General features: G+C 37.5%; 5 protein-coding genes across 10 annotated transcripts in view; 4 read left to right on the top strand and 1 right to left on the bottom strand.

Annotated features, from left to right (window-relative positions):
* GPR141 (G protein-coupled receptor 141) overlaps window positions 1-10,100 on the top strand; it is a 29,282-nt gene extending 19,182 nt beyond the window's left edge. For 3 of the 5 annotated variants that reach the window (XM_072412202.1, XM_072412200.1, XM_072412203.1), the window contains 4 exons: window positions 1-13; window positions 1,893-1,958; window positions 2,458-2,562; window positions 8,096-10,100. The exon at window positions 1-13 is cut by the window's left edge and continues 93 nt beyond it. In XM_072412202.1, coding sequence (XP_072268303.1) covers window positions 8,113-9,003 — 891 coding nt within the window. In that variant the 5' untranslated portion in view covers window positions 1-13; window positions 1,893-1,958; window positions 2,458-2,562; window positions 8,096-8,112 and the 3' untranslated portion in view covers window positions 9,004-10,100. The remainder of the gene's footprint in view (window positions 14-1,892; window positions 1,959-2,457; window positions 2,563-8,095) is intronic. The other 2 variants (XM_072412201.1, XM_072412204.1) reach the window with 2 other exon arrangements.
* A 15,022-nt stretch (window positions 10,101-25,122) lies between these two features.
* On the top strand, window positions 25,123-45,655 carry LOC140331298 (probable G-protein coupled receptor 141). The gene is made up of 2 exons (XM_072412205.1): window positions 25,123-25,268; window positions 42,024-45,655. Exon 2 carries the CDS (start codon window positions 42,040-42,042, stop codon window positions 42,937-42,939), a length of 900 nt encoding a protein of 299 aa, XP_072268306.1. The 5' UTR covers window positions 25,123-25,268; window positions 42,024-42,039; the 3' UTR covers window positions 42,940-45,655.
* A 16,446-nt stretch (window positions 45,656-62,101) lies between these two features.
* SFRP4 (secreted frizzled related protein 4) lies at window positions 62,102-77,012 on the bottom strand. The gene is made up of 6 exons (XM_072412206.1): window positions 76,091-77,012; window positions 73,895-73,975; window positions 68,986-69,051; window positions 66,859-67,057; window positions 65,762-65,825; window positions 62,102-64,961 (listed from the first exon to the last, which is right to left on the bottom strand). The coding sequence occupies exons 1-6, from the start codon at window positions 76,527-76,529 to the stop codon at window positions 64,788-64,790; spliced, it is 1,023 nt and encodes a 340-aa protein (XP_072268307.1). The 5' UTR covers window positions 76,530-77,012; the 3' UTR covers window positions 62,102-64,787.
* A 4,788-nt stretch (window positions 77,013-81,800) lies between these two features.
* Window positions 81,801-103,696, top strand: EPDR1 (ependymin related 1). Its single transcript, XM_072412207.1, has 3 exons — window positions 81,801-82,102; window positions 98,286-98,494; window positions 101,944-103,696. The coding sequence occupies exons 1-3, from the start codon at window positions 81,837-81,839 to the stop codon at window positions 102,132-102,134; spliced, it is 666 nt and encodes a 221-aa protein (XP_072268308.1). The 5' UTR covers window positions 81,801-81,836; the 3' UTR covers window positions 102,135-103,696.
* Window positions 103,697-142,192: 38,496 nt separating this feature from the next.
* STARD3NL (STARD3 N-terminal like) overlaps window positions 142,193-144,179 on the top strand; it is a 35,496-nt gene continuing 33,509 nt past the window's right edge. For both annotated transcript variants that reach the window (XM_072412208.1, XM_072412210.1), the window contains exon 1: window positions 142,193-142,329. The gene's annotated coding sequence lies outside the window, so the exon portion shown is untranslated. The remainder of the gene's footprint in view (window positions 142,330-144,179) is intronic.

The raw sequence follows: 144,179 nt of genomic DNA on the forward strand, positions 1-144,179 counted from the left end.
GGAAAAAAAAAAGGTAAGTGCTATGAACAAAAACCTCTTTTACAGCAACCGCTCAATTCCATCCATTCTTCATTATGATGGGGTAGAATGTTAACTCATTACTAACAAGATTTGAACTTCATTTATTTTAATAATGCAATTTAAATGTTTACCTTTATTTCAAAAGAAAACTAACAAAAGTATTGTCTGCTAAGTATCTCTGACTGTCAGTGCATGGTAGTTTACAGTAGTGACCACATTTTCTTTTATTGATTCCAGCTTGATTATGATATTATGATCTTCTTGTATTTTCTGTGCTTTACTTGACTTTGTTTCCCTTTATTTACTGCAGATGTTATTATACTGATCAGTTACCACATGCATAGTTTCATTTTACTCTTTATGTGGAAATCAATTCACTGTTGGATAGGTTGCCACCTCATTATATTTGTATTTTAATAACTCTGTCCAGTGATAATTGTGAGGTTCTATTTTGTGAGTGGAGCAATTGAGTCATTTGATAAGAGATAATAGTGGTTCATTAAAACTGAGAATTCAGTAGTTTAGCACCATTTAACCTCATAACCCATTTCTTGTATAAGGATAATGATTGCATGCCCGGTAAATGGAACAGTTTGGTAATTTCATTGCCATGGCATGAAATAAGTTACAAGGTTCAGTAGACTTAACATTCAGTAGACCTCAAACATTGGATGCAGCCCTGTAGAGCAGTGAACCCCAACATTTTTTGCACCATGGGCCAGTTTTCTGCAAGAAAATGCCACTGGTTGGGGGTAGAGGTGAAGGATTAGTGGAAAATTTTGCTTGCATGGCATTTGTTTGGGCAGACCAGTTAAAGGGAATATAGATCCTTTTTATCACAGTGAAAATGCTGCCTGTGGTCCAGTTCAGCACACTCCAGGGTCTGGTCCATGGTGCAGTGTTTGGGGGCTACTGTGTAGAGCATTTGAAGAGAACACTTTTGTCAACATGCAGCATGCACTTACCCACAGTATATTAAAGAAGCTAAAGCATAGAGCTGATTGCATTTGCAGGACAACTCTGCACTCAGTTGCAAAATATGCTTAGTAGCTTTGTGTAAAAAAGTAGCATAGGACATTTTAATTAAAACTTCCTTCACATATACATACATACCATTTAGCCTGATTTATTAAAGCTCTTCAAGACTGGAGAAGATAGACTATCATGGGAGAATATGAGTGATCAAGCAAACCTGGAACTGATTTCTTAAAATCATTTCCCTTTATTTGGCTAACGTTTTCAATTCTGAACCAGATCTATTACAGATTTGCTGGATCACCCAGGTTCACCAGTGATAGTCTATCTTCTGCAGAGCTTTAATAAATCAGACCCAGTAATTCCTTTTTTCTTCCCAACTGCAATATACACTGACACATATGAAATCAGCGTGATACATACGGAGCACTTCCTTTCAGCTCTGCAACTCCTGTTTTTATTGATGTTCATAATGCTGCTTATTAACTTATATGTTTAGCAGTACAACTGTTTGGTTTCTTGCTTAGCCCTGACATCTCCCAATCTGAACTCAATGCAGCTGCAATGGAACTACAAGGGGTTCCTTTTATTTATTCAAGAACTATTCACTATTCTTGTTCAATGTTTGTCAAAGGACAAATAAACAGAAGCATATCAAGAGATATCTTCAGATTTTTTGCTGTTAACCTATTTATTTTTTCTTTCACTGCGGTGCACTGCGGTGGGTTGGCAGTCCTTACTCCTGAACAGCACAATGCTCATGTAATGATAGGTGTACGAGTGTTGTGCGGGAGTTTGTAATCCAAGCTGATTTTATTACACACCATAGGATGTGAATAATGTAATACATGCAGAAAATTGATACTAAATGTATAAATGTTTATTTGTCTTTACAGGGGATCATTACTGGTTGAAAACTGATAGGTCATGTCTAACTAGTATAAGTTTTTTTCAATGAGAAGGTAAGTTTATTTGTGGGCACTGCAAACTCTATTAGTATAATTTAGGTGAATTTCATGAGATTATTATAAATATAATACTTTGTAACAAAAAATCAGAGTGGAAGAACAAAGGGTAATGCATACATGTGATTAAAGTGACTTAGTCACACATTATTACTTTGTATGTTCATATTACTTATATTACTGACATATGCAGGAAAGTTGGTAGTCGTGTCACTAATTGTCCCTCATCACCATAGCTATGCTCATATCTAGTAGTAGGTAGTCAAATTTAACAGGATTTGTTCTTGTGTAAAAACAAGCAGCTTCATTGGTTTTGTTAGCAATATCAACAGGAGCATCAGCAGCAGCAGCATCATCAACATCAGCTTGGAAGTTGTGAACTATCTTTAACATTACAAGAACAAGTCCAGATGAATGTAACTAACTACTACTGGATACACATTGACCTAGATAAATAGGATTTCTCCTGGCTTATTATGTCACTGATCTTTCATAGTGGCATGAGGACAGTAGGAGGAAGCAGTATATGTGTGGCTGGAACCACAAAGATCAACTCTACCAGAAGTGTCAGTTTCCTAGTGCCAGTGGGACAACAGTAGAGGTAATTATTCACTCTCTTCTTTACAGGTATGGGCTTAGTTGAGGTTATTATAGTATTTAACAGAATCCTTTTAGAGTAATTGAAGTCTGGAAGCTGTGCCCCAAAATAGTTGACCAAGGGCAAATGTCTATTTCCCAGCATTGCCTTTGGTCTCCCTAAAGCTGATCTTTTACGATTTCTGATTAACCATGTCTTGTTCCCCACTGGGAACAAGGCAGAGGTGGCCATCTTGGTAGAGGCTGGGATTTACTTTTTTATGCCAGAGGCTCCAGCAAGAAAAAGAGTTGTGACTTCACCCAATCCTACTTTACATTTTCTGAGATTACCAAATAGAGATATCTTTACCTTGAAGAAATACACACTAAAAATATACAAATATAAGTCTACAAAACAGGAGCACAGCTATACCATGAAATGCACTGCTATTCTTCAAGGGGGATTTAAGACATACCATACATTTTTAGGGCTTTCCTTGGGCACAATTTCTAAATGCTTCAAATATATCAAATTCTCACTGAGCTCTACTGAGATATTGATCATATGATAATACGTATAATTTTCTTGTTGTTATTTCCTTCTGAAATTTTTTCCTTCTGTATTTCCTTCAGATCAGTGATAAGACCTATCACATGTCTTCCTGGATAACCCGAATTCACAAGTATGCAGAGCAGTGAGGTTTTATATGCTGACAGTTATACTGTGTCTTTGATCATGCACAATCTGTCTTTAAAGTTATGTGCCATAAAATTCTTTCTTTTAGAGATGCATAAACACAAGACTTACAATGCGTTTCACAACATTTAGTTACTTTCGTCTTGCTTTTTTTTAATATAAGGTAATAAGTCTGCTCCACGTTATATGACAGAATCTCGGGCTTTATGTACATTTTATTATGTTGCTGCTTTTAAATGCATTATTCATATTGAGTAGGCAGCTTAAACTATACACACATAAGGAAATCTCTCTCTGATAATAAACCGAGATCAAAGAACCTCTGAGTCACTGAACCCAAAGCAAATAATATCCCCAAAGTGCTGGTAAAGGAATATTTATTCCTCTGCTGTGAAAAGGGCATTGCTGTTCATTATTTGCAGTTATGTCTTTATTAACCTGTTGGTATAACCTTTGCAATAACAAGAAAAGATGATCCTTGACTGACCTGAGCCAATCAGAAACTCCTAGCAACCAATTAATCAGCCTATGTGTGTTGTTATATTAAAAGTAAAAAAAAAGTGTAAAAATAATTACATAAAAATAATGTAGTTCATGCCCTGCAAGGTAAATCCATTGGTATTCATGTCATTGTCAATGAAATCCATGTCAGTCACCATATCTAGCAAAGAAATCTGGTATTTAATGGTTTTAATGCTTATTAACATCTGTGAGCATGAGGTCATTGGGAGTCACATAGCAGACAATGCTAGACATTGTGATGAAAAATACATCTACTTTTGAAAATATTAATACATTTTAAAAGCAATTTTTTAAACTTCTTTTGTGGTTGTATCTCCACAATGCTAAAACTCATTTTAATGTACAGTGCTGCGTAAAATGTTGGCACTATATAAATCCTGTTTGTTGGTATTAATAATAATTATACTAATATTAATAATAATAACTCATGTATCCTATTGTTGTATAGCAAAGAAGGATGGGGGGGTTGCTCTCTGTTCAGTAGGCCAAAAGCCAGCGAGCTAGGGAGCTAAGCGAGGGGCCAGCATGACTGAGGGTGGAAGGCCAGAAGGATATGTGAAAGAAGGGGGGTGGAGGATAGCATTCATATTACATCGCAAAGACCACATTTAGTGGAGGTTTCAGAGGGTTAGGGGATGGGGGGCAAAAAAGGGCTGTTACTGGTTTTGTTTGTATTTGCTTCTTTTAGGGGCGCCTCCATGCCTAATATGGATCGTGGGTCATTCGTATGTGTGCTGGGAAGCCAGGAGAGCAGAAGTACACTCTGAAGGTCGCCAGTTGGGCATTTCCCAGGCAGAAGGGGTGCTGCGATGGATTGGGGTACCGGGCATGTAATGGGGGAGGGTGTTTCCAGAAATACACAGGTTTGCTAGGTTGGACAAGCCACCGGACATAGTAGTCATTCATGCCAGGGGCAACGATTTGGGGGTAAGGTCCATGAGGGAACTCAGCAGGGACATGAAATGGGACTATTTGAGCTTGCGCACAGCCTTCCCGAACATGGTGATAGTATGGTCAGAGATGGTGGCTAGGACAAGATGGCAAAGGGTGCGTTCGGTGGACAGATTGAACAAGGCCAGGGTGAAGGATAATAGAGAGGTTTATTGCAAGGAACAGGGTAATTGTGGTTCGCTATAGGGAATTGGAGTCAGATTATCCGCTGCGTTTGCAAGGAGATGGGGTTCATCTCAATGCCGTAGGGATTGATTTGTGGTGTTTAGAGTGCAGGATGGGATATTTCGGGCCCTGTGGGTGTGGAGGGGTGCACAAGTGTAAGGTGTCACACTTGTGGCACAGTGGCGGTGTGAGGTCTTTGGGGGACAGGGTATGGTGTAGCTGGTTGGTTAAAAGTGTTTAATGTGGGGAGAGCCATCTATGGTATGGGGTCTCCAAAAATGTTTGAAGGGGTTTAAGAGGTGGTAAGGTCGTTATGTTAGGCGTAATTGATATTGTTTCCGAGGCGGTGTAGTAGCGCCTGGGAGCCATTTTATAGATATCAATTAAACGCTGATCCTGGGGTACAACGGTGCTGAAGTAATTAATTCTCACAAGGACCTGCCACCTGAGGAATAGGTTTGGCGTAATGGGTATTGGTAATTGTTATATGGTAAAATGTAAATAAAGCTATTGCATTATATGGTGAAAGTGTAATGTAATAAACGGCTGGAAGGCCATTTTCACCATACTCACAAGTGTGTGTGCATTTATTTAAAGTGGTTGGGAAAAGGTTTGGTTTAGAAGGGGCTCTTGCATACCTCAGTCATGTTCTTTTCTGACCATGCAGACTGCAAGTCTGAAGTAGGATCTGGATTGAATGCTAAGAATCCCACAACTATTTTTTTTTATTTTGTATAGTTATGTGCCACATGAAAACGCCAAAACAATTCTCTGTTATACTGTATGTTTTTTGCTTCAGTACATGACACGCCGGTTTTAAAGTCTTTTTAGACAGTAGTTTGCATATTAGGCTTCATAAATAATTAAAAAAAACACTAAATATTTGGAATTTCTATTTAAAAATTTAGTTTAGTTCAAAGGAATATTTATTTGAAATTCCAGCCAATTCACCCATAACTCTTTAGAATTTAGTTAGTAATATAAGCAGTACCAAGTACTAGTGCCTATAAGCAATACCCCTTCCTGCACAGAGAAATGAATTATTTGATATAATTAATAATATTAACCACCTGGGCGGTTACCCCGAGCCTGGTTTGGAGTAAGAAAACTTGCTGAAAGCATTTACCCTAAACCAGGTTCAGGGTAGCTAAAAATAGAAACAAGCGTTACAGTGCAATCTGATTGTCATACAACATTGTATGACAATCGGATTACAACTGAAAAAAAAACACTTACCTTGTCCCCGCAGCTTCTCCGGAGACAACTGTCCTCTTCTGTCTTCTCCCAGCGTGTGCAGTGACGATCTCCCGGTTTTCGCCGCGACGCTGGTGCACGCGTCGATGCGGGCAGGAGGCTGGGCTGGGAAATTCAAATCATTTTGTATTGGATTCAATACAAAAAAGCTGTATTGAGTCCAAAACAAAGAAATCTTTATATAATATATATATATATATATATATATATATATATATATATATAATTTTAATATATATATATTATATAAGCTACTGAACAGTTACATTACATTATACACTATTTTTTTTTTAAAGATTTTTTTTATGTTTTACAAATTTTTTTTTTTAAGTTTAATAATAAATTTATTACATTTTGGACATATTTCGGTGAGTTATGCCTAAAAATTATAGCCTGCAATCTAAAATAAATTTCAATGCAAAAAATGTAACTCTTTTTGCATGGAAGTACGGAAAGAAAACTGGGCGTTCGCGTAAGCATCCCTTGACGATTCCTGATGATGTCAGTGCATACGCCTGTCGATGGGGGTCGTAGCGGGAAATTCAAATATTTTGTATTGGATTCAAGTCCTGTATCCAATCCAATACAAAATAATACAAAATATATTTATGTGGTTTTGTCTATAGGTATGTGACGTTGGACTCTGTTTTAAAATTTACCACACTAGGGAGGTGTTTTAGAAAAATATAGTACTATACAGTATACAGAATTATTGCATTTTCAGTATTTTTTATTTATTTATGCATTCTTGTTTAAGCTGACTAGACCCTTTTTTGGCATAATAAACCCCACTCAGTTCTCAGTTTGCATTCTTGTGAATTTGGGCTGTCCAGGACCGGTAGCATTGAAGGCAGCATTGAAGAGGCATATTCATTGCAATAATTTATTCACCAATTTTTAGATGGAATTTTTTGGCGTATTGCAAACTTGGACCAAACTTTGTTTAATTTGTGAAATTCTAATGTATGAATTAGGGTATATGATCTTCCAGCTATATGTAAAATGTACAGTGTTAGTTGTTTATCTGGGCTTTAACTGCATCCTCTACATTTTTAATGTTTGTATGTATGGTCTACAGCACAACATATTGGTGTAAGGTAAATCAGTATTGCTATATATACTCAAATATAAGTCAATCTGAACATAAACCTCAGTATTTCTTTTACCTCAAATACAGAAAAATGACTTAAGAGTACAACTAGCAAAATGTGGCCATCATACTAACATTTGAAAGCATGATTAATACAAACCCTAAAAAAGAAAATAGTTTAAAAACACATGGGCTCAGTATATGGGCTTTATTCATTAAAGCTCTCCAAGACTGGAGAAGGTACACTTCCATCAGCAAACCTGGATTGGATCTGGTCTGAGATTGAAAACATATGCTAACAAATCCATTCCAAGTTTGCTGGATCACCCCGGTTCACTGATGAAAGACTTAGAGAGCATTAACAAATCAGGTCCTATGTATCAATTTCCCCTTTTTTTACAGGTTAAAGTATTTTGTACTTTTGAGTTAGTCTTGCTGGATCTCTTGCTTTTATATGATCTTTTGTGCATTATTTTTTGGCCACCAGTCCATGGCTCTGTGTGTCTCCGGTGTGGCTCCTGTTTAAACCAACATTGTTTTTTCAATAGAATTTTGAGGGCAAAAATCTCAGTTTATTTTTGAGCAAACATTGCAATAATAATACCTCCTGCATATTTGTGCCATCTGGAAACTCACAGCTACTTTTTATAGACATCTCAATGTAAATATCTATGACACTATTTGATACTGATTTTTTGACCAGTATGATGAAATAAAAAATTTCATCCTAGTACTTTAGTGAGAAAAGCTAAAATGGTGGGGGGTTAGGGCAAGTTATCACTGACAAACACACAAGGTAAATTAGTTTTTGCTTCAAATACAAGTGAATAGGACCTTTTATTCCTTTACATTAAGCTTTTTTATGTTTATTTTACTCAGATTATTTACACAACAATATGGAAGAAAAACTTAACCAAGCAACTTGCATTATCCAGGGAAATACAGCAAACAACTTGCTTATTACAGTATATTTCATTACCTGTATTGGAGGAACGACTGGAATTGCGCTGATGATCTTTTTAATATCTGGTGCAAACAGACTGTCAGTAACAACTACATCAGTCATCAACCTACTGGTGGCTCATGGTATCTTTATTTTAAGCGTACCATTCCGCATTGTATACTATTTTCATAACAAATGGACTTATGGACCTATTTTTTGTAAAGTGGTGAGTGCCATGATCCACATTCATATATATATTTCATTTATATTTTATGTGATCATGTTAACCATGAGATATGTTGCTTTTTTTAAACAAAAGGACAGCATTTCATTCTACAGGACTTTTCATCCAATTCTAATTAGTATTGTTGTATGGTTTTTAATATGTGTTATATTTTTACCACTGGTGTTCACACAATATGGCTCTAATGCAAACTTTAATCAAACGGAGTGTTTCCATTTTCAAACTGAACTTCAAAATTCAGCTGTAAAAATCATGAACTACATTCTTATTACAGGAGTAATCTTAGTAGTGTGTCTTCTCCTTGCTGTGCAGATCTTTATAATTGTAAAGGTTTTGAAAAATCTTCAGAGGCCTGTTTTGGCACATCAGGAAATCTGGGTTCAACTAAAAAGTCTCTGCTTTATTTTAGTGATATTAATATGTTACCTACCTTTCCATATCTTCAGAATTTATTACATGCAGCATGCAAAAGAATGCTACTATTACAATGAAATTGTTTTGAGCATAACTGCACTCAGTTGCTTAGATTTCCTTCTTTTTGCTGTAACAAGATTTTACAAAAAAAGGATCTGTTGCTTTGCATTTCTTACGGGTATATAGTTAGTCAGGCAAACTAATTTTGTAAAATATTTAATAAACCAATCTTAAATGGATTAAAAGCAATCTGATGCATCGAAGGAAGATATATACAACATGATAAAAACTCTGAACAATGGATAAGTTATTGTTAAAGTACCTATCAATGCCTGCTTGTCATGGCCTGATATGGATATAAAGCCCACTCACAAATCGATGAGATTTGAGTAGAGTGACAGCTTTCCCTTTTATTACTCTTTTACAATTGGTTGTTGGTGTACTGAAACAAAGTGGGCAATTATTTGTGTGTTGCATTCTTGCATGGGTATGGCCCCTGACCTTGTGATATTAATGCCAGCCAAAAGAACTGAATAGAGAAGTAGCACAAAACAAATGACCTGGGGGCCAGAACTTGTAAATCAACCCTTCTCTTAATACCATAACTTTCAAAAACAATCAGGTTGAAATTTAATTTACCACTTGCCCTCTTATGTATAGTAACACCTTTAAGGTTATCTAATAATTAGTTAAATAAGCTGTACCTTCCAGTAAACCTTTACAGCAAATTATTGACAAAGCTTTAGAATTCGGTTCACATCTGTGCAGTACTTCACCGCACAGTAACACTTGTAGCAAATGGCACTGCATTGTTGCAGTTAAATTGAGGTGAACCAAGCCCAAAAAGTAAGCAATAATTCTTCTTCTTCTATGTTTGTTTTTTGCATTATACTAGGAACATAAAAGACATAATTAAAAAAATGAGAGAATTTTCCTTAACTAGCTGCAATTTAGATTGTGGAGAAAATTTCCCTTTTTATGAAAAATGATTGGTAAAGAAAAGAAATGAAGCCCATAAACAGTGAAAAAGTAACACTCCCCTGGGAGTAGCAATAATGGTAACAGCCAAGAGAAATGAAATTCAGGTTTAATTTATCAAATGCCTTACATGATCAATGGCATCAAATAATACATGTTCAGGATTTCTAAAAAATAATTATTCATACTTACATTAATGGGTTTATGAACATTTGATATCATTTTGTTTATTATTTATTAATTCATAGTTTTAATATTTGTATAACATCTTTATTTATCTAATACATTAAAAAAAAAGAATTCCATCCTTCAGTGTGTGTTTTGCTGTTTATTAAGGACCCATTACTATCACTGCACTTGCTGACTGCTCCTTAAGACCTAGACCAAACTGCCGTAAGGTATGTAATGTCATGTAAACAATACATTTTGTTCATTTAGTCTGGTAAGTTTGTGTTAACACATTCAGTGACTGGACTGACAAAGGGGAAGAAATGACAGCTCTAATATTACTGCCTTTTAATCATAAATGGTTCAAAGTGTTTTTATGTAAAACAGACAGATCAAATTTGTAAAGTTTACATGTGAATGATATATAAAAAATCAATAAAAAGGTGATAAAGTAGCAAAATAATTAATAAAAATAATATTGGATGGGTTATATTCTGTATTATCTTTTTTACACAGAATTCACACAATAAACAGTTAATGAAGGCTACAAAATAGGACCAGAGGGTATGCTGAAGAAGTTTGAACCAAAACAATAAAATAAGCACTATAATTTGCAGTAAAATACCTCCCTTTGTTGGTGTCAGTGCATGAGTAAATATAAGCACCATATAAGTTGGAAGGAAGTAGGTTCCATCATTTTTGTAATTAAAGAGTAATACTCAACTCCATTAAAGAAAAATAAAAGTAATACAATAGTATGCAATTATCTTGTGTAAAGATGTCTGATTCAATTTATCTCAAATTTGTTAGCTAAATTGAAAATCTCTCAAATATTTGTGATTAATAAATCTCTCAAATATTTGTCATCAAGTTTTTGATCTAACTTCAAAGCCCCCAAACATGGCATTGCCATCTAAATATCTGGGGGTCAAGGGCATCTGTGCCAACATGGTCAGTGTGAAGACCTTTGTTAGAAATCCCCCTACTGAAACATAATTGTGGGATCCCCTGACTTGTTGAATCTAAGAGACACCTAGTTCTTGCCAGTTCACCCTGCAAGAGGTGATGAGACTATTAATTCTCTTAGACTGTAAGCTCTTCTGGGCAGGGTCCTCTCCTCCTCCAGTGTCACTGTCTGTCATTTTCAACCACTACTTAATGTACAGGGCTGCGGAATATGTATTCATCCTTTTATATAAATAAAAATGTGGCGATGAATCTGCTTTAAGTGCTGGTTGAAATAATATAGGCTAGGAGCCTTTTCTATCTGTATACATCACAATGTATTTGCTGCCATCTTGTGGCTATATACAAGACAGCATCAGAATATTTTGCAAGTTAATATAAAGTCCAAGAGTAGTTTCCAATTATCCATTCCAAGTTTGTTGGATGACCCAGGTTTACCCATGACAGTCTATCTTTTCCAGTCTTGGAAAGCTTTTCTTTAATAAATCAGACCCAATGTTTGGAGTATTTCATTGTAGGGAGTTTTTAAATATATGTGCATAAACTATAACCCAAATGATATATTTGCATGCAAATTGCAATGCAATGCAATGTTAGATATTGCATTATTGCGTATTATATACATTATTATGTATATTTAAAGCCAATTCCTCAAATACTATAAAAGCTAAATAATAACTAATAACTGTTAATTCCAAATAAAATGGAGAAGAAAAACAAGCCAGGATATTTGTTTGCTGTGGCCAAAAAAATTTTTACTCATAAAGTTCACCATTGTTCCCTAGCTCAAGGAACTTATATACAATAATAAGGAATATAAGTGAAAATACAAAAATGATATTTTACAAACGATACATCATGTGTACAGTCAAAGCCACCCTATTGTATCCCAAGAATTGAGGGTGGTTTTTGATCTCTAATCTAGACAAGTTAATGCTACTAAAGTTATGAAGAAAGTTGGGCCCCAACGTGTTTCGCCTTTTGGCTTCCTCAGGGGACCATTAAAGACAATAATATATCTAAACATAAAAATAAATCAAAATCCCAATATTGCATCTACATATAATCAATGGCAAATCATGCATAGACGCTAACAGGAGGATATTTATTTACCCTTAGAGTAATGCTGTACAGATATAAACGGGGATGGCTGAAGCAGTGCATCCCTAAAGTTCAACCTGCATTAATTTCATGGGTATAGAAGTTGATTAGGTAATTTGAAAATTTGGTGGTCTGGCTGTAATATATAGTGGAAACAATGGAAAAAAAGGTTGTTTGAATCAGCTATCTAGAGTCTAGGATATAAGTAAATGAAGTTATATTGGTTGTTCAACTGTCAAATGTCCAAGATTATTTATTAGTGCGTATAAACCCAGGGTATAATTGTACTCACAATTAGCTCAAACTTTGCAGAACTGAGGAGTTACAAATACTGTATCAATTTGCCATTAGCCAATCAAACTATAAAGTTACAGAGAAAGGGTTTGAGAGACTATATTCACACAAATCCACTAAGTGGTGCTTTATCTTTTAATTGCAAACAAATTCAAACACGACTGACCTTCAAAAGTAATGTCAGTTTGTTTTGTTAAAATGCATGGAAAGAGTAATTGATATGCCTGGGAGGTAAAGATGATTGTTGGACTTCCAGGTACTGGTATAACAAGCACAAAAAAGAGGCTAAAGATGTATTAATGTGTGCATACTCACCAAATATCTATATCTATATTATTATTAGTATAATTACTATAGTATATACATATATTATTAGTATATTACTATAATAATAGTTAGTGCTAAAATCTGCAGATAGAGACTACAGCTGCCCATTATAACACACATTTTTCAGGCATGCAGCACTGTTGTCACCACCAGGAAGCCGACCCTGAGAAATAGAAGTGGCTTTAAAAAGGCTACAGAAGATCAGAAGCACTGAAATGCTTGAAGAAGGGGTAAAACAGGTATTTTATTTTTAAAACTGACAATGCTTGCAACTCATTGAAAATTCTAATGAACACACAAAGGAAGACTCACCAAAGCACTTTGTGAAACTGTGCACACTAAATTGTCCAACAACAACAAATATAGCTAATATGTTTTGGGGGCTAGGAGATGCCCATCCTCATCAATCACACTAATGTTGCAGCAAACCCTTGAATATGAAAGCTAGATCCTTGTAATCTATTCTCCAGGTCATCTATTTAGCAAGTTGAGGTTGCAGATCTGATATCTAATCAATGTTCTGATTTGGGTCTCAGGATGATAGTATCAGTTTTAGAATTAATATAAAATGCTGTCCTTTGCTTTTATGATTATAAAAAGAGGCCCGTAGCAGGGAAATGTGCGAGGGCCTGCATGACAGGCGTGCTCGGACTGCACAAGGAAAGTGGGGGGGAGAAGGGTTAAGGTGGAATTACAGAGAGAGGAGGGGGGAGTGAGAGGGTCGGGTCGGAAGTTTAAGGGGAGGAGATAGGAGAGGGTAAAAGGAGAGTGTAACGGAAGTTCAGGACAGTTTTTTGAGAAAAGAAATTGCCCGCCCACCCGCCCTAGTAGAAGGTGTGCAGTGGCGGTTGAGGTTTGGTGGAAGGTAAGAGTGGGGGTTAATTATGGTTGGGTGGCACCCAAGGTGGTGGTGAACTCCCCCTTTAAGTGGTGAACGGTGGAGGCCCCTGGGAGGGTAGTGCGGCTAGGGGCCAGAATGGTATGGCAGTTTGGGTTGTTATTGTGATTTGGTGGTGTGGCGGACTTTACCTTCCGGACCTGCAACCTAGTTGTTTTGGGTGCAATTGTTTGGTTATAGCAGGAATTGGTTTTAGTAAACTAAGGGTTAAGCTATAGTTTATTAGTGGTTATTTAAGGGTTAATTTATTGTTGTTGTTATTTAAATGTTATTTATTTGTTGTTGGTTTGTTTATACGTGTTATAATATTCATATATGCAAAGGTAATTTATTTAAATTGTTGAAGTTTATTTATGATTTAATAAACGGCTGCGTGGGGGGTGGTGAGCGCAAGGAAATGAGAAGAGGTAAGTGTGGGGGTGAAGTTGGAAGGGGCAGAGGTCTGAGCTACCCTAGTCAAGTTTTGGCACTTTTTTTGTGTGGGGTAGGAGTATGGTGTCCAATTTTAGCTAATTTTTAAAAAAGGGAGGTCCTCACTTTATTATTTAAACCAGACCCTCATAGAGGCATGCAGTCTGAGTGCCCAAGAACAGAGGTTGCAATGACTTTCCCCCACTTGTAGTACCATACCAGGGGGCTCAGAATGTGGGACAGAACTTCAGATGCTCCTGCAGCAAGAATGTAAGGGTGTGCTGGGGGCTTATGGGGGAACGTCCCCCTAATTAAGGCTTCTGGATCACTGCCAGTTTACCATGGGAATAAGTACAGGGCTACGTTAATACCACCATGTCACATTACCATCACAGTGTGTTTGTGTTTTTATTAAAATAAAGGGGTTTCCCCTCAGTGTTGGTATGTTGATGTACACTTTATTAACTTCTGTATTCATTCCCCAGGGTGATGGGGTGGATATCTGGTGACTCTTATTAAATGAAGCTTCCAAATTACCCATACAAACTTCACATCCTTGGGGGGAGTGAATGTGGGGAAGAGGCCCTGTCTCTCAACTTTGAGGGAAAGCGCATGGGGCCTGGTATAGTACAGAGAAGTCACCCAGACTCCATGTCTGGAAAAGGGTCCAAGGGTCTGGCTTGAATATAACATTCAACAGGAAATCCATAATTTTTTTGTTTAAGAAAAAAACACATGCAGCTGTACATTTTTTTTTGAAAGATTTGTGTACTTACAATGTTTCCTTCAAAGTCACAAGCATTGATTCTGAAAAAAAAAATATTGTAGGTCAAAGCATTGGGTTGCTAATGAGCGAAAATACGATGCAAGTTATCTTTAGCCTTCCTCCCACGCTTTGTTTGAAAATAAATTTTAAAGCCACAATGTTAGATTCAGTTTGTAAATAAACAACATAGGTTTTAAATTTTTTGTGCTTGGGATATGTTTTTAAACATACCTGTTTATCACTTGTCGTGGGAAAAAAAAAACCCCTCTCTCCTGGCCCAGTAGTCCTGCCAAGTTCTTAGTCACTTCACCTGCTGGGTGGGTTTCCATGTTGTCCCCACTAGACATTCTATACTACCAAGCAATCTTGGCAGACAGCAATGCCAAAAGGAATTCATGCAGAAAACACATTTACAATGTCATAGGATCTCAGTGTTCAAAAATCACTTGTACACACTGGCATATCCCAGCTTCTTCACAGATTTCCCCAGTCCAGAGTCAGTTTAATGATAGCCAAATCTAATTGCCTGGGAATTTTTATCACTTAGAACAGAGCCTGATTGTGGCCTTTAGTTAGGTAAAGAGAAAATTGAATCTCAGGTGTTTACCCTGGTAAATGTATACCTACCAAACACAAACCAAACTTTCTTTTTACATTCTCTTCTGGATAAAGTTGAAGACTATGCATACCGTTTATTGATCCTTGGTAGGGATTCTTCACAAAGGATCAAAGAGCTGTTTCACAGTCATCAATTTTTAGACCTCAGCACCCTAAAGAATTTCACTGCTCTTACTTTTCTATGGTGCAAAGAACATATACCAGAACTGACTCCTCTGCTGTTGGTAACTTTATATTTTCGGAAACACCCTTGTTTCTTTGGATCATCTTCCAGACCATTACCCTCCCAGGCTCTATCCTGGATATTAAATGAAAGTCTACTGTGATTCTTCTTTCCCACCAATTAAGATTCTGTATCCAACCCTCTAATTGCATTGAATATTGCAAGGGGAATCTTTATTCAGCATGGCCACAGGCTGAAAAACTTAAGGACAGGCAGAAATGAATGCTCTACAGCTTGGAAACATGCCTGTACACTTCGGGCTCATCTCGATTGGCCAATATGCTTGGTATGACCGCACCAACAAATGTAGTAGGGAATTAGCCCGTGCCCTAAGTCATAAAATAGTCCTCAGTGCACTTACTTCCTCAGTGCACAAGACACCATAATTACTGCACTACTTACAAACCTCTTAACTGCCTAGCTTTCCCCCTTTCTGTTTGGAGGTTCTTGACTTCCCCTTCACAATTGAAGGATTTCAAATGGCCATCGACTTCATCTCCACACATTGTGCAGGACTACAATTACAGTGTCTCCCCATACACGCACTGTCTGCCCATATAATTGTCATATTCAAAACACAAAAAGACCTGATCACCTGCTCTGACCTAACTCTTTGTTAAACTGTGATATTTGTGAGCACCTTGGCCAACAGACTGACCCCAGTTCTACAGTGTCTAATACTCCCTAACCAAAATTTCAAGAAGTGAAGATAACACTATTTGTAAATGTAAAATGTGCAATCAAACTATATACAATAGATGCATTCATTATAATATATACATATTGTGATGTTGTAAAAAACTGAAGTTTCTATGTAAGAACATTCCAGCTAACAGATAACGCATTTCCCACCACACTACACAGCAGACATTCAGACACTGCCTTATGTAAGTTCTTGGAAAGCTAAGAGTAGATAAAACATTTCAACTGTTACTACATCAAAAAGGAGGTATTGAGTCATTTACAACACAAGATATATAACTTATATGTACTGTATATTAAGCTATAATGCAAGAACACATAAAAGTATGTAGTACATTGCTGCAATACATGCACATTTCCCTATTTTCCTATAAAAGTCCTATATTCTGCAAGTACAGATAAATACCTGTTTATCTGCCTAAAATGAGGCCAACTTCTAAGTCTTGTTGTGGGCTGACAACACAGCCAACCAGCTTAGCCCTACCCCTCTTTTTTTCAGTTGCACGTTTGAATCTACTTTCAAAAGAATTAGAAGGGCCAGCATAGCACAGGAAATATTTAAAGGTCACATGTCAGCTCTAAATTTTGGACTTATCAAATGCATATACCATAATGCTTTTAAGGTATCTTAAGGGCAGGTTCACACCCGCCGAGTCACGCGGCACCTTGCCAGCCATTTGAGCACTTGCATTGCAGCACTAGTTCAAAAAGAACCAGCATCTGCACATGTGACAGCCTGCCTTACTACTACTAGTTCCTCCCACTGCAGCCCCTAATAATTCCCTATAGGGCCCCACAGGGAGACAATACATGTACTGTCTCTCCAAGTGGCAGTGGTTTCTGGCATACCGAAGTGGCAAATGCACAGCATCCCCACTGCTGAAGTGAATTTAGCCTAAAAGATCAAAAATTTAGTAGCTGCAAGATAGTCATTGTTCCACAGTGGCAGGAGGGGCACTGACAAATAGCTTTAACTCTCCACTTATTAGTAGCAAGTAGAGGGGGGAAGGCACAGGGGGGGCATTTATACAATGCAGCTCCCTTTGTGCAGTCAGGTGGGGGGTAAATAGAGACAGCAATTGGGCAAAAAGGCTGATGAAGAATCTGAGGGTAAGTAAACACTGCTCACACTAACCACCATTGAAAGGAGGGACACAGTACTGAACGTTAGCAAAGAGAGCTTTTCTGCTGTGCCCGGAGCAAGGAAGCACTTTTCCACTGACCATCTGCAAGAGGGGCACCATTAAACTCACCAATAGCAATGGGGGTGCCACTCTACTTACAGATAAGTAACAAGAGTCACTGTTCCACTAACCAGTAGCAAGGCGATTCACCTCTCCATTTATCAGTAGCACGTGTGTGTGGGGGTGGGGGTCTAGTAGCAAGGGAGATTTCTATAATGCAGCCTCCTCCTTTCAGCAGGGTGGTAAATAAACAGAGCCGTCAGTGGGGTACAAAGGGTAACTAAACACTGACCCCACTAACGCACAATGAATAGAGGGACACAGTATTATCTAATAGTAAAGTTGGCTCTTCTACCATGACCAGCAACAAGAGGGCCCTTCCCCACTGACCAGTAGCAAGTGGGGGAACTGCTTAATTGCAAAAGGGGGCTATTCTACACTGCACCTCCTACCTTTCAGAAGGGTAACAAGTAACTAAACCTATGGGCACAAAGGCTGGTGAAGTTACTAAGAATAAGTAAACACTTCTGCTCACGCACTACCAATTGGGGATTGTAGGACTGACTATTAGCCAAAAGGCGCTTCCTGCCTGACCAGTATCAATGGGGCAACACTCCATTGAGCAAGGGCAAGGAGAGGACTACTTGACTGACCAATAGTAAGGTGGATGCTACTCCTGCTTCTATACTGCAGGTTTTTCAAATTTAGGTAGGGTGGGAAGTAACTAGAGCTGGCAGTGGGTCTTAGAAGCTAGTGAAGTTTCTTTGGGTAGGTAAACATTACTCCACACCACCAACAAAAGGTTGACTGAACTTTAGCAAAGAGTGTACACTGCTGACCACCACTGGAGGAGACCCGTCAGCAATTCATACTGAGGTAGATTATCCATAAATCTGTGGTACACACAAAAGGCAAATAAGAGTTAAATTATCATTTTATAGCAATGAATATAACACCTATTAAATTATTTTGAATAAATATATTTATTATTGTGGTGGTAGTTTTTTCACTTCCTGTGGTAGACATGTTGCATAAACACTGTTGCAACTTGTACTGAATAAACAATTTCAGAATAAACTGTACTTTATGTATCAAACAGAAAATAGATTAAAATACACTAGTATTGTTTAAGAAAAAATGCAGGTAAAGAAGGAAGATAAATGTTTTTTAAATTGCCAATCGCTTAGATAATGCTGCTCTTTTTTCCAGTGGTGTGAGCTAACACAGATATGTAACAGCCACACACCTAATGTAAAGCCACCCAGGCATGTAATAAAAGAAATGGAAGGGGTTGTTTCAGATCAGTTCAGTAAATGAATGCTAATTACTGATTGACTGGTCTTATTCTAGTGTTTATTGAACTGCACAGTCATATTAAGATTCAAAAGACAAGGGTGTAAACAAAGATGATATTACAACTTTTGAAATGGATGCTGTTTGTACTTTCTTTGTCTGTACATCCTAATTCTAATACATGTTAACCACAAGATGCGCTAGCAGACAGATCCTCTTTTACAGTATTAAAAACAAGAAATGATTTGCTGCGTCTTCAGATGTCAACAGTCCCCCAGCAGGGAACACCGCTGTGATAACTGTCCTATTTCTAATTCTATGCAGTCAGTATAATATGTGAGCAATGCAGCTGAGAACAACAATTTCTATTTTAAAAAAAATATTTGAGTTTGGAAATAGCAAAAAATACTTGTGTAGATGAATCCAAAATATCTGTCTTCATTTACATCAAATAAAATACCATCCAACAGGAGGGGGCCTTCACCTCATTAGCTGCTTGTCTTCATCTCAACCTCTGAGCCCATCCACGGGACATTAATGCGGTAAGACTTGATAAAATTATATATTGATCAGAGGTGGACTTTTATAAAGATACTCTTAAACAGATATTTGAGCTGCATTATGGCAGAGATCTGGCATAGTAGTTAAACTCATTGCCCTGGGGACCAAATTGTATGATAGGTGCCTGCTTACAACTTTCATGCATTGCATAGATTTGTATTCATGTTTTGTCCTATAAAATATATTCAGTTCATCTCTTTAATCTTTTGACAATTACTTTTATCCTTATTAATATTTTTATATCAAATTAGTTTTATTTTTTGTTAATTCTGATATTTACTTTGTTTCGTCATTTTTTTTTAATTTCCTTAGGTTTTCTTTTTGATTTTCCTAACTTATCAGGGCCATTTTATGACTTTGGTCCTTGTTTATTTATTTATTTTTTAATCAAAATTATTAAATTTATTTTTGCACTTTGCTCCTTACTGCCCAATATAGTTAATAGAGTTGAAGTCAGAAATTTGGTTATTGCTCCAGACAGAACTGGTATACCTGGAGAAAGGATGAAGACCAGGGGTCAGCAAACTTTTTGGACTACTAGGCTATTTCAGGAGGTCAAGAAGGCACACTAGGCCAGAAGAAACAAGGTGTCCAATGAAAGGTTTTTTATTTAGAAATACAGTACGATCAATGGGAAAGATGATGTTGCATGTTCTTAGAGACAGATACAATATCAAGTGTGTTATTTTTCCCAGGTTTCCCGGTGACATCGGTGCAAGCGTTGGTGCGGGTGGGAGGAACGGTGGAAAATTCAAATAATTTTGTATTGGATTCAATACAAAATAGCTGTATTGAGCCTGTGGGAAATGAAACCCAATGTGAGTGATGATGATAGGGCTCAATAATAAATAAAGTAACATCAAATGGAAGGTTGGGGCTTACTTGTGGTGATTAATACAGTCCTGGAGAATGAGTCCTGCATCCAGTCCTGGGTATCAAACAGCCACGTGTGCTGTGAACACGCTTGGGGCTGAAGTCACTGCATTGAGCCAATCATGGCGAGCCCAGAGCACAGAACATTGGTGGCTACCAGCGAGCACCGACTGGCAGCAGTAGGATTAGGCCGGATCCAACATTAGAAAACTAGGGGGCGTTAGGACAGAACGGACTGCTGGCTAGGATGTTTCTGGCCTAAAGGCCGGAGTTTGCCGACCTCTGATGTAGGCCTTCGTGGTTTTCAATCAGATTTGGCTCAGGGCTTTGTGATGGAAAATCCAATACTTTGGACCTGTTGTCATAAAGGCCAATTTTACACATCTTTGGAGTTATGCTTGAGGATATTGTCCATTTGGAAGATCCATTAGCTACTGAGCTTCAACTTTTTTGCTGATTTGAGATGAGGCTATAATATATCTTCACTATGTTGTCTCCCCATATTCCTATCTAGTTTTTTGTGAAGTACACCAGTCCCTCCTGCAGCAAAGAACCTAAACATGCTTGATGGAGGGAATTGTGCGCATTGGCTTGTGTAGCACGAGTAGAAGGGCTTAAACTTTTTGTGAATTAATTAAAAAATATAAAATACTGAACACATGCATTGTGGAAGTACATGTGGATTTGTGTGAATATTTTGTGTCCTCTATCCCACTTATTTGGGTTGGAGTGACCAGATAAAATTGTTCTGGATGATTCCCTAACAAGTGATGAGAAGATTAGCTAGATATATCATAGAACTGAGTACTGACACTAAAAAGGGTTCTTCTGGATACTAATAAAAATATGCCAGCCTTTCTTCCAGCCTCACTTCTCCCAGTTAGAGAATAAGAAAACTGGCACTCCCTGGGGAAAACCAAGATTTGAAATCCTGCTTTTGGAGCTTTTTCTGTTGTGGACCATTGTACGCATTAAATAAAGAGTAGTAAGTAATAGTAAAAGTAAAAAGTAAAAGTAGTAGGATTTGATCAAGCAGCACCTGAGAGTTTTGTGCTTTTATTTACCCTTCCTGGCTCTTGCAGTTCCACAAACCTATTTCCACCTTGTTGCAACTTGTAACCCTATTTTCTCCAAACATAACCATGATCATTATGGCCATACAGTTCAATTTGGGGTCCATTAGATGAGAGGACATTTCTTTATTAAATAAGTTCTTTGTCTCAATGTGCCATTGCAAATTGCAGTTTGGCTTTTTAATACAGTTTGGAGCAGTGGCTTCTTCTTTGTTGATCCCATTTAGGCTGATTGGCTTTAGAAACTAAGTGTCTAAATGCCTGAATGCGTTAAAGTGTTTACAAAGTGTATTTAAACTTTTCACCTACTGGATTTTTGATAAAGCTAATAAAAAGTGTAATATTCTGCCTGTGAGCAATGGGCCTGATTTATTAAAGTTCTCCAAGGCTGGAGAGGATTCACTTTCATTAGTAAGGCTGTGTGATCCCGCAAACCCAGAATGGATCTGGTCCAGGATTCAAAAGCTAACAAATAGCAAATAAATGTTAAGAAAATCAATCCAGGTTTGCTGGATCACCCAGCTTCACTGATGAAAGGGTATCCTCACCAGCCCTGGAGGTATAATAAATCAGGCCCATTTCTGGAAGAAATTATTTTAGCCCTGCACAAAGTAGATTTCTTAAACAATATGCAAAACAATATGCGTAGTTTTCTAGTATGAGGGATCACTTTTATTTTTATGATTATTATAGTAGGGGTTATAACAAAAAAAATCAATCAATGAATTCAACTGTATATTTGTAATTGATTACAAATGATATTCATTACATGAATACAAACCTGTGCCTCCTGTTGCTTCCAGTGTCTCCTGTGTTCCCGCAGTGGCCCCTGTGTCACTAATGTCTGTCTCCTGGATCCCTGGCAATTGACCCCTGGTGTGTGACCTGACCTCACTTGCTTGCTGCCTGCCTCGACCCTGGCTTCCCTTGACTATCCTCCTGCCTGGTGATTTTGTACCGTGTTTGCCCACCCTGGTGTGCCCAAGGACTGCAACCTAGTTGTAACCAGCAGCCCAACACCCTCACAATCAGAGGCTCTGGAGGAAACTGTTACAGCTTAGACCCTGCACCTTGGCCCTTCTCAGGGCTCGCCCCACCTCCATACAAGCGGTAGCGCTCCCTAGTGGTCCTGTCTCTCCATGCTTGACAACAATGATACAATCTTCAACGAAATCCAATTTTAGTACATCCTAGGACATATTTTTACAATCTTAATATGTGTTTTTATACAATCTCAACACATATTTGATGCGTTACGCTGAATAAATCTGCTTCTTCGGGAACTCATTGGGATCTAAGACAACATGCATATTTTTCTGATCAATTGCCAAAAGTATACCATAAAGAGAGTATGAGACCATAATGAGAGTAATGACCAATCTAATAAACTAAAGTGTACCCTTCTTATTTCTCCAGGTCAGGTTATCCCTTCAACAATGCAGCTAGGCTTTAACCTTCTAATTCAAAAAATGTATTCATTGTTTCAATTTTTTTTCCACTCCAAATGTCCCAACACTTTGTCTATTTGTTTAATAATAATTAAAAATAAAAATATCTTCATTTGCTCTCCAAAAAAAACCAGTGATGTTTTCACTGACCTCCAATGACCACCACTCACGTTGCAGACCTCTTCTCTGTATTATCAAGGTCTTTCACAAACCTAGTGACACCCTCTCCTGCATTACCTCAATACTTGAGACTTATTCTTGAATTAAAGAAGACATTTGTATTCTTTTGACTCATTTCCTAAAGTTGAAAATTCTTAAGAAAACTAAAGCATGACTTGCATATGTGAGAAAATTATTTTGGTAGGGTCCTTCTTTCTTTTAGCCCCTTATGGTCATCAATAACCCTAGAATTGTTTAGTGATCGAAGATAATAAATAAAACAGAAAGCTTTTGGTTAAAAGAAATGTTTTTTTTTACAGTTTAATACTGTGACTATAATTACAGCTATAATGTAGAAAATACTTTGGAAGGGTGTTAACACTCTGCCTTATAGTATATAGTTGATAACACTAATAAATAATTAAGTAAAGCTGTGCTGTTGCTTTTTAAATGAACCCCATAATGATAGCCATACACTAACAGACATTTCCCTATTTAATGTACAGCGCTGCGTAATATGTTGGCGCTATATAAATCCTGTTTAATAATAATAATAATTTCTCATAAATTCAAAGTAATTTTCAATATTAAAATTAAAAATTCTGACTGGTGTTTCATAGATCTTCTAATCGACATTTAAACACATTCATCTTCTTTGCCCAATCTATGCAGTTTAGACCACCAATAACTTAACTTGTGGAATGCATTCTTTATTCTATTGGTGGTCAAAAGGCAGGGTAGTAACCTGGTACAATAATGATTATATGGTATAATATATATATAATAATGATATCTGGTGTCACACTTTCTCACTAAAGTGCAGACTCCTCTCTCCTGCGCATGCGGGCAGTTCTGACGCTGGGCGTGCCTCTGTTTCCAAGCTTTATCAATTACGTCCAATCCACTGGCTAATCAGAAAATAGCCTCTTGACCCGCCCTGGCTATTTAGCTAGCTCATACACTGCACTCTGTGTTCGTGCATTGTGTCTCCATTGTGCCGAGCTCCTAGTTCTGTGAGCTAGTTCCAGTTCACCTGGTGCCTTATTCAGTGTTTCCTCTGTCCAGCTCCTGCATTTACCCCTCGTTCAGTCTGTTGGTTTCCAGCCAACTTCTCTGTGCTGTTTCAGTGTTCCTGTCTGTCTGTGGATATCCCTGCATCACCTTGTGCCTTATGTTGCTTCCTTTGTTCTGTGTGCCCACAGTGGCCCCAGAGTCACTGGTGTCTGTCTCCTGGATCCCTGGTAATTGACCCCTGGAGTGTGAACTGACCTCGCTTGCTGCCTACCTCGACCCCGGCTTTCCTCGACTATCTTTCTGCTTTGTGATTTGGTACCGTGTTTTGCCCACCTTGGTGTGCCCAAGGACCACAACCTGGCAGTAACCAGCGGCGCAACATCCTCACCATCAGAGGCTCTGGAGAAGACCTGGTTACTGCTTAGACTCTGCACCTTGGCCCTTCTCAGGGCTCACATCACCTCATTGCAAGTCATAGCGATCCTTGTGGTCCTGTCTCTCCATGCGTGACATCTGGGAGATAATAATCTACCTGGTCGTATACCTTTAAACTGGTGCATGGGAAGCATAAGCCTATTCATGGTGTAAGTATGCCACAATATTTGTTGTAAAAACATTATCTTTTATTATGCTTGCAATAATTACCTAAATAACATCTAAAGATCAACAAGAACTTTGTGAATTGAAAACAAATATTATGTAACCCATTTCAGTTAACAGTGTTGATATGAACTACTTGGGGCCCACCTGCACAATGAACTGTTAGTATAATTAAAACCCTTTTTAGGTTTCAAATGAGAAAGGGTAAAAATCCCAGTTAGTTTCTTTGTTGTTTAGTTGTTTGTATTCTGTTGGTGAGATTTATCAACACTTCTTGTTCTGAAGACACAAGTTAGAGAATTGAGAAAGAATCTCTAGAAAGTGAGGAACTGATCCTCTTACACAGTTGTCACTTTATAGGTACAGGTTTAAAGAGTGATCCTCACAACTGTAAAAAAAGGACAGACATGCCAGAGAATGTGATTCTATTTAGCAGTGCTATGGACAATGGATTTTTTTGTTTCTGATGTAACCAATACTTTTTTACTAGTATTACCAATATCAACTACATACTGTTTATTTCCCTTTTTTCCTCTATGCCTTTTATGAGAAATTTGGATGCTATTTTTTAAAATGTGCAGTAATTTGTCTCTTAGTCTAAGAAACAGGAACCCACCATTCACATATCTCACTTTTTTCACAGGCACTGTACATGTATGTGAAACCCTCATCCTGTGGTGTTGTAAAGTTTTTGAGGAAGTGCATACACATCTTTCAGATTCCTTAATAATAAAATATTTGTACTGCGTAGAAAAGTGTGATCGCTATAAGATTTAATACCAGCCTTTCACCAAGTAAGTCTGTGAAGTTTTATTGTATTTAGCTTTTAATGTGTGTTTAGATAGATAAGGTATACATTGAGAAATTTGTCTATATCTTACTATACATGGTAAAATTGCTACATAAATCAATAGATGGTATTCAGGGTGATCTGCTGTTTTGGGACCTATTCAAAGTATTGATTTGTAATCACTTTTAATTAAAACTTTGCACTCCTACACAGTAAAGGAAGTTGTGCTGCAAACACTGTGCCATGGAGAAATCTCACCTTAGTGCTGACCATAAAGTCTGGATCTATAAACAGAGCCTCAGCATTGTCCCTGCGTACATTGCACAGAGTTTTTATGCTTACAAAAGACACCCTAACTATTGGGGAGCAAGATAGAGTCTCACAGACATGCATACACTTTAGGATTAGGGATATGTTTTATAAAATGACATTTTGATACTGAATACACTTTTCTGCAAACAGAAAATATAGAGAACTATATAAATATAGAGAACAAATGTTAACAGGAGAGATAATTGTTTCAAAGTCTGCTGTCAGTATTAAAGTGAGAAGGAATATTCGTTGTTCACAGTGGGGGGAGGAATACTTGATCACTGGTGTTAGTTGGAGGAATAATTTGCATTGTTGCTGATCGTTAGTAAGAAAGCCTCATCTATGATTTTATTAGAAACATTCCCTTAGCACAAGAGCTCATTACATTTTAACCTGATTAGGTGTCCCATGTCCTGTATATTTGTTTTTAACTATTTGGATGAAGTTAAACCAAAACTGTGCAGATTCTATAGAGCTGGAATTCAGAGCAATTTTTAAGCCATTGCTTGAAACAGTTTAACCTTCTGGAACTGTGGATTTTGGATTGTTAAACTGAATATTATAATCTTAATTGAACAACTTGTAACACATGCATTTTAACTTAACATAACGACACAGATTAATGGCAATTAGTGTATTCATGTTAACACAATAAATTTGAGGAAGTGCAAGCAAACTAGTGTGTAGGTATGAAATAGCACTTAATATTGTGTAAAAGGATTCGGGCTGAACATTCCAGATAACTATCACCTGAGGCTAATGGTTGTGTCTAACATGTACAGCAGTCCCCTGATGTCGTCCATCAATCTACCTGGCAGGATTGATGAACAGCACTGCTTGTGCACTGCTCATTTGTTCATCTGTAACTGGAAAAAATTACAAAAGATTGTTTCCAGCAACACTCATATGACATCTATCTGACGTCTGTATGAGGCTTACAACTGAGCAAGCTAAATTAAGCTTATTATTGGTGATAATAATCTTATCGCATTTTAATTTCCTTTGTTATAGCAGCAGTTTTCTGTTCTTTAATATGTATTTTTTAAAACGTTAATGAAATTCCTTAAAATTCATGTTTTTGCAGCAATTGTCTAATTTTATTATATGTTTTGTTTAGGGACATATTCCAGGTAATAATCCCATGCACAACTAATTGTCTCTTTTAAATGATTACATTACAGTTCTGTGATACATATCCCATGAAAAGTTGGCTTGGTCGAATGTGTGAAGATTGAGGGACATGGCTAAAATGCAATAATTGTTAAATTAACAGCATATAAAATTCAGTTACTTAAGCAGTTACAATTTTTATTGACACACAGAAAGGATCATATTAGGAAAAAAAAACTTGTCCATCGCATATGATTTTCATCACTAAGAATTTTAACAGAAAGCAACCTTAAGGATAACTTCATTAGAACAGTTGGTGATCATTTAGTAACTGGTAACTGCTAAGACAAAAAAAAAAACTTTTGTACAGCATAGGAAATGGAGCTCAGTTGTCAGAATTATGTAATATTTAACATCCTATGGATGGCATATCCATAGACACTTTCACCTGGGTGATCAAGCAAACCTTGGCGGGCTCTAATAAATCAGGCCCATAGTTTAAGGTAGGCTTTGGAGTGTGTACATCTTGGTGTTTAGCGTGTGGGGGTCAGCAGTATGAACAACATTCAGTATAGATCACAGAGTATATAGAATGTGGCGGGGGTCAATAGTATCTACAATCTGGCACATAGTTTGTAGAGGTCAGGTGTTTTCAATATTGCAGAGTGCAGGGGTGAGGGGTGTGTACAGTTTGTTAAATAAAGTGCAGGAGTATGTGCATTATGTCGTACATAGTGCAGGGGTCAGCATATTGGCATATATTGTATAAAGATCAGTATTATGTAAGATTCAGTCCAGTATTTAGCTTACAGTGGTTAGTATTGCATCGAAATACTCATCATTTTGCTGGCCAGTGTGTGAAAAAGAACATTTTGCATTTGTAGCCTGTAGAAAAAAACGATCAAAATGTATTAGTGTGTGTCTTGCTAGTAACAAGATACAGAGGTCAGCACACTTTCCACTTTGCAGAGGTAAGGCACTTTTCAAGACCACATAATAGTGGCTGACCATTCTTTACGTTTTCCCCTGTGAGTACAGAGTGGGGTTTTTGTGGGGTCCCACAAAAGCAGGTCAGAAAAGCTGCATATAGTGGAGTCAGTGGGCCCACAGAATGTCAACAACTTCCCAACTCTTAATCTGAATACAGCTTGGATTGTCATCTTCAGCACTTTACACAATCCATAGTCATGTTACTAACTGTATTTTAGAGTAGCTCACAACCTAATGTCCCTACCATATTACCATATCCAAGGCTAAAGCCAGTCTAAGGCCTTTTTAACTTGCCAGTATATTTTGGAATGTGGGAGGAAAGCCACACAAGCATGGGACGCATATACTGTACTAATAGTGTCCTAGGCAAAATTGAAACCTAAGACCTTCTAGGCAGTGGAACATTATGGATATGTAGGGCCATGGCTTATTCCAGGACAACCTAGGACAGCCTTTATCAACCTTTTTTATATGGTGGAACCCTTGAAATATCTTCCGCTATTATTACTATATCCACAACTCACAGTTAATAGTGTGCTGGTCAGAAGGAAGTGTGTTACCCTTACAGTCAGAAATATCTTTGGGGTTAGTTATATTGAACTGAGAGGCACAGATTGCCATTTGCTCAAAGAGTGCCTAGCAACCTCTAGACGAGCCCTGGTTGAGAAACACTGATGTAGAGAGATCCAGGATGGTTGCATGATTAAGGTTAGACAGTGTGTTCAACTGCTCATTCACCTAATTTCACAGTAATGTGAAGCTCCATCTGGAATTTTCAGTTCATCTGTTTTTTGTTTTGGGGGTCTTTCCTCAGGTAAACACATCACTGTTTCCTTTTGGCTATGCAACAGTGGGGCCCATCTAAGTTTCACCTAAAGACACAGCGGCAGTGGACACATTTCTTGGGGGACCAGCCAAGGTTGGCTGGGATTTTATTTGCTCAGAAATGGGCTTTGAAAAGAATATTAGCATTTTAGTCCTTGCATTTACAAAATACTAAATTATTGTATGACAAATGAACAGAGACTGCATTTGTTGATCATGCCATAAATCAGTGTGGGAGGTAAACATAACTGGGGTATAGATGGTTTAATATTTCAAACAAGTAATGATATTTTTGTTTAGAGGTCTGTACTGGAAAGATGATAAATGTTTGTGAGTGACTTTAGGCAGTGGTGCTTTAAGCAAGGAAAATTACAATTCTATCCTGCCTTTTGTGTGTATGCTAGTTTTGTCATCATGCGTGTTAAAAATTATTTATGTCCAGATTCTGTCCTTGGCTGTGACAATATTCAATTTGAGTGGTGGATTAACAAAGGTTTTTTTTTGAATAGGTGACCTGCTAGAAACATTTTAAACTTATTGTCTTTACAAAACCGGCACTCATGTAAGCTCTTTAGATACATTCAATTACGGTCTAAAGTTAAGCTTTTAAAAAATCCTGCCCATCAATCGAAGACGCCAAAGATGGAATTTCCCCCGTGTGTTTTGCCCTATTTAATCCCTCAAAGGAGCTTTTCTACATGAATGGCATGATATAGCTAGCATCCTCTGCAAAGTTTCTTATAGCACCTCGCTAGTGGAGGCAAATTATAAAGTGTTGATGTGCTGGTACATGGTACGAATACATCCATATAGGTCTGACTGATATCTTATATTTTCTTAGTGGCTCGCATAACTAGCCTGCTACTGTAAGGCCTCGTTGCTGTCCATTGACTTCACCAAAAACAAACGATAAGTTACCTTGTATGCTTAAAAACAAACTGGCAATTCTTATAGAACTTGGGACCCATGGATCTTGTTTATTAGCTATTAGTCCTGTGTTAGGAAAACCTTGCCCCTTTTGTAGTCTCTTTTCTTGTTTCTACCTCCCTTTTATTTATTGCTTTAATGGTTTCTAAACCATGCACCGGAGAAGTGGTAATGTTTGTATCAAAATTGAGGATCAGAATGAAATATGGTCCAAAGACATGTTTTTTGGCAACAGTTTTTTTGTGTATTCAACAAAACTCATTAATACATCCTCATGTGTATAAAACAGCAAACATAAAAGCAACAATACAGATTTGTAAGGTACTTCCTCATCTCTTGAGGTTAATTACCCAAACATTTTCGTAAACATCCACAGTACAATTGGAGGGGTACTTCCTCGTTTTTAGAGGTTATGGAGCTCCTATGCTAGACACAAATCAGCTGCTTAAAGTGCAAAGAATATATAACATATGAATATTTCTTATGTGGCATCTTTGTTAACCTGATGCGTTTTGCTCAATCTAGGCTTCCTCAGGGCTAATACTACGTATGTTGGAGTTCAAAGCACTGTTTCTTGGAAACATATTATCCTTACTTGTGCGCACCTTCCGGCTGTCTGTTCTTGACTGTAGCAGTGGTTTACACTGTATCTAACTCAGAGACATATGCAGGGGTTTAATAGTAGATTCTTATCAGAAGTACATCCTATACCTACTCATCTTTGTAGTGGAGGTATCCTCTATATCTGGAAGGACCTTCTATTAAGAAAACCTATAGGAAACCCCTGTACAAAAAGGGAAAATACTTTTGCATACAGGCTGAAGAGAAGTATATTGTTTAATTTTATTCCACAAAATGACAAGTGCGCACAAGTAAGGATAATTACCTCTGTTACCATATTTTTACAGAAAGACGGATGTTGTTACATCAAAAGTTGTAGTCCTTGCTTGTTATTCTGGATTTTCCCCTTGTTTCTTCCTCTGTATTTAGGCTTATGATACACTCCACATTTTTTTTATTACATAACCTTTCTACATTAATAAAACAAAAAATAAACCTTTTGAAATGTATTATGTTTATGATTATATAATACTTTTTAAAAAAGCACAAGTTCTACTTTTTTGATCTGCAAAGAGGTTTGCTTTTAGGACTTATAAGTACATTTTCAAGAAGATACAATAAGTATATTTTTTATCAGTTGTGGTATCAATATTAGCCAATCTTTTAAGCATGCAATGACTAGGTTCAAACAAAAGTTAAAAAAACAAAAAAATGTATAATTGCACTTTAGAGTAAAAGGAGTAAATCGTACCTGGCTGCCAAACATAATGTTTGCCTGTTTGTGACATCCATCTCTAAATATAGTTGGCAAAGAACCTGTATGTCAGGTCATTGCTTTACAGGGCAATTACAATAGAATGCGCAGGATCATTGACAGAAGGTCTGGGGCTCTAGTGCAACAGCACACATTACACTTCTCTATATCGGCCCCTGTGAATGGTTTAGAGTGGGGTGGGCGGTAAGGGCAGGATAGGTTATTAACACAACAGGAAGCTGGTTGAAAAAAGGTGATGTTCACATTCTGTTTGCTTTGAGGTATTCCTCACCCTCACTATTGTACTTGTTCATTCCGCAGATATCTCTCTCTTTCTCTCAGGGGCTCTTCTTTGTGGCATGTTTAGCTTTACAGCTATCTTGTTGAGCTTCATACACAAGTCAGATAATTGTCACCTGAGACAAACAGTTATGCTTGTCTTGGGTCAAAATATAACATGTACAGTAGTCCCTCAACCTGCAGTGACGGATTAATGAGCAACCGATTAGCTTACTATGTACAACTCTGTCCCAAATTTAATCAAACCGACAGCTTCTGTTTTCAAAGAATTGAAAGGCTTTTCCAACCTGATGCATTAAAATAGCTCTTTGCTGACAAAGATATTTAGGTCAAGGTACATCATAATGACTTTTTGACTGCTGATCTGCCTCTGATGGTGGGTAGCATTATCACAGGTTGCAATAAACTATTCCACCACCCGGTCCTATTTTGCCAGGTGTGTGCAGCACAAAGGGATGTCCTTACATTCAAGCTAAACAACCTATTGGCAAATAGTTTAAAACAGTGTCCACCCATCCCTACTAAAAAACTCAGAATCACTAATGGTCATATCACTGCCGACCCTACTTACTTTTCAACCCTTTTCTAAATAATCTTGCAACTCAATCAGCCTGATTTATTAACGTTCTCAAAGACAGGAGATGATAGACTATCAAGGGAAAACCTTGGTGATCCAGCAAACCTGAAATGGATATGGTCCAGGAGTGAAAACATTTGTCAACAAATAGCAAATGATTTTTAGGAAATCTTTTCCAGGTTTGCTGAATCACCCAGGTTCTCCCATGGTAGCCTACTCTAGTCTTGGAGAGCTTTGATGAATCGGACCCAATATGCTACACCCTACACTTTCCACACTTGGAAGGCAGGCTGTCTTTTCAGTAACATTATGCTTCCAAAAATTATCAATGACATTAGGAAATGTATGAAGCTAGACATTGCTGCAGGAAAGATATTAAATTGTACACATCTCTGAAAAGTTCAAAGGTGTCACACTTCAATGGTTAGACACCAAACACCCAATGTTTTTTTTTTTCTGGGAAACCTAACAAGTTCCCTCTTTCACTGATCCCATTATTCTGACCATCAAACATCAAGACATTTTATTTGGATTATTCCTGCATACTTGGCGTTGAACTTGCAGAAATTGAATATAAACCAAACTTCTTTTCAGATGATATCCTGTCAACTTTTACTTTCGCATATAATTAATTACTTTTTTATGTTTTTCAGTTTTACTGTAAATTGGAGTAAGTCCTCAGCCCTAAATGGTACACTACTCCTGTATTACTTTTGAATCCTCTCAGTGCCGGTTCTTCCTTTGCCCTTATGCAATCAAGCTCAAGACAAGTTAAAAACATCAATATGCTGAGTAGTCTACAGTTTAGAAGGCTTAAAAAATCCCCTCTTAATCTTAGCAACACTAAGGTAGCCTACAAAGTTATCAGGATATGTCACATGGTTCCTTGCAGTATATCCATACTACATTATAAAAGCTTCAAAGCTGGGACATTCTACATACAGAATCTGGTGATCTTGCCTTTTAACAGTGTATTGTGGTTAAACGTCTAAGATCTTTGTTCCACAAAAAAAATCCCCGAGAATCTATGGTGTTCTCTACTGCATAGCAAAATAACACTTTTACCAAACTCCATTGATTTGTCACTAACCACATCCTCTTAGCCACCGAACTGTTCCCTTTCTGAAGGTAAAGCACAGAGTGCATACAATTATCTTACAATACTCTTTTCCCTCTTCTCTTTTTTCCTGAAAACTAAATCTTGTAATGCCTTTATATAATATTACTTTCATCTTTCCCATTACAATGCCTGCAAACCTTTAGTTCCTCCCACCATTCCCATTTACCCAAACAATTTGTTGCAGCAGAAAAAAAATAAATAATCTTTACTTCCGCAGAGCCCTCAAGCCCTCCAAAGCTTACCTTGATTTGGTCCCGGCTGTCCTGGAATCCTCCTTTGTCCTGGTGTAGGAGGTGCCAGCGCTGCCATCTTCTTCCGTCTACTTTCTTCTTCTGGCTATTTTACCCGATCACACTGCACAGATCAGGTGATGTAATCTGCTGTAAATGGGAAAAAAGAGAGATTGGCACTTTTTTCTCATTGCAGGAAAAAGCCCGTTAATGGGCATGCGCAGAAGGAGCAGCCTGAAGTCTCATGGGAAATGTGATGTAGGTATCCCATGAGGCTCTGTGCCCCTATTCTTTCTTTACCGTTGCAGAACACCTACCACATAAATATTCTGTTAAGTAAAAATTATCCAGAGAAAGACAATAGTGGAGTGTACCCCTTTATCACCAATTTAGAGTATTTTTGATTACTCAATAAACTGTGTACTCACTAATTACATTGCAATGTCCCTTGCAATGTTTGAAGAATACTTTTAGGCAGACCCATTTGTTCATTGTTTTCTTTGTTAGAATTCCTCCAACTTTTACCAGTCCATAATAATGTACTAAAATATTGTATATTTTAGACAGAATAATGTATATTACCCATAATCAGACCTTTTGTTATTAACTGCCATGAAGTTCAAATCCTCCTACCTACTTACCCTCATGGCATTGTCTTCTTAATATTCACTCTTAATAATTGACAAAAGTTATTCCTCTTTCTAAAACTACTGATGTGATGACATGACTGTATTTGAATAAATGTTGATTTTTTTTTGTTCAAAAATAAATGTTGATTGTTGTTCATAAAAAAATAAGACATCCCCGGAAAATTACCCCTAGTGCATTTTTTGGAGCAAAAATTATTATAAGATACTGTCTAACTTTAGGGGAAACAGGGTAGTATTGTTTTCTGTTTGAGATCAGTAACCTGGTCAGAAAAGGGAGATCTACTTCACGTCAGCACAGACAGTAAAAACAGTCCTGACAGGAATCATAAACTATACCATAAAGTTTGTTTCTTCTGCTGCTTGTGTGTCTGTTTGAGGAAGGAATGTAATGACCAGGAAGTGGAGATAAATTTCTTCACGTCCTGTTTTGTCTGACATCTATCAGACAAACAAGCAGTGGCAGTTGGAAGGTCTGTCTTCATGACTAGGGTACAGCCGATAAAGCCATTGCCTTACCATCACCAATTCATACCTCCCCCCTCTTTACAACCTTAATACCTGAAATAACACACCAATACTTTTGTGTGATAAATTAGCCATAGCAGCACTTTTTTAACATGATATTTTGACCCTTTTATTTAACAAAACAACCATCACACAGTATTAACCACAATTCAAGTATGAACAGAAAATAATAATAACCCTATTTTAGGTCCATGAAAATACCCCTGCATTACCCCTTAACCCCGATACTTCCACTAACAAGCCAGGCCCCCAGCCGCTACCACAACGCCTGGGGGACAGTTAGCAGGTATCCCCCATCTCTCTCCTTGCCCCCACAACAAGCCAGTGTCATGCAGGGCTTCCCCTTACCGGGAACTCCAAACCCCGATGAGTTCCCATCCTCTTTGTTTCCTTTGTTTCCTTGTCTACCAATTTTAAAGTCTCTTGGACCTACAAACAACTCCCAAGCTGCCATGACTTTATAACCTCCTCTCCTCAACACAATCTACTCACGTTGCCTTTGCGATCCACCTGTTGGAAACCCCTGCTTTAGTATCACTGTTAAATTCTTGTCACAGTAAATGACTTGAATTATATTTCAGGTTCTGTGCCTATATACCTAGAAAAGCTGAATTGTAAAATATGTTTTTTTGGGTGTGCTTGATTTTAATTCAAGACAACTGTCTATAAAATACCAGTTTGGTATTCCAGATGCAGGATTAGAGAAGGCATCTCCAAAAAGTTCATAAAGAATTCAGCATTGTCTTTGATATCATATTCTGGATTGTTTGGTGGAGTCGATAACATCAGAAATTTTATTTATCACATATTTCTGCAAGCAGGACCTTGTGTGACCAATAAATATCACAGAGAACAGGTGGCAGTATTTTGGTTTTGGTTCCTGGAGCTCAGTGACTTGAAGAGCTTTGGGTGAGACAGAGGCTGTATTCATAGGTCCACATCTTATATGGTAGCCAGACCTCATTAATAATGAGGCTACTGGCTAAGATGAGCAGATGTTTTATATATTAGGCTTTGGGTTTGCTGTAAAGAACCTTTAACCTTAACCTTAAACCTTTGTTTATTGCCTTGCTGAATAAAAGTGCATGACAAACCTATCAGGAGTGGTTCTGTGAATTCTGCGAATTAAAGGTTTACTAATGCTGCTATCAGTTCTGCTTCAAGACACAAACAAAATGTGTTGGTACTGTATTAGTACCTGCTTATTCTACAAAGATATCCTAAAATGGTGTAGACACAATTGTGGGTGCCTCCAGGATAGAGTATCAAAAATTGGGTTGGAGTGATAGTTCCAACTAGCTTTTTTTCTATAATTTGTTTTGCACATCTATCCTATCATGAAGGTATTCCTTTAACTTTTTAAATTAAGAAAAATAATTACTTACCTGTTAGGTGTCATTGTGTGTGCCACACTGAACATTGACTATAGAGGGCACAAGACAGAATTGTCTAAGCAGATCGGATAGAGATATATAAATTAGCACTTTAAAAGGAAAAGTACTATACAGTCATTTTTATGTAGCTGGATGTTTCTATAATAGTTGCAAGTCATCTTAAGAAGTTTAAGGACAATGGGTCTGATTTATTAAAGCTTTCCAAGGCTGGAGAGGATACACTTTCATCAGTAAGCCTGGATGATCCAGCAAACCTGGAATAGATTTCTTCAAAGTCATTTGATATTTGTTAGCAATATTTTCAATCCTGGGCCAGATCCTTTCCAGGTTTGCTGAATCATCCAGGTTCACTGATGAAAGTGTAACCAGCCTTGAAGAGCTTTGAATAATCAGGGTCAATGGGACTGTGTTTCCCTGGCCACAAGAGGTAAATCAACACCAAAATGTGCAGAATGATAGTGAGAATAGTGGACAAAACGTTGGCAGCTTTACACCAGCTAAACTCCAAGCTAAAGTGTCTGATCACAACATCTGTACCTTTTTGAGTAACAGCTCAATGGAAGAAGTCTAGGAAGACATAAACTCTACTGTTAAACAACAAAAAAGCCAGACTGGATTTGGTAAAATTGTGTTGACACCACAATGCTTCTGGATGAATGTCCTTTGGAGAAGCATCCAGTCTAAAGCTACGTACACACGTCAAATTTTTGTCGCCCGATAATCGGCTCAGGGTGGCTATCGGGCCAGAATCTGGCATGTGTACAGCCCGTGTCGTTCATCGTCTGTGGATCTGTCCTGGCAGATCCACATATGATGAACAACGAGCGATCCTAATGCAAGGGAAGGGGGAGAGCGCGCAGCGGGGTGCCGCTCTGTCGTTCTCCTCCTCCCCTTTCTATAGTGCAGAACGGTGCTGTATGTACAGCACTCGTTCATGCATTGTGTGGCTCTTATTGTTGGAAAGGATCTTTAAAGATCCTTTACAACGACAAGAATTGCACGTGTGTAGGCGGCTTTAGATGATACAAACTGGAGCTTTCTGTCAAGCACAAATAGCATTATGTCTACAAAAAGAGATATGTTTTAGGGAAATAAACACCATACCTACTTTGAACCACTGAAAATGCTTGGTTCTGTTTTTGGGCTGTGTCAAAGAAATCTTATCTCATTTCCTAATTAGGCATCAGCTGTTAGTCCCAAATGAATATTAAGTACAACCTGCTTATCTTACAAGTTCTAGTTTTCTGAAAATGGTGTCATTTATACAGCATATACAGTTTTCAAGCTTCATTACCTCAAACTACTCAAGAGTCTATGTCAGGTTTTTCCCTTTCATATCTCAGCTATAAAAAAACTTTGTTCTCACAGACAATAATTTGTTACCCTCTTTTTGTCAGTACTCAGAAAGTAGAAATTTTATTCAGAAACACAAAGCATTACAGTATTTGTTAGGCTTACATAATGCAATCAGATTCCTAAATGTAGTTACTTCCTGTCACATTTTTAGAAAGCATAGTGGAACAAAATATAGTCTATAAACAAGATGGGGATTAAAACTTTTCCTTCTATGGGGATTTTGCCCTTGGCAGAGGGCGTTTTGAGTTTACAGCATGCAGGGAATATGTCACAGGTCACAGACACTTCAAGAAGATAATAACCCAAAAAACAGAGCTTACAGCACCTAGGAATGAATACTAATAAAGCATTGAACTTTGAAAGTTCAATGAATACTAATAAAAGCTTTGAATACTAATTAAGCATTGAAAATTTAAAATGGTATTCTATAGGCTCTGATTTTAATTCAACTGAACATTTATGGAACATGCTGTCTGGGTAAGGCACTAGGGATAAGTGAGAATGCCTCCGGCATTCTCGCAAAAATGTCCTTAAATTTCCGAAGGGTCCGCGAAATTTCGGCGAACTGATTTCACAAAACCATTGGAAGATCGAGGAAATCATTACGATCCCTGGCACTAGAGGTTAATTAACCACTAGTGCCCCAGGATCGCAGTAGTTTCTTAGGGCTGCATTCATTCTTGTAGCCCTGGGAATCTTCCTGTTTGCAATCTCCGGCACTAGAGAATAATAAACCTCTAGTGCCCGGGGAACTCTCCATTGAGAGTTCATCTGCAGTTCAGTTCCCATGGTCACTGGGCTGATAAGTACAGCCCGGTGACCATAGGAACTGAACTGCAGATGAACTCTCAATTGAGGAACTTCATTGAGAGTTCGCCTGCACTCGTGTGCCTCAAATCAGCTGTGACTGCAAAGTTCCCACGCCCACCGGGCTGTATGCTATACATATATGCTGTGAACAAAAAAGTGAGTGACCTTTATCAATTCTAGTACAGTTGCTAACACATGTGGCCTTGCAGCACTAGGGTTCTCAGTCATGGAGCCTCCCACATCCTAATAACATTATTGTAAGTTGATTTACCTGTAAATTGACTATTTTAATGACATATTAGTATGGTAGAGACATTAGAGTTAGAGCTCCTTTGAGGCACAGATTGTGACCTAACCTTGGACTCTGAAAAGTGTTGCGGAAGTGCTATAAACAAGTAATACATTAAAAATTGTGCTGGTGTCAGCTCTATATATAAAATATATGCAAATAACAACATTTTATCTGATTCTAATCCAACTTCTGCAAACATAGTTGATTAATCTTAATAAAAGCCAGCTATTTGAGATTGCGGAAACTAAGGCAGTATATCACACTTCTCCCCTATATCTCTTAATAAAAATGTCTACTTTATCCTCATCCTCCTTGTTTAGTTGCTCTCCTAGAATTTGGAACGTGGCTCCCGGGTGCCCACAGCCTGAGAGATCATTGGGGGGTTTGAGAGTCTGCAGCTCGGCCAATTTCTACTATTTATGTTAATAGTAAACAACTAGCGTTAAATTGGTACTTTTAAATGTAATACATTTGTCTAAGTATGGTATGCAGGAAGTATCCTCTTTTTATGTTACTAAAACCCCCGTTATCCATTCATGTGTTCTATTTGTTTTGGATGGAATGAAACGGTACAGATAAATGGTGCAATTCTTTTTAATTTTGTATTAAGCTGTACTAATAAAGTTGAGTTCCTTTAAGAACTGTTCATGTTGCTATGCATGTTCACATTCTTCCACCACATGGCTTTCTCTTAGCACCCATTTTAATTTAGGGAAGCTTTTGAAAAAAACTTTCAAGTCTTCAGAGAACCCCTTTAATAATAACTATATCCACAGCTTACAGTACATTGCTAGCAAATGGGAAGAATGACATCCTTACAGATATCCAAAATGATCGTTGGTGTCATTTTAACTGCCATGAGAGGCACAAATAAATAATTCCCCAAGGAACCCCTAGCAACCTCTAGAGGAACCATAGTGGAGAAACACTGATCTAGAAGTTCTTGTAGTTGGTGTTGTGGTTTCACCCATAACAGGTTAACAGAAAGACAAATGGAACAGATGACAAAAAAGACAGCTAATAACAAAATACAAGCGAAAAAAAAAACAAACACCTGTTATATCTAAACAATTGTAAGCCCACAGATAATGCAGTACCAAGATTCCAACAGAGTCAAGTCCAGAATACAGAGCAAGAGGTCTTTCACAGGTCTTTAATCCTTCCACCAGATGAGGTACACAATGGCAAGACACAAGTAGAGTTGGGAGTCACAGGGAAAAGGTCAGTCCAAGCAGCATAAATTCACAGAATCTGAAACAGGCAAGGTCAGAAACAGTAAATCAGTCGAACACACATCAGCAAGTCAGCCTAGCTTAACGCTACAGCGGGCATTGGAGCAGAAAGGCTATAAAATCCCAGCAGCCAATGGAAGAGAAGGAAAGAGTCAGAAACTGATTAGCCTCTAAAATCTCCTTTAGCTGTGCACAGCTGAGAGTGTGCGCTAAGGATGCCGATAAAATAAATCAGACTGCACAGCTAAAGGGAAGCAGGGGCTGCTGCTATTTCTTTATTCTCTTTGCTGCTGCAAGTGACATTGCTGGACATAATGGGCTGAGTGTGATACTGCGGTGGTGCCCAGCACAGAATCGCCGGCCTGATAAGCGTTTCCTAACAACAATACTGTTCTTCAGAGACCCCTAGTCACATTTTCTTTTTTATCATGATCCTCTTCACCTTTCATCTAAATGTCATTGTCAATTCTTTGCAATGTTGTCGGTTCCCCCTTTTATTTTCTGTATTTTTGCTCTCTGCCCATTATCGGTTGCTACACTTCTTACTATCTTCCCACCAGCAGCTGTTGTGGCTCCTGTCCACCGCTCATCCCCAGCTTACACATCTAAATCCTATTGTAGGCCATAGAATGCAGTGCTACCTGTATGTTGCTGCATGTTGTTATATCTGCATTGTGCTTGTTTATTACTTTCAAAAACGTAATAAATGTTTACTAAAGTAATAATAATACAAATATTAACACTATGGGCTCTATTTATAAAACAGAGGATCTGGCATTCCCTCAACATTTTCTATTGGGAATCAATTACTGCCATTGAAACACATTGGCCTGTTTGAAGGAATGTCACTTTGGTCATTTTAGTCAGCCACCAACTGCTCCAAATATTGATTATGCTCTAGCTCCTTAAACTTTTCCAGAAAGGGGGGGGGGGGGGTTGTAGAATGCCAATACCATTGGATTACAGCCCTTCTTGCTGTGAAAAAATTAGAAAATACCCTACCTGGTGGAGGAGACTGACCCCAGGAGCATAGAAAGCAAGAATATGATCAAGGTGTTGGTATTTGACCTATCAGCATATGTATTGTACATATTCAAAACCTTGTCTCAAAATGCACAAACCACCGGACACTCCCACCAAATATATGCCATGGTGCCCCACTGGGACTGGCAGCGCCAGCACAGCTATTAATATTGACTTGCTTTACAAATGATGTGAAAGCATGAGTCAATAAAAACAGTTTCTCACAATCCACTGAAGAAAAACTAATATCCAGTTCATGTTCCCACTGTCCTGTAAACAGGGAGGGGAGGACTGTTGGTCCTCCACCAGTGGGCTATACAGGTAGGAAAGCACGGGCTACTGTCTCTAGTTTTGCAAGAAATTGTTCAAACAGTGTAGGAGTAGGGGCAGTCTGTAAAAGAAAACAAAAAGGAAGAGTATTGTCTGTAGTGGAACCAATACAATAACTGGTTAGGGGAGGAAGCCTAATGGATTGGGAAATCAGGTAAAGCACTGTCTCGTAGGATCTTCCCCATATGCATATCCTCTTGTGTGGCAGGCGCAGCACTGTGAGGTGCCTTGTGCGCTGTGGCATTAGAAGAATTATTATTTCTGTCTCTCTTTAGTCTGATCAGACTGTCTTTACTCTATAATTCCTCTAATACCGTTCCATAAAAGTAGTAGGTTTAAAGAGCACACCAAATACTTTAGATAACTTCTTTAATAACTTCAAACTTTATTCATATAACACTGCTGATTCTGCAGCAGAAAGTCTATGTACAAACATATGTTGTATGAGATATCACAAAATGTTGAAGTTGGATAGTTAGTTTGTTGGTTTGTTGATGATGATAATAATGATACTGATACTGTTGATGATGAAAATAATGCTGATAATAATGCTGCTGAAGATAATGATAATGCTGTTGTTTATGCTGTTTATGCTGTTTATGGTGGAACTGCAAGCAAACACATGACAGGTTCAGCAGACAGTCCCAATCACTATTAAACTACAGTAATCTATATAACTGCATTAAATACCTTTTTGGCCTTTTGTCTACTTCTATGGAACTCTCTGGCTGGAACTCTGGCTCTCTCTCTCTCTCTCTCTCTCTATCTCTCTGTTAGCACGCTGAATACAGCATGGTTTGCTAGGGAATTTCCCCTTAGACACAGTGTAAGGCTGGTTGTGATTGGTTGAGGCCTCTGCATAGTGTAAGACTCACTGTGATTGGCTTATATTCTAGCTAGATAATGACTCTTAAAGGTATATTTTCCTTTTCTGTCTATGTTAACAAAATGCATATATAACTGTTATAAATATTCACAACCATAAAATACAGTGATAACTCTGCATCTAGCTTAAACATTTGAGCATATGAGCTGTATAGTGGGGTTATTGGCAGGTTTAGGTGTATACAGAATATACTGCACTAATAACCTAGGACAGGTTTTAGCTGGCCAGCTACATCTTGTCTGTTCCAGACTAAGAACCAGGAACATCCTATAGCTGGAGGGAATGCAGGGTTAACAAAGATCGGAGTGAAAGGGCCTGAAGGAGAGGACAAGGAATTCATGTTTCATTTTATTGCTGACTAAACCTTTCTGTTCTGCTCTGGTCTGCCCATTTTCTTTACAAGTGTCCAAAATTGAATGAAGGAAAATCTTTCTAATAGGGGCACAACCAGAAAGCAAACCTGACAGATATTTAGGTCTCAGCCACGTCATTCAAAACAAAAAAAAGTAAGGCACTTGTTAAAAATTCATTATCTCTCTCTGTTTTTTTTTTTAGGAATTCTGCAACCAGGATGGGACGCTACAATCAAACATGTTATGTGAATGAAACTATTGCTTATGCCACTCTGACTGTACTCTATACTACAGTACTTGTTGGTGGAACAATCGGTATCATTATAATGTCCTTTCTTTTACATAGAACAAACACCCGATCTATGACCACTACTGTAGTCATAAATCTTCTAGTGGTCCATGGAATCTTTCTTCTCACAATTCCATTTCGCATTATCTATTATGTTGAAAGAAAGTGGAGATTTGGATTTCCATTTTGCAGGATGATAAGTGCCATGATACACATCCACATGTACCTTTCCTTTATATTTTATGTGGCAATGCTAATCATCAGGTACATCAGCTACTTTAAACAAAAGGATAAGATTGAGTTCTACAGGAAACTCCATTCAGTGGTGGCTAGTGCGGCAGTGTGGATCATCATACTGCTAGTTTTGTTTCCACTATTCTATTTACAATATGGCAATGAAGATGCCAATGAAAGTAATGGAACGGCACAGTGTTTTATGTTCCACAAAGCAATTGATAATTTTTCTGTGAAAATCTTGAACTATGTTGTAGTTGTGATTGTGGTCACCATCATATGTCTTCTTCTGGCAGTACAAATTTTCATTATCGTAAAGGTTGTAAGCAAACTGAAGAAATCTTCTCTAGAACACCAAGAGTTCTGGGCCCAGTTAAAAAGTTTGTTTTTCATTTTAGTAATGATAACCTGCTTTTTTCCCTTTCACATGTTTCGGATATACTACATAACACACACAAATGAATGCTACTTCTACAATGAAATCTTCCTCAGTATAACTGCTCTCAGTTGTTTGGATCTTCTTTCATTTGCTATACAGACTTATTTCCAAAAAGTGCTTAAACATATGACGTTCAAGTTGAGATGTTTTGGATGACCACTTCATTTGAAAATTGTCCCGTTTAGATTTTGTTACATAATAAAATCATATTTCCAGGAGGTGTTGTAAACCAAGTCATCATCATGTCATCACAAAAACCATGGACTCTCTTTGCTGAAAAATGATGCAAATTATTTTATCATATCGTTTCTACTACAGACAAACCTAAAAGGATGAAATCTTCTTTCTGTCTATAGATCAAGTATGATAACAGAAACCGAAAGATAGCTTGCAAATGTTTGCCATAATTTTATGCAAGCTTCATATAAAGTAATCGATTTTAATTTCTTGCATGTATACATTATATAATAAATGTTATATTTAATAGGGTAACTATCATAGCACAAGAGGACAAGTGAGGGAATAGTGGTGGTGGTGTGGGTGGGGGTGGGGGGTACAATCTGACAAATGTAGCATGGTTTATAGTAATAAATACCACTCTATGGGCAGTTTCTGAGAAATAGAGAAGAAATAATCGAGAACGGTTTGAGAACTGCAGATATTATTCTACTACACTGTGGCATTTTTACAACATGTTTCAATAGATTTTGGGAGTTTGCCTACTAATTATTCCCTAAAGATTAAAACAGTGATTTTGAAGTAAGGACTCCATCACAGTCTACCTAATCCTCAATCCCAAAAGAGGTTGCACATTGATTAATGGGCTTTCTTTCATAAAATATAGAAAAATATCCATGGCCTACATGGACTGGGATCCAACACACACTCCTGTCTTCTCGATGTTAGTCAGGATCACCAACCAGCGTCCTCATCAGGGAGTGGTTTTCAGGCCAAAACCAAATATAGAATGTCCATCTAGCTCTGGTGCGCAACCCTGGAGTAAGGCCTGTTTTCCAAAAGGTTACACAAATGCCAACCCAGGAGGGTGGCTGCAGACATCACTGGGGTTCATTGGAAACAACAACTAAATCTGCAACAATACAAAAAAAACATGATCTGATCTCAAGCTTAGAGTGGACTTTTGTCCAAGAGACAATCTTTTTATCCTACAGATAATTGTGATCATTTAGGGCTCCAATCATAAAACAGGGATCCTGGCATTCCCTCATCATTCTCTAATGGGAATCAATTACTACCATTGGAACACATGGATCTGGAAGATTCAACCTGGACCTGGAACAAGGGAATGTTTAAGGGAATGTCTGATTCCCCGTTTTATAAATAGAGCCCTAAATACACAAATGGAGGACTGGTCCTTATGGTTAGGACAGCGCAAATATATGACATGTCCCTATAGTGCTTGAGATGAAAACATTTTTTCCTCAACAATGCAGAACTCAGTATTTCTTAATTCCAATTTAAGGAGCGAATTGTGTCCTCAGGGGCATTTTAGCACTAGCCACTATCATTATCAGATATAATGGATATAATGCAGCTACAGTATATGTCACCTGATGGTTGATCCTAATGTCTTTGGTAAAATTATTTCTAATCTCTGACATACAAGGCAAAAATCCAAGGACTAGGGATGGACTGAATCAAAAGCAGCTGAATGTCTTTACCACACAAATCAGTATCTGATTACAAGATTGCTTTACAACCACCGGTACAATCATCTTCAACGACGTACAAAGCCCACAGATAGAAACACACTCATTTCATATAACAGTTCACATCCATGTAGTTTGGTTGAGAAACTGCCAATCTAGCAGTGTATATTCATTGTATTTCTTCTGGGATTAGGGTTTTTCTCATGCTTTGTGGATTGTGTCCTTTGAAATTGTCAGGGTTTCCATTGTTCAATCCATGAATTTTTTGTCTTGTATAATTAATGTCAGAAAAGAGAGTTACACAAAGCAGTTCATCTTCATTACAGCGTGACCATGATCCCTGTAGGGAGGACAAACAAGCACCTTTGCATGTGTATAAAAAATGTTGGGGACTTAAAGGTACAGGCTGAGCCTCGTGACGAATATTGTCCATTGTCTCAGTTCAGGCCCTTGTGCCACAAATGATACCATTATAATTAATGTAATGCCTTCACACACACCCATGCTGATAAATATAGTAAAGTAATGTATCTATGTGTTGAAATGGCCTTGCTCTTACACATATTTTGGAATAATCATTGGCACATTTGAATACAGATTTTAGTGTCCCCCACAGTGACATTAGACTAGCCCTTACAAACAGCAAAGCTAATTGAATGCTCCATGGGCAATCACCTTGCATGGAGCACGTATAACTAGGGAAAGTCACAACTTGTTATCTATAATCTCTCTAGTGGCCAAAAAAAACGACCCTGCACAAATAATTAGACTCTGGTCCGCCTATTATAGGACATTTTTTAGAGAAAAATTGGCCCGTGTGTTCTTTATGGACGGAAGCCTCTTTGGATAAGACTCAACCTGGCACCAGAAAACAACAGATATTGCGAACATTTGAACATACCTCGTGGTAAATCCTGAGAATGATAGCTAATGACCCTCCAGTGGTTATAGAGGCTGTGGATGATTGGCTTTTTCTCATTTTTATTTTATAGTGTAATGTTTTTCATTGCTTCAATGAAAATAATATTACTTTATTCTTTTTCTGTGTTTGTTTTCCTTTTTTTCTTTGGATTAAGTGAAAACACCTGTTTTATACCAAACGTTACCTGTTTATCCTATGCACCCAAATGTATGTACTGTAATTGTACACACTTTTGTTCAAGTACTTATCCTTGAATTTAAAATAAATTACAAAAAATGCCTTCATGTGCAGTAATTACCCATTAGGAATGAGATGCTGAACATTCCGAACACTACAAGAACTCTATCCCTGAACTGAATTATTGTATCATTCATGAAAGAACGAAACAGAGAAAAGTCATTTCAGATAGTGTACAAACATGCCATTATCTGGGTACATATATCTGAGTGAGTTGCTGTAATTTCAATTTCTGTGTACTCAGGTTTGTGTCACAAACTAGTTTTTAGATAGCAAGGCTAAGTATAGTCACTGAGACACTGAAATTAGTATGTGGTACATGGTAAAGCTATGACTGCATCCCCCATAATACCGCTGTTGTATGAAAAAGACTATTTAGATGTAGGTAATACTGTTGTCTCTACTGTTTTTCTTAAAACATACAGTAGAGGGCGCCATCACACTTCTTCAAAATGCTCATACATACAACCAAAAATAATACTGTTCCACTTAGTTATATTTTTGTTAAGCATAATAATTAATTCAATATTAGGCATGTTACCATATTAAAATGTTGCATGTTGAAACTGACCTTATTTAAAAAAAATGCTGGCAGATAGAACCACAGAATGCAGCAGGGAAATTTTCTGCATCTGTATTATTTGCATTGCTTCCTTGTTTAATTTTACAACCATTTTGTAAAACACACTCCTTTTTTTAAAAAAAACACTCCTTTTCTAACTCAAACCTGTTAGACACCCTAGATCTTATTCAGTGATGGACATAGCCAACAAAAGGGACCGTGTTCAGAAGTGGTGTGGGCCTCCCTGCTCTTTATGCCCATGCATGCCTATATGCCCCACCCCAACACCTTTCCCACCTCACATTCTGTCCACCTTCAAGCACTGCCCACCTTCACACCGAAAATGTGAACGAGTAGAATGAACCTTCAAAATTTCTATACCAAAAATGTGGATGTAAAATGTGGACTAACATGACAGATGTGTGGCTAACCCCCATACTATTTCATCAATACGACATCATTACAACAAGAAAAACTCTACCTATCAAAACACACTTCTCTGTCACACATAACTGTCTGCTTCCTTTCTTTTATCCCCAATTTCTCTGGAACAGGAAGGTGTACACATAAAAAATGGAGCTGTAAGTGAGGGCTAAAACTGTATCCCCCTAAAATTGTATCACTATGGTATCACTATGGTATCATTAGAACACTGCCCTGTCCACTTCCCTTCTCTAAAACCCAGTTTCTCTGTAATGGGGAGGCATAGGTGGCTGGGCTTCCTCCACACGATTCTTAGGCCTGTTCTCAACTGTTCTTCTGCTGGAGGCTGTGAGGAAGAGAGTTTGCATGATAGAGAAACAAACAGTGTGGATAGAGTCCTGAAAGGGAATGCAGCCATGCTCAGAAAATTCAATTCTATTCTGCATAAAGCGCTTCACTTCCTTAAATCCCAATTTCTTTGGAATGAGGAGGTTTATGTAAAAAAACGAATAGGTGCAGACAGGACATGTATGGCTAACACCCCCTAAAAAGTCATCACTATGGCATCATTACAACATAAAAACCTCTCGCTGCCCTGTCACTCATAACTATCCACTTCCTTTCTCTGAACCCCAATTTCCCTTGATCAGGGAGGTGGGCTTATCAAAATGCACTATCCTGTCACATATAACTTCTCTTCTTTGACCAAAAAAAACCCCAAAAGCTGACAGTGATGCTTAGATGATCCCATCTGTATTTGTCCAATGCCCCATTTTGTTTAAAACTGTCCCTGATGTTAGTTGAGGTAGTTATGTTCAGCAAAATTTGCCAAGCATGTTAAGCCCATAAAAGAGTATTTTTTTATTGTTTGTTCATAAACAAGTTTTATTTGTAGACAATCTTACTGCTGTCAGATCACCAAGTAGTTATTGGATGTCATCATCCATGGAATACCTATCCTCCCCCTTTCCCATTGTTCCTTCCTTCCTATCGTTCAATATTTTGTGAGCAGCCAGGACAACCCAGAGTAGCATGGGGGCCACACTAGTGGTTCTTGGTTGGACAGAAAGATCTGCACACTATGCTGGTTGCTTTTCATTTCTGAGGCTATTGAAAATGGTTAACCAAATTACCCTAACCAATATTCTCTGTGTACCCTGGCAGAGTTGTTCTTCCTGTCTCCTGTGGCAACATTTGCTACATGGCTTTAAGTAGGTGGTTGGTGGCTAGCATTAGGGGTTTGTATTGCTTCTCACCTAGTGCGTGCACCATTGTTCTTTGATTTACTTCAGCCTTTAATGATTTTGTCCAAATTAAAGTTGAATTAAGTAAAAGGTAAAATGAGTACTAAAGGAATATTTTGCATTTTGTTTAGAAAATATATCAGATAAATATGTGGAAAGAATTTTAATGTCATTGTGCGAAAGGCAAATTAACTTTTTAAAATACAAAATACAATAACAAAAAACAAGATGTAAACTGAAAGCACCTTCCACCATATCAGTAAATTTACTGCCTACTAACAACCAAAACAAAAGGAAAATATTACTGGAAAATAATGAGTAGATATGGAAAATCACTTCAACATAAATAAAATCAACCAACGTTGAGCAGAATATAGAAATGCCAAAAAATGTAATGTTCAAATTCTGCAGAAATGCTGTGTCAGAAAGCAGTTGGTTTGGTAAAACTTTAATTCAGTTTTACAATTTTGTTATTTTACAGCCTGATTCTATAATTGTTTAGTAAATAGAAAAGATATACTGTCATGGGATTACCTGTTTGATTAAGCAAACCAGGAATGGATTTCTTAAAAATCATTTGCTATTAGTTGGCAAATGTTTTCTTTTCTGCACTAGATCCATTCCAGGTCTCCTGGACCACCCAGTTTTTCCCATGATAGTTAAAGAAACCAGGCAGCAAGGTTGGCTCAGTGGTTGGCACTATTGCCTTTGCAGTGCCAGGTCACAGGTTTGAATCTTGGCCAGGAGATTGTATGTTCTCCCTGTATCTGTATTGGTTTTCTCCCACATGCCAAAAACATGCAGCAGGGTTAATCAACTTTCCCTCACAAATTGTCCTTAGACTTTGGTAATGACATATGAATATAGTAGACACATTGGGTATAATTTATTAAATCTTCTTAGGGCTGGAGAATATACACATTCATTAGTGAACTTGGGTGATGCAGCAAACCTGGAATGGATCTGGTCCAGGATTAAAATTATTTAATAACAAATAGCAAATTACTTTTCAAAAATCCATTCCAGGTTTGCTGGATCACCCAAGTTCAATATTAAAAGTGAAAAGTGTACCCTTACAGACAGCTAATATGATAGCTTGTCTCTCCCTAAAACTTGTTGTACCCTAAACTATTTTGTGAACACACATGTAAGCATGTTTTTTTACAGAAGGCACATCACTTGTCCTGCCTAGTATTAATTGGGGACATTTAATACCACTTCAAATTACATGCCACTGCCTTAAACCAAGCCTACAGATTACGATTGCAAATTGATTTGCCAAGTACTTTACATTTGTATTGGCCATTAAACAATAATTTTGTAAAAAAGTAAATTCTTATTACAGCTACTACAAGTTGATTACAAACCAGAGTTTATCAACAAATGTTCCAATGAACCCTGAGGTTCCTCCAGAGGTTTCTAGGGGTTCCTTGAGCAATGAGCAATTTGTGACTTTCCAATCAGTTACCACTGACACCAATGATCTTTTTGGCTATCTGTATGGGTGACATTCTTCCCACTGACCTGCACTGTATGAGACATTCTTTCTGCTGGACACCATGGTAATATGCTGTGATCTGTGGATATGGTAAATATAGCAGGGGTTCCTCAAGACTTAAACATTATTTTAAGGGTTCCCATGTTAAAAAGGTAGAGAAACACTGCTACAAACGATAAAAATAAACTAATGTGAGTGAAGTAGACAGGATCTGGGAATAAAACAGATTCATTCCCTTTGTAGTTTTTAGCCAACTCAAACCTATTTTTTTATCTTGATATATTAGATGTCTCCAGCAAAGTTGCAGCTGAACTTTCTGAGCTCACAATAATACTGCAATAATGTTGTCAGTTGGAAAATTGCATAGCTGACCATTAGTTTTTGTTTCCATATGTTAGCTCAGGTTAATAATCAGTTCATCTTGGACCATCAGAAGTTACCATAGAAACTGCATTAGACTCCAGCAAGCTGAATTTTTCATGTTCCCGAAATATCACATTGTAAAGTTTATTAGCTTTGTGGTCTCTCTGACCTTAACCTTGGCAAATGATTGTTTTTTCTACAAAACTCCTGTCTGGGCTCGAATCATCGCGCATTTTTGCCTTCACGCTTCCTTCAGTTAAAAAAGGAAATTTTTAAACATGGCCAGTAAATATAAACTTCAGGTTTGCCTATACAAGCAACTTTTAATTAACATTGACAAAGGTATACAGAATTTTGCAACAGCTCACTGTTCCTTATATTTCATATAATACATTCATTATGACATAGGCATATATTTATAAACAATTTCTTGTGTGAATGTTGCACAACATGTTTATACCACAGCTTTACTATTGTTTTGGGCTTGAATCATCCTGCACTTTTGCCTTCACACTGCCTTCAGTTAAAAAAATAAATTTTTAAACATGGCCAGTAAATATAAACTTCAAGTTGGCTTATTCAAGCAAATTTTAATTAACATTGACAAAGTTATACAGAATTTTGCAACAGACATAGGGATATATTTATAAACAATTTTGTGTGTAAATGTTGCACAACATGTTTATAACACAGCTTTACTATTGTTTTTTTGTTTATAACACAGCTTTACTATTGTTTTGAGTGGAAGGGTAATTTTTGTTATTTGACAGGTATTTTTCAAATGTTATTAGGAGGTAAATGTAACATTTATCAGGCTGAATGGAATATACTGATCCGGGTACAACAACGTTATCAAGGAAAAATGTATATATTTCTTAAAAAAAAGTCAGCTGTTAATATTACGATCGTAAGAGAACAGACACAGACACTAGTTCATATAGAGTTGCTGTTCTGATCTATTCAGAAAAGCTAGAGTTATTTATACAAAGTAAAGTAGGTGGTCCAGAAAAGTAATTAAAGGTTTGAAGTGATAAGTGACTATTCAGGAATCCTGAGTGATTGATGTTCCTAAACAATTTATGGCCTTGATATCTTGGGAATCTCTTCACACCTCGTCAGGTGACTGTACCCTTTGTTCTTTTTAACAAAGAAGAGAAACTCCACTAGTCCTACAGGATCATTACATATTTCCCATGGATAGTTCTGCTACAAAATGACTAAATGACTAAAAAAACAACATGGAGCCTATAATAAAGTCTTTTCCTTCATGTGCCCTTTAATGTGGTTTTACTTTAAGGGGACCTATCGCCACATTTCCTTAATATAAAAAGCGCGTCACCCAATCTCATGCCTGCGCAGTATGAGGTCAGGCGACATAGGAAGAGGAAGGAAGAAGATGACAGTTCCTGATTTCCAGTCCGTGTTGGAAAAACAGAAAGACAGGATGACACACGACTGACTGGAGTTGGTTTGCAGAGGAATTGATGGCTTTCCATCTATGAAGATAAGTGTGTGTGTGTTGTTTTATTTTACTGAAAGTTCCACTTTATTACTAATTTTTGATAATGTGATCATATGCAATGTCTGTTTGGTAAAAAAAATTATACCTAAGCTGGGCTTTTGGTGGCTCCACACTTCACAGCTCATGCACAATGTAGACAATGCACCACGACATATGGAGCCAGCCACCAGGGAAAATATCAATCCTGCACGTTAATGACCATCCAATAGCTTACAAGGATCACTATGGACCCAGAAGCCTACGATGGACTCTGTGGTGAGAATGAGGTGTCAGTGACAGCATTCTGGACCTGTCATTACCGCAGAGTGCTTTCAAATCAGGCAAGCCTGTGTCACAATTGGTAGTTATGCTGTGCCCAACAGTAGGCTTCACATTTAAATCACAGACGTTAGATTGCTCTAATTTGCATAACCTCTAATGACATTATAATTAGCCCTTGACCTAATTTGTGGATATTGCCTGATCTGCACATAGCAAATAAACAAGCCCACCGCAATGCAAACTATTTATGAATATAACCCAAATATTGTGTTTGCATTCTACACAGGGATTATTTTAAATGCATTTAAAAATTACCTTAACATTATGAAACATGAGCATTTATACAAACTTTTTAGAACAGGTGTATAAAAGCCTAAAAATGCCTATAAACACTCAAAGGCATTTATTTTTTGGTAGGTATTTTAGGTAAGCATTACAAATCCAGGTATATAAACCATGAGTTATTGGAAGACTTTTTGCGTTTTTATAAATGCATATATATAAATGCTTTCTAGACAACCTATTGTCTAGAAAGCAAGGCATATCCCTATCTAGTTGACATCTAGGGATGCCTTCATTTTGAATGTACTTTTAACCCCTTGTGTCTATGTTGTGAGTCACACAAATCATTCTGTGATCTATCTGTGTGATTCACTGTATGAATACATTTAGACTTTTTGCCCCAAAAAAACCCATCTGTTTCTTGTTTCTTTATATTTTGATCCATAAAGGGGTTGGCAGACCTACCTCTATAACTACAGCTTTGGTCACCCTCTCTATATTTATATTTATTGACAAGCTCACAAGCAGGGTCAAGCACTCTTAAATACTGGATTGTATGCATTATTTAGGTGTTTACATGATTCAAATAGTATTATTTTTTTTTAAATTCCAGGGACAAATTTATTATGTGCAAAACATATTTTATTGCTTTGACAGCTTTTCAGGGTGTTCATGCAGTTTGAATGCCATTTTAGACCTTCATACATGAATACATACATACATATAATTCATACATTGTAAACATATGTAAATACTAACGCGCATAGATGTTTTCAATCAGTTTATCCCTGACTCAACGTCCCTCTGCCATTGTTTGTGAGCTGGAGGCAAAAAAAGAGGCCTGTAGCCGTAAGAAATTATGCACAGGGCCTACATGACGGGGTGTGAGGCCTAGCCCAGGGGTGTTAAGGCTTAATAAAACGTAGTAATGCTAGAGGGGGCTGTGCTTGTGTGGAGTGTTGGGTAGGAGGGGATTAGGAATAGGACAAGTTAAAAGGGGCTAGACGGAAGTGGGAGGTCCTCTTTTGGAAAAAAAAGTTTCGACAGGACATAGGTAGGGAGAGGGCATCCTTTGAGGGCGCCTCATGGCTCAGCTTAGGGAGGGACCACATCAGAGGACATGCTGCCTCTCGGGCTCCTTTTTATCCAGGCCTTGGAGGAAGTCCATGACCTGGAAGTGGCATCAGCCTGACCGGAAGTGATGTCGGGGAAAGACTGGCTAAGTCACAGGGATTCCCCAGCAGTAACAGGGCCGGGTCTCCTATACACAGAGCTGGAATGGATGGAGGCGCAGGCCAGGCACTGGTAGCGGTGCTGGGCCCCGGGAAGAGCTGGCAGGCCCCAGAAGATCAGGGCTGCCAGGTTGGTGTTGGGTTTTTTCTGGAGGGGGGGAGGGAGGGGGCATAGGTTCAGGTAAGGATTAGGAATTGGGGGGAGGGGATGGGTCAGTAGTTTAGAGTGCACAGCGCCGCAGGCAGGTCTTTAGGAGCTGGTGCGCTATTGGGGTCGCACTGGCAAGAAGTCACCCATGGGAAAACCACAAAGGAAAGGTGGGTTTGGGGACAATTTGTTGCAGCATTGTAATTGGGGAAGGAGTTCGGGGGGAAGGGCGGCATGAACAGTGGCGGCATCAGCAAGTTCCTTGCATGTTTTTTATTGACTTACATGCAGTCGGAATTTGGGTGTGATTAGAGGGGCAGGTTCCGGCATGAGTGCTCGGGGTGCGGTGGGGCACACATTTTTTTCCCAGGGGTATTGTAAGTGAATGCTGGTGGGAAGAGGGATGGCGCTGAGAAGGAATTTGGGCTAGGAGGTGTTAGGGGGATGATATACGCTATTTCTCCCCGGTGCCAGTACTGAGGATAGTATGCACTGTTATTTCCTGGGGCAGTATTGTGGGAGGGTATACACTTTCCCCCAGATGTCGGTATAACGGGATGGCATATATACTATTCCTCCCTGGTGTTTGTACCGAAGGCGGTTTACGCTATTGCTCTCTGGTGTTATTACTGTGGGATGGTATACAGTTTCTCCCAGGTGTCAGTGCGGCGGGATGGTATTGGCTATTACTCCCTTGTGTCAGTACTGTGGGATGGTAAACACTGTTTCCAGGCTTTAGGACAGTGGGATAGTACTTGCTATTACTCCCTGGAGTCAGTACTGTGGGATAGTATATACTGTTTCCAGGTATCGGTACACAGGATGGTATTTGGTATTACTCACTGGTGTCAGTATTGTGGGATGGTATACACTGTTTCCAGGCGTCAGTACAGCAGGATGGTATTTGCTATTACTCCCTGGTGTCCGTGCTGTGGGATGGTATTTGCTATTAATCCTTGAGGGGATGGTATATTCTATTGCTGTTGACGGTATACTCTATTACTTCCTGGTGTCAGTGCTGTGGGATGGTATACACTATTTCTCTCAGGTGTCGGCTTGGCTGGATGGTATATTCTATTACTTCCTGTTGTCAGTACTATGGGATAGTATACTGTGGGAGGCAGTTAGCAGGAACAACTGGTGGTTTACTGTGCATGGGTTGCATGATTTGCCTTAGGACTTTGAGGGAATAATTTTGTTTAAATTTCTAGTTCAGCCCCAGTGGTTGGTTCGGTTTGCATTGGGTTTTGCATGGGGCACTATCGAGTTGGGTGTGGCTAGAGGCAGACAGCGGTCCAGCTGACCAATAGTCAGTGTGCTCGCCTGGAGTGGAGGTGGCGGTACATTGGATCGCAGTTCCTGGATTATGGTGGAGTGGAATGGTGTCATAGCTCCGCACATTTGGGGCGTGTGAGTGGCCCTTGGCGTGGTAAGTTCCATGCCGGGGGGTAGTTTCGAGATGTCAGCTGAGGGTGCTCGGATGCGTTGGGGTCTGGTTGGATAAGGTGGTCAGGACCAGTTGGATGAGCACCACGCTCGGGGGCATAGTTCAACACTGCCCGGACTGAGGTGAATATGGAGGCAGGCCATTTTGGTGGCCGGGAATGGGGGTATCCTAGTGCTACATCATGTGTTGGCACATTTGTGGCAGGTGAGTGGCCCCTTGGAACTGTAAGGCTCCATGCCAGAGTGGGCTATGATTTTGGTAATGTTCCAAGTGGGGCATAATTCGTGCTGTTAAGCTGGTTTTGAGGTGATGGCTGGAGTGACCTGGTGTTGCAGTCTGGTGGGTTACGGTGGCCAAGTCCTTTTTTGGACAGGCGCCAGCCTAATGTAATGGTTCCACGCAGCTCAGAGTATGGTGAATATGGCAGTGGGCCATTTCTGCGTCCAGGAATGAAGGAAGACTAACTGGCAGGTTGGAATTCAACAAGCTCGGCAAGTGTGGAGGTAGCGCTTAGGTGTGAGGTTTCACACCTGAGCGCTGTGGCGGATGGGGAAGGCAATATGCCAGTGCGTTGGAAAAGTGGTGGATTTTGGCAGGGGGGACCTCCTTTGGTGGGGTTTCCCCCTTTATGGTGAACAGATGATTTTGGCTCCTGAGGCGGTGCTGGGTGGCTAGGGGCCAAGGTGGAGATGTTGGAAGAGTTAAATTCCTGTGCGGATTTTGCCTTCTGAGACCTGCAGCCTGATTGTTTGGGTGTATAACCGGGAGTTTGGAGTTTAATAACATTATGGATACTGTTGTTATGGCTATGTATTATTAAAGGGGGGAAGGTTGTTGGTTAATTAGGTTAAAATCAATGTAATATGTTGGCGTTATATAATCCCGGTTTAATATTAATTATAATATTATTAATGGAGTGTATGTTATGTTAATGTATGCTTGCATATAAAAAGTGTAAAATGTATTTATTTATTTGTCATTTATTTAATATTAGATATTTGTTTGTTAATTACTTGAATGGTTAATTTATTTAACGGCTGCTTGCCAGCCAATTCAAATCCAAGATTGGTGTTTGGGTATTTAATGATGGGGGACTGGTTGGTAAGCAGGTAGGGGTTGAGGGGAGGCGGAGGTTCTGATGGTGGTAGTAAAGGATGGACTAGAAGGTCCAAGCTATGTTGTTGAGGACCTATGCAAAAGGACTTTGAGGTGTATGACTGCAACTACTTAGCAACATAATAGGTGTCTTTATGATTTAACTACTGTTACTGTTGTATTACAGTAATTGGATTATACATTACCCACTAACCAGCCCCCAGGCATGTCTCCTGAGTTGAACTTCTGGTAGAGGGCTGTCTGTCGCAGGATATAAGCATCATGAAATGAACCTGGGAAACGAGTTGATCATCTCTGTAATATGGATTCTGAAACCCTGGGCCAACAATATGAATTAGGCCAAGCAGTTCTTCTTTTGCTGGGTTTACAAATCCGAAGAACTAGACCTAATGCAGAGCCGGCTCCACCTCCTGCAGGGCCGAGACCCACTACCAGGTCCAGGTCAAGCCAGCCTGGTGAGGCAGGCCATACCTGGGCTATTGAGGTGGCTTGCAGCCGTTCCCGGGCTATTGAGGTGGCCTGCAGGCCGCTCCCAGGCTTTTAAGGTGGCCCACGGCTGTGCCCAGCCTGGTGAGGCGGCCCATGCCCGGGCTTATCAAATTTATTAGGTGTAGGTGGATGCCGGGTGCCAGGTGAGACATGTTTCCTGTCTTATTCTTCAACAAAGTGTAACATCACTAAATGTTTTCATGACTCCATGACACCTACAGTGTTTGAGACACGTCAGAGTTCTCCTGCGTGAAGTCATTTGTTTGGATAAGATAGCCTAGTGTCTAGTTTCTGTTTGTTCACAGGTTAGTGTACCTCAAAATTATTCTACACTTCACCTATATAAGTTTTGTTTGTGAGCCAAGTACGCTCAAAATTCAGTTTTGTTATCTCATCAAAGAATGCTCTTAGAAATATGAAAGCAGCCTCTTATGTATTTACAATTAAAAATACATTGGGTGCCCTGTTCCACCTCCCATCAGATATGGCCTCTGTTTTTGGAGTGTTTTACCAAAATCTCCATCAAGTTTGTGAGGTTGAATCACCAACAGCTGTGCCTACTCAAAGAGAAAAAATTAAACTATACCTGCAACAGGCATAGTTACCCAAATTGTCCCGGGAAAAAATTCACAATTTAGAACGGGACATTTCAGAGGTCGAATAAAGTGCAGCTATCAAGTCTTCCCCTACGGGTAGGACTCCAGGGCCTGATAGCTTCTCTCTCTGAAGTACTATAAGCAATTCAAGGACATTCTTTCCCCACATTTGTGCAACTATGTAAATAGCCTGACGGAGGTGGGACCAATGTGTGTAGATACGCTAAGCGCTCACATCACGGTGCTGCCCAAACTGGGTAAAGACCCCACTGTCTATTCCAGTTTCCCTCCCATTTCCCCACTCATTGGGGAAGTTATAAGTGTTATCTATGCGTCTCCAGAAACGAATCCCTTCTTGGGTCCACTCGGATCAAAAGGGATAATTCGCAGGTAGGGGGGCTAGAGATAATTCAACACAAATTTTACCACTGTGCCCTTTGTCGCCCCTGCTTTTTGCCATATCACTGGAACCTTTTCTGAACACACTGCATCTAAACACCAGTGTGCATGGTGTAAAAATTGGCAAACTCAGCACAAATCAGCATCTTTTGCCTTTTTTTTCATGCAACATCCTGAGAATTTCTCTTTCCAATTTATTAGCGGAATTCACAGAATTCGGCTAAATACCTAATTTCAAAAATTTACCTTTCCAAATCCGAAATTTTAAATATAAATATTCCAAGACCTGAGGCCCATAGATTGCAAGCTAGTTTCCCTTTCACATGGCGGCCTAAGGCTCTCACGTATTTAGAAATAGAGGTTACATCCTCCCTGATGGGATATTACATAGTGAATCATATACCTCTGCTGAATGTCATTAGGAAAGATATCCAAAGATGGAAGCAGTTACGCCTCTCTTGGACAGGGAGAGTTAATGTTTTGAAAATTAATATCCTCCCCTCTGTACTTCACGTGTTTCAGATGCTTTCCATACAAATCCCAACTTCGTTTTGTGAGTGCCTCAATAGTATGGTTGCTTCATTTATTTGCTACCCTTCGAAGGCCAGGATTTTCCTAAAAACACTCTACCGTCTTAAAACGGATGGGGGTCTAGGTCTGCCAAATTTTATACAATATTACAGGGTTTCCCTTCTAAACAGAGTACTGAATTGGAAATATGATGGTTTCTCCAAGGGCTGGGTTGGGCTAGAGTCTGACCTGGTCCAGTGTACCCTGAGTACTTTGCATGGTGGGAAACTGAACTGGACAGTACATATCTGATTCCCAAAAAGGGCTATTTTGTGCTTGGCGCACAAGACATCGATCTGTGCAAGGATGCAACTTAATTTTAAACTTCTTTTAAGGTGGTACAATGTACCTTCACGCTTACACTTATGCCCCCCAGGAACCACCTCTATGCTGGAGAGGGTGTGGAATGCATGGTACAATGTCGTACATATGGTGGCTTTGCCCAGTTATTAGGATATACTGGCGAAAGGTTCTTGAACTGATTAAAACAATTTCCCAGGCAGCCCCCATTAAAAAGCTGGCTCCAAATGATAGGGTATATCTGTAATATGGAGGAGAGCTATCGTGGTTTATGTGATACTGCCTCGCGGTTCACTGATATCAAGGCCCCATGGATCCTATTCAAAGACAACACTCAATATCTTGAAATACTCAGCCGAGATTAGAACACCTGCCTTTTCCCTACTGATTTACTTCAGTGCCTTATTAGGTGGGGTCTCAGTAGACCTGAGTTCCTTCATATTGTTACTCCAGACATGTGTTTGAATATTGTTGGTTTACTCCTTCACTGTTGCATTCCAAGTTTTACTGATTGTATGGTACAACATACACTCGTAATGTTTTATTATTGTTTTTTTTTGCACTTATTGTCCCCTTTTCTCTTCTCCTGCACCCCCCCCCCCCCCCCCCCCCCGTAATTCCTTTATTTGCACTTTTCTACTGAATGCGGATTCTCATATGCTTCAGGACTGTTACGCTCAACCTTAGCAAATTGAGGACCCCCGTGCCCCCTTACATAGGAGGGGGGAGCAAGTGTCCCCCACTTGAACCTTCCAAATACAAATTTGGGGGGCACCACCCCAATTCTCCTTCCTATGTAAGTGGCTCAGGGGGGCATTTTCGCTTTTGGGCTCCTAGATGCACTTGCCTTTGAAACAGCAACAACCTCAATGTTCAAATTTACAAAGTTTGGCAACTTGTTACCCCCATATCTTTGACATATTTAAATACATTTTGTTTATTAGTAGCTAGTAGGGTCCTCAGTGTACCCTCAAAATTTTAGGTTGTTACGAACAAGGGTTTAGAAGATCTTGTTAAGAGGAGAGTTGTTAGGCTGATGAATACTACAAAACTATGCGCATAACGACCATTTTTGGAGGGGGGGATTATGTGGACACTACATAACGTGCTGGTTTAGGCCTTTCTATGGCTTATTAAAAACACAATTGTTTTTTTTTTTTATTTTGGAAGATCAGCCAAAGTTAAAAATTCCGGTAGATCACATTCAAAAACACAATTACAAATTAGTAACACAACTTTATTCCACATAACCACTGAAACATTAGAAAAAAGATACTACACAGCCACCACTACATTAAAAAAATTAGATAATAAAACACACCCATACTTCCATAGAAAACCACATTATGACTAAAAATGGCCCAACATATTATTGTATTCAAAATGATTGACAATTAGTATATGTGATTTGGACCTATCAGGGGTGGAAAACTGTGCTAGAAATGAGTTATGCAGAACAAACATTAAAGGCCGTAAGAAACAGATTATTGCAAACCAACAATATGGCTACAAACACAATAAGATTAAGGATTGACATTGACTTTCTCATTGGAAGATTGTCATTGAAACATTCAAAGTGTGAAAAAACCAAAGCAGCTATTGTACTAAATGGTAAACAATGTAAAAAAATGTAGCAACATAGATTAGGATAACACACCAAACAAGACAACCTCCTCCAGGACCCAAAAAAAGAAAAAGCAAGTCAGACAACACCCTTATATGCACATAGCTATGCCCACAGCTGCTACCAATTCACCTTTAATTGAGACATGCGCAGTTTGTGAAGTTTGGATGTTTGATGGTTTTTGGGAGTTCGTTATTCCATAATCAAAAAAAATGTAAACAAAACCAAAAAGAAAAAGAAATACAAATATATATATATATATATATATATATATATCTTTTCATATTTTTGGATAGTATTTAAATGTGTTTATTTCGATTTATTTATAGAAGAACGTGTGTGTGTATAATCTAGTCCAGTGATTGTCAACCACTCTGCCATGACACACTAGTGTGCCGTGAGAGATCTTCAGGTGTACCGTGGGAAATTATCCAATTTCTGTTTATTGGTCTGAAAATTATTTATTTACTGCAAATAATTTGTTTTCATTTTATCTATACCAGCGACGTATAGTGATGGGCAGAACTACTCTTCCACTAGATGGCAGCAGGTAGCTAATTAACCTGTCTGACATTTTTGTTTAGTGGCGTTCCGTGGGATTTTTCTAATGTAAAATATGTGCCATGACACTAAGGTTAGGAAACACTGATCTAGTCCCCTGGCAAAAGTGAGGTCTCACCAGGCATCCTAAGCTGAAATCAGTTAACTCTATCAGAATCTGAAAACATTAGGTCATATAAAAATATGCTTATTTCTAAGCTAATATATATGTTTGAAACATTTGAACACATCAAACCTTTTTATTTAGGGCTAACTGGAAGATGTGTGCCATTTGAAAGAGTGATTTGTTGGGGAAAGAATTACTTTTAATACAAGCTCACTAGTTTCAAGCTGCCGGGGATGCGCACCTCAAAGTGCCAGATCATTTCAGTTGATAACTGTCAGGAGAATATGCTAGCATATTCTCGGCAGCTGAAAATTCTTTGATAAATAGGTTGGATGGGTCTGATGCGGAACTTCCGATTTTGCTTGATAAATCGGTGATCATGTGAGAGGATCTCTTGTACAGCTGTGCTAACAGAAGGGATAAGGGAAGAGGAAGATTGAGTAGCACTGAAAAAGGGGGGGGGGGGGGCAGATGAGAGGAGGGAAGGGAAAGGAAGAGGGGTAGAAAGGTGAAGAAATGGGCATAAACGTGGGTGCAGAAAGGTAGAGGAGGGTGAAAGGGATTGGAATGATATATTGAAGTAGTAGCAGGATGTGGGGAGGGCTACCCACTATGAATCTGGTAAACATCTTCCATATCCTAATTTCACAAACAAAGGAACAGGTGTCACTTTGGTTGCAATGGAGAGAACCAAAGAAGAGATGATGAAGAGGGGGGTGGGCAGATTAAGAGGCAGAGGGTGGAAGGAAAAGGGAAGAGGCAAAAAGGATTATAGGATAGAGGATGGAGAAAATGAAACAAGGGGGAGTGGTTATATGTGTATATATGTATGAGTGTGTGTAAACAGGTTAGAAAAGGTAGAAAAGAGGAGAAGGAGATGGGAGGATGAGGAGGGTAGAGAAAGGGAGAGGATAAGTAGGGATGATAAGAAGGTGGAGGAGGAAGGGAGAGAAGGAGCAGGGGGAGGAGTGGAAAAGAGGGCAAGGAGATAGAACAGAGAGGGGAAGTATAAGGAGGAGAGAAATAGGGGTCAAAATGAGGAAAAAACAGAAAGTATGAGATGGAGGAGGACACAGACACAGTTAGAGAAAAATGAAAAAAAAGAAGGGATGAGATGTGTGGACACAGAAAAGTAGAAAGAAGCAGGAGTAGAGGGTGTTAGAGCAGTATCAAAGGAGAAGAAAAAAGAAAGGATGAGATGTAGCGATGCAGAGAGACAGAAAATAAGAGGGAGAAGGGAAATAAGAGGTAGAAAGGAGGAGTAAGAAAAGGAGAAATGAGATGAAGACAGGAAGGAGAAAGAGGGGCAGAGAAGTAAAATGGTAGGAATAATGTGTACTAAAGAGGGGTAAGAAGGCATAAGGTGTGGGGAGACAAAGAGGCAAAATAGGAGCAGGAGGGGGTCAGAGGGAGATATTTACAGAAGTGTGGAGGAGAAAAGTGTCCTACCTGCTCTCCCCTATTTTCCACTACATAAACATGATTGGAAAAATGCAATTTTTTTTCAGGGCAACTTGGTGAGTTAGAGGGTACTTTGGGATCTGTGGAATAATAGAATGGTAACAAAATATGGGGCTCCTCAGGTGGTATCATGCATCGTCTTTTTGGTGTCAGTAGCCTTCATTGGAATGTTGGCCCCCAGGAAAGCGGAAATGATTCTGATGTGCAACTGGTGCTGTGGTGGATCTTAGAGCCTTTTAGGCTAGTGGATGCGAAGGAGTGAAGGAGAAAACATTGCAAAATGACTAGCTCAATATGAAAGGTGATTTATTTTGAAAAATCATTTTGCCATGTAATGAATAAACATACAGTTTATAGTTACTTTTAGTTTGCAGCAAAACTAAATTCCAAGTCAGTCTGGTACTAAGACCTGCATATTGCCATTATAAAGCTTTGTCATGGTAATCTCAATACTTTCAAGGATCAGCTTACAAAGTGCATTAAATATCATAATAATGTAAATTGTCAAAATAGTATAAAAACTTTTTCTAAAATGAATTCGCCCGTATTTGTAAACATTGCACATTTATGAGTAGTGAGCAATCAGACTTTGGCTGTCATTTTTCTAGGTTAAAAAAAAAGATGACATAGACAAACAGATGTTTTTTATTTTCTACAGATAACTTTGTTTGATACAGGGGTCAGCAAACTTTTTTGGCTACTAGGCCATTTTAGGAGGTCAAGAAATCCCTCTCCTCCGCAATGCATACAGAGGAGAGGGAGTGTCCCCTTACCCCGGCCTCGGAAGTGTTAACGCCGGCAGTGGTAAATAGAGCAGGGAGGCATAACAAGGAGGCTCAAGAGCCGCGGGTTGCCGACCCCTGCCGGCCGGGATTAGGCCAGATCGACCAGGGGGGCATTAGGCCGGGAATGGACTGCTGGCTAGGCCATATCTGGCCAAAAGGCCGGAGTTTTCCTATTCTGGTTTAATACAATGTCAGTGGCTGTTTTAAAAAGAACCACCCATCCGAAGCTATATTTGGTTATACAAGGAAGCTGGTGGACTGGGTTGCTTACCAGTTTCTATATCACTTGGGCTTTCACGCCTCCTCCTGCATTTTAAATGGAAGGTTGATTAGATATTGATGTTGTAAAAGGGTTTTATTAAGTGCAGTAAGTAATATGGTGTAAATTGTCTAACCTTACAAGATCCACCAAAAGGTGTTTGCTTTAAGCTGTAGGTTTAGAATGGTTTTTGCAAATATCCGAACATGTGCACTGATACACAGTAATGTAACCTTTTTAAATATTCAGATGAGGTGATTTTTGTTTTGTTAACAACTCAGCATGGAGTTCTTATGACAATGTAAGGATTTGAATAACAAAAACCTTGAGATAAATGTATCAATTTTTCATAATCACTATTAATCATGAGTGCATTGAAAGAAAAACTGATTTGTGTTTACTGCACCATGAAATTAACATTAATTAAACTTACAAACTTTTCTTTAACTTATACTTTTCTCTTCCATTAATAGGGTTCAGAGACTGTCTGACTGGAGTTTGCATGTTCAACCTATGTTAATGTGGGTTTTGTCCAGTTGCTGACATTTCCTCGTTCAGGAATATTCCGAATATACATGCAACATAAATGACCCTACAGTGCGCATTTGTATGTCTTTTTTTTCTTAGAAATGTCTGTGAACTTTCCAGTATATATTTTTTAAAGCAGTGATGATGGTACTGTATGAACATGGGAAAAAAACCTAACCCAGCCTCCTTCTGTTTTACATCCTTCTCGTTCTCCTAAAAATAGTTTGTCTACAATGCCTGTTTAGATAACGGTCAGAGAACTGTCTGAAGGGAGTTGTTTGTTGTTGTGCTTTTGTGCCCACCAACCATTTGGAAAATGAAGAAACTGACATTTATTACCACAACCTTGTAAAGCTAAGAACCTTTTTATCGAGGTAGTGATGAAGGGTTCTTTGCGGCTCAAAAATGTCCCTGTGTTTTGCATAACTTTTCTGTACTGGGGAAGCTACAGCATTATTTTGGTTGATATGACAGTGTCAACCATGGTTTTTTCACTGCATTAAGCTGTTCATAGTTTGGATTATATGGATTCATCCTCTTGCAGATAGTCCCCTATCTCTTATCTAGTGATCACAATCAAACAAGTTAGGGGGAAATCCCCATAAAATAGACCCAGCAGTAAATCAGTAACAACCAAACAAGGTAATAACCCTTACCCACAATATCCAAATTAAAAAACAAAATATTAACTGGACATAAACTTCAACAACACATGAAATATTGGTAGATCACAGCCAAGGAGCTTGTCAGTAAAGTAAAATTAGTTATGCAATATGTCTTTTAATACCAAAAGAGCAAAAATGTAGCTGATTTCCTAAAAGCTACGAGGGTGCATGTGTACGTGATAATCAACCAGAAAAAAAAAACTATTATCCATGGGTTCTTACCAAATGACAATCTGCCATCTCATGGGTTTTTTGTAAAACTATATGTCCAAACTGCCCACCATAATTCAAAAAAGTAATACACATTATTTTCTAAACAACAGAGTCCAGTCTGATGTAAAACATTATTAAAATGGAAATGTAATGTGATGTGTGAACAGAGGAAAATGCTTGTTTATCAGAACAAGACAGAAGTGCAATAAATGCATTCACTCCACATAGGAGTCTTGCACAGAGTAATATGAAATTAAACTATGGACAATCTTGCACCCTGGCCACCAAACTGACTTGCTGTAACCAGTATCTATTTCTTTTTTATACAAACCTTAATTTTGTGGTTTGTATGGGTCAACATGTAAAAAAAATAACCAAAACAAAAAAGCTAAGTAAAGTGCAGCAAGTAAAAGTCACGTTTCCAAGTGGATGAGTTTGAGAATAATATGTTTTGCCACTGAAGCCAGCTAGTGACTCTCATCATGCATTGGAAATGTCATTCAGTGGGAAAACAGCTCATTTTATGCCCTCTTTTCTTTTTGGTCTTTCTTGGTCTTAACATTCTTCTTGGACAATGCCGGAGGAGGGTTGGGAGGGTTTTTCTGGCTTGTCCTTGCTGGCCCACTGCGACCTGTGCGACTTGCATTTTTTATCTTCTCCTGTGCTGTCTTCTCTTGTAAAGTCTGTTCCCATCTCTTAAAAAGAATAACATTGTCAATATAACTTTGTGATAAAGGATAATTATCATTTTATGGACTACAGCGTACTACTACTCAATTTTCTAAACTTTACTCAATCAGTAAAAAGGCTGCGGGAGCCAGCAGAAGGAAAGCCAATAAAAAAAACAAAAACAAAACTTTTTGCTGTGGGGAGATGTGCCCATTAGCTGGGAAGAAGAGAAGAGAAGAAGAGAAGTCTGTTAATGAGAAAGTAAACTGAAAAATGCCCCCCAAAAAAAACACTTACCTTCAATCCTGCAGCGCAGTCGATCGGTCCGGAGGTGTCTTCCATCGGGTCCTGCATCGTCCCGGTATCCGTCTCCGAGCCGGCGCGCCCGGCGCCGCCATCTTTGTATTTTTTTCCTGGTTCTTATTCCTACGTCACCCAACCCAGGCGTGAGATCGGGTGATGTAGGTTGGGAAAAAACTTGCATGCGTGAGATCGGCAATTTTGTCCCCCTTTTTCCGAAAAGGCATCCAAGAGCCTCCCGGGATGCATGACATAGGTATCCCAGGAGGCTTTGTGCTCCCATTCATTCTCAATCACCTAGGTGATCGAGAATTAGGGGGCAGTGCTGCCCCCCTTTTTTGTTCCAAAAAAATACAAACAGAATTTTTACCTTACATAAAAGGGTTGTCTCCCCTTTATGTAAAGTGAAATTTCTGAGTTTAAGTACGCTTTAAGTGTTGAATTGTTTTTAGAATGCAAGACAGAGTCTCCTTAAACACCAAGTACTAAAAAGCCTAGTTACAAAAACTTTTTTTGCATACATTACCTTGAACCTTTTGTTTAGTTGGTCCTTCCAATTCTCTACTAAACAACCATCTAGAAGCATCATCCTAGAAACAAAAACAAACAAACAATTTGATATATGATGCAGTTGTCTGATCTGCAAACCAGAATGAGAATGTGTGGCTTCTATCATTTGCAGTCTTATGAATATGTAATATTATTTACTACCTTTTACTGTATATTTTTTAAGGAAAGAAAAAAAATCGAGATGGGTATGGCTGTGACATGATCTTTTTCACACATGCAGGTAATTTACTAACTACAACAAGAAATCTGATGGGCATGGGAGAATGACTGTAATCTACCATGCCATGCCATGTACCTAAGCCATCATTCTATATTCCTTTGAAACATTAACATTAAATGACGTACTATATGTTTGAATAGTTAAAAAAATATATATTAATACCAGATCCTCTAAGTTTTTAAATCTTAAACCAAAATGAAAAAATCAATTTGATATGTAAGACAACTTAACCATTTGAATACCTGTATGGTAATTTGTGGTGTGATTGCACAACAACAAAAAGCTGGCACAATTTGATGTTTTGATATAAATAAATATGGTAAAAATCAATATGAGTTTCTATAGCTGCTCTGTTCCTAACTATTTATATATAAATAAGGCTACTTACATCTTTGAAGTCATACTGGTACTTTTTATGAAAAGTGATGATGATAAATTTGATGGTCTGGTTAAGGAGGTATCGGGGTATATGTATTGTGTAGCTAGGTTATTCCTATATACTTGTGTTATGCACCCTTTGAAGAATTTAACCTTTATTATTTGTTTTTTCAAAATCCAAAGTTCTTGGGTTTTTTTTAGTTTCTGATATATGATTACAATTTAAAATCCTGATTTATTCATTTTTATGCATATAAAATGCTAATACCATGCATACAAATAAATCAAGGTAAGGTGACAATTGTTAAATATGTGGCATGTACCATTTTAATCAAGTTCTCTAAAAAAATGATCCTCTTGAAGAACAAGATTTCAAGAAAAACCTTCATCTATGGAAGGTCAGGGACATAACACAAATAAAATATATACAATTCTGAAAGATGTTTAATATTTACCTTGAACGCCACTGGTAGCACATGATGAGCACATCTTGATTAGGGAATAACTGTGGACACTGACAGGAAGAGTTTGTAATAAGAGGAACCTGGGACCGGGGAATTGCTGTTAATGACTTCAGTGTTTCTTTAACTTCTACCACTGTAGTTACCTCGTTGCAGTTGCTTCTTGTAACACTTTTAACTTTTGCATGGATCACTCAAAAAAAAAAAAAAGTTAAATTAAATATAATTCAGATGTATTTACTATAAAAATTATTGCAAAACATTTACGATTGTCCAAAGGCAGAATATATATTATACAACATTTTGTGATATAAGCAAATAGATTATAAAAAATTGAGGCTATATTGAAAATCCAAGCTGTTGAACCTGGGTCATTGTCATACAAAAGCCTCTTTCCTCTTTCTGTAATTTAATGTCAGCTTGACCAGCTAGACCAGTCTTTCTCAACCAGGGTTCCTCTAGAAGTTGCTACGACTTTTTGTGCCTCTTAATTATTTTTTTGGCTATGGTAAGGGTGGCATTCTTCCCACTGGCTAGCAATGTAAAAGTCATTTTTTTCAGTGACCATCACACTGTGAGCTGTAAATAGTAAATATAGAAGGGGTTTCCTGAAGAACTGAAAGTTTATTTAAGGTTCCCCCATGGTATTAAGGCGAAGAAAGGCTGAAGTAGAGGATATTGTCTGAAAAAATTCTACATGTGTGACAGAGTAAGTAAATTTCCCTTTGGATTGCCACTCTAGAGTCAAACAAATTTTTAGCTTGGCATGACATTTTTTGCACAAGAGTTAACATTTTCAGATTTACACTTAAAACATCATGCATTTTGCCTCATTGACAATTGTTTCTTAATTTTTTCCAGTTCTAGAAGTTTTGTTTTTCTTAAGAGGTTAATTTTTCCTCTCATTAACCCTGCATGTATTATATATTGTTAGATTTTGATGGCTGCTGTGAATTCATTTTCCCAGACTATTTTCTTTCCAAATCTTTAATATGTCCAGAATAAAGCTCTGGTGCCAGGACAATGTAACTCCAGACACAAAGATGTTGCGTGATTATTAAATGCCCAATAAAAGACCCTAGAGACACTCAACCCAAACAAAAGACCAGGAGAAGATTTCAGCTGTTAGAGATGAAGCACAGAAGAAAAAAAATACTACATGTGTGAATACCAAAGGATACTTGTGTGGTTCTTCTTGATAACACCCCTAAGGCATCCATCAAATACAGTAAGTGCCTCTGAAGCCAAACATATTGAAAATAATCAACCTTTTACTCTTCTCACTTTGTAAGCATTGTTCTTGGATGATCATCAGCTTTTGTAGTATGAAGAAATAAGGCACTTCTATAAGGGTTCGTACATAAGTATTTGTGGGCACTTTCGGTTTTATTTATTTATTTATTTATTTTTTTTTCTTAGTGGCTATAATAGTATTTCTAGTATACCTTAGTGGTTTGTCCTTTTGAGGAAGAGAACACTCAGAAGTAGTGTATACTTCCTGTGATTAAGACATATTGAAAACCTAATTACAAACATTTAATACACTGCAGCTTATCAAACCTTGAACGCGTTAACTGCATTATTTTTCTTTCTTTTAACAGAACAAAAGAGATCAACTTAAAGTAGTTCACGCCCAGACTAATTTTAGAAAAGATCCTTATGCTGATTGTTCTGAGAGAAAAGCCACTGGTGGTTGGTTAGGAGCAATACTGTACTATGTTTCTTACTATAATGGTCACATTTTTCAAATTGCTTCTATTGAAATTAATCTCTGTCTATTAAATAGGGTTCAATGCATTGTACTGTGCATCATAAATTGCAAAATAGCTACAAGAGGATGTACCTTTTAATGTGCTCAAATCAACGAAAATTCCAAATATGTCATTTACCTACTGATCAAGGAAAAAAGTACACAAAGGGGTAAGATCCAAAAGGAAATATTGTTGCACAATATGGAAAAAAAATCCAGGAATCATTAAATGTTTTCACATAAATTCATGCAGGAAAGTATCTGTTTCTAATATACTCTGTGTTTGTCTTGTTTATGTGTTTGAAATAGTATCCCTTAAGAAGATTTGTCTTTGTTCTATGCCATATTTTTATATGGTATAATTCACTTACCATAGCTGTAGTTTTTTGCCAAATACATGTTTAGAGTTGGCTTAATTGTTTTGCATTTGCAACGATCTGTAAAAGAGAGAAAAAAAACCAATATGACAAAAATACAAGCTAAGTGCACACCTATCTCTAACTTTACAGAATTAATTTCTGATGTGTCACAACTGTAGCTGAATAAAAACCTAATTGGTTGGCATTTAGTAAATGTCATAACCAAATGGCATTTTTTCCCCTAAAAATTCTCTTTTCATTACTTTTTTATTCACAGGAATTGTGATCTTTCCTAGACCCTTTCAGCCTTCTCCTATGTAAATGCTCAGACTCTGACTACTTATTCTGCTCAGTTAGGACCTTATGATTTGTTACCAGTGGACCATGGTTTTCCAATGTATGTTGGCATGATCATATGTAGTCCCTACCAGGGCAACCTTCAACAAGCTGACAATGTAGGACCACAATTGAGAAACAATCAATTTTAATTCAATACCAGCAGGTAGCTGTCCAATGGCCTTGTAAACAACAATGAAAACACTAAAATATGTGGTATACCATTCCCCCCTACCTATTCATTTCAGTTATGTTACAGTAACTTTAGATCTAAAATAATTCTACATTTAAGATATTACAAATCAAATATTGTAAAATTGTAATGAAATAGAAACATGAAAACACATAAAAAAGGGACACAGGTATAGGGGGAACAAAAACAGGAGGGGACAATGATGTATCAAAACAATGTACAGATAGTGGTAATAATCCTTCTAAAAATGTATTAGTCGCTTGAAACCCTTGGTCAAATGATCCATTAAACAGATCAGCAGATCATGTAACACAATGCAATGCGTTGCAGTGCATTAGGATACTGGATGTGTCACCATATTGACCTATAAAACACATATTGAATGACCATCGTCACATACATCTCATTTAAGTCCCTGTCCCTGAATATTATCCAGTGCGCCCATGTGTAAGTGAGCTTTGCCGCCTTGTCAAATATATCATGGTAGCCTTCCTCTGAGAGCATAGCTCATCCACCTTCCTGAACCATCCACTCAAAGGTGGTTCCTTGGGGTCTTTCCAACAACAGAGGATCATGACTTTGGCAGCATTTAAGAGAAAAGAAATTATCGAGGATTTATAGGTACTCATGGGCAAATTGGAACAGTGGAAAAGAAAACTCCATGGAGTGAAGTCCAGAGTTATACCTGTTCAACAATAGTTGACACCTTGAGCCAATATGCTTGAATAATAGGAGAGAACCACCATATATGGGACATAGTCCCTTGTACACCACAGTCTCTCCAACATAATGGTGATTTTTGGCATGGCATACGGTGTCACTAGATATTTTTTTATTTAGTTTTGTAGATCTAGTCCTCAGATGTAGCTCTGATACTTAGGTCAGAGCTGTTGGGATGGACAGGAAACCTTGTTTTTCTTTTTCACACTGTCATTTGCAAATCTGGTCCTTTCCCTTGCTTATTAGGCACACTTCATGACAGTCAAAGAGAAACTACAAACAGATCTGCAGCTTCTTGCACTGAAGTACACTTTATCCTTGTGCTGCCCGGCCCTCCCAGTCTGAATACTGCCGTACAGGGAACTACATGATGTTGATATCGGGTCAAACTCCGATACCTAAATTACTTGCACAACGCACCATCTTTTATACAGTAAATCTGCTTCTGATGCAAGTGCTGAGCATATTTGCACATTTTGGCACACACAGTGTTCCCTCTAGCCCTGAGATGGTTGCAAAGTCTGTCATCTCTTGGGTGATGCAACTCCCATTCACCATGGAACAAAAGTTGAAGATTGGTTCAGTAAATTAAATACCCCCTTTAAGGGCTACATCTACTATTTTTGACCACAAAGGTAATAAAGGTAGTAAAGGTAGAATTTATATGTTCCAGAGAACAAGCAATACCTCCCAGAGAAAACTAATGAGGAGATTGGATAGACTCCACTGCAATTCCCCTGATTATGGGAAGGTGTTCTTTCCATGTTGGGTGAAAATTGAAATGGAAAACCACCAGTACCAACAGGCTGTCATCTATAAGCCAAGGCAATTTCACAAACGTCTATGTCAATATAACTTCAAAGACTTTTGGCTCATTCAGCCTTCCTCTGAAAAGAAGTAAAGCTTCCAATCCAAACCTCAGAAATCCTTTTCCAGGTTGGATTGCTGAATTATTTTTCATATATTACACCAGACATACTTCCTTTCATATCAAATACATTGATTTACACTGCCACCTGTTCATGCTCCAGTCAACTTGTTTCTCTGTTAGGATCTGGGTATAAAAAATCCAATGCAATAAAGTAAAAAAACTGCTTTTTAGCGCTCATAAGTCCTATATTCAGAGTTAAAGAAATATTTCCAGTCTAAGGTGGGTTCAGTGCAAATCCCTTGTAAACTTCTGAAAGTATATAGGTACAAAAAAAAAACTCATAGAACATCACTCAAGAAAAAAACACCATGCCTAAAAACAAACTAACTTTTTGAAATCTAGAAACAAATCCTTTATCCACATGTAGTTTTACTAAATATAAACATCTAAAATAAAAAATACTGTATAATAATTTCAATATTTACATTCTATTATGAAAAATAAATACTAAATGTAAGGATTTGTATTTCCCATTATGAGACCTTCTTACCTGAGCTATCCTAAAACAAAACGTTCCCCAACCTTACAAAGCTTTGTTTTTTAACTAATTTGCATCTTAGGTGCTCAAAAATGCAGGAAAACGGCTCATTGAAATCAAGGGAAGCGTTTTCCTGCGTTAACTCAGTGTTTTAGTTTTTTAAACATTGCAAGCAACGTTTAAAATAAATGTCATAAACGTGCCTCAGGGAAACGTCCTGGTGTAGATTAACCTATTGCAATGCATAGGGATTTTGAACATGGGCTTTAAAAGCCTCAAGTTAAACACTGGGGAAACAGTCTGTGTAAACTAAGCCTTAGTAGTGGATATACAATAATACTTGAGTTAGCTTCCTACTAGCAATATTGCTGGAACATGCCTGTAATGGCACAACTACTTGTAGTCTTTACTGACATTACAGACTGACAACACAGAATAGTGGTTGGTCATTCCCTTATTGGTCGTTCATGGATCCATCTTGATGGACCCATGAAGGACCCTGGGCAATCGTTCCGTACACATGTCAAATTGTCATCCAAGAAGAACAATTCGTGCCGGGCAAGGTTCCTCTGAAGTGTGTACATAGCCAAGGCAAGCTGTCAAGCAGTGTGACACGGTGAGGGGAGATAAGCATGATTTTTTTTTGTCAGGTTAGCAAACACTGGACTATACATATCGCAGTGTATATAAAAAACACATACAAGTCTTATTTGATCACAGAAAATGTGGGTGTGGGTTAAAGTATTTTTACCAGCTGTCAGCATTAAATATGGTCTGAAATGTTTATGTGTTTCTTGGAACTCTTTTTCCCTTACACCTACCAATCAGAACCAAATATTTGATCTGATTTAAAACCTAGTAAAACCATGTTTATCAGGGATAATCATTGTTATTCACAATATCCTACACAAGACCTAGTACATATGCTCAAACACACAAAAAGTAAGCATAAAAGAAACAAGTGCATTACTGACAGCGCTGTTATGTTTTATGGAGAATGGCTACCCACCATGAGAAAGGCACTAAAACAGATGTAAAATGTCATTACTTACTGATTTGGCACAAATGATCACAAAATAGCATTGGGGACAACTTTTAAACTAGTATATCAGCTCTAGATATCATAACTGTTTCTTGGGAGAATATAATTGGTCTAGCATCTGGACACAGCTAGTTAAAGGTAGAGTTGCAACTGTATAGAATTTTTCCTTTATGATAACACGGTTCCATGGTATTACAGTATACAGTAGTGAACAAATAATATTCCAAGCCACTGATTTAAATTTTTTATTTAGTGCAGTGGTTGCCAATGTTTCCGACCTCACTGAGCACTACATTCATAATTTTTAATTCCGCGCATGTGCGGGGGGTCGTGTGTCACCCAAAGGGGAAGAAACTTCCCCCAATAACGTCATGATGCCAGAACCCACACACTCTGCCATCGCAGGCTCAGACCAGCTTGCTAAACATCCTGGGGGGACAGTAGCGCAGGGCTGTAGACACAACAAAATTTTGTTAATACAGGGGACATGATCAGTGGGGTCCTTCTCCAGACCCCGCTGATCATGTCCCCCCAGGAGATGAGGGTGCACTGGCCAGGTAATTTTTCTCACGGACCACTGGTTGACAACTGCTGTTTTAGTGGATAGAAATTGCTGATTCTCTCTGCCATTTTCTTTGTTGCTGCAACTTTTTATGTGGCAGGTACTAGTTGCAGATGCTGGCAAGCAGTTGATGAGGGACAGATTTGACCCTAACAACCATCAACAAATTGAAACGCTATCTCTCTCAGCAGTCCCTGATTACATTTGTTACACATGTGCAAGTGTGTAGTATGAAAACCATCAATTATAATATTGTGATGTACTGTGATACCCTTATGCTGTTGGAACCCAGGGCAAACGTGTCAACTATCATTTCTGCAAAACACATTTCTAAATAAAACAAGAATCCTGTTCCAGTTCTTATTTCGCATTATTTGTTTGTGTTTACACATTTAATATACAGATTGAACATGCCCCAAAAATATACAGTCCTTTATTATTACACTTTTAACATCTTGCTTTTTCATTCATTTAAAGTTCTTCTTATAAAGCAACAATATGGTGATTCACTATCAGTTAGGTTTCTGCAATGAAGGGTGACTGGTACATGATGGCATATATAAACTGGTTTATGTTAGGCATATCTGACAGGACTACATGTGGTACAGATTACAATGACTAGTATTGTTTCACTTATCACAAGAAAATACAGACTTTACCCGTATTTAAACTTTTGCAGTGATTCATTCTTGGTCTTTCTGGGACTATGACATCTTGTGTAAACTCCATCCACTTTATATCTAAAAAGAACAAGACATTAGTTGCCAATGAAAATAACTGCACTATGCCAAACACACCAGGAGTAATTTGAGTCTTTAAATACACCTCTTGAACTGGACAAGACTATTTCTCCACATCTGCAATATAAATAATTTTAGAAGTCTAAAATAAATCTTTCATAGGAACTTGTGTTTTTGATGGCTGTATTACATTATTGTTTTAATAACACTTTTATTTTAATAAAGTTGCATAACTATATAAATGAACCCATTACATGGTGTGTTCTTAGTTGGTCTTTGAGCTTTCCAAACTAAACAAAAAAAGTCATGGCCCAAACCATTTCCTTTTTAGCTGTTCCAGTTATTTAAACAGGTGCTAAAGTCATTTCCTCTCATTATCACACACTTGCAACTTTACAAAAGTTGTCGTTCTAGAATTTGCAGAACATTATTAATTTGACTCAGCCCTTTTTATTTTTAAAAAAATAAAGAGCTGCCTGTATTGAAGGGATAATTACTAAATGGTGTAACATTTATTTAAAGAAAAACATTTCCTGAAAACTAGAAAAAAGCAGAACAGTTGTCCTGAGCAACTTTTCAGGACCCTTCTCATAAATGAAACAAAGTTTTGCTTTGGGTAATAGTTCTGCTTTTGCTCCAGTTTCTAAAAAGTCACAAACATATTAAAATTCAACTTTACCTTTCTGGTAAAGGTATGGAATACTGTAAAGTAAGACAGTAAATAGTTATTGAAAAATCTAATCTGCTGCATATCATGTTTATTTTTTGGAAGCTGTAAGGTTATGTACATGTGTGGGATATTTGTCATTGGAAATCTTCTTTCATGATAGTTTCTGGTGACAGATCACAAATGAGTGCTGTACACACAGTGTCAGTTCAGTTCCATGGGGAGTATAGATGAACGAGCGACAACTCACTGCTCTCCTTCACTGAAATGCATAACGGTCATTCCTAACATCTTCATTGATCTGCATGGTGACTTGATGAACTAAGGCTTAGTTCAAACAGAAAATTTTGGAGTGGGTCAATGACCTCATCTTCTTCCACCACTGCCCCTATCCATTCTCTTTGGGCAGCCATGGGTAAGATGCTACTTGACGCATTAACCCAGCTGCTGGGATTACCTAGGGTGAGGAAACAGTAACCAAAGTGCCTCTTCACTGTCCATGTGTACTAAACCCCAAAGTAGCCAGAGCACCTTGTGTGAGTAATTGTTGATGGTTACTCTAACTTTGTAAGAACAAGTGAAAAGTGCATATTTTTAATTGATTACAAAGTCATTACTACTGCAGAAAATAGAAAGTATCTCTGATTTTTTTTTTGTCTGAGAAACAGTGTTTAAACTCTTTGTGGGTTCTTCAAAGGTTAGATGTTCAGACCAAATTTAGCTCAGTTGCTATAAGCCAATTTACACCAGTATACCCAAATTACTTATTTGCGTGTGAGTCTAGAACTACAAGCACACACTGCTTAGCATTCCTAGTTCTGGGCTGCAAGGTTACCTAATGTCCACACAGCATTGGAGCTTTGTGCCAAAAATATGCTACATGGTATAGGCTGGGTCTGTCATAGGAGCACCTTTAAGGCTGCCATTGCTGATCTCGTGTAAACCTGTTATGGTGACCCTCTGTTTTTAAAATTCTTTACTTACTTATTCTTACTTACTTATTCTTATGTTGTATCACCTGTTATCCTTATTCTTTATTTGAAATTCCCTCTGCAATTCAGTTCTAGGAACTGTGGCTAGTTTCAGCTTGTTGCTAATACACAGTATGAGGCTTAAATGACCTAGGCGGAATATTTTTAGAAGCTACTCACCCACACTTACCCACCAAAGTAAAGTTATTTTTTTTTAAAATGCCTAAAAGTTTTAGGGTGTTTGTTGGACTACCATAAACATCTAACCAGATTCCTATCTACATGGGAACATTAAAAAACAGTAGTAATGAAAAAGGGAGATGTCACCCACATCATCTATTCTGAATCAAGCTATTAACAAATTATACCTAAATTCTACTTGGTTAGTCTGGGCAGCAGCTGTCCTATTTTTTCAATAATGATTTAAATGAAATGCAATATCTAAATATGTACAATGCACAAATATTAAAATATTACCATCAGGGATGTCTGTAACAATGGCTTCAGGCGAAATGCAAACCCCTCGGTCATACACAGGTAGATCATCACATGCAAGGTTTTCTGGCCAGCTGTGGTTGTACCTCTTCATAATGGGTTCACAGCCATCCTTGGCTCTCTGGCACACTGACTTGCAAGGTTTAATAGGATCATGGAGGAATTCCAAGGTGCAGATGGGTGCATACATGGCACACAGAAAGAAGTTGAGCACTGGGCTACAGTTGATCTCCACCAGTTCCTGGTACTGTTCAATGGCCAGTATTGCATTCTCCTGAGTACTGTGGTGCAGGTGGTTAGGCATTCTAGTAATATTCCAAGGCATGTCTTTACACATGGGGATCCTGACAGTTTCACAGGGGGCAGAGTGTACTCCCCTCTCCATCACCAGGGCACAAAGCACAACTGTAACCAGCAGCATGGTTGCAATCAGCCTTCAATTGCTCTAAAACCTCTCTAGCTGAAGGCACTTTTTCTTTTTCCCACTCTTAGATGTAGCACTGGCCAGGTTAATTGTGAAAGTGAGCAACTCACAGGCAACTTGATGAGAACATATAAGAGCAATGCCAAAAAAGTTCCTTGTGCTAAATTATAAGTAGCAGATTACAGGCTGAGAACTTTCTTTCCTCCAGCTTCCCAGACTCCACTGCAGATAAGAGTGGACATTGTTCAACTACCTTTATAGCATCAGCACAAGTGACGTGCATCACTTCTATTTTTTAGATGGCTGCATAATTCATTTTTTTCCCTCCTTGGCAGACACAGTTACATCATCTCTATTCCTTTAATCCCAGGGCGACATCACTAAATTTCTGTTCAATTTCCAATTAAAGTCTCCTCCTCTCAATGTTATTTTCTCCAGAACTGCAATGGAAAAAAAGCCTTTTACTTCTCCCAACTTTTCAGGTCTTATTAGAGCAAAACAAAGCTTAGAAAAATAAAAAGATCCTATAATAGCAGAGGGTTTAACTTTCAAGAAAATCTGTTCTCTCCTCCCTTCTCATTTTACAGGAGGGAGAAGAAGCACATGTGAACTGGCTGCGATCTACCAATTGACCACAAGAGGGCCGTACTGCTGTGGTATGGATGGCTTGATGAAATTCAGTTTATACATACAGTATAGCATATTAATGGACAAATAATTGCAATGGTACACATTTTAATGTTATCAACTTTTAGTATATTATTAGGCAGGTGAATTGCAATGTTGCATATTTTATTCTCCTAGTAACTTTTAGGTGATTAATAGGCTAATAATTGTAATGTTGCATATTTTAGGGTATTTAAACCTAATTCATTTTCTGAAATATTGAATGTCATGCAAATATTTTTACTGGCATCTCCATTTTTTATAAACGCTTCACAGATAGGCTTTACAGTATACATGACCTCTTTTGTACAAAGCTGTATATCTATATCTGTCCATCTATATACATATACAATACAATTTACAAAAGTAGAGTACAATGCAAAACATTTCTGAAAATAAAAACCTATCATAATAATGAATATAACTTTTAGAAGAAAATATATCATGTAATGGTTACTGCATTGTTTTCCAAACTTGAGGTGGCTGTGTATGCCGAAAGCTTTTACACATTTAATATAAGAACAAATGGGTTTGTTTTTTCTCATTTTCTTTCAGAGATTTTCTGGTATAATTGCCACTCAGAACCCTCGCATTGATGTATATGTATAGGCTTTTGCAAACGCCTATCAGTTACTGTTACCCATAGGTGACTAGCAGTTGCCACTAGGTGCCCAGGACCCGTAAATACAAGTTTTTAACCGCTGGTCTGAACTTTTCCAGGCTCTTTTTGCCTCCATTCTCACCTGATGTTCCTGCCACTTTTTTTAAGGTACAGGTGTATGGCCGAGGTTGCTCCCACATAATATACGACAGCTGTTAAAGTTTGTAAGAGTGGGCAATTCTGTGCTAATGAAAGAAGGGATCGAGGCAAAGTAGAAGGGCACATGGCATATACTTGCAGGACTGGAATGGTAGGTAGGATGAACTAGATGAGCAGTATTGTAAAAAAAAATAATGCTCTATATATCTTTTGAGATGGCAAGAAGGTACATACTGTATATAAATTTGCCCAGCAATAGCATATCTGTATGGCTCTTGGCATTTGAGACTTTGGATAGCACAACAACTTAGCTTTGTGTTTTAATGATTGGAGATCCTCAAAATTCTTCATGCCTGCTGCATATTTTTGTAACATATTTTTATAGGCAGTGTAATCATTAGAGCTCAATGTGATCATAGGCAGAGAAGTGACTCTGCCACACTGATAGAGGGACAATAGAAAGGTGAATGTTTATTGGAAGGATGAGTAAGCTGGTGGTTGAATGAGGTCTTCTTGGGAGATTGTTTTAATCAGATTCATGTTTATTAATGGCGTTTCCCCAGTCTAATGGTGTCTTCACTGTTAAAGAATCTACAAGAATCACTTGAGCAAGCACTGGGGTGTTTTTAATTGCCATTGTGCTGCTTTACGTCATGTCATGCCTCAACCATACTGAATACCAATGCCCAGTTTGCTGCTGTACTAAATGGACACCCTTCTTCTATACCACCAAAAATGTTTAGGCTCAGCTCTCTTCCCAGGTACAGTTATCTCAACAAATATCCCCCTCCTAGTCTCGTTACAACTGTAAAATTTGGATTTCTCATCACTTTCTTGTATTTCTTTCAGAGTACTGCCATTGTGTAATATTAAACCAAGTATGGAGCATTGTACCAGCTCCTGAAGCTACCCCCTAGGCAGCCAGGCTTGACTTTGTTCCAAGGGCAAAACTGGTGAGACAGGGGATCTAAAAAGTTTTCCTGGGTAAATATAACACACAGAGAAGACAGAAGTTCACAGACGCTCATGGATCAAAATTATGTTCAAGCACTATTCTTTATCTAATGTCACAGAATAACTTCCAAAAAGAGTTGTTCAGATGAGGGTATGTACAGGCTCTCTGCTGAAACAGCTTGATGATTGGGCTTTAAATGATGACCAGGTTTTAAATGAAGAAAATTGATAGTTTGCAACAGGGAAGTAACAAGTGCCAGACTACACAGTTAACATCTCAGCACTCACAGTTCCTTGTCAGGAAACACCTGCAAGAGAGAAAACTTCAAACCACTAACTTCCCAGATGGATGAGGAATAAAATATCATACAGTTCATCTCATATTGCTAAAATCTCGCAACCACACAGCCATTAGTTTACCTCTGGCCTCTGTTTCTATAGACTTTATGTCGGTGTTTCTCAATTTATTTAACATGGGGAAACTTGAAATAATTTTCATGACTTCATTGAACCAACCAGACCAACAATTAGGGTGAAGTTTGTAGAGATGGGGCTCTTTCCTTCTCATCCCAGGGGTTTGGTATGTTTGGAGGTGTGGGGTACATACTCACTGCCCCCTACTTTTCTGACCAAGCCGGTCTCAGGTGTTCTGGTATAAGTAGGAGCATGCTCACACACTCACTGCCCCCTTCCAATACCCAGCTAGGTTCCATGCCTGGAGGGGTCTGGTTTTGATATCAGAGAAGTCGGCACAGTTTTTTATTTTCTTTTTATTACATAAAAATAATACTTACACCAATTAGACAGTACAGTCATGTTATTTGAATAATTTCTGTATTATTATTATCTTTTACATTACTTGTCACAATCTTTTCCCTAGGTTGCATGTAGAAAATGTCCCCAAATTTTGTAATAAAATGTTGCAAAGTCATAGTGGGGACAAGCCCTAACAGTCATTTCTGATCTGCTATATGCTACAGTGTTCTGGATGCATCCAAGTGAAAAGAAGCAGAATAGAGCCATTTTTTTGCACATGGCTGTAGCAGATTGCAGCACGGCTTCCAAAATGTCTGTTGGCTGTGCAGTTGCTATTTGAAGAATTATGCCACAGCCACAAATCTGGATGCCATGGGTGCAAAAGGGCCTAAATGCAAAATTGAAACAATTTTTTAAGCAAGTATGCAGCATAAAATTAGGAATCATTGTGATGTATTTTTTGTAAAAAGACATTCTAAAATACATACGCAAGGAACAAAAAAGGGGACCCTATCTATGATAATAAGAAATATACTGGCCAATCCTGTAATTAGTCAAGGTATGAATCAAGTAGAAAAGAGACAGGGATTTTTGGCAGCAAATTAAGGTGTATTTTTCAAAAAAGTACAACATGAGTGACACATATTTCATTACATCAGTGTGAGAAAGGCAAACATGCGTTCTGTATACCCTTTGCTATCAGTGGCAATTGCTCAAGGTATCACACTTGCTAGTGAATACCACTGGAACCACCTTGATGCAACTCATTTGGGCCACTCTATCCAGATACTGCAGCAACCAACACAACCCCCCCCCCCCTCCTTCAACAAGAGAAAACGCCACCTTTTTGTACATATGTGTCATCTTCACAAAAAAATGCTCTGACTTTCCTTGCACATCCCCTGATGAAGCCATCTGGCAAAACGCGTCGGGTTGAGATTTGTATGCTTTAGGTACCTTTGTTGCAACACTTAGTCAGACGATTCTATACTTAGAAAGCAAGGCATATCCCTATCAAGGGACGCCTTTACAATCCAACTGTGATTTTACCATGTTTGATTTCTCACGCTGATGTAATGAAATATGTGTCACTCATGTTGTACTTTTTTGAAAAATACACCTTAATTTGCTGCCAAAAATCCCTGTCTCTTTTCTACTTGATTCATACCATTCTAAAATACATATATTACAGTTTACAGTTGTAAACTCCCAACACAACAGAAGTGTGAGGTAGAAGAAAATTCCTATAATCCATATGTTAGAACTTCTTTTAGGCTGGTATAGCTCCAAGTATTCCCCCCCCCCCCCCCCCTTTTGCCTCAGCAGTGAAAATGGAGGGGAAACTCACAGTGTTCTGGGATAGCTACATCCCATATATTAGTATGCTGATCTGATTGCGCATGTGCAGTGTGTCAGATTGGGCATGTGCAGAAGGGGCTTTCTTGAAATGTGAAACAAAAAATGTGCCGATCTCAAGCATGCACAGTGAGATTAGTAATTTTTTTTTTTACATTAACATGAAGGCGCGTCACCCAATCTAGCGCCTGCTATGATGATGTCACAAGAAGAACACGGATGAAAATGGCGGCACTCTGTGTCCAGCCCGCACCAAGAAGAATAGAAAGACAGTATGGGATTGAGGGTTTTCCAACCTGTAAAGGTATTTTTTGGAATGACAATTCAGTTTAAAGCAAACTTGGGCAAATAAATAATTTTGATTTATTTCTTCATCCTCAAAATATACTTACCTTGCCTTCACCCTCCCGCAGCTCCCTCTAGTACAAGAAAGCCAAGGTAAATATCTGGTATTTGCACTTATAGAGGAGCATGTAGCCAATTGTTTTACTTTCACCCTAGACAACTGAACATAGCAACAGATCAGATTCACTTTAATATTATCACAGTGAATCTTTTACAATGTTTTCTGTGTTACAAAGCCCAGTATAATATGGCAAAGTGTCGTGCTTATCTGGGTAGGACATTCAAAATTTGTTCAACAAATATTGGCAGTAATTGAGCATGAAAATGACAATGAATGTTCCTATGTTCTTTCAGCTTGTGATCTGAGAGCATTACATCAGCACATTCACTCACTGCTCCTCCCTTTGCAGATAGCACAGAACACAGAAGGGAGGGGGCAGGGTAAACACTGCTGGCTGAAAGAACAGATGATGGAGAAGGGACAAGTGCAAGGTTTATGCAATTTCCTAATTCTAGGCCTTCTGCTAATCACTCTGACTAGCCCAATTAATGCTAGATATATATCTGCATTGGATCCAGTGACCCCATGTGAAGCACCTTTGCAATGGGAAGGCAGAGTAGTTATATATGATCACAACACTGGTAAAAACACTAGGGCAAATGTCACTTATGATGCCAAACAGCAGAGAATTCGGATTCTGGAAGACAGAAAAACCCTGGTACCCTGCAAGAGGTAGGTTTTATTGGATATACAGCTGACCAGAGAGAATAGATGTTTTTAGATGATCACAGGGCCTGTTGTGTCATTAATGTTATGTTTATCTCTTCTGTGGATTTTGTATCTCTTGTTTACTGGCATTTATCAGTTCCAATGGTGATAATTAAAAACACATGCATTTGGTGTGTAATCCTTTCACACTAAATTCATGCATAATTTGTCCAAAGAAATCAATCAAATATTTATAAACAATTCCAAAACCTGAAAACCACCAGCAAAGGCCAAGGAATATGTCTAATAATATTGTAAATAAATAAAATATAAAAAGTGCTGAGATTCATGTATTACGCATGTTTAAATAATGCAAAAATTATGTGATATCTGCTATTAAAGCTGAGATGAATACAGGCTTTATCTGGGGCTTTTCTGGCCTTGCGAAAGTGTTTATTGTATGTTCAATACTTAGAGCCACTCACCCAAAAGCATCATATATAGCAGTAAGGTCATAAATTGCATATTCGTGTCAGTGATTTAGACCAGTGGTCGCCAACTGGTGGTCTGCGAGAAAATGTTGGGTGGACCACCGCTCTTGCTGGTTTGCTTTCCAGCAGGTGCTAGAGCCGCAGGCCATGTCATCTGTACGAATCACAGACTCGGGGCGGTGGACAGGTTGTGTCTCTAGACTCGGAGTGGGTGGGTTCTGGAATTATGACGTCACTCTGAGGGAAGTGTCCCCCCCTTTGAGTGACACACGGCTCCCTGTGCATGCGTGGTTCAGAGTCCGTGAAATCAGTGTTCTGTGACAACCAAAAGGTTGGCGACCACAGATTTAGACAGTACTGACATTAGTCCATTAGGTCAAATTGAAATCTCGCACATTTTTGAAAGGGAGGTTATTTGTGCCAGCCCCTTATCTCCTACTTTATTATACATTTAAATAATTTTTTGTATAGAACAAGACATTACGTGGTTTTACATGATTAGCCTTGAATTTCTGTAGATTGATGGGCCCAGCTTAGTTCTAATAAATCCTTGCCACTAAAACTGGCATATCTGCTATGGGTGTGGCTACCTCTGACCCCAAAAGCCTTTACCCCTTGGTACCGATTGCCAATAATTAGGATCCTGTATTATATTGCTTCTTTCCCATGAGAGATAGTTGTTGGAAACATTTCTACCCAAGTGTGTGGTTGCCTCACATATGGGGAGACCTTGTCAACTTGTTAATTAAACAAAATTTGTATGATTATATGTGTGGTCAATGTATTTTATTCAACTTAATTACCTGTAAACTCTACCTTGTGTAATTATCCAAAAACATTCAGAATTCTGCTGGGGCCTGCCATCTTAATATCTGCAGCACCAGCAGGCTCAGGATATTACTCAAGAGATGCTGTATGGCAGCATTTCTCAACCTATTTTTTTACCTTTGAGGAACCCTCATACACATTTTTAGGACTCTTGTAAAACCAATTTGTTGGGGGTCAAATAGAAAAAAAGTCTTAAATTGGTTGTCAGTATAAAGAATGCCCCCTTGAAATGTTGGTTAGAATACGACCTTTGTAGAGCTAAAACATAAAGTTATGCAGATGGCTCTAATTAAGGGCATTAGTCCCGGAACTACTGTATGTAGGCATCATCATAGGAAGTCAATCAGGCACACATCTAGGAACCCATAGCAAACGTTGGAGGATCCCTGGTTGAGAATGGCTTCTCTTTGGTTTTCCCATTCACTTCTCCCAAAGAAGCCACATAAAAATAATGCAGAGAGGGGAAGGGTAGAGTTGAGAACCGTGCTAGGGAATCAACTAGTTAAAATTTCTAAAGAATTTAAAAGCTTTTAGCAAGCAATTACTTTTTTTATGTAAAGAAATAACATAGCAAATATGCATTTAACATATGCAAATATGCATTTAATTTTTGTTCTGTGCTTTCATGTGCAATTTTTAAATTAGTGACAGGGTCACTTTAAAAGAATAAATAGCTGGAGTCATAGGCCCTGACTATTAAAGCTCTCCTAGGCTGGAGAAGATACACTTTTATCAGTGAAGCTGGGTGAGCCTGCAAACCTGAAATGGATCTGGTCCAGGATTGAAAACATTTGCTAACAAATAGCTAGAGACTTTTAGGAAATCCATTCCAGGTTTGCTGGATCACCCAGTTTTACTGATGAAAGTGTGTCCTCCCCAGCCTTGGAGAGCTTTAATAAATCAGGCCCATACTGAGAAGTATACTGATGCTATCATAAAGTTTTGACATTACTGACTTTGGTAAAAAATAGGAATTCTTCAATCCATAGTTGGCAAGTTGACAAGCAGGTCATCTAGGAAGGTGGGATTGAACCCTCATCTCTGCTCTATTGTAGTGTAATTCTTCTGTTTATTTGAGATGTCAGAAAAGTTAGAAGCTTATCTTGCATTACTGCTGAAATGGTTTTATTTGACCAATAATCGATACTGCATCTAATAAAATTACAGCCTCATATGCATAGCGCCTAACAGTTCCTCGTTGTGACCCTTTTTTTTGTAACCACACCTCATTCCCTCTTTTGCTCCTTAGTTGTTTTTTTTCCTTCACCAAATTTCAGTATTTAACTAATGTTTTACTACAATAAACTAACTCCTAAATGATGGCATGCTTAAGACTATAACAGCTCAAAGTTTTGTTTTCAGTTCAATGTTACATTTATTGAGGACCATACCCTTTTCAGAGTTTTGATTCACCATCAGAGCATTTGCCTCCCGAAAAACAAAATACTGTCTGTCTGAGCTATGGTACCCCTCAACATCCTCACCTATTTCCCTTCTATTGTCCAATCCAATTCTACCTTGCTGTGCCTTTTTCAGATACACTTTGTCCTGCTCCTCATTGCAAATGAAAGCACAGAACAAAAATTATGCTAAATGTATATTTGCTATGGTATTCTTTTACATATAAATGTAACTGCTTGCTAGAAGCCTTTAAATTTTATCGAAAAATTGATTGGTGGCTTCTTTAGGAGAAATGTATTGAAAAAAAAGAAATCCTATCCACCTATCCCATCCACTTTTATGTGGGACACTTCCTGTTGGAGAGTCCGGGGACATGCCTACAGCCTCTCCTGTAAGTCAGTTGACCAGAAGCTTTGGCTTTTGCAGAGGAGCCAGGCTACAACTCTCTCTGCGTTTATGTAGGAAGACAGAAACTACAGGACAGGGAGAGACACACTGGGTCATTTTTAAATCTGCCAAAACCTAAAAGGATAGGGGAACAGAACTGTAATTGTATGCATGGTGCATATATGTTTGTGTATATATTTATATATGTAATGCAGTGCTGTATGTAAATTTGTGTAATGTCGACACCTGTGTATATTTTGGTGTAATGTGAAGATTGTATGCAATGTGCATGTAATGTGTATGTTTGTGTTTAATGTAAACACTAAATGTAATGTGCAATGCCCCCTCCCACTGCTGTCACTCCATGCCTACAAGAAGTGCAACTCATATTTGACACCAATTGCCCCTCATTCTTCCTTCCTGTTTGGAACTCCATGTTTGCAAATCCCACCCTTCCATGCCTTTAGCATCCCAACCTTGCCTATTTAGAAATGGGTAAATGTTTGGTTGTTTTTATTATGAAAAAAACAATAAAAAAAGGTAGTACTGAAAAAAGCCACCAATCATTATATGCATATTAATTGTTCATAATCCTACCCAAGGAACATACGTGGCCAAGGATTGTTTGCTTTTCCCTACATTTTTGTGGTTGGAAGGTGTTTCATCTTTTTGTATAAAAATGTTGGGAGATATTAGGTATTTCCATTGCAACCCAGATAATTTGGGAGCCTGCCGAATTCCTTCAATAATGTGGCATTTAGTATGTTCTTGCATCTTTTCCTGAGTACTAACCCAATCTGACTTTGGCAAACACAAAACAAGATTAACATGTTTTCAGTACATTACATGTATGGGGGCTCCAGACAACCTAAGTATGTCTTATGATTTATATCCTCCAAACTTCACAATTATATTTTCTATTGCTACCCAAAAGTCTTTGGCAAAACATGCATTGTTCTGATACAAAAAGTAATTGGACCAGAAATTTGCCCTCTTCTTTCATATCCAGCTAATAAAAGGACTGAATGTTTCAAATTCCAGCTTGTGACATTTTGCCCTTTAAAAATATTAAAGAACACAAACTGCGTGTTAAATGTTTGTTAGAAAGCCAGGTATTTTCTATTTCAGTTTTCAATTGGAGTCAGAATTAGGGAAAAGCATTCTTGGTAAAACAAGCAGCTGAACCTGGCATTTTTTTTAAACATATGAGATGTGTTAAGATCTTCACATTTGATCAGCAAACAAAACGTTTAGGATGTATAAAACCAACCAGCTCCCTTGAGCTGATTTATATAAAGCTTGCCATTATTACACATTTCAGAAAATATTATCTCACTCTTCCTAAAGCAGAACCCTATCATGCACATATCCTTGACATTTGGCAGAGTAGTCTCTTTGTTAGGGATAATGTAATATCTGTTACTGGGAACTGTATTTCAATACCAACGTCAAAATGCAGCTTTAATTACCCGTCCTGGCCATTTAGTCCAAAACAAATATTTTTATTTCTTTTTAGAACATATTTCTGTTATAGTCTATTCTTTGAACAAATATTTCAAAATGACACACTTCATCTTCTTTTTTCTTTTTGTCCAAGTTGTAGTTGTTCCGAACATTCATACAGGTTGCCATTTACTTATTAGATTATGTCATAGTCATTTTAATTATTGTTACTTTGGAAAAAATGTATTCTTCCAAGAACAGCTATATGGGAACTGCTATTGCTAATTTGTTTCAAAGATGATATCTAGGCAATAAGTCCCAATAACCAATAACCTGGTAGTTTAGGAAAAAATCCTAATCTTAAAAGCCCTTTTACTTACCTAAATTGTTAGCCATGTGAGATTTATTATACTCCACTCTTACAGCAGAAGGGAATAGATCTTTCTTGGAGTGTTGTTGCTTGGTTGACAAAGACACTTCTCATGGTTCATCCTAAATCCAAAGTCATGTGACAATTCTGGTTCTGGACCTTCTCTTACATTACAGCAGAAGGGAAGTGGGTCTTTCTTAGAGTGCTTATATTGTTGCTCAGTTCACAAGAACCTGTTATTTTGGCTGGTCCTTTCTGAAGCCTGTATTGGTGTATTGATATCACAAGGGTGGACCAGTTCATGTGGGCACAAACTGCTGCACAAGATCACCAGTCTCCTTTCCCATTGCCACATGACATCAGACATAGTTGGGATTTAATGTTTTTTTTTTTTGTTATTAAATGAGTAAAAGTATGTTGTAAAATGAGTAAGAGTGGGAATGAACTTGGTCTAAGGTCTAGGACTTGGTGAATAATGGAATAAATATGTTATTTTAGGTGTACCAGTATTTACTGGCTTGTTGTTTGGGATCATTATCACACATATTAATGAATCAGGGGTGAGAATGACAGGGTACTAAAACACATAGCTGTAATGTAAGCTGCAATATTCATTTATTCACATATGTTTAAGATGAAGGTCTAGGCAAACACCTTATTGGACATGTTGAGTCTAAATAACCCTGAGTGTGAATATAAACTTGTAGGAGCATTATACCCTGTAGGAGCAACTATATTTTTTGGGATTCACAATTTTGGTGGTGTACAAACACACAGGCTCAGTTGGTGTTTGTAGTCTAGGGGTTTTATTGAACATTGCAGAGCAAGGGCAGGGATGGTTTGGGTCCAGGATGTCCTATCACTGCAAAACTCATGATCTGGAGATCATTTTTCTCTCTCTCCTTGGGGAACTCTGCTAAACTTCAGTTCGCCTCCACAGCCTGACTTATTTATCACAGAGGACTTTTAGCTTCCTGGTGTCAGATAAGGTAGCTGTACTCCTGATGAAAGTAAGTCTAAAAGAACAGTCCATTGGCCTACCCCCTCCAGGCAGGAGGCTAATTCTCAGTAAGGTTCCAAATAAAATCAGTCTCTGTGGTTAGCTAGGCCCCAGGCTGGGCTAGGTCACATAGGCCCCTCTGGGTACAGACCTAAGGCTTTACATCTTATCTATCTGAAGGTGTCCAGATATTTATCCCTTCATAAGGACCAACCTCAATGGGTACCAATTCTAGCAACAGGCCAAAGGAATAAACATCCTTCATCCGTGGTTACTCTCTCAACTATGTACATCTTCCTATAAAAGCGTTGTCTGTACAGCACTCATTCATTCTACTGTCATTGAAAACAATCAAGAAAGATTGTTTATAGCATAGGTAAGGTAAAATCTGTACACAGTTCAAACAGTTAGGTGTCTATAAAGCAGTAAATCTGACATTCACTGAAACATACCCTGGCGGAGAATCAAATACTGCCCTTCAAAAACATGGTCCAGAAAGATTCTTCACAACGGGATGTTTCAAGCAATGTCAGATTTACTGCTTTAAAAATAGACTACTTATATGAATTTATTACCTCTCAATGAAATAACAGTATCAACACATTTTGCTGTATATTGTGAATTCAGAAATATATTTGTAGAGATGTGTCAAGCACATGAACAGTCCATTTTTCATTGACCACCTAATGGAGGAGGAAAAAAGTTTAATTTAGTATTAAATTCAGATGAGATTTTTGCATCAGGTCCAGCTTCTCTTAGATTCTTTCCTAATTTAGCCTGTGATGTTTTAGCTCAAGAAATGTTCAGCTGCATTTAGTTTTCTGAACAACTCTAAATGCAAGAAATCAAAGGCAGTTTAATTCACTGAAGAATTTAGCAAAGTGTATGGAAAGGTGTTAGGATCACATGATGTACATTCATGCTGTAGGACGCTTTCATCTGAATGACAACTACATTAGTGTGAAAAAAGTAAAATGAAAGGTTCAATGTACACCTTGTGCTTTAGTAGATGTTGACTGTACACCTTGACTGTACACCTTGACTGTGACTACTATCCACAAAGGTTCACAGTTTGAAGTGACACCCAAAATGATCACAGCAGTAGCAGGACACACAAGATCAACATCCCTGAAGTCTAAGTTTTTAAATGGTACTGGAGTCCAGAAAAAAAAACATCCAGAAAGAAGATTACTTACTTTCCCCCTTTGTAGTGGCACATTTTATTAATTACTATCAATATTGTAATCTGCCAACCAATCTGTCAGTTTGGCTTGGCCAGTAGTTGGTACATAATGATTGTTAACATAAAATGAATTACATACCTGTGTTTATGCTATGGCTGTTGCCGGTAATAAGTTAAGTTGTCAAATCAATTTTCTTTTCTGATTTTTAGGGAAATATTTATATTAAAGTCAAAAGGGAAAACACAGCAATTCCAAATGTGGTGCTTAGTGCACACCCAAATGCCCCCAGCATTGGGCCGATATGGAAAGCAAGAACCATACTTAGTCATCTTAGATTAGTTGTTACATGACAATTTTGCTTTTTTTAGAGACTTATTATAAGTTTACCTTTATGATTTTGCATGATACACTAAGAAGTATTTTCAGTCTATGCACAGACAAAACCTTTAATAGTTTTTCTGTATTCATTTTCGAATACTCTGACCAGCTGCTCAGTTTGATAAGCAGGACCATATGGTCAGACATTAATATGATACATTAATGGATAGCAACACATTGGTAGGATAAAAATAGCCATGTGAACAGTATATTGTGCAATGAGTGATGCTGAGTAAAATGAATTTTCCCTCTAAATGATTAGGTTCATAATTTAACATTATTATACTGAGATTGCAACTTTAATGGGAAAAAAGGGTGTAGCCTACACTATATGAGCTTATTTTAAGCTATGCAAAAAACCAAGCATGTGCTTGTTTTCGTCTGAAAATGCTAATTGACATTCAATACTTTCTAAATACCCCAACAGAAACATGCAAGCAGCAAAATCATAAATAATAAGTGTGGGTCAGTGACCCATAATGTGTTTTGGTCAAAGTGACAGCCACACTGTTTACAGGGAGAGATAAATTCCACATCATAACATGCCGAATAACTGTGTCAAAATCGTAATGAAGCCAATTTTATTCTATTTGCTTGTGAAAAAAAATTCTATAGATTACATCAATAGCACAGTGACAAGTGAATTACAGGAGCTACTAAAAAATGCCACCATGGCTTGCTGTAAGCCTGAAATGTTCACTGGCTGATTTGCAGATGCTACAATATTGATAATTTGTTTGGATTGCACTGCAAACCCATTATTTCAGCCATGTTTTTATCTTCTTAAAGTGGATCTTTCGGAAGCCTAAGCAAATATGTACTGTAAAAATGCATACACAGTACCTTTAGTCAAAAACATATTTGATAAAACAAGAAGTAAAATTAGAGACAACTAAATTTCTAAACTAAAATCTCTATTCCGCAATTTAAAATAGTAGTGCCTAGTACCCGCCTGAATTCCCCCAACATTGGGCCAAATTTGTACTAACATTCTCAACCCACATTCTGAGCCTCCCTATTGGTAAGCAAGGCTGGTGATCACATTCAAGAATCAGCTAGGAAACCCACAACCCCCAATATCCAAGTGTATGTGCTTTGTTTGATTCCAACAGGTTTTCCCTGATAAAAATAGGCCTGGAGATGGAGACCAGGGGGGTGATAGACAGAGGGCCGGCATGATGGGGGGAAGGATGAGCAGTGGGGGGAGTTGTTAAGGTGTTATGGAAAAGTAACTGTGATGTGACTAGATAGGTCAAGAAATAAAAATAAAACAATGGATGGAGAGAAAGTAATAAAAAGAGGGGCAATATGGGAGTAGGTCATAACTTAGTTTAAGACATTTTCCACCCTCCCTATTGTTGAGGATTTTTTGGGATGTTGGGTAGGCGGTTGAGGTCCTCAAGGGGCAGTGAGTGGAAAAGTGGATCAAATGGTACAGAGACCCATCTATGGAAAAAAATTAAGGTATATTGGAAAAAGCAGGTGTGTTGGTTGGGATTGTGTTTATCTGATATGAGTGGTGCCTGGGAGCCTGGATATATCAAGGAGTGCAAATCCCTCGGATTATGTTGGGAAAGAGTTAACCCCTGAGGACCTGCAACCGGGTGTGTTGTATATTTAGTTATAAAAGCTGTTTACTAACAAGTCAAGTAAATGTGTTAAGAATATGTCAAAGTTTAATAAATTGTAATAAACGGACTTACAGGCCATTTGCACCATACCTGCAGGTGTCGGTTGTGTTATTTAAAGGGATGGGAGGGGAATGTGTACCTACCTCAGTCAAGAAAAATAGAAAAATATTTATTGAGGACACCAAAAGAAATAAAAAGCTTACTGGGGCTCTAGTTTTACTCTACTTCATTAAAGAAATATTTTTTATTGCTATCTCCGCTGCTAGTACAAATTTTTCCTCACTTCCTGTATAGCAAAATCATTTACATTTTCAAATCTAATAGAGCCCCGATTGAGCAATAAAAACATGACAAGATGTATTCCATTTTCACTAAACTTTAAAAATAAAAAATCTGAACATTTTAATTTTACAAATACAGTAAATGTATGGGTTTAATCCAACCACCCAAATAAAGTATAATGGCATTGGCCCAATATCATTTTACCAGAAAAATGTTTACAATATTTTAGACAGTTTCTAGACAGAAGACTAATGGTTTGGAGCACATTTCTAATAAAATTATCTTTGGTACAATATTATGGTGTTACTGTGTATAACCCAAAATTACTTATTTGACCTGAAAACGATGTATTTTAAGCCAAATAAATAAATAAAAAACTAAGAACATCAAATATTTTGTAGATAAGCGAAACTTATGGAATACCTAAGTGCTTTGTGCCAGTCCCATAGGGTATTGATTGCTCCACAATACTGCAAAAATATGAATCTACAAGTGTAACAGTCATATCTTGAAAGCATAGTCTATGCAGGAGCCAATTCACAAAAATCACAAAAAATTTTGTTATATTCTATCCAGCATAGCTGTTTCATTGAGGGCCTCCGAAGCTTCTACTTTGGCTTGTGTGTCTACTGACAGGTTTTCGTAAAAAAAATATGTGTTTATATTGTAAAACTGTATTCATATTGCCAGGTTTTATTTGGAAGTTGTTGCTGGTTGAAGTTCTTATGTTGAATTCTTATTCTTTTATTTACTTTACAGTAACTAAGTGATGCAGACTTATCACAAAATGTCAAACAGAAACACTTGCATACACTTACAAAAGTATATATTTTACCAACCTTATTCCAGATGTCACACATATGTTATAACACATAATCAGATCACACCATTCATCATCTAGTTTGTTGGATTGTGTTGTTAAACACTTTAAAATAGACATTTTTGTGAGTCCTCATCATTTTGGATGCATACTGTTTAAATCGAACTATGTTTTTGAAGGATACCACTTAAAAATCTACCGACATTTTGTGTAATGTATTACTGTTTACATTAAAAAAAACCATGGCAAAAAATATGGCATTGTTGCTTGGCATACCATTGGAACACCTTTTTCACTTGTATCTGCATATTTTAGTTACTTGTAGTGTTGCTGTAGTACAATGGATATTTTAAAGAAGAGATTACATAAACTATACTTAATGGAACAATATAACTTTGTAGACAGGATTCTTTTATGTATTTGAACTGCTCAAAATTGGTATATTAAATATACTTTTTCAAATTTTTTTAACTGCAACTAATTTGGCAAGAGCAAAAAAAAAACAAATGTGGATTTACCCTTAAATTCAATCATACCTTTACATGTAAACTTAACATATGCTTTAATCCTAACCATGTACTTTTATGGTATATAACAAGATCCTCATGATGCTGCAATTTCAAAATTCTCAACCTCCTTCCACAACATGCCCTACCTCAATTAGAAAAGATGTGTATTGGTAACGATATTTTATGCACTAGGGGACTACGCAAAGGTTTTTTACTTACTCTTTTACAGAAATGATTTTTAAATGAAAAACAAATATTGGATTAAATGGTCAATTAAAAAGAGATACAATTATTATTTCCTCACCTGTTTATAAAAAGGTAAGAATCAATCAATGGGACCTCCTGTCTTCATTACTTTGTGTTCATTATTTTGTGTTGGGTCATTGCCTGCAGAAAATTCCTCATCCCCAAGTGACTTTATTCTGTATGTAGAACCACAAGTTAGGTGAACCTTATGAGGATGAAAATAGGTAGGGTATGGCACATCTGTGTCATTCTGTCAAGAATCATACCTAAGGCAGTAAACCGCAGACATGTAAAACCCAAAAGCACAAGGCTAAGAAGGTGGCAGCCAACCTTCAGAGGATTGCTATGGGGACTATTTTTTTCATTCCCCTATCTGGTAATGTATATGTGTGGTTGGGAGGTGCAGGATCATCTAGACTGCAGAGGGCGAATGCTCAAAAGAACAAGGCAAAGAGCCTTGAGTAATTTTCAGTGGGGAGTAATTATTTTTGGATTCTCATGTTGGGGAATTAAATACAACAAATAAGGTAATTTTGGATCTGGGGTTGTGTTGGGAAAGTGATGGATGCAGATGGTAACATAATTTATATGATGCTAATTTACCAACTAAAATTGTATCTGGTCTGTGGACAGGAGGCAATTCCTTTTTCCTGTTGGGAGTGTTTTTTGGATATTTTAAAAGAATTTTTGCCACGCTTGCTTGATAAGGCGACAAATGCAATTAAAACATCCATTCAGGTAGGAGAAAATATGCCAAAGGCATAGATGACTGAGAGAGAAGATGAAGCATTGTATATGTATTCAACTTTTTTACTTTACTGAGGGGTAAATCTAAAAACATTTTTTAAAGTGACTTTCCCATTTAAATTTGCAGCTAGAAGTAATTCTTTAAAAATGGCTAACAATTTACATATCTTATCCTTAAAATCTTGGCAAAATTGTTTGTTTACAGGATTTTACGATGTCTCATACTTCTCCTTACTAGGCTTGAAAGGATTTTTATCCTTCGTTGAATTCCTGAAATATATGAACTTGTATCTGTAAAACCGTGGTGGTTCTGTTTTTCCAAAAACAATGGTGGTGCTAATTATTGACAAATAATACAACTTGGCTACTAATGGTACATGATAATTTGTCATGCTGAATACAATAAAACCAGACCCTCCTATTTTTGACTTGGTAGTTTCTTTTCAACAAAGAATCAATGTTTTACTTGAAAAATTATCAACTTCCACTGCCTGGACAAACAAACACCAGGTTTTTGGTTATTCTGGCATGGGGAATCACTATTATTTATTCATGCATTTTAATATATAGCATGTAGATTTTGTATAGGGTTCTATAGTCTAAATAAATAGGAATTTGTCAGAAATATTTTTGCTTTTTTCTCTTTGGTTAGATACATTGTATATTTGGTATCTTTCTGTGCTTGATCATATTAAATGTAATCCAGCTCACTGTGTATTCCTTTGGCAGTTCAATAGATAGATATATTTCAAGAGACCCTTATTGTGGGAAGAAAAGGATATTAGACATAAAAGGATAGAGTCCAGACTGTCTGAATTCCTGGACTAATTTCTTACAATGGGTTTTGAAGGTTGAAGTGAGGTTGTATAAAGCAAGAAATAAATAGAAGATGAAAAAAGGCACAGCAAATTGGAAAATTGCTCAGTTCAGTCAAAGGACAGTCTTTCCAAACTGATATGCTTGGTGCATGGAAGCAACTTGGAAATAGTCCTTTGCCATATTAGCACGACCAGGAAGAACTGTTATGTGCATAAAACCACAAACAGAAGCAAACTTTGGCTAAATTCCCTCCGGAATGAGATCTTTTATTCGGAAATCCTATATCCAAAAATTTCCAATAACCAGAAAAGGAAAATGTGAATAATAGCTGTTTTTTATTATAATAACAATAACAATATTATGCATTCAGACATGGTCTATTCAGCCTTTTTCAAGTGAATATATCATTGCAATTTACATTTCAATTCATATCCATCAATAGGACACATGTCAGCATTAACAAAGCATATGATTGTTTATCAAACTACTCCCTTGAGAGTGCTCCCTCATATGACCATACAAAAGTAAGGAAGAATTTGAAGTTAGGTTTTTACTGCTATCGAATACTTATTTAGAGAGATTTCCCCTAACCTACTGTCATAAAGAAATGGTTTCACCAGACAGGAGGAGGAATCTGAAACTGGTACACAGACTCTAATAAAGTACTAACTGGACAGAAAGATTCATAAACAATCTCTAATGTGGCCCTGGACATTTGCAGAGTCCGGACGTGGGGTTCTAACCCTCCTCTTTATACAAACTAAAACAATATATGGCATATTTAGCTGGATATACCCCCTAGGCACGCATTAATATGTACTAGATGAGCTGTCGCCAACCGGTGGTCCATGGGAAAATTTTGATGGTCCACGGCTTTGGTCAGTGCACTCCTGAGCAGGGTCAGGGGAAGGACCCTGTTGGGAGGGGGCACCGTCCAGAGCCGTGGACCATTTCCCCCCTACAGATCACAGGCTCAGGAAAGTGGGCAGATTGTGTCTCTGGACCGTCCGGAGACGGTAAATTTAGTGGTCTGTCGGCCCAAAAAGGTTGGTGACCATTGTACTAGATAATAGATAATAACAATAATATTTTACTTACCCTATAGGGCACATAGGAAACCTAACTTTTACATTCTGTTCTATGTTAATGCTTTACCTTAGTTTTTGGTTTTCCCTTAATTTCATTCCTCATTGTTTTTTTGCCAGGTCTGTCACGGTTTTTTTTTCTTCACTGTGTGCAATACACTGTATGCACCATCCTTCCTTGGTACATTTTCTGATTTTGTAGCATGTTGTAAAGGGCTACCAACAACTGATAACCAATGTTATCCCTTGATCATAGTATGTAGTTTCACAATCTTTTTTTTAATACACTATATGTCTCACACCTGTAGAGTTGGACAGATGTCGTATTACTCTAGGAGTCTCCTTGCTTAGCTCTTCTGTTGGTCTGACATATCTATTACTGCAACAGCAAAGCTGTTCTGACATAATTGACTTTGTTAATGGTGTCCTTAGTGGCGCCTCCATCATTTATTACAATGCTGCTCAAACAACAAAATGACTGCACCTTCACTATTTAAATAAGTTCAAGATTATAATCTTGCTGGTCTTCTATTTTTACTATTTTTTTCTGTTGCCTTGTTTCATTTTTACGTCATCTTGGTTACTCTTGTAGATGAAGGTGGGTATCATGTATTTGAAGGCAAATATCCTCACCAACTTAACAATTTTAAAGAATAGTCTTTTCTTCCCATCCAGTTTCTTGCTCATCACTTGTTTAAGATATCTCATCAAAAGAAGCATCCGAAATATAAAACGATTCAGCTGTTAAGTTCATTCCCAGTTTTTGTAATATGATAATATTACTAGAACCCACTAATAGAACCACTAATAGAAAAGTAATTATTAAGGAGCCAAAAGCCTGTAGGTTTCAAGTCAGTAGAATCTGTGTTAAAAAGAGAGAGAGACTTTGTTAGAAGTGAGAGCTGTGAAAGAGATTAGCCTAGTCAGGTATTTAAAACTATACATGTTTAGGCAATTCACACCTCACTCTCCTTCCCATAATGCAATCTGCCACAAACCTGTTCCTGTTTTCATCCTAATAAAGTGACTTTGATGGCTGGTGCCCATACATTTTACACTCTGAGAAGTTGACATATTTTGAAGTTCAGTACTAATAGCACTGCACTGATAATTTGCATATTGCTGTAAAGTTGCAGATCCTGATATTACTTTCAGCATTGTACCTATTAAAACTAGGGCTTTAAGGATGACAAAAACAGTTATTTGTAACAAAATTACTTTTGTACCATGTTCACAAAAGCCACAAAGGTATCAACAATAAAAAATGCCCAATCCATAAATATATCATGAAAAATAAAAACTTTTGCTCAGCAAAACATGCTGGAATCTAAAAAGTCATCATTTGAGTCAGCGAGTGTTTTACATGTATTAATATTTTGTTTACATAATCAAGCTTTATATTTTACAATAAATTTGACATTTTATTCTAGAATTTGACCTATTTTCAGTTCCCCAAGTCTAAATTTGACCTGATATTGTTTAATGTTGAAATTACATCCATATGTGACTAACTGAACATAGTTCCTTGGTTTTCAGTACATTTGCAGCAAAATAAACCTGTCTTATTTGTTCTCTTTCCCAATTTCATTTACACGTTAGTCGCTGACGTGTCATATAACTTTCAGTAGGGTTTTATACCATTTTCTTTGCCCTGAACTCGATTCAATTACCTTGACATTACACAGATGCTACAGTTCACTGAGTTGTCAGTAATGACCATGCATACATTTTATAAAGTTTCACTTAAATCTGAGTTAGCACATTTAAAAGAATGAGTGTTATTATAAATGTTGCATAATCTACAGCACAGAAAACATACATAGGGTGATTTAAGACTATGTATACATAGGTTTGTCATCTATCCCATATTTTTCAAGCGGTCTAATATAAGTAACTGTCCAGGCCTTAAGCTAACAGAGAGATAACATGTCACCTTGAAAAAACACCTTGTGTTTCAAGATGTACACAGAATCAAGAATGAACATAGATTACAGGGGAATAGTATATTACTAGATGGGTGCTTTGGGTGCAACTCATTTGTTCTATATGCTTTTGCCAGGATGCCCCCTTTCCCTAATAAATCTGAAAAGCTCAATCATTTGACCCTTGGTCCAAAATTTCAAGCCAAAAAAAAAACAAAACAGAACAAAAAAAATTGAAAATTAGTTGGATTGGGAAGGAAAGTGTATCCCTAGGCAAGACCATTTTTTTTAGATTGGGATAAGGTAAATTCTCAGTGCCCATTAGGGAGATTAACCCCCTGTTTGTGTTACTAATTAATGGTCACTAGGTAGGAAAATAAGAGAAAAGCCAAACTTTAATTTTTGTCCCCAGAATAATAGGTAAGAGGACATTTCAAATGGGGACACTTCGTCTATAGACAACAGTCTAAGAAGGGAATTCACCTAACTATGCAAGATTTAGATTACTTCATTTTGCATCTCTGGGGCAGGAAGTGAGGGGGCATTTTCCTTAACATTCAAATATGGTGAATTTCAGATATGGACAACTGTTTTAAACATGAAATGTATTTTAGGATATTACCATAAAATAATCCCATATGCACTTGTATTTTCTTTCCAATAGGTTCTTTGAATACATCTTTCTGTACAAAGAATCGGTCATGTTCCAGATTGAACAAGTTACTAAAATATGTGTAAAGAACACTCTCACTGCACCATGGGATCCATATGACATACCTGAAAATTCCACTTATGAAGATAAGTACTACATTGGAGGACCTGGGGACCAAATCATAGTGCAGGAATGGTCTGACAGAAAGCCTGCCAGAAAATGTAAGTACACTGCTACCAGGTTTAGTCATTGCTGGGATGTCAAAGTGTTGCTTTAGTCACTAAATTTTTAGACACTCCAGTATCCCAAAGCTTAGGAAAACAGGGAGGCTATATTTTGACCAGGTTTACTGTCTCTGGGCCTCCCATTTTATTTTTTGATTTCAGTTATTTCTATGGAGACTCAACATTCATGTGGGTGATGCACCCTACCTAGGAACATCTGCTTCTCCAGACTGACATCCACACATCAGTATTGAATAACTCCTCCCAAGAGCTGGTACGTGGCTCATGGGGACATACAGCAGCAAAGCCATCGACAGTGGGAAGAGTAAAAAGTGAAAGATGTGCAGCAGCAGCCTTCTGGGAGCAGTAAAAGTTTGCTGAAAAGGAGGAGAAAAAAATGTCCCATCGTCAAGCCCATTTGTTAGCAGCTAGCCGGTTCCCATCTGTCAACAGAGTTACAAAGGAGCTGCTGTAGCCCTCTGCGAGGTCTGTTCATGGGATCTCTGTAGTCTGGGTGTTTTTACAAAGCTTACTTTCTCAAAGAAAAAAAAACACATTGTTATTTTCAACATCTGTCTGCAGAACTTGAAACAGGTCAAGAACATTTTTAACTACGCCACCATGTGCATGATTAACCATATGAAGATCCACAGCCCTGATTCATGGAAGGAACTTGTCTGAGAATAGAGCATTTGGATGATTCTGCTTTCTCTCCTACCTCTGATTCAACTTCCTCCTATACCTCTTTCTTAATGCCACACAAAAAGTCTTTACTGCCTGCATTGTGAGCAAGGCAGCTGTTTTTATAATCAGGACCTTAAACCTGCTGTTGATGAAAAGCCTAAAACAAGCATGGGGCGGGGGGTATGAAGACATTTCATATGCTGATGCCAACCCTTAACCTTTTCCCTGAGGAAGAAGAGGATAAGGACAATCCAAGTGAGGAATAACAAGTTTTGTCAATATTTGTGGTCAGTCATCCTCACTCATTTCTTAAACCGTGGTTCAGTAGCCTGCAAAAGGGATGCCATTCATATGTTGAGCGCGCATAGGTCACATCAAAAACAATAATATTAACTTGGTGGCTATAGTGCGTGCTACAAGGCCCAAATGCCTTCCATACTTTGCGGAAAAAGGGGTCTCTCTTTTAATTTATATATATATATATATATATATATATATATATATATATATATATATATTTATATTTTATATATAGTAAAATTTAAAATAGAATTAACCCAAAAGCATTATAGTAGAACAATAACTATGTTTAGAAATAATTACTACAGCTATTTTATGACAAACCCAACAAACCTCTCTCAGAAGATAACAATAGAAAAATACTAAAACATACCTGTTTTACCTACACAGTAAATTGTGGACGAACTGAAAAAGATATTACCTTAAAGAGATGACGATAAAAAGTGCACAAGAAATTAAGTTCGAAAAGGAAGCTTCCTTAGTTACCTATAGTGATTTGCACGTTACTAAGATCAACAATGCCTGTTCATTTACTTCCAGAGTTTGTTATCCCTGGAGAATAGCTAAACATTAATGCTTGACACAGTGGAAACTTGTATATTGAAAGGTAGACAGTATGGTTCCCATGGGAACCTTACAGTGCTATGAATAGTTTTACATGTTACTCTGAATAGGTCCGAGATGGTAATCCAATTCACAATGTGCAAAGTCCTTTTTTATCCAAAGTTTTTTTTTTTTTTAATTGTCTGCGCAGAGACTGAAATCCCTCTGGTGAATGTTGGCCGTGAGAAATTAGAGAAAAACAGCTGCAAAATGTCTGATGTATTGACCAGTTTTGCAACCTTAGAACATGTGATTTCAAGTTTGGACAATTAACATAAATAAATAACTCCTTTGACAAGTACCTGCTAGGGCTTTTAATAGGTCCCAGATTTATGCACTCTGCTAACTCGTATGTTAATCTTCCACTATCCAAATATATCCTTATATTCATATTTATTTTATAACCAAAGATGTCCATAGATAACAGATGACCTTCATCTGATTTTCATCAGATGATTTCTGACCATTTTGGCTGAAGGTTGAACTCGGCAGATACTCTTAGCAGACTGATCGTGGGAGGAAAACACCACTGCTGGGTTGGAATTTTTGGCCAAAACTCTAAAGTTCCCCCAAGATAACAAAAATGGCAGGATAGTGTAATATTTGAGTCAGATTGTATTTATTTCTTATTTTCTCTTCAAACAAAGTTGAAACAAATCTGCATGAGAATCAGTTTTCTATGCAATTGCCACATTTGTACATCAGCCAAGGACATATTTGCTGTGATTTTGTTGCACCAACCCTTTACTTTCAGTACTTTTTTTTTCCTTTTAGAGCTATTTAAGACCCACAACAGATCTCAGCATAGTTGCTTACGATTTGCACCAGAGCGGTAGCCATATCTGGCTACCTGCAGTGTGGTGTTCCACTGCCAGGTGCACAGCAGCAGTTTGCTGTTTGCCCAGGGGACAGCAAATTCTGTGGCTTCACACTGCAGGTGTTAAATGGCCTATACTGTACACACTTATGAACAGAAAAAGTTAGAAAAGACAGGTTTTTCAGGCTAGAATTATTTGATAATAAATTATATATTGATATAAAGATTCATAATTATATAGCAATCACATCATATATCACCAATCACGTTGTTCCATCACGGGATTGAAATATCCTTGCTATACATTGTATTCCTTACACATCATTGACATGTGACCAGTCTATTTTTCCCGACTGAGGGTCACTGAGGCTTCCTCAGGGGTTGACTAGGACTAAGACGGTTTTTTGTGTAGGTGTTAGATCATTAGTAGAAGGGTCGTAAATGGTCAAAGGGTCCTAAATAACGGGTATGATTGCTTATCCTTGCATAAGTTGAGTAGTCATTAGGTAAAGATTTGTGCCCAAAAGTTCACAATGGGTGGTTAAGGTAATATCTTTTACCTCCTTTCCAAGCTTGATTATAGGATATACATGTCTCTCATGGAGAAATGAATCACAAAAGTAGATGCATTTTGCTCGGGGTATATTTGTACGTCCCAAAATTTCCACTAGCGTGTCATTAGTAAGAGAAGGGTTAAACTTCAGTAGTAGCCTGAGGGCTCTAAACCAAGTTGTGCAGAGTTGCAGCGTGCAGGAACAGCCAAAGTCTGCCTGTGTTCTGAGGCCCGCCTATTATAGGCAAGGAGGATGGCCTCGGAAGGACCTATCTGCGCATGGTCTGATAGATCTGATTGTTCATAAAAATGGAAGTTCCAGAAAAAAAAAAACTTCACTCTAATTAAGTATATCCCACCCTGTTGTATGATATTACAGGGAATATGGACACAGTTAATAAATGATATACTTGATGGAATTCAAAAATTAGAATCAACATTTTTGAAAATGTTAAGATTCTCATTTTTTTTTATTTGTTTTACCCACAGATGAAACCTGGGTTGGAGTGTACACAGACAAGGATTGTTATCCAGTGCAAGAAACCTACACAAAGAATGACAGCATGACTACTTCCACGCGATTCTTTGACTTAGAGCTAGGCATAAAAGATCCATCTGTATTCACCCCTCCAACCAGCTGTCAAACAGCATTACCGTTGTTAATGAGTGATGGCTGCTGAAACTAACAAGCATTGAAAAATACTTATGTACCTTATGAGTTGGAAATCAGCTTACATTGTGCAAAGGATAACAGTATTTTTCTTTCTAAAATTAAAGGTTAATTTTAAGTATATGTTTTTATTACAATATATACTATATGCACATAGCTTCTATTTGTGACAACCAAAATACTGGTAATTTATAGAGCAATATTAGGTATGATAGCACATTTACCACAACTGGTACAAGGACTGGAAAGAGTAAAGTACAGTTACCCACAGCAAATGGTAATTACCTACAAAGAAGCAGTCATTTACTCCTTAATGTTTTTGTTACTTCTGTAAATAGTATGCAGTATTCTTCAAGATGTATATGTGAGAAGATTAGAATTAAGAATTGTAGGTAAGCTAAAAATAAAAAATATTTTTGGTAATTTTAAAGTGCTATGGAACATGTTCACTTGAATTGCTAAATAAACATATGTATGTCTTTCCTGGAAACAAACATAGGAACGTGCTTTAGCACTTTTTTTTCCAGGCAGGCATATGGTTATTGTTTGTGATTGACAGTTGTAACATGTTGTGTCATGATACCTGGGATCCCATATCCCTTGGGTTTTTAGGGGGGGGGGGGGGGGGGGGGGCAGATGAAGGGTTTCATATTGCCCCTGCCCTATGCTCAGTAAGGGAAAGAAATGTGTTGAACACGTAAAACAGCTTAAGATGAACCGAATAGAACAGTCAAAAGTCTGACACTAAAGGTAATGCTGCTCAAGTTCCTGAAAATTAAAAACTCAACGATGAAAACAGTCCTTGACCTCCATCTAAAATGTTAATCTAGACTTTAAATATCAAAGAAATATATAGTATATATTGTTCATATAAATGTCCCCTGCTGTTTTTATGTTTATCAGGACATCTATGTAGACAGTAAACTAACAATAGATACAAATAAAGTCTAGAAAAAAACCTAAAATACAATGTCATGTTGTCAAACCAATGCCAATATAAAGCATGGTCAATCTTTCTTTGTATGTAATTAATATTTGCATTGCTAACTCCTCTATGCATATACATGATGTAAAGCAGCTTTGCACACTGTGTTGGATGGTGTCCTAATAAAATACACAGATCTATTTGTTGAATATGGTGAACATTGTTTTGGGAGCCATCTGATTTAGATTCGAGAACACTACCAAACAAATGGCTTGACTTACTTAATTGACATACTAGGCTAATAGCACATTGAACAGTTGGCCTAAATGATGTGAATATGCCTGATGTTTAATCCAACGCAGTTCAAACAGCTAAACTGTGACATAATTTTGCGTGTGCCTAAATCCATTAGATTCCACCCAACAACAAAATTTCTGCCTTAACGTTTCATATTTCTTTGTATTTTAGGATACTAAAGCTATTCCTAAATGCTCTAAATACATCTACAGACAGAATATGGATAAATTATTTAATGTGGAAAAAAGTAAACTATTTAACATTTACATTTTTATGCACGAATAACGAATCTGAAAGACAATCTAGAAATGCTGCAACATTATTAATAAAATACTTATTGCTGACCTTTACTTGTTTTGTTTATTGAAAAAATCTAATACTCCACAGTACAACTAATACTGAGTACTTGGTATTTTTGTATGTTATACTATGGATGAATTTGGTAAAGCATAGCTAGATTTTGGTTAGCTCTTTTTAATTAACTTGGGTACTAAATATAAAATTGCCAATAGAAAATATTATTTTATTTTACTAAGCCCTTAAAGACTTGAATTCCATCTTTATTTACCACTTATTTAAAGTATCTCATTCCAGATTTAATTGGAATTCAAAAATTTAAAAAGGTATCCTAAATTTTTGACATGTAGTATGTTGAAGTAGTGCAGAGGAAATGTTTTTTTCTTGCTTTTTTTTTCCTACTCAACAGATTCAGTGGGGGGAAAGCTTACTGCTATAGTATCTTACAAGTGCAATAAAATGTTCTCATTTGAGACAGTTGTAGTTTCTATACGGTGGAACCAAAAACACTGAGACAGAATCTGACTTCTTTTTCTTTAGGCACAACTAACATATCACATAGTTATGATACAAAAAAGTAGTAGAGTAATAAACATGGTTTATTACTTTGAATATTAGTATTGTGTATTTATTACTTTTGTGGTAATAAATACCTATAATAATATGGCCTGTAAAATATACAGCATTTTTCTATTTCTTTTCTACTTTTTTTGGAAGCAGATGTATTGACTTGAATATCTGTAGTTTTGTGGTTGATATTTGCAAAGGTTAGTTACAGTAACTCATTGCAACTCAACTCAACAAAAGGAATCCACTGCTGGTGCTTAGATAAAACCTTTTTATAATAATTTAGATTTATCTCACTTTATTTTTTAACCCCTATTTAAATTAAGCATTATAAGTATAGACAGTTTAAGTATAGATATACATATAAAGCATTTTATATATATATATATATATATATATAATATGCAGATAATGAAAAAAGTAATGTAATAAAGTGCTTAGCCAATATTTTATTTAAACATGATAATACAGTATTTTTCTTTTTTGTGTTTTTTTTTTTTACAGAATATTCCTACCCTGATTAGTAAAGCCTAGAGCTTGCAATGAGCTACATGATGTGACAAACTGTTAGGCAGTTTCTACATACAACATATGATTATGTAAATCACTTTAAAAAATATGGCAAAAATTAAGAAAAAGCAAGCTGCAGATGCCAGCAGTTGCACATACTGGGACAGAAGAGAGGGACATAGAATTATTATAATAAAATCAGGTAAATTAATCCCTGCTTCTTATATATAATTAGAGATATTAGTTTTAAAGAAGTCCAAGTTTTTATTCTCATTTTGACCCCTTTGTGAGGCCATACAGGGTAGTTCAACAATCCTAATGAAAGCACTGTTTATGTTATGACATCAGACAGTAGTCCATATGTGCGCATCATCCATCTGGAAAAGCAGCATACTTTTATGTGCATTGAGGTTGCATTTGAGATGTTTCAGGGTTTCTACTTGTGATTGCTTTATGGCATCTTCTAAAATATTTTTTGTTTCAGTCAGTTTTATTGAGTTTTCAAAAAACAAAACAAACAGAACAACAAAATACATACAACATAGTCATAACATAGCAGTGTTGTCCTTCATTGGTCAATATATAAAAACAACCTATACCCTGAGAATCATATGAACTAGAAAATAGAAACGCTTATGGGCCCGAAAATTGCACATATTAGTCAAAATAAATATGAAACAACATAGGTTCTTAACAGAAACGTATGACACGTAATATGGTCGGTTCAAGGAGAAATAGGGAATAGAGAACAATCTAACAACAAAGACAAATGAAAACAACAAAATAGCCCATGGGGAGTGGGGTGGGGGGGATAGACAAAGCAGAGATGATAAATTCAAAAAGGCAGAAAGTAACCCTCAATGTCGGGACACAGAACCAACTGACAATTAGTATCTCTAACATAAATACGTTTGGAGTCGGGGAAATTCTTTAAACCAATCCCAGGTGGACCAAGTTATTTTGAACTGTTCCATTCCATCATCATCCTCCACAACCAACATTTCCATATAGCAATTTGTTTCAAGTTTAGAAACCCAGTCTGCTATAGAAGGAGCAACAGATTTCTTCCATATTCTCGGGATGAGAGCCCTAGCGGCTGTGAGAAAGTGACATAATGCACCTTTCTTGATATTTTTGAGTGAACCTAGGACCATAAATAAAAGAGCTACTTTAGGATTATTAGGTATGGTAGACCATACCTAATATGTACAATATATACTGTACAATAACTGAATAATCATATTCCAAAAACGGAATATGATTGGACATTTCCACTATAGATGAAGCATTGTCCCTCTTTGCAAGTGGCAACGCCAACATCTGTCGGACTGGGTGGGTGAGATTCTTTGCAAGTCTACGGGGCAATAATACCATCAAGATAAGATATTGTAATTGACCTCCTGTGCTTTACATGTCAATGCGAGCCTATGTGTAAGAATAAAGAATTTTTCCCAGTCCTCTGCAGTTATGCCCATCCATTTCCCTCTCCCAATATTGAGTGTATAAAGGAGTAGTGGAATCAGAGTTCTGAATAATCAGCTTTTATAACCTGGAAATATTATGGGTGGGGCGGTCACTCGAGCTGATCAAATTCTGTCAAGCCTCTATGTAGTAGTGATTAATCAGTGAACGAGGCTACAAAAGAAGGACAATTGCCTGTATGAAAGCCATGATAGCAACTTGCTTCTGTTTGGTAAGTTAAGGGAGGACATAGGGGGAACCCCTCCATTGAGTAATACACTCTTAAATTGGCGATCATCAGAGACAGACCAAGATTAAAAGTTTGTGGCACTCATTGCTGGAGGAAATGCTGGGTTATCAAATAATGGTGTCATGGGGCCCTGTCTTGTTGATAATATACCTGATCTAATGATGACATCCCAGTTATGTAATAAATCAGTGGTGAGTTTAGGTATAGGAAAGATTGGCTTTAACAGAGATCAATCCACCCACGGTAAGGATCAGGGTAAGGACCCCTACTCCTCCCCTAGTTTTGAGCTTGACCAGGGTATTGAACGCTAATCTTGGGCACTTCACATGCCAAAGAAATGTTTTAAATAACCTATGTATTTTACATAAATAGTTGTTAACTGGTAGGGATATGGGAACTGTTTGGAACACATATAATAATCTAGGCAGGATGTCCATTTTAAGGGTATTAATGCGTGCAAACCAGGAAAGAGGCAGTGAATCAGATCAGATTGAAGTTTAAAGTGGGGATTGAAGATCAGATTGAAGATCAGATTGAAGTTTAAAGTGGGGAATAGTTAAATGTGAATAATTTAGTGGGATCCGATGTATTCATGATACCCAGGTACTCAACAGCTTCATTGCAAATCCTAAGGAAAATATTAGTATTTATGGCTGACATTTGATTGGGGTCTAAGGTAACATTAAGAATTTCAGATTTTGAGTAATTTACCTTGAAATTACTGTATAGAATTTGTCAAATTCTTTCAGTATGTTATGTACATAAGGAGATCATCCGCATAAAATATATATATATATATATATATATATATATATATATATATACTCCATTCTTCTAAATTAACTCTTCAGTTACATATATGAAAAAAATGTGAATTTAGCCCATTAGGACCCATTAAACTTGAAGCAACCCTGTCACAGATGTGTGACTATTGTAAAAAAATAAAAAAAAAAATAAAAAAAAAAAAAGACCCTACAACAGGAGTACACAAGTCAAATACACATCAAGTGACGTGTGTTATTTTACCTAGGGATATTGTTAGACTGGGTATAACCCAAGCTGGGTATCTAAACCAAAGCAGTAAGCAAATTTAATCAAGAAACATAGAAAAACACAGGACAAATTTGCTGACACCTATTGACTTTTAGATGTGTTTTCTCCAGATAAGCACATCAAAAGAAATTGGTAGTGAAGAAGCAGAGCTACAACTAAAACTACAAAAATGATTTGCCAGTGACAAGTATCTGTGTCTAAGAGGGGTAACTGCAGCACAGGTAACCATTGATTGGCTGGCTGGATGAACACAAAGCAGGTAAGACATGTACGTATGTATGTATAAACATTATTCTGCTTTTTTTGAGATATGCTCAGGAAATCTCTGCAAACACAGATATGGGAATGTAATTTGTCATATTTTCTATGGCTTAACAATCTAGCAAAACATTCAATTAATGTAGATTGATAATGGCCTAAGGTTTGTTGTAACTGTATTCATGTGGTTACCAACCACTTCTCAGAAATGTGTTCAACATTAAGAAAGAGGAAATCTTAAAAAATGTGTAGGCCAAATCTTGCCTCTTTACCTTGGTTTAACCTTTCCATGTTTTCAGTAAGAAACATGGAGGGAAATGAAGAGTAATGCATGTAACCACATTAACTTGGAACACCAGATAAACTAACATGAAACCCTTTAAGTGGGAAGAGCTACAAAATGACACAGACATTTTGGCTCCAACTGCATTTGATTGATATACAATAATAGAACCTCATATGGGAGTATTATAAAATAACTTAGAAACAGCATAGAAAGCCACATGGTTACATTTTCTTCTACTTTAAGATAGATCTTAAAGTTTACTGTTTAGGCTTTAGTAATCCAGACCTTAGCAGCCAAATACAGGCTAGAAGTTTTCTGTCTTCTGAAAATAGACAAACGGAGCATTTACAGAGCTATTTATATAAATATATGCTAAATTGTTAGTTAAAAACTATGACTTGATTTTAAAGGTAAGATTTATGATGTATAGAAACAACAATAACTTGAAAAGAGTAGTTTTCCACCGCAAAAAGAGTTCATATTTCACCACTTTACAATAGGACAATAAAAGATAATTGTCATTCATTTTTCTGCAATACTTAGGTACTCCACTTTGCACTTTTTTTTTCTAAAGTGTAGGTAAATCCAATATATCTATTCTTCAGCTTGTGTAACCCCAGGCCTCAATGTTTTCCTATAATAAAAAACCTGTGGTGATTCATGCAAAAAAGCAGCACTTATGATTCAGTCCACTAGGGGACTGTGATGTTAGTATTTTTTTTGTGCTTATTTAAGTTAATAAAAAAAATATTCTTATCTACTATAAACGAAAATATCCATTTTGGATAGGCTAACCCTTAAAATATTGAAGTTTTTCAGGAATTAATAGAATAATGGTACCATCCTACATGAAGTAAAAAAAAAAGATTATTTTGGCATAGTTGTAAGGGGAAATATACAAGACCAACTGTTGCACCCAAATTTTAATTACACTGGGGAATGCATTTTTTGTTGAGTTGGATCTTACACTTGTTTTTTACCAATTTTTGGGTGGAGAATCTAGAAATGACCCCGTTTTCTGCTATCACATCCAGTTTTTACGTCACTGAGTATCCTCCATTTTTGTCAAAAATACAATAGAATGAACATTTAATAAAATGTATTTAAATTTATTTTGTTCATTCAAAGGATTTATTGGTATTATATCACATTATTTTTACAGTAAAACTTTTGAAAATATTCAGGTAAGCGGTTAAGGTAAAAATTTACAATTATACTTTTTTCTTTGAGTGTTCAGTGTTAGGACAATCCCGCCAGATGCTTCAACAATAATCAGCCATCATATGTACATCCCATCTACCCAGATACCGTTCGTCCATGACCTTCAAATCTTGGTGGAATCGTTCACCTTGCTCACCACTGATTGCACCAAAGTTTTCCATGATGTAGAAAGATGGCTATGCAGAAAATGCATATGAAAATGCACTTTAAGCTCCGCTTTGAGCTATGGATGATAAGTCCCCATTCAGTTGAGTTATAGATTGGAATTCCCGATTCCTCCATTAAACCAGGTATGTTATGGCAATACACAAAGCCACTGTCAGTTCTAAAGTACTGCAGAAATGCAATTTCTCTGCTTCGAAAGTAGGATACCTTCGGTCCTTTTTCAAGTAAGTTTTTCTCTCGCAGTCTTGATGCTAGGAGTTCTGAAGCCTTTTTCGAAAGTCCCAAATCCAATACCAAATCACTCAACTCATGCTGATCAAATCCCTTATGAACAGAGTCCTCCTCAATTTCAAACTCTTCATCATTGTTGTCACCTAGTACATCACCATAATTGTGTTCTTCAAGAGAGGGTAGTGTAACAAAAATTGAATGAGCCACTGGGCGTATAGCTGATGGTAGACGCCGTTTGACTTGGAAAGGTGAAACTGCCACAGATATAACAAAATGAACCAGGGTAGTTTAGGCACTTAAGACGAGAAACAGCAGAGCCAGACATGATCTGAAAGAAACGATGTAGGTGCGTAAGTTGAAAAATAAATTTTGCCTATTCACTAAGTAGAGCAGCGCACAACCTCTGAGCACACTGTCTTGTGTGTAAATGAATAGCCTATACAAATCCACGCTACAGTAATCCCATTATTATAAGGGGTAGACAAAAAACCTGACATGAAAAAAGAAAACTAAATGCACTTTCCGAATCAGCATACCTATTTTAGTGTAAATAGGCTTAAACATTGAAGGCAACGAATAATATGTTCAAAACTGTTCCCCACTGTTTTTGGCAACTACCAAAACAGCTATTTGGCAATCTATTACCACAATCCAAAACTGTATTTTCTTCCTTGTTCCAAGTAAAATGTATTACTAGCAGATCTGCATTCATTTACTAAACCTGGACATATTTGTCCCAATTTGGTAAACTTTCCATAAATGTGTCCTTTTTGTGTCAGTTTTTGGCAACTGCTCTTGGCCCACATTTTTAAGAGACCTAACATTACTATAGTCTAGATAGTGTGTCTGCAAAGATTCTCTTTTATCCAGGTCATGATATAGCTTGTACTAGTTAGCCACATTCATCTTCACTTGTTTTTTAATGAGGAAAGCTTTCCTCAGCCAATCAGAGAGCCCTAGAGGTTTTGAATGGGGAGACTTGTCCCCATTTAACCTCTAGTGCCGGGGATCGCACACAGGATTCCCAGGGCTGCATGAACGAATGCAGCCCTGAAAATTCACTGAAATCCCAAGGCACTAGAGGTTAAATAACCTCTAGTGCCGTGGATCGTAATGATTTCCTCGATCTTCCAATGGTTTCACAAAATCGGTTCGCCGAAATTTTGCAGACCCATCGGAAGTTCGAGAAAATTTTCGAGAGCATGCCAGAGGCATTCTCGCTCATCCCTAGTATCTTCCTGACACTCATCAGAAGTAAAGAAGTAGAGTTGATAGGATATAAAATGACAGAACAAGTCCAGGTGAATGTGACTAACTACTATCGGTAGTGCTCATTGTTATGTTCAAACACCAGCACAATTGAATTGAATATATAATGATAATGACTATAAATATTAAACTATAAATAATGCAAGCCAACAAATATGGTTTAGTTTATCAGCCTCTCTCTCAGGAGTCAGCATTGTCAAATTGCTTGTCCAGTCCTATTTTACATTCATATAAAAATTATGTAACACAGTTCAGGATTTCCACAGAAATGTAAAATCTGAAGCAGCATTCATACAGGGAAAAAAAGAACATTCAAAGTATCCCTCACACATACAGATTATATATTCAGACTTTGGAAACTCATACGTATCATTTATTACCTTGTTCCCGTTTTCCAAGAACAGTTTCTCTAATAAACCAAAAGAGTTTTGTTATTTCTATCTTTTTTCCACCTTATGGTCTCCGTTCAGTAGCATCTTTTTGCAAAATGATAATGCCCTAAGGACCTGTGTGAAACTACTTTACTCTTACAGATGTGACTGTAGGGAGCTGACAGGAAACCTGCTTACAGTAGAAACATATCATCATATATGCATAAAAAGGATACTGTGGACACCTGTGAGTTGGGAAAATACAGTTTATGCCTGTTCAAAGCTTGAATAGAAGTTACTGTAGCAATGAGATAAAATTGTAGGAATATAATTTATGGTATGGGGGCAGGGAAAATTGTAAGCTGCAGTATGGCACTATAGAAGTTATCTTGTTAAAAAAGGAATATTGAATATATCAGTCTTCTCAGCAGGCCAGTCAAGTAACAAAAAAGACTAACTTTCTCTCCAATGAAAATATTTATGTAAGATGCTTCCTGAAACACTTCTTTTCTTTCCACAGCAGGTGGTAGACGTGTGTCTGCTGCAGGATTTTCCATGGTCAAAAAAGTGCAAACCCCAGCATTGTGTACATGACTTTACAGTCTTTGTACATATTGTGCAGTTCCCTTGCTAACATTTCAGAGCAGTTCCTATGCATTTTCTGTGTAGGAATAGTATAGCTAAGAAACCTACCGTCACCTAAATTAATATCCCATTAGAGATTTTGCCTGATGTATATTCCATTTTGCGCAGTGTTTACCACAAAAATATGTGAACCTTATGTTATGACCAAATTTACAGATATATTGAAATTTTAAATGAGTATGTTACATTGCAGTGCTGTGAACAAAAAGCTCACAGATATAAGTGAACCTGTAACAAGTAAATGTGTTTTTTTAACATGCCTACACTAACCTATGTAGCTCCAGGCAATGTGGAGCAATTCAACTTCTCACAGCAGCTCAGCTTACACTGCTACACCTCCTAACAGTGACTCCAGCAGACACTTCAAGCCTTCTGATCTGTGATTTAGCTTTTCTCAACCTTGTAACTTTGGTTAAACCTCTCTTTTCACAAACCCCTGAAATAGCTGTTGATCTACAGCTTATGAAACATTTGTTTTATCAGCGAATTGTAGCTAGAACATAAATGGTGTTGCTTTAACTTTTGTACAGTGCATTTTTTATATGCAGTGCATCTGTGTAATTAGCTTAGATGCAAACAGTAAGTTGTAAATAATACTTGTTATATTTATGCTAGGCATATAAATCTATGCATAAAATCTTGACTTTCAGCAACAGTTGAAAATTGTATTTTTTTGCCCCTTACTCTCCAAAATTCACATGCTTCTCTGCTTGTCAGTGTGACCAATAGAGTCAGAGAGATGAATTCTGTGAAGAGCAATAAGAGGGGTATATCCAAACTCCTAACCTAGCCAACATGTAGTGCACACTCTGCCTCGAAACATCTTGGATGTTCATGAAAAAGAAAAAAAAATATCTCAAATAATCACATTGCATCTTTACAGAGATTTAAGCTTGGACCCCTTTACTTCAAGGGTTTCAGGGTAGCTGTGCCATCTACACCTTCTGTAGCTTAACCCCCCCCCCCCCCAATATTTGAAATGAAGTATTAAGGCTGATCAGGGACTGTTTAGAACAAAATAGGGCCCTGCCTAAATATGAAGTGTGGAAGGATACAAATATGAAGTAATCCATCTCTGTGCACACCTTGCAATTCTGTCAACCGGGGCCTGAGCAATTGCCCATTTGTTCTACCATAAAACTAGCTTCAAGGCTGATTTACAAATGAAAATAAGAATCTTTATTCAACAAATTAGGTAAAGAATTTAGTCAATTATTTAATCATGTTCAAATCAAATTCCTTTTCAAATCAAATATCCAAATCTTGAGCAGATGAAGTAAGTAAACAGCAATTTTGCTTGATTTGGATATGATTGGATAAATGTCGAGAATATTCACAAACTGTACTGCATGAAAATTCTCAATTACTTTAGTAAATAGGTCTGAATATCTCTAGTGACATTGGGCCTGCTTTCTTAAAGCTCCTCGAGGCTGGAGAGGATACAGCTGATCCAGCAAACCTAGAATGAATTTCCTAAAATTAATTTGCTATTTGTTAGCAAATGTTTTCAGTCTTGGCCCAGATTCGTTCCAGGTTTGCTGGATCACCCAGCTTCACTGATCAAAGTGTATCCTCTCCAGCCTTGGACAGCTTTAATAAATCAGGCTCAAACTCTTAACGAAGCGGAGTAGCATTCCAAAAAGTTTAATAAATACCAGGTTTACCGAAGGCAATTATCCAAAAAGAAAATTATATCAGCATTATTACCATCATTCAATTTTTCCATGTTTATTTTGTATGGCCATAAATAAACATTATTTTCAACATAAAACTAATACAAATCACTTTTTAAACAAGATTGCAGTCATTTGTTGTTACTTATGTATGTCAGCATGTAAGTAATAAAAGTATATATTAGTTTTTACTTGGCTCTGTAAATATTCAGTTTGCTAAGTGAAAAGTCTATGGCCTCGATTTATTAAAGCTCTCCAAGGCTGGAGAGAATACACTTTCAGCAGTGAAGCTGGGTGATCCAGCAAACCTGGAATGGATCTGGTCCAGGATTCAAAACATTTGCTAGCAAATAGCAAATGATTTTCAAAAATCCATTTCACATTTTCTGTATCACCCAGCTTCACTTCTGAACGTGTATTCTCTCCAGCCTTGGAGAGCTTTCATAAATCAGACCCTATGGGTCTATCTATGGTAACATCATAGACATATACTGATATACAGTTGGCCATACACATTACGATCTATTTGTGCAACCTATTTTCCATCCACATTTGTAATGCAAGGGCATTACAAATGGAATGCATTATTGGGTAGCCACTGATATTATTTACTTGTGGTGGATCTAAAGAAGATAGCATAGAAATTACATTGCTTGAGAAAATACCTCTTAAAAGACTAACATTTCCCAACAAAATAAACCATAAAATATCTATATATTAATAAACATACATAAAAAAAAAACACTTTAACATGCAACCATGGCAGAATGCTCTTCATTCATTATAGGAGGATAAAACCCCACTATAAGGACAAAACTACTCTTGATAAAATTGCTTTGTTTACAGCATAAGACTCAACCTCTAAGAACTTTGGGTTATTTGACCATTGATGGACAAAGAATTTGACCCATTCACATTTTTATTTCATATGCACATCAGATACAGATTAAATATAATACATTATATAGGTATGGTAGATATTCAATCTATTACATGCTCCAACCATGCCCACTGAATTTAGGCATTGTCATATTCCATACCACAAGCAACCTATTGATTGAAGAAAATAATGCTTGTGTGAAATGTTCTCCTTAACTTTTCTATTATATGAGAAAAAAAAATAACACTTGCTATGTTGCAGGTCAAATTGACCTGCACAAGACTTAACATAAAACAGAGAAATTTAAAAAAATGGTCTCTGGAAATTAAAGGTTCCTCAACTTGCCATTAACCAAGAACAATGAAAAATAATTGTCATATCACTGAACAAAAAAAATTGAATGTAAATTACTTATTTATTTTAAAAATGTGCAGTTAAATCAAATGAAAGATTTGTTTTATCACAGGAAATCAGGCATCCTGAAAACATTTTCAATTTTACACTTCTTTTTTGTCTTTTATACAGGCCACAGGTTGGGCAGTAAGGACCTGATTTATTAAAGCTCTCCAGAACAGAAGAAGATATACTATCTCTGGGGCCCTGGTCCAGGAACAGTTTTCGCCAGACATCAGTACCCCAATCTAACGCCGCACTCTTCACTTATAGCAAGCCCCCGCTCAGTCTTTGGGAGACTGGTTGCGTTTCTCAGCACATGGTTGCCCCCAGGACTTGTGTGCAATATATGGTGTCTGGGGAAGAGCTGGCAGAGGATCAGGAGCCCACAGATAAAGCAGTACTAAGATTTCCACAAAGACAAGTCCAGAATACAGAGCAAGAGGTCATTCAGAAGTAATCCATCCACCACTGAATCCACTTTATCACTACTGAGGAATATTGCAGTTTGTTACGACCACCCCCCTAGATACCTGAGTATTCTGGGATGGATGCCTAATTGCATTCTGCCACTGTTTCAGAGATGTGATTGATTCTGTAGATGGTCAATGCCCCCCCCCCCCCCCCTTCAGTCTTTCCTTTTTCTCTTTCTCTTATTTGTTACTTTGTTTGTTCTTCTTTTATTTTTCTTTTATTTTAAAAATGTTTTTGAAAACCTAAAGGAATCATGGTTCCTGCTACTGATACAGCACAACGGGTTGGTTACAATGTTTGTATTTCTATGCGGTTGGCCGTTAAGCCACAAGTTTGAAGATATGTATTGTTAGAACCTAACCTTGCTGTATGTTCTTTTTTGAACTGTATGTTACCACTTTATTTTATTTTCTTTGTATGTACCTTGATATCTTTTAATAAAAACAATTAAAAAAAAAAGAAGTAATCTATCCACCAGAAGAGGTACACAAGGGCAAGACACAAGCAGAATCGGGGTCACAGGTAAAAGGTCAGTCTAGACAGCATAAACTTATGGGGTCTTAAACAGACAAGGTCAGCAAAATTCACACACCAGCAGCAAGTCAGCTCAGCTTAACACTACAAAAGGCACTGGTGACTGAGAACAGAGAGTCTATAATATCCGAGCAGCCAATGGCAAAGAAATCCCTTCCGGATTTGCTGGATTATCCAGGTTCTCACAATAAAGTCGATCTCCTCTAGTCTTTGAGAGCTTTAATAAGTTAGGCAATGTTAGTGTGGCTTTTACAAATTCATTTCACACATAATGTAATGGTGGATATGGTGGATATGCTGGAGGCCTTAAGGATGTCAGCCCGAGCACCCTTTTTAAGGAGGTGATAATAGTTGCTTTGTCAAGGTTTTTCAGTAATATCCTTTGCCAGTATAATTTACTGTCATCCTACTGTCATTATGTGCAGAAATATTAACAATATAATAATGTGCAAAAACTATGTTATGGACTACATTCATTAAATTATTTAGCAGTACATTGCAATCACCTTGTCAAGACTATCCATGCTTAATTTGGTGGCTTTATAGTCTAGGATCTATGTACTGGCTGTTTAGAGATGCTTTATTGTGCAAAATTTTCATAACAAGGACATTTGCCGGTGAAAACGAGAGTGGTAAACTCTTCAGGGAGGCTCTGGTTTATTTTTCCTAATAGTCATCAACATAGTTAGGCTACTTTTTAGTTAAATTTCTAGTTTAATGGATAAAGACATTGGCACCTGACCTTGTGGTGCCAAACTTTGTGGCCTCTCACAAATATCCAGAAGCGTCAGAAGCTGTCCAAATTTTGATCCAATATTTTCCTGTTTTTTAGGCATGTGATGTCTGAAAGGACAGTTACCTCTAAATTACACAAATCATTCATCTGCTGTAATTTGTGATCCCGGATTGTGATGCAAATCAAGTTGTGACTCTCCTCAATGCTGCAACTCACACTGTGTTTAATCGGGTGTTTTGTTTTTTTCCAATGACGCAATATGTAAGTTTTGTTTTTTTTTTTAAATAATAAAATGGACTTTTTATAATTTATATTATATAAAGGATTTATTTGATGACTTTTATTTATTTATTTTTAGAATATCTAATACACTGTATCGGCCGCATTTAGGCTGAGGAAGCTGATTTTACGAATTTTTTTAGCCATTTTTTTGTCTACTTTTGTCTACTTCTCAGATAGTATCCTGGATAATATTTTGTGGGTAACTTTAACTGACTTAGCAACTGCATTATTAGTATTTTAGATTTTTTGTGTATATGACAATTTATTGCTATTTTTTTGAATGTCCACGGTGTGTAATATTGTAATACTGTGTGTAATTTTTTTTATATAAATTAATAAAGCTGTTTTTTTATCCTAAATCTGTACTGGTCCAATAATACCTTACAGGGTTTACTTGGTTTACCTTATATATGCATAGGCATATAGGCATATAGGCATATATGGCTTTGTATTGTTGGGCATGATTGGCGGACCAGATTTGTATTGTTATACACTGGCTCTCTCTTGGTTGCCATTTTGTCACCTCCTTTTAATTTTCTTTTAGTGTCTCTACTAATTAATCCAATAAATCCCAGATTGCTGTCAACTTTTCTTTTTCCCATTGAGCATGTCTAGACAATACGTGTGCTATTATTCAAAATAACTAAAGGACATAGTGGATGGGAAATTTGCTCCTCCACTGTATTCCTACTGTGCTTCTTACTGCTTCTGCTTGGGTTTTGCTCATACATGCTAATTTAAGCGATCTAGTGTAGGCTTGAAAATCAGTTGGATCATATGGTTTCCAGTTGTCCAGAAACACACATCTTCCCTCTAAGTTGGTCACGCCTAATATCATCTTTTCAATAGTTAGTGGACCAAAAAGCTGAAATGTTGCTTCTAAGTCATACTAGCTGTGGAAAATCTTGGAGGCCCTGGAGCTATTTTTAAAATTGGCAGTGCAGTAAATAGTTAGTAAGTATAGGGTTATGAAAATGTTAGCTATAAGTTCTCTTTTACTTCTTACATTTTTTTGCACATTTGAAAGTGTGTAGATTAAATACATAACTTCATCTTTGTATGCAAAGGTTTTAGAGACAAGTTAGTTTATTGTAGGAAAGAACATGTTATCCAAATCCCCCAAAATAATGTGGGGTTTATTTGGGGTTATGGTGGAATCTAGAAGTCCCCTCAAATAGTATTTTTCTGATCTCAAGTCCGAGTACAGACGTATCCATTATCAGAAAATCACTTTGGTATTTTTGCAGCCAGCTGCTTCTATCATTGACCCCCTCAATGTTGAAGGAAGACATGGGGCATGTATGGTACAGAAAAGGGTGCACACATTCATTCCTTCTTTTTCGTGGCTACCCAGGGTGCAGCCTGGTTTGGTTAAAATTAAAGGGAACCCAATGAATTTTTGTGTCTAATATTAAAATACAAACACCTAATGGTTTTTTACCCAACATTTTTTTTTTTTTGCATTGTGCCCAGTTTACTAGATAATTTTTGAAAAATGTTTGCTTTAACTTTATCAGCCCAAATTAGGCTATTAACCTCCTTTCCCCCACTTTCTAGGGTTTAGGGAGAGGTGTGCTGAATGTTTACCAGATTCAACAAACCCTTATCAAATCCAGCCTTGGCAGATTAATATGACCCATAATTGTTATCTCTCTGTTACCTTTATATCACCTAAAAAAATGTTAGTGGTGAGCTATTTATTTTAGAAACAAACTATCTAGTCTCTTTGATATCTTTACATTGTTATCATTGTTATAGATCTGATATATTGTACAGATACTAGTTTCTTTGAAATCTTTACATTGTTATCATTGTTATAGATCTGATATATTGTACAGAAGCTGATTATAAAACCCTTATACTTACCCAAGTTAAAAAAGGTGTGGGGGCAATAAAAACCACATTTACTCTATCCCTCGCTCTTTGTTTGGAACTGAGTATAAGTGAACCCAAAATGGAAAACTCATTCACCACAAGAATTCTTTGATATAAATTTAGTGCCAAGTAATTAAAACCAATGCAACTCATTATTAATTTTAAAAACAACATTTCAATTTTTTTTTAGCAAAAATGATAAAACTTCAATTGAACTGCAAGGCTTTGTGTATCTAAACAGTCTTGTATAAAGTGCACAGTCAGCAAAGACAAAGCTAATACCATAATTTCTGCATTCAGTTACTCATACCACAAGTTATTTGATAGATTAAGCTAAGTCATACATAAAATATATTACTTTGTTTTCTAAATATGCTTGTAGAAAATGTCCCTTCTAGGCTGTTCATATTTTTCTATTTTGGTTTTTATGTGCATAAACCTTACAGACTAAACACAAACATTTGATCTCCAGAACTCATTATCTTAAAATATTTTTCCATTTTTTTCCACAGAGGAGAAACAACTTATGGTACGTAGCTTTTTTCTCTTTCCATGTCATAAGAACAAAGATCATCATGGCATGCTAAATATTGAACTCCAGACAAACAGCCATAAACAAAGTTGAAAACATATATTAGGATGTTATATCTGGCATAAGTTTTTATTTACTGTCTATCCAGACCTTTGTCCTATAAGATAACTCAGGAAGATTGCAGACCTCTTGTGGCTAAGCAATGCAGCTAGGTGAATTACCTGCCCCCATGCCTGTTACTAGACAGTAAAAGAGCATTAAGTTTTCATGATCAGAGGGGTCACCGAAATAAGTGTCCGTATTTACAAAAAGGCACAGGTGATGTCCTTTGTGAAATAATGTGCCTTACCTGCCTGGTTTCTGCAATCAAAGCTGAGAAGCCTGGCAATCCTTGCTTGGATGTGAATCCGTGCCTGGATAAACTCCTGCACACCTGCACACCTGCACAGAAGTTACGTTACCCTGGCAAGGCCAATAAAAATGGCCAAAGGTCATCTGTAGAAGGAAGATGGCAGAACCTTGCAATGGAAGGTGAACAGGTAAGTAGTGTAATGGTTTTGTTCTGCTTTATCACATTGAAAAACTCATCTTTCTGGTGATTCTTTCTACCTGTGTGTTCCTTATCTGCACCTATGCATGCAGCAGAATTTGGTAAGTGTTTAGTTCTACTTCCCCATCCTCTACTCTACTGATATGAAGTAAATTTGCAAACCAAATTCAGGCTCTCTGACTAATCTATTAAAAAAAAATAAGGTTACCCATGCCTTGGACTAACATATTCCACCAGCAGAGGAAAAAAAGTTGCAATATTCTAAAACTAACACAGAAAAATCATTTTAATGTAAGGAGAGAGGTGAAGAGTGCAGGGGAGGCCATTGATGTACTGGGGATGCCCATTAGCGAAAAGACTCCAATATGGACACTTATTTTGGTGACAACTTTAAAAATGAGAACTTTAAATGTCATTGTTAGCTGAAATGAACCATTAAAGTGTACTTATACTCAGAATGTTCACTTTGCAAAAGGGGTAGAGAACCCCTTTATGTAAGGTAAAAATTCAGTTTTTGTTTTTTTAGATGCAACACCTTTTTAAAAAAAAAGAAGGGTGCAGCACTGCCCCCTAATTCTCAGCTGCCTAGGGGGTCGAGAATGAATGGGAGCGCAAAGCCTCCCAAGATACCTACGTCAGTGCTCCCTCTACACATGCCTGAGCATCTCGAGAAGAGAAAAATTCGCCAATCTCACGTATGTGCAGTGAGATCGGCAATTTTTTTTTTCATCCTCCATCATGTGATCTCGCGCCTGGGTCGGGTGACATAGGATGAAGAACCCAGAAAAGAAGACAAAGATGGCAGCGCCCAGAGCGACGGCTCTGGGACTACACGGGACCAGATGCTGAACATCTCCGGAGTGATCGAACTGCCCTGCGGGATTAAAGGTGTGGGGTTTTTTTTCGCTTTTGAGAATAGTTCCTCTTTCAGTTAGTTTACTTTTTCCCATTTTTTCTTAAACTCTTAATAAAAAAAAAAAAAAAAAAATGAAAAATTGTAAAACACTGTTTTCACTGTGATTCACTTTTCTTGCTAGTATGGGGGGGTTCTTATATTTTACCCACAGAAAAATTGTTCAAAGCCAATCAAAATAATAAAAAAGGGGAGGGATAAAATGAAATGTCTTAAAAAAATGAAAGGTGAGAGACTTCCAAATATATTTGGTGACAACTATGTAAGATTATAATTACAAATTCTTTCAGTCAGGGACATTATTGGAGTTTGTTACACACTTTACATGAGAACACAGCACCATCTACTGGTGGCCAACAATAATGCACAAAATATTTTTTAACAGCAGGTGACCTATCCCAGTGATTTTCCACCACTGTGCTGCTGCACACTAGTGTGCCATGAGAGATCTTTAGGTGTGCCGTGGGAAATTATCCAAGTCAGGGGTGGATCGCCATGGCTACATGAGTTGATCTTGGATCAAGGATCAAGGGTTGCCATAGTTCCTCGCTTGTGGTAGCACAGGACCTGTAGTGTGACAAGGGAATACAGAGACTGCTCTCCCTCTCTGCTCTCCCTCTCTGCTCTCTCTCTCGTTGGGTAAGTCGTATTGCACCTTAGCTAGAATTTCTTTTTTTTTGTATATTCTTATAAATTGAAGGCATATACTTGTTTCTTTCCCTATGTCCAGTATCCTGATTTCTAGTGGTTGTTAAAAATTCTGACTTTCAGGGGATCTAAATATACTCTCCTTTTTTGTAAGTGGCTGCTACATGTCTCTTGACAAATATTTGACAAAGGCTTTAAAGCTGCCTCATTTTTTTTCTAGTATTTTTACTCAAATCATCATTTGGGTATAACATGTTACTGGGTACTGAAGAAACCATGCACCATTCCAGAATATAACTAAATGGACTGGAGATTTACATTCCATTAACAGACAAGAATGAAGAGTGCAAAAATATACCTACTAAAATGTGATGGAATATGCACAAAATGTGCTGCACTCTATTATTTTAAAGATTAGCAGCTTTATTAGCAAGTCCTGTGTTACAAACAGAAGAAAAAGAAAAGGTGAAGGACTTTAAAGGTAGAATATATATATATATATATATATATATATATATATATATATATATATAGTTTGCACATGTTTGATTTTATTATTTAAAGTGAACTTTTATCTGCACTGAGTATAAATAAATTGAGAAACTAAATTGTCATTATATATACTGTATTAGGCTACAAAGTGTCTTTTTGTAACATTTTTGGTTTGTGGTGTGCCGCAGGATTTTTTCAATGTAAAAAATGTGTCGCGGCTCAAAAAAGGTTGAAAAACACTGACCTATCCTAACCAACTCAAAAGTACAAATGACTTTAACCTGTTAAAAATGGAAAAGCACAAACAGATTGAGCCCATATGATAATTGTATGAGGATTCCATAGATATGAGAAACAGTACATTTGATTTCAAGCTAACAATGTTATCACAATAGACTGAAGATGGGCAGCAATTTTAGCATGTTATCTGGGAAGAGACAGGGTCTCTCTAACATCACTGGATTTTATACAAAAATGTTGGGGTTAAGGATGAAACTGGAATAAAAAAAATCTAAACAAATAAACTTGAGCTTGAAGTGTTTCCTACAGTATGTTTTACAAATTACAGACAACAAAAAAAAAAGCTAATATTTCAACAAAATATATCTGCTAAACAGCCCATGTTCTAGCATCCAAAATTATTCCAATGACTTATCTATAATTTAAAAGGGGTTTCCTGTAATGTTCTGGTGCCTGTTGTTTACCATTTAGCCATTTTGCCTTCTACTATCTATAGAACTGATTTACCAAAGAAGTTGGAAAAGTCCATCATTATTGATATGGTAACCATCATCAATACTCTCCTGTTCAGTAGATATGACAGGATATTTACCCTACTATAAATACTATTGAGGATTAGGTATACAGATGATGTATTGCTGTTTTTGACAAGGATAAAAAAATATTAGAAGAGTGTCCCTTGGAATTGCATGTTGTCAATTTCCATACAAGACTACTCGTAAAGGGAGATTCCAGTTGTTCAATATTTGAGTGCTGTTAGACTTAGACTGCATACCACCCCACAAGGATAGAATTTCCCCTAAGAGGCAAACATCCCCTCAGTGACAACACTCACTCCTTAGTTATAAACTCCAAATCAGTGCAGACCCCCAACCAGGGACATACTCCATCAGTGTAGACCCATTCTACATGCAGACCCCTCTCAGGTGTACATTGATGGGTAATCTGCACTGACAGGGAAACTGCACCTGAGGGGGGTCTGCACAGAGGATGTATCTACGCTGAGAAGGTGCATTCACTGTCACATATTTACACTCAGTGACAGACTCACCTAGTGGCAGGCACATGGGAAACACTGTCACTAAGTGGAAGTGTGTCACAGTGCAGATCCCTCCTTAATACAGATCCCTGCTCCATGCAAATTCCCACTTAGTGCAGACCCTATCCCGTCTTAACAACACCTCGTTGTAGTCCCATCATCTATGTGGATGCGCTCTCCATGTAAAATACCCGTCAGTGCTTACCACCCCTCAGTACCAGATATCCTCCCCACCCTTCAAGTGATAGACCTCCTTTGTGTCCCCTGGAGCAAGTAGCTTAGTCACAATTGCAACTTCTGTGCCTATGCATAATCCATAATAGAATCTGGTTATTTAGATAATAGTACTGCACCCTATTTAAATAAAAACCCACACAAAACAAAAGTTCCCAACCAGTTCTTTTTGTTACCAAAAATGAGGGTGGTTTTCCAGAACTTTGGTGTAACATATCTAAAAGTTGTCTGAAATTTTATCCAACTTCAAATACATATATTAAAACCCATAATACCACACCCAGGTACTGGACTGAGATCCCAAACTCCTAAACCCACATATGAAATGAATACTCGTGTGTTTATATAGCCTCCCCACTTAGCTTATTAGACTTGATGAAAGGTCTTTAAAGAGTATATATTACAATTTTAAACATATTTCTTGAAATAAAATAGTGTATTATTATAATCAATGTTTGAATAATAAGCAGTTCTTTTGTATGCTTGTGAATTCTCATCTATATCTGCAGATATTTTGGTATTAAATTATATGTCCCTTGATATCTCACCCAGACATTGCCTTGAACCCCCCTACCCATTCAGTCCAATACATACTGATGTGTTTCCATTCTTTGCAATCTCTTGAGTATGTATAGGTTCTGTGAGACCTCCAGGTCCATATGAGGAAATTGGCCTCCCAGTGGCCTACATTAGGGTAGGTGGCATGGGCTTTCTTTTCTTTTTGACAAAATTGACATTTTAGTTTGCTAAAGAACTTGACACTGATACAAGACATTTCTGTCATCTATGTCTTTGGCATATTTTCTTGTACCTGAATGGAATACCATCACCTACCTTTTTTCATCCTCATGAGGTTCACCTAACTTGTGGTTCTACATACAGAATAAAGTCATTTGGGGATAAGGATTTTTCTGTAGGCAATGACCCAACACAAAATAATGAACACAAAGTAATGAACACAGGAGGATTTATTTTTACTTTTTTATAAACAGGTGAGGAAGTAAAGCATTTTATCTTTTTTTAATTAAACATTTAGGAGTAAATAAGTAAAAATCCTTTGCTAGTCCCCTAGTGCATTTAGCTAACTTTTATTGCAGGTATGAAAATGATCCTCATGGTGATTTCTCCAAGCCCTTGTGAAATTCATTTTAATAAATTAGCCCCAATTGCTTTATTGGTTTGGTAACAGCTACTCATCCTGACCAGGAAAGTACTAGAGTCCTATTGGAATGCTAGCCAAGGTCACACAGACACTGGTCTTCTGCATCCAGTATGTGTGTTGACAGTCCCTAACGCACCTAACACTGATGTCCATAAAAATGTATAAAAGTAAGAGGAAAGAAAAGACAGGCTTTTTGGCAGTATAGTGCAAAAACAATTATGGTTTATTACCACATACTTTCTAGGTACAACATAGACCTTCTATACTAAAGACCTGGGTTATACATCATAGTACCAACTTTTCAGGTTACAAGTTCAAACTTCCTGATAAAAATATTAGTTGTAGACATAAAAAGCAACTTGTGATTGTGGGTCTCATGACCCAACATGTTTCGCCAGTAAGGCTTCTTCAGGGGATTGTTGAGATCGCAGAAATGGAGAAATAGTAACAATAGATGCAATTACTGTGCTTTGAAACCAAAGAAAGGGGTACCAGGGGAATAACCATGCCAGAGTACCCTCAAGAGTCGTTTTAAGAGACTGTGGGCGAATTATAATTTTCAGCAGTATTGGTTACTTAAATAAATCTGAGTATTGATTGGTATGATGGTGTGGGTGGAAGATAGTTTCTCGATTAAGAGACAGGTTAAAATGATGTTAATAACACTTGACAGGATGATACTTGATAGTTTTATAAGATGTTAAACATTGGAGTGTTAGGCTGGAATGGCAGCTGCATATTGGTCCAGGGAAAGAAGGACCTAGACAACAGCAAGTTGCATTCACATGCTGAATTTTAACATAACAATGGACTCTAAACTGTGTCTTAATTCTTATCATTGTGTCTGAGTTAAATGGAAAATATTAATTTTGTTGGTGTCGCTGTGGATTAAAGTAACCATATCCCCTATGCAACGTTAGTGGCTTGGGGTGAGATAAAGGGTAGGACGCCAGCAGTCAGTCTTAGAGAGGAAAAATACTATGGAGTAGGGTGTTTTGGTTGAAGTGATATGCAAAGGGTGCCAATAAACTTTTCCCTTTTTCTTTTTACTGTGTACACTGTACAGTGTATATTCCTGACTGGTGGCAGGCATTATGTAATTCCTGTGCTCATTCATCTACAAGAGTTTCATCATAGGTGGCTTCCCAATGACCAAAGAAATGCAACCCAAAACAAGCAGAGGAGGACATACCGGTGTCAGGGGACAGATGGATGACTGATAGCAATATTGGTGAGTGCTATACATTCACTGCGGTTAACATAGTTGTATCTTCAATACATACAACTACTAAGGTACAAAAAAATCAATCAAAAATCAATGTGACACAAGGTGTCAGTTGTTTTGGTAAATGTTATTGATTTTATGGCTTTAAAACGTAACATGGTGTTAATTTATTTTCTTTGTAGACTATCGCCCTTTCCTGTATGAGTGGAAATAATTATGGTTTCACAATCTGATATTGTTCATTGAATGGAAAAAAAAAACATCATTCGTATTTGATCATTGTTACACGTACCATAATCAGACACTGAGTCTACAACATGACATTTTATTTTGGTTTCTGTGAAAGATACACTTGGCAAACATGACTACAAAGTCTGTGTATGTAGACAAGGCTTATAAAGAACTTCTCTAACCCCAGATACCACATTTATTACAGTAATGGCTGAGAAAACATGTGATTTATTATTGCGGTGAACTTGACATTTGTTTCAGAATTCCACAAGGTAAACAAATGAATTTTATTTTGCTTAGTTTCTTCTTCATTTCAGTTAGCACGGATTCCGGCTGATAAAAAAGAAAAACCTACCCATGGAAAACAAATCAGTACACCTAACCATTGATTGTGAAAATGGTAAACCTAATAGTTGCTTTCTCATCAATTTAAAATATCTAATAGCTAAACATCAAATCTTGTGGAAACCACACAATACATAAAGCATGCAACACAGCCAAGAGGTTTAGTTGTTCCACCAAACATTAGAATGGGAAATATGTGTCATCTAAGAACTAGATGATTGCTGGTGCCACTTGTGGTGGTTGCAGAATTTCACAAACTGGTGACCTCTAGGGTTTTTCAAGCACTCCAGTTTCTTAAAGCGGAACAAAACTTCAATATTAAAAATATGTGACCGAGCAGGTCTGTTATTGCAGCAGAGATGGGTAATGTCCCTTGTGTGTTGACCAACATGATCTTCACCCACTGTATCTTCCTGCATCTTGATTGGCCAGCCCAGAATAATAAATTTCCATGTGCATAGGAGTTCATTCATTCCTGGCGTCTAGGGCATGCTAGGATACCTGGAATCAGACCCTGAGCTGCGCATGAGCAGCTCAGTATTCATTGAGAAAAAGAATGCTAACAGGCAAATCCTACCTGTAAATGATAATGATCCTGCCTGTTCACAATTTTTCTCATATATGTTTAGTTCCACTTCACGTTCCAGTTTACAAAGAGAATTAAAATTCCCCAGTCATTGGGAGTGAAAACACATAATCAATATGGGCATAACATCAGATACATTTTTTATGCATGTGCATGCAGAATAAGCAATATGCAATTGTAACAATTTAATGTAATGTAATGTAATGAATATAAAAAGTGAAAATAAAAATATAAATAATTTAATCCACTTAAACATCCACAAAAAAACTATAGAATTTGATATATCCAGTTTGAAGTTTGTATCAAAGTTGCCCAACTAGCAATAAAATTTGCAGACAGGAGTCTGAAGCATAGTACCTAATCATTAGGCAAGTTAGAAGTGCATGTGAAAAGGCTCTTAAAGTGTTATCTGGACTGGAGGAGCAATGGCATTGTTACTGGGCAGAAAAAGAGGTGAACACTAGCCATGAAATACAAGTAAGTCAGTAAATCTTAATTATACTCCTTGTTGCCCCCTCCTGAATATGAGTCCTTTGCCCGGCCAGAGGAGAAATGCCTGGGTCACAACCAGAAGTGTGTTACAGATTAATACTTGGACCACTTAATATGTTTTTGCACTGCATTGCTTTGCTTATTAGGATTATTCATATTCCTCATGATATCCAAGTGAACTTTGGCATTTTATTCAGCAGAAAAAATGTATTATCTTTTATCTTCATAGAAATTGGTACATCTTTTTCTTTTCTAGTTATTAAAAACATACAAACCAAAAAAATAAAAGAAAATTAGCACAATAGCCCTTAACCTAGGTATCCTGTTAGTATTAATAAAACCCTAAATCTAATCCAAGATAAGAGTTAATAAAAAGAAAATGAGGGTAGTCAGTTACTGTTTTGACAGCTGAGGTCAAAATCAAGGGGGTCTATTCATAAAGCAGTGAATCTAACATTCACTGAACATTCTCTGGCAGAGAATCTTCCAGGTGTATGTGTTTTCAGTGGCAGTAATTGATTGTCCCTTAAAGGTTGTGTGATGAATGTCAGATTCACTGCTTCACTGCATAGATCCCATTCATTCAATGGTGAGTAGGAATTGCCTAATCCCACTTCGGACTTCTGCACAAACTGCATATTTCAAGAAAATGTAAAGATGTCAGTTGAATATATGGGTTCTTAATAGCCAAGGCAGATGCATAGTATTATTTTATTTACACCCATTATATCCATTTTTAGCGCTAAAAGGCAAACTACTACCAGAAAATGTTTGGGAAGCTGCCTACAGTCCAATAGACCAGCTGTGCATTAGGCCGTATGAAGATGTCTGTCTAAAACAACAGCTTTCTTAGCAACCTTTACTGTTTTAATAATTGTTTGGTACCTAAATTCTTTATTACAATAAGTTAAATGTTGCTGCACTGCTGCACTGCTGCACTGAAATTGCAAAGGGGTCTTTACTCCTCTAATGGTTCACCACAGTGATGAAGTGGTTGAAAGAAAAGCAGCTTTCCTGTGGTCTGCCTGACACAGAAATCCATGGCTCATTGGTAATGTATTAGTTCTCAGTGGTTTCTAATGATTTATGGTGCTGAATTCCCTGACTCCCCTGTCCATCACCAGTGTGGTAGTATTACAACAAAAAAATGTATATTTGAAATTGAAATTTTGTTAAATTACATTACCAATATCATTTACAATTTAAAAGAAAAATTAAAATGTTTTTTGACTATATTATTAACACATTGTATATCAGTTTTTGTGTCTACTATTATCATAAAATACTTGCTTAAAATATAATAAATGAATAAAAAATAATCAATAAAGGGCTAAATCCAGAGGTCATTATGAATTTCCAGAACAATATATTTTTACTTTCAAATGCTTTATTGGAAACATATACTAAACATATTATCAGGTGGGCAGCAGACGGAAGAGGATAAGTCACTGAGTGCCAAGTAATTTCAGCTTAAGCTACTAAATACTCTAAATAGAATTTTTTTTGCATGAGCAGCAGAGGATGGCTGGGAAAACAAGAGACGAATAGCTCAGAAAAAAAAGAATACATACTATTCATAAAGTATTTAAGATTGATCTTTTATACAGGGTACTCTCCTCCAGTGCCACTGTCTGTATTTTTCTGTCATTTGTAACCCCTATTTAATATACAGTGCTGCATAATATGTTGGCTAAATAGAAATATGTCCAGCCTTGGCATTGGAAAATCTTTGGGTGTATTGAGTTCTCATTATTGGTAATTTACCTGATAGTTACACATCATGTCTACATATATTACCTTCTATGTTGTGATGTAGTACATTATTTAGCAGACCAGAATTACAAACTATTTTTAAAAATTTCTATTGATAAAGTATGTTACAATAAAAAAAGTGTAAACATATATTATATTTCTGAGTAGGTTTATTGGGCCTAATTTATTGGAGCTCTCCAAGGCTGGGGAGGATAAAATTTGATTCAGCAAACCTGGACTGGATGTGGCCCAGGATTCAAAACATTTGCTAGCAAATTCATTCCAGGTTTGCGGGATTACCCAGCTTCACTGATGAAAGTGTATCCTGCCCAGTCCCCCCCTTTTGAGACTGGCTGCTGACACCTCGCCCCTCACCCTATACAGACCAACGATTATACAAAGAGCACACAAGTCCTCACTATACACCAATGAATAACATATACCAATATGTCCATATACCAAAACCAGATTATAACTAACTAAAAACAGCTGTATAAGTTTTCTTCACATGATCAAAATATGCTTTTATTCAATAGATCTTTTAAATGATATCTTTGGGATACCTTGACATAGCTATTCCCATGTGCCCTTTTATCCCAGTTATTACGCTTGTCTTTTTTGATCTCACTTATCCCCCGAGGAACCCTAAGGGCGAAACGCGTTGGGACTTGAGACATCATTATAATATACCTATGTGATATTGTAAACACGGTATAAAATAGGCAACTCTCCTTTGTTTTGTTTTGAGTATATTACCACATGTTTTTGATTGTTTTCAGTTTAGTGGGTCTATGTTACCAAAAGGACTACATTTACTAATTATCAAAAGCCTCTCTGTCCTTTACCCTTTCCTTAATATTTGAACCACTTAAATCAGGCTAGGAAACTAAAATATTAGATTGAGAACGCCTCCTAAAATAAACCTTTCTTGCATTCCATAGCCTCCCCAGCCTTTGAGAGCTTTAATAATTAAGGCCCAATATCCATATGACAGATAAGAATTTTATCCAAAAAGTAAAAGCAGTAAATAACAAAAAGACTCATTGGCATCAATGATTTATATATTTCAGATAGGTGGACCATTCCCTTCCCCAAGATAAGAGTTGACTGTTTTTGCATCCTTGAAATGTCCTCATTCAATGCAATGGAATATCCTTAAATATTAATATGTAGATGTTTATAATATGTTTTTGAAGATATTGACTGTGCCGATTTATTGCAGTTATGGGACATATCAGTATAAGGCAAAGTTTAGTTTAAAATCTTAGGCTAGATTGGTTACTTGATCATTTAATATCTACTTTTAAATATACATAGTTTAAAAGTAGACTTTCTACTGTTTAACATTCTTTACAATTTACAGCAATACTGACTCTGTCATTATCTTCTAGGACACTTCCCTCTACTGCTCATCACATATCACTGCTCATTACTGTAGATTCACATTAGTGTATGTTGGCACGGGTATATATGAGATCTTGGACACTTTTTAACATTTGTGGTAGACTGCATGGTGAACTCCACCTCTTCCTCGGTTGAACCTCAAAAGCAGACTGCATCCCCTTCCCGAATCAAGTTGGCAACTTTGTCATCCAGATGTGAAATTCCCAGCTGCAGATTGTTTTCATGTCTTCTGAGCTGGCTCTTTTGTCTAGTCTTCGCTATAATAACCTAAGTATTACAACAATCATTAAAGGCTATTGAACAGCCATTTATAAAACACATTGTTTAGAAAGTTTAGCTTCTCTGGTTTTCCATATTCCAGGATTGGACACTTTTCAAGATATCTTTTCAAAGAGGCATGAATATGCTCGCAAATATTCAAGTCCTATTAACATGTATTTTGGAATTTACCACAAAAGCACATCCCTTATAATAGACCTGTTGGAGTAGTAGACCGGACTAAACATTATTCATTTCTCATGGTCAGACTTTAAAAGGTCACTTTTCCTCAACACATTACTAAGTGGCCCATTTCTAAAGCTTTGTGTAAAGAAACCTAATGTATAGCTGATTTCCTAATGGATAGTTGAAACATTTCATTAGGATCACCACACCAATGTTCTATGAGCTGTGGATATGCCAATTACAGCAGGGAATCCCTGAGATCTGAAATTTAGTTCAAGGGTACCCCTGTGTTAAAAAAGTCTTGTTACATGTTAGAGTTCCAGCGTCTCATTATTTTTTTTTTTCATTTTATTATTTTTTTTTAATAAAACTTATGATGGCAGGGTTAAAAATTCTTAGATCATCATCATGACTATGCCAAAGAGAGTTGTTTAATTTGCACAACAAAGCGACATACTAAAAAGTAAAGTCCCTGCCTCTTTAGGCTAAATATTGAATAAAAGTAAAAATGTTTTGAAGATCATCACTGCCAGCAGCATCTTAAGGGTCTGTATAGCCAGACTTTGAGGTTGTGTTTAATGGCATCACTTTAAGAAGCTTATGAGATAATTTAGAATGTATTTGACTTACAGTTGACCTTTTTTTAACCTACATTTGACTTACTTTAAGCAAGTTTCCCATGCTTCTCACATTGTTCTTGAACCTAGATGGGACAAAGGTAAAATGCAGTAAAGCTTGCATAAGGTTTGGTCTTTTTAAAGATTTATACATTAGAAGACATTTTAAAAAATGTATGTACAATTATAATTTAGTTGCAGTTTAGTTGGATTTTGCAGCAAAATCCAATAAAATTTTGCAACGCAAAAGGGCGGAATTAAATATTTTGTTACCGCAGGCAATTTAGACAGGTGCTCTAGTACAAAATGTTTAGCTCAACAGTTTAGAAAGGCATTTGGTCAGGGGAAAGTTCAGAGAGTTTCCAGGTCAACAGGTCCATGTCTGATGTCCACCTTTGAGGACAGATGTTCTATATAATCAGTCAACTTTATGCTATGATTTAATATTATTTAGTTATATGCCTTTCAGGTGTGAAATAATAAATTCACCAGTATGAAATACCTGTCTTCAGGATTTCCTATAATATTAGTAAACATATATATGTGTTGCTGATCCAAAATCCCAGTTCTGGGGCACATTTCTGCAAAGCAATGATGGTACATATACAGGGAATCCAAAAACAAATAAATGCCTAAATTGTGCCCCCCTCCCCCAACTGGAACTAAACTATTCATTAGCCTTATCTAATGATTGCTTTTTGATTCTCATAGTGCCACTGTTGTGGAAATGTAAAAAGCTTTCCTGCAACAATTTCAAGTGCACCAAATTTTCATCCTCCCTTTAACCCATCTCATTCTGTATAATACTAATGCACCCCAGTAAATATTCTACCCCTCTCTTCATCCAAACATCAGTCTTTTATCCTCCTCCCTGCTCCCCTTTATGACTCTGCAATAATATCTCTCTTGGTATCTCTCTTGGTAATCTTCCTCCCTATGTCACCCTTCAGTATTACCAGCGTACTGTAGTCACCTGTCTCCATACTTCCTGCTCCCCTATGCCACCCTGCAATAATACCAGTGCACCCAAGCTGACAGTCTTTATTCTTCCTCCACTCCACCTGACCTAACATTGAATACTGATGCAATCTCCCTGCACCCCCATATCAAACTGCAAAACGACTAAATGCTCAGTCCAGTCAAAAACTATGCCAATTCACGGTCAAAATAAATATTTTAATCCAAACCACAAATCTAGTAATCCATGGATGCCCAACCCGATGCAGGACTCCAGGGGTTTAGGCAGACCTCCTTACTAGTCCTGCTACTAAGCCCTTTACTTTAGATCAGTGGTCGCCAACTGGTGGTCCGCAAGAAAATTTTGTTGGTCCGCGACTCTGGCCGGTGCACCCCTGACCGGGGTCAGAAGAAGGACCCAGCTGGAGGGGCACACCAGCCAGAGCCACGGAACATGTCCCCCTACAAGTCCCAGGTTTAGGGAAGTGGGCGGACTGTGTCCCTGGACATAACCCGCCCACTCTCCCATCATAGGTTCAGATCTGCGATAGGAGAGTGGGCGGGGGTTATGTCATGATGACACACCTGGCTCCCTGCGCATGCGTGGTCAGGAGCTGGTGATTTTAGTGGTCCACGGGACCAAAAAGGTTGGCGACCTCTGCTTTAGATCACATGACCATTTCCTAGGAATTTGGCTGTCATACTGAATTAGGGGAGCAAGAAGGGCAACAAGTGTTGTTATACATCTGCTTTAATTCTTTATTAGGACATACCTATTACACCTTGCCTAGGTAAAAATAAAAAAGGTAAAATAAATAGTAAAATGGTATATACAACAACAAACATTTGTCTATTTTTTAGAAGTTATTGGAATGCACATTGACTTTTTGAAACCTATTAGGGCACATGGGGCATCATTTAATAAAGCTCTCTGAGGCTTAAGAGGATACACTTTCCTCAGTGAAGCTGGGTGATCTGGAATGGATTTGGTCTAGAATTGAAAACAGTTGCTAACAAATAGCAAATTACTTTTAGGAAATACATTCCAAGTTTGCTGGATCACCCATGAATTTGTATCCTCTCCAGCCTTTGAGGGCTTTAATAAATCAGGGACATTTTAGAAAACCCTATTCTAACACTGCCATCTAGTGTTCAAAAATGTTTCTGCATTATATTGGTATTATTAGTTCAGCTAATTATTGTGTAAACCTTCATCCATACGTGTTTAGGTATAAGGTATTTATATGCTTGTAGCTTGTCATTGGTAACAGAAGCCCAAAGAAATCTATGTTATCTTTTATAAGTGGCAAGGAGAGGAGATAAAGTGTAAAACAAAATGCACTTATGCTTATAATTGTCTGCCTGTCCTGGTTGGGTATGTTATTATTAATAAAATATTCATTAACGAGTAATTTTTTGTTGTTATGTTAGTTCCAAATTGATTTAGTCCTATCTGATGGTAATACATTTTTTCATAAAACACCTAATGGGGAGGGGCTCTGTTCCCAATGTAATTGCCATTCATTATTAATTGCATCCAGAGTGCCAATGCACTGATTTCATTTTTAAAAGGGAAGACTTTTAAAAATTCACCAAGTCATTTTTTTTCAGTAGTTAAAGTGAAGTAGGGTGGGTTTGTTATTTCACACAGATATCTAGCAATACCATTTCTGCTTAGACCAGACTGTATGGCTTTTTAGTCTGTATTTGGTTGATAAATATGTTTTCAGTTTTTCACTGACCGAAGAAGAAATTGTTATTGGTTAAAGCATTCTCATGTGATGCCCTACCTTTACATAAAGGGCCCCAGGGGCATGTAAATAGACAATGGTCCTGAGCCCTGGTGCCCATGCATGCCCATCCATCCATCCTGTGCAGTCCTAGGGACCCCTACAGAAAATATTTTGTGTTTTGGTGCTTATGTAAGCTAGTGAACAAAAATTATGCTTTAGATCTTTTTCAAAATGTAACTTATTGAAAGTTTTGTAAAACAAAAAGATACAAACACCAATAAAGAAGATGCAGAAACAACTGTGGACAAAGAAAGCATCACACAATAGAAGTTGTGGAAAACGATAAAATTACTTCCAGACTAAGTAAAGAATATGAATGTCATATCAGCCATCAATTACAACTTAACCAGCAAGGGAAGCTATTAGAAATTAAATTCCTATCACCCAGAGAAAAAATAAAACAGAAAGCAGGTATAACAAAGAAGAAGAGATATATTATAACAATACAAAAATGCAGCATGTACCAAAGGTTCTGGTATCCTGTAGCACTGACCCGCTATACTAGAACAACATTAAATGGAATTTTTTAAAAAATAGGGATTGTAAGGAGTACAATCACATTTTTAGCATCATATATTTACTGCCACGGCAATAAAAACCGAAGGGGAAACACGCAACCTCCTGGGATATTTGCGTCACATGTCCCAGGAGGTTGTGGACTGCCATGCAATGTAAAAAAAAGTGCTCAATCTCACGCATTCACAGTTTATTTTCATGTCCTAGGACAGCGTGATAAGACAACAAGCTGCTGCTAAAATATAAGTGACTAAACATTTTAGTTATGTTTCGGATGGGAAGCCCCAGTAAATGTGTCAGAGAGTCTATTCATATAGAGATTTCCGGTAGCAGGATAGATCTCATGCAATTTATCCTGGGTGAAGTACCAATGCAAATATATTATGAATATTTTCCCCATACAGAGTGCAAAGTGAGCTCTAATGGGTGTTCAATTTTTTTCCAAATGTCCAATGACATCACCTAGCCAAGGTTGCCTCTAACTTTAGTTCATAGGATTGTTTAGCTGTGGTATCCCCTGTTAGCACCCAATTCATTTTGGAGATCAGACCCCGTTGTGCAGGACTACATATGCATGTCCTTTCAAACGTGGTGGGAACAGAAGATGTCAAATCTTTAATAAGGACAGTGCAAGATGCCAAACTTGATAATAGCCAAAATGGTGCACTCTGGGGATCTCAGAGCTGTGCTGTAGTTTAGTAAAGTGGAGTAGATTATGTTTTCCAGGGTAAACAAAATGTCCTAAGCAAAATATATGATTAGGATGCAATGGTTGGAGTCATAGGGCAGTCAAACTGTAAGGGATCTGAGGGGTGTATAGAAAACAAGTCATGGGTGAACTTACAATGGTCAAGTTAAATTTATCTTTGCAACTTGATGGACTTATTAAATTTATGGTTAAACTTGATGGACTTACGTCTTTTTTCAACCTAACCTACTATGTAACTATGTAACAACATAAACGCATGCCACCAGAGCTAGGAGTTAGGATGTATAGGTGCCAGCCAAAGTTTCCCCATTTCTTTCCATCTATTAAAATATTTCAAGGCAGACCAGATGGGGCAGATGTTCAGCAATGACCTTATGTTTTATCTGGTAAACATACACCAAACTTTAACCCTTTAAAAAACGTAAAACTTAATTAAAAACAAATTCAAAGGCAACAAACAATACAGATCATTCAAGCATAACCAAATACTGCCTACTAATGGCTGGGTGACATTACCCCAAAAGGATGACAGCAACAAAAGAGCATAGCAACAGCCACTCCTTTTAGGTTTTCTGCCCAGTAACGCCGACAACCAATTACCTGAAATAAATAAAACCAGAAAACAAGTAAAATACACCACCTCACTGAAACTATTAACTGATGAGGCATATTAATGTATTGATTTTTACCATCCTAATAAAGAATAATTAAAAAAGGGTAATGGGGTGCCAGGGGTGACAATCCTATTGGGTCACTCCCTTATTAGTCGTGACCCTGACATTCATGAATATTACATTCCACCCTTTAAAGATAAGGTCTGCAAGATAGGTTCCTTTTATCGAGTAAGTTGACCACTAATTATCTGGAACATAAAATTTATCAGCATATTAGTACTTATATACAGTATGTGACTACTATAAACTTTGTCATAGGAATATGATTTTTTTTCATGCCAATGTAGACTACTGAATATAGGACGGTACTGTATATAATCTGTGTATATAAACCAATGGTCTGCAATTGGTGTGCTTGACATATTGACAAATGTGCTCTGAAAGGGCAACCAAATGTCTTGACTGTTCCTGCCTGTGTTTTTTGGTCCTCCCTTTGTCAGCAGTGTTTAATCCTTTTCCAAACCCACAGCAGTATAATTATGCTGCCTAAACTTTCTAGTCATTTCATGTATTTTCATAGCTTTTCTTTCAGTCTTAGTCAGGATTCTTTGTAAGCATCAGCTATAACATTTTGGAATTTTTGCACATTTAGTGCCTTCAGGCTAAAACCCATCAAACTCAATATACATAGATAAATATAAATCTTTATGAAGTTTCCATATTATACATACAATATGACATACAGTATTATACGTAAAGTATGACTTTGAAATAATTGATGGACATTTTCTTACTAAATATCTAACAAATTGTTCAAATTGGAAACTGTGCCTAAAGCAAAAGAAGAAATGTCTTGTATTTTGCATGATCTTTTATAAAATATGGTTCTACATCAATTGAGAATAAGAAATATAATTTTTATGGGAGTATTACACCATCATAGAATAGTCAATATGTTTAGACTACCATAGAATAATCTATATATATACCGTGTTTCCCCGAAAATAAGACACTGTCTTATATTTTTTTTGGCTCCCAAAAACACACTAGGTCTTATTTTCGGGGTAGGTCTTAAAAATAAAAAAAAACTTACCTTTCGGAAGACGCGAGCCCGAGTTCTGGCTTCTGGCTTGTGCATGTAGTATCACTCCGCCTGTGACAGGAGCCGGAACTAGAAAGAAAGCATTGGCTTGTGCGGCTCCGGAGTGTGCACTGCCGCATGCTTTCTTTCAGTGTCCCGCTGCCTTCACAGGGAAAGAACACGACTCGGTGAGTACTGTACTGTACTGTACATATAATTTATGTATGCTTTTCTTTTCTTTTTCTCCTCTGACCTGCTGTATGTAGTTAAGGGGGATCTTGAGCGGGGGGGGACGGGGGGCGAGCGCTAGGGTTTTGCGTGCGGATTATTAAGCTTCAGATTAGGATTTTAAATTTTAGATGGGGGTATTAAGCTTTAGATTTTTTAGGCTGAATTACAGTTTTGGGTGGGTTTTTTTCTGAACTGGACAGATTTACACTAGGTCTTATTTTCGGGGTAGGTCTTATATTAGGGCAGGTTTAGAAAATAGTGCTAGGTCTTACTTTCGGGGTAGGTCTTATATTAGGGCAGGTTTAGAAAATAGTGCTAGGTCTTACTTTTGGGGTAGGTCTTATTTTCGGGGAAACACGATATATATATACATTTGAACGTGATACTGTTGAACATTGACAGAGACCTGTTCTCTGCATTGATTGCAGCTCAGTTCTTGTGCTGCTTTTCTGCTATTGCATTTCAGTCCAAGTCCAAGCCCTTCTATATAATTGATGGTAAAAGGTTGATACCAATTCACATTTGGAAACTGCAAATTAATGTTTGCATAAAACTATTTATTTAATCATGTATTTAAAGCTACATGAATCAGACTGTTTGTCTGGAGCTCAACTTTAAAGAACTGGTGTTACAGGAACTCCTGCAAATCTCTTACCAGGCCACATGCGCATGTGAATAATGGGAAATACACTTTCTCTATATGAGTAAGATATAATAATAAACTTTTTAAACTGTATTCATAAAAATAACTATGAGGAAGGACTGTTAACAATATGTGATTTATTTCCCCTAAAGGGAAGTACTAGTCTTAAAGAGAATAAAAGTGTAAAGGGAATTCCACCCTTAAAACCCCCTATGCCCTTTGCATGTGAATAAAACTGGTATCTACATTGAACCATTCTGGAGCACTAGCTTCCCTAATAAGAAAAAGACAATGGACATTCTCATTGTTGAAAGAAATTTGAAACTCCACTGCATCTAATCGCTGGTGCATGGATTTTAAAACAACTCGAAACTCTAAGTCTTTGTTCATACTATGGTTGTGCTGTGTGTTGTGAAAAATGCAGCATGTTGCCACGTTTATGTACATTGCATTAGTGCGGCCCATTATTTAAATGGGATTCCCAATGCATTATGGCGCTCACAAATCCAGTGCTTGCCCCATTGGCTTAAGTGCGGCCACTTTAGCTCATTGGTAAGGTATATTTAGGATCCCTTTACTAATGAGTCACAACCAAGTGCACCAACAAATGAGCTGCACATAAACTCAACGCACCAGCTTGAACAAGCCCTTAATGTTACTGCAAAGTGCCCTAGCTATATATATATAACCCTTAAGCATTGCTGCATTTCCTGATTTCATTTTACTGTCCGCCGGGTAAAATTTGTATCTGAACTCAATATTTAGAAAAAAAATTCTTCCAGGAGATGGGCTGCAAAGAAAGCACTTTACGGCTTCTGTTGCTTTCTGGCCACTGTTTCTGTTATTCTGGCAGTGTGATCTGTTTGGAGTTATATCAAAGAAGGAATCCCTGGAACCCCTTCAGATGTGCACATTCCTTACTTTATCATAATAGTCAGTAGACACAGCTATAAACTTTTCCATTGCCTCCTGTTAATAATAGTGTGTGTATGTGTGTACTATATATGTAAACTTTTTCACAACAGTTGGAGGACCCTTTGCAATGAGCAGCTGCAGGCATCAGGAGTATTTATAGCATAGAACATTGCCTATAGAGCACAGGGTGAGGTGTATACAGAACATGGTCTATAGAATGCAGAGAAGAAGCATGTGCAACATTGCCTATGGACTGTATGGACCAGAAGTATATGTAATGTGGCCTAAAGTGTATGCAGGGGTCAGGGGTATACACAACATGGTCTCTAGAGTGTCAGGAGATTAGGAGTATGTACAACAAAATATACTGAGGGTGACAGGGGACAAGAGTACTTAAAACATGGCTTATAGAGTGCAGGAATCAAGAATATATACAACATAGCCTATAGAGCACAGGGGTAAGGAGCATATACAACACGGCTTATAAAATGAGGGGTCAGGAGTACATTAAACACAGCTTTTACAGTACAGTGATCCCAAATATATACAACATGGCCTTTACAATGCAGAGATTAGTAATATATACAACATGGACTATAGAATGCAAAGGTCAGGTGTATACAACATGACCTAAAGAGTGCAGAGGTCATGAATACATATACACAGCACGGCTATAGTGCAGGGGTCAGGAATACATATACACAACACGGCCTATAGAGTGCAGGGATCAGGAATATATGCATTATGGCCCCTTAGAGTCCAGAGATCAGTAATGTGTACAATATGATGGCCTATAGAGTGCAAGGGTTAGATGTCAAGGGTATGTAATGTAATTTTTCATGCTGTTCACTCGGAGGAAAAAATACCTTACAAGTGTTAGCATGATAGCACATAATACATTTTTTGTTTATTAAACAACACTCCTTGATATTATTGTTTACCTGAGTACCACCCTACACCTATCTACCAGCAGAGCCAATGAGTAAGCTGGGAGTGCACCAGTCAATAGGAGAGCTCCCCAACATTTACATTTACCTGCATAGGCGATCTGGTAAATTTTAAGGAGGGCTCCTATTGTCTTGTAGTTGTTATGGAACACTCCTTGGCACATTCACAGGTTTTACAAATCAATTGTCAATTGGTAGACTAATCAAGAATATCTTAATTTTTAATAGTTGTATAATTATTAGTTTTTAGTAGATTTATCATTTATTATTAATATCTTTAAATATTTATTATTTAATATTGTATCTGATTTTTTTATGGAATCTAATTTGTAGACTATTAAACATATGTATAACTAAAATTGCGGGGTTTTATATGGTCCAACATTACACTTATTCATTATAATTCAGAAGTTATCACTATGTTACAAATCCTTTAATAAACATATGTCCATTACATTACACATTAACAGCAAGAGAGAAGAAATAGCCACACTGGTAATAAGATATTTCCATCCAAAAGAGCAATAAAGTCTGTTAGTCACCACCTCAACACGATTCAAATAATATCTTCATCAGGAGGTGTGTCTATACTTTGTGCTTGCTGATGGCTATAATTATAAATATATATATATATATATATATATATATATATATATTATTTTATTAATAATATTATTAATAATAATAATAAATAGCACTTAATTTCTTGTAAGATACATACTATTCAAAAAAATTACGCTTTTAAACCACAATATATATATATGAATTTACCAAACATATGAGACCCCAAAATAATCACCTTACCTGGGATTTTCACATATCAGAGGGTTATTAACAGCCCCATAAAGATGAGAGACAAAGCAATGAAGACCTATCTAGGTCTAATTAGGTAACTGTTCTAGGATCACATTCATCATCTTTCAAGTTTTAGTTCAAACACCTTCCTGTGCAGCAAAAGACCATCCTGAAATGATAATAAGGAGCTAGTCTAAGATCATGATAAGGAACTGCTCCTATCTATAGGTTATAAGAACTTATCATTGATTTCAGTTTGATTAATTCATTTATTCACTGGCCAATTAGAGCTAAGGGCTTGTTCAGACCAGCAGTGAAATCAGAAGCGAGACTTTGCGGCTTCTGCTACTCTACAAACTTCAGCCGAAAGAGAATACAACTGCTAGAACAGGGTTGGACAGACCTCTGGACCAGCCGGGTGCATAAATCTGGACAGAAGTTTTTTTTACATGTTTTCCAGACGTTTTTGATGGCTGCAAGGAAGCGGTCCTAGGTGACAATGGCTGCACCCCTGGACAACCTTATCCTTTCCATCTGATCCCTCATGTGCAAGGGTGAAAGCATGGATAGATTTCTTACCAACAGAGAATGAAGAGATGGAAGCCTGGCAACAACAAAAGGGAAGGGGGGGGGGGTCATCATAAGTTTGGGTTTTAGTCCTTTGGTGTTAAACCAATGAGTATTTGGAGTCTGATATACTAGTTTTGCTTCAAAGGCAGCCAGGTGCATTGGTAGCCCAGATGAGGAACAAACCCTTTCAATGTGGTTAGAAAGGCAGTCCGGTGCATTTGCAGGCCAGGGGTTGGTGTAATGGGGGTCTGGTGGGTGGGGGCCCATTTGATATGTAAAAGCCCCCTTTAATAAGTGGGTCACCAGATTTCGGACTAGCAACTCAGGGAATGAATTCAGGAAGTAAAGCGCAGTAATATCATTCCCTTCAGTCACCAGCTCAGCTGGGTAAATGAAAGCAAAAAAACCCCAAAACATTTAATTTTTGGTAAGAGCCAGCATTTTAGCCTAAAATTGTTCCCAGACCCCGGCTCTACAGAGCAGGCAGTAAATGCTGCATTTTTGTTACGCAGGTCAGAACATAGCCTTGGGGTTGAGGCCTTGCAGCCATTGCTGTGACTGTACTATGTCTGATATAAGCTATTATAACCTCATGTATTGTATGCTTTGTGTGAATTGAGCTCTATAATATCTCACACAGCAGGAACTATAGCTATAGTATGTGGAACTGCTCTCCTGCGCCCCCTAGTGGCTGCCGAGCAGCGGTGATAAAATGTCACGTCTGTGAGGGTGCCGGGATGCCGTATTGATGGTAATAGCAGGATTCCAGCTCTCTCACACCCTGCGCTTTGCTAGTTTCCTGCAGGCCGCCAAGACACGGCAGTGCAGCAGTGAGGAGTGCAGGTGCCGGAGGGACACACGTCTACACGACACAGGTATGGAGTGCAGGCGGAGGAGGTGGGGTCACACCGGGGAAGTGACGGGGACCCGGCATGCTGAGACGTGACTGCTATGTGTGCGCTATAACGGGCCGGAGGAAAACAAGGCAGACCTCTGTGTACAGGCAATGTATAGGGCCGGCTGTGTGATAGAGAATTACCATGGATTCTATGATAGAGGTGCAGCTATGTAGAAGTATGATGTCTTCTATCAGCTCATCATTGGGGCCACTAAACTGATCATATGAAAAAACACCCTCCATGAGATGAATATAATAAGGTCCTAATGCCAAGCTGCCATTGATTGGGGATCATTGAACAAATATCTGTGTGTGTCGGAGAACTATTAATCAATAAGATATTAATGAATCCATGAATGATTGTATGTTTGGCCGCAAAGTAGGAAAACTGTGTGTGTAGCCCAGTATGTAATTTATTGATGAATTGCTGATTTACAATCACTGTTGGGATCACACATTCCTGCGTATATGGCCAAGGCTGGCTAGCAATCTATGGCAGATCTGGTGATGATGACAGTGGAAGATCATGTGTTTAGGGATAAAGAAGTGGCCAAAGTATTATAGTGCGTATATCATACATACATACATTGAGGATGTACAGAAGGATACCTATAGGACGAGATCCAAGGATATCAAATATTATGGGCATGGAAGGTGTCCCAGCTGCATGTTCCTATCAGTCCAGCCATTCCCAACCTTTGTATTCCAGAGAAACCCTTCACATAATTTTCAGTTCTTGGAACCCCTGAATCATTGGGGGTCAGGAGAAGGATGACGCCTTGCCTTGGTGGTCAGTGGGAAAAATATGGTGGGAGTCAGAATACCACTCGTACAGACACATAAAATGATCTTTGGGGTTACGCTGCTGGCTCTGCCAAGTAGAAATGTTTATTATCTAATGGAAGCCCGTTCAACCCCCAGGAACCTTCAATGGTACCCAGAGATGCATGAAACCCTAGTAGAGAATAGCTGGTCCATTCTGCCTATTAAGAGAGGGAAATGGCCATTGGTTACATGACAATTCATGACCTAATACATACCATACATACTGCCAAATTGCATTCAAAACCAATCGGAAAGATTTTATCTATAATCAGTTAGTTGGAGTTCTTAAAACACTGTGCACTTCTGATTATTTTTCATGAATTATAAAGGAATTGGAATGCCAATCCTATTTGATGATTGATTCATTCACATGACACGCTTATACACCTTTAATAGTTATTTACCAACATGACCAATCGGATACACAAACTGGAAGTTAAATACTGACTTCAGGTCTGATTGTGTTATCAGATTGGATGTCAGAATAGTTCTGTGTTTACTAGATTTAAGACTTTAAATGAAAGAGATAAAGGGATTTAGACTTTGCTTCATCCTTTGAACATTGCAATACATTCCACACACAGAAAATGTTACTTATATAATGCAATACAGGGGCTTCTTATGGAATTGACCAATTAGCCCTTTGACTAAGGGCTTGTTCAGATGAGTGGTAGGAACAGGTGTTCCCAAGAAATCAGAGTTTTAGCATCTTACAGCGGGCAGTACTGGACTGATCTCTACTCCCCCCATGTATTCCCTATGGGAGGCAATGGTTAGGACACCATGTATAGCATCTCAACTAGGGGCATGGTTTATGGGTGTGAGGAAGTGGTACATATACCACAACCTTCCTGCCTGTCTGTACTTTCACCAGTCACTTAACTTTGCCCATGTCTAAATATTGCATTGATGATCTGCTATTTATGTTGTTGCTTCCTGCTCGAGGTACAATGTGATGGATTGCTGTGCTGCTTATGCTGTGTACAACCACTAAGCTTTTCA

The sequence above is a fragment of the Pyxicephalus adspersus genome, chromosome 5 (assembly GCF_032062135.1).
Source record: "Pyxicephalus adspersus chromosome 5, UCB_Pads_2.0, whole genome shotgun sequence".
NCBI lineage: Eukaryota > Metazoa > Chordata > Amphibia > Anura > Pyxicephalidae > Pyxicephalus > Pyxicephalus adspersus.

What these genes read in the sequence shown, in the direction of transcription:
- EPDR1 (XM_072412207.1), top strand. Translation starts at nt 81,837, where the DNA reads ATGATGGAGAAGGGACAAGTGCAAGGTTTATGCAATTTCCTAATTCTA. An exon ending in ACCCTGGTACCCTGCAAGAG is followed by an intron (nt 82,103 to 98,285) that starts GTAGGTTTTATT and finishes TCTTTCCAATAG; the next exon opens with GTTCTTTGAATACATCTTTC. An exon ending in CAGAAAGCCTGCCAGAAAAT is followed by an intron (nt 98,495 to 101,943) that starts GTAAGTACACTG and finishes TTTTACCCACAG; the next exon opens with ATGAAACCTGGGTTGGAGTG.
- SFRP4 (XM_072412206.1), bottom strand. Translation starts at nt 76,529, where the DNA reads ATGCTGCTGGTTACAGTTGTGCTTTGTGCCCTGGTGATGGAGAGGGGA. An exon ending in CTGCAAAAGTTTAAATACGG is followed by an intron (nt 69,052 to 73,894) that starts GTAAAGTCTGTA and finishes TCTCTTTTACAG; the next exon opens with ATCGTTGCAAATGCAAAACA. An exon ending in AACTAAACAAAAGGTTCAAG is followed by an intron (nt 64,962 to 65,761) that starts GTAATGTATGCA and finishes ATTCTTTTTAAG; the next exon opens with AGATGGGAACAGACTTTACA.
- LOC140331298 (XM_072412205.1), top strand. Translation starts at nt 42,040, where the DNA reads ATGGGACGCTACAATCAAACATGTTATGTGAATGAAACTATTGCTTAT.